Raw genomic sequence first — 140,644 nt, 5'->3', positions numbered from 1 at the left:
ATTGAACTGATTGTTAAGAGCTGGATTGAACAATGGCCTGAAGAAAGTAGCATAGTGAAGGGGATTCAATATTATGTTGATTCCCTCCAAGACAGCTGAGGACCTGGGGACAAATGTTGGGGCCACAGTTTGAGCTATAAAACCCAGAATGCTATGTCTGAGAAGATCAAGTTCTCAGACACATATTTAACTGGGTTTACTGTCTCTGGGGATTATGGGTGGTACACATGAACGTTTTTATGACGATATTGAGTGCTATTAATAATGTAGCCACCGTCTGTGAAGCCCACACCATGTCACAGGTCTGTCATGGGGATTTTGCTGCCTCATCTTCACCATCACCATGTAAAAGAAGTGTTCTGCCCCAGGTTAAGGATGAGGAAAACGGAGATACAGAGATGCTGAATAACTTGCCCATACTGTCCTAAGAACTCACAGGTTAAGATGGGATTCAAATTCAGGACTATAATTCCAGGTCCTGTTCTTTCCACTACATCATATTACTTTTCTTAGAAGTACATGCATTAAATTTTTAATTTTAATGTTTACTTTAAATTGTATTTATTTGTTGAATTATTAATAAGTTTGTGTGGTATAAAGTTCAAAAAGCACAAAATTTTAAGAGCAAGTGAAAATCAAATGAAAACAAAACGAGCAAGTGAAAAGCAATCTTCTTCCCACCCTAGCCATCCAGTCCCCCTCCTGAAGGCATCCCTCTCTTGCCAGAATCTTCTATATCTTTCCAGAGTATATTATCCACATGCATGATGACCACATGTTAGCAACAATTTATTGAGCCTCCAACATAATAGGAAATTTTATTTGTATGGCGAATGCAGAAAATCACAAGAGGTAAATTAATTTAAATATCATAATCAAAATTACCTTGCTTGCTCCAATAGAATTTTCAGTTCAGTCAAGAGTTAAGTATAGAAGATTTTCAAAATAAAATATGTGTTAATTCATCATTCAATCATTTGAATAATTTTGAGTGACTACTAATGGAAGGCTTTAAAACGATTTCTTAAATTTTCTCCAGAGCTTGCATGGATTCCCAAAACCCTCTTGAGAAGCTTCCAAATTATCCAGAGGTTTTCCCCCTTCTTTTTATTTTATTAAAAAAAGTGTTGTTCTTATTCCCAGATCCTTTTCTTGGTTATTAGAGCGATCCTTAGTCAATCAAGTTAATGTTGGCTGGAGACACCCTCATCAAAAGAGTCTGAGCCAAAAATGCCAGTCTGGATTTTATTTCTGGATATATTATGGGCAAGCTAGCTGGTCATTTCTCCAACCAAATGCCTTGAAGTTTTGAAAATGCTCTAAAACTCTTTTCCCACATGTTGTTTTGTCAGTATGAGTTCAGTTTTCACATGCAAAGTGAATCAGATTCACTGCACTCAGTTTTACAGTACATTTTTGCAAGAGATCCCATTTTTAGCCAAGTCACAGCTGAGCTTTACTTTCAGCTAATTAGTACTTGTTCTCAAATTGGGCAGTTCTAACCCAAGCTAGGAGATGAGATGCAATTTACTTCCTCTCTACTCTCCTAAAATTAACTAAGCTATAAAATGTGAGTGTTCCCTTGTTTTCCCCTTTGTCTGTCCCAGGATTTGGTTCCATCATAAGGAATTCAACAGAACTCAGAATGTTTCAACAAATCTTGCCATTCTGATTTGAACAGTAATGGAGTACTTCCTTTCAAAATCTCAGCTCTTTGGTTGCCAAGCAACCATTAATTTACTGTACCTAGCTAATATTTAAAACTATACTTGGTAATTAAACAGAACAGTATGCATTTCATATTCCTGAATATACACAACTTTGGCCAGATCACAGTGAATATGGCTGGTTTGGGAGCATCAAAAACAAATCACAAGGAATGCTTCTTGAGATTAAAAGGACAGGGAATCTGCCTGTTCCTATGTACGAGCCCTGTAAGTGGTCTTAGAAACTACAGTGATCTGTGAGGGTCACACAATTAAACTGTCCACGAAATTGGAGGAAGCCCAGGTACTAGAAGATCCTTGTCCCTAAAGAAGAATTCTATGACTTAGGGATAAGATATAGGGATCCCTTGAAAGGCCCCAACTACGCTTCAATTAACTTGGTTAAGCTGATCCTTTTAATCCATGATTTTTTGTATAAGGACATTTCCAAGTGTGTGTAACTAACTTATTAAATGAGCTTAATGGGATAGAAATAAGTGGCTTTGTTTTCCTTTGAACCTTTGCTTTCTACGTGCTCCATCAGATATCCCTTCCCTCCCTCTGTGTGACATTTAGGGTATATCCCACAATTTTCCAGTCACTTTTCTTACAAAAACAGCCTCATATTGTTCACGAAGACCTGTTATCAGGTCCTAAACCATGCATGCTAGTCTATATTAGAACTTCAATGTTTCATCTCACTTAAAGGTTTTCTTTTCCCCTGGTCATGTCCAAACTGCATCTTGGAGACCTGAAGATAGAAAGCAGGAATGGTTTGCTCTTTCTTTCATCCTTGTTGATCTATTCCAATTCTTCATCTCTGCCCTGAGTCTTCTTGGGTACTGACAAAGAAGAAGACGTTAGGGGAAAGGGACTGAAGTCCTTATACTTGCCTGGAGCCATTCATCCTTTCCTTTCCAGCTGATGCTCTTTGTGGGACAGGGGTTCTCATTGGACACATTTGTGCATTTTTTAGATATCCTGAAAGAACATGCGCGTTTCAAATTGCTTAGTGACTCCTCCTCCAACTTAGAGCCTCTCAGTGCCAGGGTCTCCTCCCATACAAGGAGGTAGCCCTCTTGGATCAGGAACCTTCAGATGGCTCTTACCTTCTCTGTTATCTACTTGGCTCCTTTTGCCTTATCAGTAATAGGAGGGCAGTCTTGCTATAATCCTCACCTGTGATGAGGCAAAGCTCTCCCAGCCTTCTCAAACTCTGAGGATGGGTATTTATTTCTTCCTAGAACTTTGTCACCATGCTGCTTCTTTAGTGGCACCAGAGTGGGTCTGTAGGGTTTTGCATCCAACCAAGCAGTGGGATAAGTAGCAGACTACTCCTGCACTTCTAAACTCTTTGGCAATTTCATTTTGGAGACTGCCTTTACCTGCCTACAGTGTGTGGGGGCAGTTGGAGCAGGGACTACAGAACTCTACTCCTTTGAACTTCTTCCCACTAGTAACTGTTGTCTTTTGTTTTTATAGCCTGGCTGGGTGATGGAATGAAGGTCACTCCATTTTTAGTAAGTCTTGCAGAGTTGTGCCTGGTACTTCTCCTTTAGAATTTGTGGTACTTGATACCTATTTTCTGAACTTTGGCCTTTGAAATTCTATGATGATGAAAAGGGACATTTCAATATGTCAGTATATAGGCAATCAGAAAATGACCAACATTTCCTCAATAGAAGCAGAGCCATAGGAGGGTGTGATGCTGCCCATCTTGGAGTCCACCAAGTTTACTTAGATGACTTTGGTTTACTTAGGTTGAAAGCTAGATGGGAAGTTCAGAGTTGGAACAAGGTGAGGGATCCCACAGGGAGAATGAAGGCATTGAGAGTAAAGCTTGATAAGATAGCAGGACATGTGGCTGGCAGGCAGACAAATACTAGAAAGTCTGGAAAGGAATCTGCAGGAAAGAAGATAGGAAATCAAGTATTCTTCTGTTTCTGCTCTTATCCTTCAAACCCACTCAAGGTTATTCCACTCTGTGTTAGACTCGGTTCTTCAAGAAGTAGACACCAAGCAGGATCAGAAGTCCAAGAAATTTCTTAGGGAAAATGCCCATGAAGAAGAAGGGAGGAATCCTGGAGTTGGGAAGTCAGGGAGATCCATCAGATTGTCATTCAGGTATAAGCATTGTGAAGGAGAGAGGACAGGTTATAAGGTTGGGTGACAGAGCCTGACACTGTAGCACAGTCATAATACAGTTCAACAAGGCTATCAAGTTGTTCTTGAGCCTAAGTCACCCATCTGAACTGTCCTGATTGTCGTTCCAGGAACAGACCTGCTTTGGTGCCCCCGCCACCCACAATCATCAGCGGGGGGTAGCCATGGGAGGCATGGCAGACAGGGAAGCATTTCAAAGCACAGCATCTGGAGCTGCCTGTCAGTTACAGTCCTGCCATTAGAGATACTAGAGGTACCTTTGCATGGTCGCTTCACACCCTAGACAATGAATGAATGAGCAAATAAATAAATGAATGAATATCCTTTTCTTCTTTCTTAGCCATTGAGTTACCATTCAATCTTACCTTTCTCGCCAAATTTCCTGAAATAGAACTATACACCCACTGTTACTATTTCCACATTGTCCATTCATTTCTTCACCCACAGCAAGGTGGGTTCTCCTCCCCATTGCCCAGTGAAACTGCTCCAACCAAGATGACCATGGACTTCCCAATTACCCTATTTGAAGGACTGAGTGAGTTTGGAGTTCAGAAATAGTTAACGAGGGATAATACTTGTGGATACAGGGATGTGGAAACACCCACAAATCTGAGGGAGGAAAAGAGGAGCTAAAAATTTGGAAGTTTTATAAAAGAGATGGAAGAAATGAAAGATGCAGGGAAATTAAAGAAAAGTATAGGATTTTAAACTAGCTTTTGGGATATTGAAAAATCTCTTCAGACAGAGAGTCTAGGAAAACCCTTAGGAAAAATAATCAAAACTGCCATCTTCTGACTGATTTCATACTTGCCAGAAGAGGTCAGCAAAGGCATTAGTATCAGTCTGCCTCCCTAGAGGAAAGGTGGTTGGTTAGGAAGGGATTTTTGCTTTGGGCTGGGCCAGATTTATACAGGGCTTCTTCCATCCAGATTTTCCTTTTTCTCAGACCTTCTTCCTAGAGGTTAGCCTTCTCTGTGTTCCTGGTGAAGGGATGGATTGGGTTATGTGTTTCATGAAATGACAGATCTTCAGTTTAAATGTATATACTTCCCCTCTAAGTCTGAATAAATGAATTAAAACTTCTGGCATGTTAGCCAATGCAATTAGACAAGAGAAAAAATACAGGGGTAAAATATTAGAAAAGAGGAGAAGACAAAATTAACCTTAATTTCAACTAAATTGATTGTATATCTGGAAGACTCAAGAAAATATTCAACTAAAATACAGTAAGGCAACTTGGTAATGTGGCTGGGTATAAAATATATACTCAGAAATCAGAATCTTCACACATACAAAAACATCCGATTAAAAAAAGTAATGGAGGAAAAGGACCCCATTTACAGAAGCTACAACAGAGAAATATAAGATATTACTAGGAATAAACCCAAGAAGTTCATGATTTACATAAAGAAAACTTCAAAATACTCCTGAGAAACACAAAAGAAAAGTGAACAAACGCAAAGGTGGACTCAAAGGTACAAGGATATCAATTCTCTCCTGTTTATCCATAAAAATTATATACAATTCCAATGAAAGATACCAACCTTTCTTTTGCTAGAAAGCTGATTAAAATTTGTATATGGAAAATAAGCAAGAAAAGATAGCCAAAGACATTCTGAAACAGAAGAGTAAGGAGAAACTATCTCTGTAAAACAAATTATATAGCTATAGTTAAAATGCTCAAGTATTATCATTTGGGAAAGGTGGATTATTCAACACGTAGGGAGACAACGAGGTGACCATCTAGGGAAAAAATTAAGTTGAGTCCATTCCTGCATGTTTCACACCAGGATAAATTTTAAGTGGGCCAAAAGTTTAATTGTAAAAATTAAACCATAAATTTAAAAAGAAAATAAAAGAATGTATATAGGAATAGACAAGACCTTTTTAAATATGACATAAACACAAAGTCAAAAAAGAAAAGATTGACAAGTTTGATTTTATTAAGAATTAAAAAAAACCCGTGTGGTTGATATCACCTGAAACAAAGTAAATAGACAATGCCGAACTGACAAACATATCTGGGACACATATCATGAAAGATTGATTTGCCTAGTGTATATAGAACTTCTACAAATCAATAAAAAAGTATAATAACCCAATAGAAAAGATGGGTAAAAGATAAGAACATATGAGAATATCATCATCTTCACTCATAAGGAGATCAATGCAAATTAAAACAACATTAGGATACCATTTCCACTTATTAAATTGACAAATATCAAGAAGCTTTATAACACACTGTGAGAAAACAGGTAGCATAAAATGAAATAACCTGCATAAAGGGCAGTGTCATAATATCTATCAAAGATACAAGTGCTTATATCCTTTGTCTTAGCAATTCCTCTTCTAGGAATTATCATTTAGATATTTTGGCACAGGGATATGATGTATGTGTTTAGTTATTAAAATGCATCATTGGTTGTAAAAGCAACAGATTGAAAACAACTTAAATATTGATCAGTGGGGAAACAGTAAAATAAACAATGGGACATCCATATGGTAGAATAATCTGGAGCCACTCAAAAAGGAAAAGCAAAAAGAGTGATCCCTTATGTATGGATTTATAATGATCTGCAAGATATTTTACCCGGTGTAGGACATGTGTTTAATACACTGCCATTTGCCCAAAAAAAGAAAAATGTATTTGTGTGAATTTGCATACACATGGTTAAAATACCTCTATAAACTTACACTAGAACATTGATAACATTGGTTGTCTTCGGGGAGGGGTAGTCAGGTGGCTGAGGAACAGATGGGAAGAAAAATGTTTTAAAGTATTTGAAAAATTTTGAACCATGTGTGTATATTATGTTTTCATGCTTTAATATTTGAGTATGGTTATATCTTCCTTTGATAGTCTGGCATTTAAAAAACAAGTCTGTGTTTGGGATACTTTATAATCCTAACTCTCTAGGTATGCTAATTAATATATACAGTAAGATCTTGTTCATCCAAAATTCAACTATAGAATCTTTTCATCTATCCAGAATCTGACTAGGATCAGGAAATAGCAAAATAAGCCATCAAGCAGGCAAAAGAGATGTCCCAAAGTCCATGTACAAAATAAAGCCTAGGCATTTTTCTCACCGGAAATCCATCAGACTTCCTTTAATCTAATTATTTAATTTATTTATTGGAGGCAATTATATTAAGCTTGATAAAGTGGTTAACTCATAGAAAGTATACGGGGCAGGACAAGGCCGACTGAAAGCACTGAGCAGTGTTGGTTCACAACCTGAGAAGCATGTTGGAGAAAAGAAGCACATGAAGACCATCCAAGACCTGAAGACAGCAAGATCTGAGTTCATTAGTGCAGGCACAAACCTTCTCAAAGATTATTCCCTATGGCCACGACATCGTAACAGTGCTCTTGAGGAACCAAAATCACATTCAGGTATGCTCAGTAGGATATGTTGAGACTAATTTTTATCCCTGATGTTTAAATGAAATAGAAAAACTTTTCATGATAAAGAGTCGTAGGCTTTCTGGAAAATAAAATTATATATTTCAGATAGGTGGTGTTTTAGAGTATATTTTTAAAAACACTTAACTGGAGACATCATCAAAAATGGCAGAATAACTGGTCAATGATTCCTTTGTCTAATGAGCACAGTAAAATTCCTGCACAAAGCCTCAACAAATGAAAACATCAGTATCTAACACTGACAGTAGATATGGAAAACATGAGGCAAGAAAAATATTCTAGCACAAGAAAAGAATCTCATAAGAGCCCAGAAGAAATTTCTAATTTCTTTGTAATAGAATGACTTCAAAAATCATTATTCAAATTTAAAGGATGGAAAATATTTATTAGCAAAGAAATGAGAGGAATCGTAGCAGTTATTAATCTAGGACGGGTTGGAATGAAAGAGACAGTAACTTAATGATTAACCAATAGAGTAATTAAGAATGTTGCTGGCATACTCTTTGACCCAGCTATCCATTTCTAGGAATCGTTCTCTAGATATACCCACACCAGGATACAGAGATATATATGCAAGAACATGTATACCCCTGTGGGAGACGTATATATCAAATAAGAAAGCTAGAAGCAACTAGAAATAACAAAGCCAGAAGCAACTTAAAGCAACTTAAATGCCCACTAAAAAGGGAATGATTAAGCCAAGTATGTATATCCACAAGATGGAATATTATGTACTCATTAAATAGGAGGGAATACTATATATACTGATGTAAAAAGTTGAGTACTTTGAAATAAATAAAAAAGCAAATCGCAAAACATCATTATATATTTTGCTTCAAGGAATTTCTGTGTGTTGTGGGGGCACACATGCATGTGTGTATGTGTTAGGATATGGATGGAGAAAGGGTTAGAAAGACAAACATGAGCTGTTGTATCAGTTGACCATGAATTTGGGGGAATGGGCTTAGGCCAGAAATTCACAATTTACTTGACCCTACCTATTTTATTTGATGTGTTAAGAATTATTTTTTTGGCACAAAAACAGACACATAGACCAATGGAATAGAATAGAAACCCCAGAACTAGACCCACAAACGTATGGCCAACTCATCTTTGACAAAGCAGGAAAGAACATCCAATAGAAAAAAGACAGCCTCTTTAACAAATGGTGCTGGGAGAACTGGACAGCAACATGCAGAAGGTTGAAACTAGACCACTTTCTCACACCATTCACAAAAATAAACTCAAAATGGATAAAGGACCTAAATGTGAGACAGGAAACCATCAAAACCTTAGAGGAGAAAGCAGGGAAAGACCTCTCTGACCTCAGCCGTAGCAATCTCTTACTCGACACATCCCCAAAGGCAAGGGAATTAAAAGCAAAAGTGAATTACTGGGACCTTATGAAGATAAAAAGCTTCTGCACAGCAAAGGAAACAACCAACAAAACGAAAAGGCAACCAACGGAATGGGAAAAGATATTCGCAAATGACATATCGGACAAAGGGCTAGTATCCAAAATCTATAAAGAGCTCACCAAACTCCACACCCGAAAAACAAATAACCCAGTGAAGAAATGGGCAGAAAACATGAATAGACACTTCTCTAAAGAAGACATCCGGATGGCCAACAGGCACATGAAAAGATGTTCAGCGTCGCTCCTTATCAGGGAAATACAAATCAAAACCACACTCAGGTATCACCTCACGCCAGTCAGAGTGGCCAAAATGAACAAATCAGGAGACTATAGATGCTGGAGAGGATGTGGAGAAACGGGAACCCTCTTGCACTGTTGGTGGGAATGCAAATTGGTGCAGCCGCTCTGGAAAGCAGTGTGGAGGTTCCTCAGAAAATTAAAAATAGACCTACCCTATGACCCAGCAATAGCACTGCTAGGAATTTACCCAAGGGATACAGGAGTACTGATGCATAGGGGCACTTGTACCCCAATGTTCATAGCAGCACTCTCAACAATAGCCAAATTATGGAAAGAGCCTAAATGTCCATCAACTGATGAATGGATAAAGAAATTGTGGTTTATATACACAATGGAATATTACGTGGCAATGAGAAAAAATGAAATATGGCCTTTTGTAGCAACGTGGATGGAACTGGAGAGTGTGATGCTAAGTGAAATAAGCCATACAGAGAAAGACAGATACCATATGGTTTCACTCTTATGTGGATCCTGAGAAACTTAACAGGAACCCACGGGGGAGGGGAAGGAAAAAAAAAAAAAGAGGTTAGAATGGGAGACAGCCAAAGCATAAGAGACTGTTAAAAACTGAGAACAAACTGAGGGTTGATGGGGGGTGGGAGGGAGGAGAGGGTGGGTGATGGGTATTGAGGAGGGCACCTTTTGGGATGAGCACTGAGTGTTGTATGGAAACCAATTTGTCAATAAATTTCATAAAAAAATAAAAAAAAATAAAATAAAATTTAAAAAAAAGAATTATTTTTTAATGTTTAAAAAGAAGACTATTGTTAACCCTGAAAAACCCAGTTGATAGGATACACTAGGAAATGAAACCCTGTATAGTCAAACTAGAATTGGACTAAAATAAAGTAACAAAAATGACTGAACTTGAGAATGGTGTACAATAATCTGCCTTGGGTTTAATTCCTTTATAGGAATTCCTACAGAGAATATAGGTGGTTTCAAATCAGCAAAAGTTACTGTAATGAATAGGCATTGTTTTGTTTGCCTAAAATTCCTCCCTCCCTTCTCTGCAGCAGCACCCTCTCCTCTTGGGAAATGCTTCTTTCCCTTTTGCAAACATTTGGCTTAAAGAATATTAAGCTCAGAACTTGTCTTCTATTATATTTACTATCATTTATACTTCTATAATTTAGTAATATCTTAGTTCTTATTCTACTTTTAAACTATAAGTTGGTTTTCCTTTTAAATATAGAATGAGACCTTTTTTTCAACTCTTTCAACTCTATGCTCTTGACCACAAATAATAGGCTTAAATGCGATTACCTACCCCACCCACCTGAGCTAATCACTTAAAGACCACCACCTCACCCCAGTTGTAACTGATGATATAGGTATCTCCCTGACCCAGGCAAGACCAATCACAGCCCTTTCTTGGCATTTTTCACACTGGACTTTGAGGAGAAGGAGAGTCATTCCTTCTTCAGTGGTGAGAATTAAGGAACATGCATCCCCAGAGTTGTCACCACCCATGTGGAGGAAGCTAGTTTGCTGGAGATCATGGAGTCAATATTAGAAGCTGTCATGAGAGATGGAGAGGAAATTACCACAGTTGTACTCCTGCCCTGCTTCCCTTCTTGGGGCTACATGGAGAAACAAGTCTCCTTTTCTGACCAAGTTCAGGTTGGGCTTCTGTCCTGTACAATCCAAAACACACGGGCTAATAACAGAAAAAAGGGATGAGCAAGCTAACACATTTATTTGCTTCCACCTTCATTTCAGTGGCAGTGCAATGATGATACATGAACCTAAAAAGGAACCAATAATATTGAAAAGATTACAGATTAGGATGGCTACAACTTTTAGAAGCTAAATAATAAAATCCTGGAAGAGGGAAGTATTTATAAGTTCTTAAAGAATATCTATTCTCCCAAAACCATTTTTTTCTGGTTGAGTGACCAATCATTTTTGGGGAAAAAAAGTAGAATGATATTTTACAAGTTCAAAGTCCATAGAGAGATTTTTTTTTGACCCCACATCTCATCTCTATCATTTAAAAGTCATTTTTGGCAGCTTACTGTGTGGGAAGATGATGCTGAAAAGATTTAATTGAAAATTCATGATCCTCATGATCAATATAATGCTGGATTCAAAACCATATATGAAATCAAGGAAGAGAATGAACAAAACACATACTCAGACATGAACAATTTGTGCAAAACTTAATGTCAGAGAAAGGAGTCCAAAGTTTCTATTCTCGATGTTCAATGTAAATAGAGATAAGAATGTTAGTTAACCTTGTAGAATTGAGTTCAATAAAGCTATCTTCAACCCATTTTAGAAAAATAGTATGGGGCGCCTGGGTGGCTTGGTCGGTTAAGCGTCCGACTTCAGCTCAGGTCATGATCTCACCGTCCATGAGTTTGAGCCCCACGTTGGGCTCTGTGCTGACCGCTCAGAGCCTGGAGCCTGTTTCAGATTCTGTGTCTCCCTCTCTCTCGGCCCCTCCCCTGTTCATGCTCTGTCTCTCTCTGTCTCAAAAATAAATAAACGTTAAAAAAAAATAGAAAAAAAAAAAGAAAAATAGTACATGTAAGTGCAGTCTGCATATAAAAAGGCATAGTTGTCAAAGAAAAACAGAATAACAAGTACAGGAGGGAGAAAATTCACTAGAGTCGATTTCAGAGATTCTCAAAAAGACAAAATTCACCTCCCCCAAAAAAAAGGTCTCATTCTATATTTAAAAGCAAAAACCAACTTATAGTTTAAACATGAGCTAAGATACTACTAAATTATAGAGGAAGTATAAATGATAGTAAATATAATAGAAGACAATGTGTAAGTTATTAATTATAATAGACACTACATAAGATAATGATAGGGCACAATGAGAAAGACCATTTTATTTATTATTTTTTAATGTAATTTATTGTCAAATTAGCTAACATACAGTGTGTAAAATGTGCTCTTGGTTTTTGGGGTAGATTCCCATGGTTCATTGCTTACATACAACACCCAGGCTCAACCCAACAAGTGCCCTCCTCAATGCCCATCACCCATTTTCCCCTCTCTCCCACCCCCCCATCAATCCTCAGTTTGTTCTTTGTATTTAAGAGTCTCTTATGGTTTGTCTCCCTCTCTCTCTGTTTGTAACTAATTTTTTTTCTCCCTTCCCTTCCTTCTCCCATGGTCTTCTGTAAAGTTTCTCAAGATCCACATATGACTGAAAACATAATGATATCTGTCTTTCTCTGGCTGACATATTTCACTTAGCATAATACCTTCCAGTTCTATCCATGTTGCTGCAAATCGCATGATTTCATTCTTTCTCATTGCCAAGTAGTATTCCATTGCATATGTAAACCACATCTTCTTTATCCATTCATCAGTTGATGGGACATTTAGGCTCTTTCCATAACTTGGCTATTGTTGAAAGCACTGCTATAAACATTGGGGTACATGTGCCCCTATGAATCAGCACTCCTGTATCCCTTGGATAAATTCCTAGCAGTGCTATTGCTCGGTCATAGGGTGGTTCTATTTTTAATTTTTTGAGGAACCTCCACACTGTTTTCCAGAGAAGCCGCACCAGTTTGCAATCCCACCAACAGTGCATAAGGGTTCCCTTTTCTTCACATCCTCGCCAGCATCTGTTGTTTCCTGAGTGTTAATTTAAGCCACTCTGACCTGTGTGAGGTGATATCTCACTGTGGTTTTGATTTGTATTTCCCTGGTGATGAGTGACATTGAGCATCTTTTCGTGTGGAAAAAGACCTATTTAACAATTTTACATTCAATCAAACAATGTGGCACTTGTATATATTAATGAAAAGTTATTTGTAATGAAGGAGAATATGGCAGCCAGCAGAACTCTACCCAGTACATTGAGAGAAGCTCCAGCTACTGGGCTGTGGGATCCATCATTGTGGGAGGCTCTGGCACCCATGGGTAGCTCCCATGAGCACACTCATTCCTGGAGATAAGGAATTCCTCTCACTGAAACTTCAGCTTAGGGACTCCTCGATGATTTTCCAAGCATCCTGAGACCATGCAGCAGTCTAAAATGCTTCTGCCCACCTTCTCTCCCCCTTTCTTCCGCAGAGGATCAGACTTGCATTGTACCTGATGACTCTCCCAGCCTTCTCGGTTCCTTTCCCATATTATCTCTCTAGCATTTTCTTTTATTTTCCTTTCCTTTCCTTTCCTTTCCTTTCCTTTCCTTTCCTTTCCTTTCCTTTCCTTTTTTGTCTTTCTTTCTCTTCTTCTTCTTCTTCTTGGTGTTTATTTGTTTTGAGAGAAAGGTGGGGGGGGAAGAGGGAGAGAGAGAGGCACGACAGGCTCTATTTAGTGTGGAGCCTTATGCAGGGCTTGATCTCACAAACCATGAGATCATGACCTGAGATGAGATCAAGAGTTAGACGCTTAACCGACTGAGCCACCCAGGTGCCCCATATTACATCTTTTTTTATCCATTCATCTATCAATGGACACTTGAGCTGTTTCCATAATTTGGCTATTGTAAATAATGCTGCAGTGAACATAAGGATGCGTATGTCTTTTCAAATTAATGTTCTTGTATTCTTTGGGTAAATACTCAGTAGTGCAATTACTGAATCATATGGTAGTTCCTGTTTCTTCATATCCTCACCAACACTTGTTTCTTGTGTTTTTGATTTTATCCATTTTGATAGGTGTGAGGTGATATCTCATTGTAATTTTGATTTACATTTCCCTGTTGATGAGTGATGTTGAGCATCTTGTTCATGTGTCCATTGGCCATCTGTAGGTCTTCTTTGGAGAAATGTCTCTTCATATATTCTGCCTATTTTGTGTGTGTGTGTGTGTGTGTGTTGGGTTGTAGAAGTTCCTTAAAAATAACTCCTTATTGGGACGCCTGGGTGGCTCAGTCGGTTAAGTGTCCGACTTCAGCTCAGGTCATGATCTCACGGTTCATGAATTTGAGCCCTGAGTTGGGGTCTGTGCTGACAGCTCAGAGCCTGGAGCCTGTTTTTGGATTCTGTCTCCCCCTTTCTGCCCCCACCCTACTCACACTCTCTCTCTCTCTCTGTCACAAAAAATAAACATTAAAAAAATTTTTTTTTTAAATAACCCCTTATCAGACACGTCATTTGCAAATATCTTTTCCCATTCAGTAGCTTGTCTTTTAGGTTTGTTTGATAGTTTCCTTTGCTGTTGCAGAGGAATTTATTTTTATGTAATCCTAATAGTTTATTTTTACTTTTGTTTCCCTTGCCTCAGGAGACATATCTAGAAAAATGTTGTGGTCAGAGAGTCAAGATGGCAGAGAAGTAGGGGAACCAGAATTTCCCTCATCCCTCAAACACAGCAGTTTTGAGATCAAAGCACTTGGATTTCCAGGTGTCCAGGCTACAGAGTGACAGAAACATCTCCATGGGTGTACGGAGACAGCTTGGTGGGACTGAGGTGTGTGTTTGTGAATTAGGAGAGATAAAATGGGTGATGTAGGCACAGAGGGGAGAGGATCCCTTCAGTGGGGAGACAAATGGAAGAAAAAGAGGCTGTGGAAGTGTGGGATTGTATTTAGACAAGAGAAAAATCTCTCCAGACCATGGTCTGGGGAATGAAAAATACAGACAGAACCAGTTTCTGCCTTGCAAACAACCTTAGGAGTGAAGATGAGAGTTTTCAGGGTTGCATGACTTTCTCTGGACTGGAGCAGGCAGTGTGTGTGTGCCTTGGGAGAGGGGAGCCAGCTCCAAGACTTGGTAGTGATCTTGGGGGCACACTGGGAGTTCCCTCCCTTCAGTTCCCTCCTTTCAGTACTGTGGGAAGAGGGTATATTGCCTGTACAAGGACAAAAGGCCCTGCAGGTGCCAGCCAGAGGCCCTTTGGGCCAAGTGGCACTATTCCAGAACCAGGTCTGTGGGGAGTAGGATCCTTTAAGACACTGGGTTTTGAATCCCAGCCCAGCGCCTGGGAGGTGTGGGAGACTATGAGCAGGAAAAGCCAGCCTGCCATGCCTGCTCTATGAGGTCTGCCTGAACAGCATGGCTTGAGACACCTGGTCCAAGGAGAAGATATTGGGATGTCACCATTTTTATCCCTATCAAGCACACAGTGGGACTTCAGGGAACAGGACAGCAGCCCCCAGTGGAGGCAAGACCTGCTTATACCAAACCCTGCCCATTTGCTTATCCCCACCCTAGTAACTGTTTATCTACCAGAGTGAGATTGACACTGACCGAATCAGATGGCCTCTCCTCCAGACCAGCACAGTCACTGGTCCCAGGCACCAACAGACAACTGCCCTGTGGTTTTGCATTTTCTGATTTGAGTTTTGGTTAATTCATATATGAATTATATATGGCTTTATATTATAAAGCCATACTTATATCAGACTTTCTTTCTTTCTTTCTCTGGTTGTTTGTTTAATCAGGCATTTTTACTCTATTCTTTTTACACCTTTTCTGTATCTCCCTTTGCTTTATTTTCCTCCCACTCTCTCTAGATTAAGCCTTAAAGTTTCTTTGATTCTCTGCCTAGTCTTTTTTTTCCTGCCCCAGTCATTTCTCTGTTTGTATGAGATAAGGCTTCTTCCACCTCCCCCTTTTTCACTTTTTCCAGTGTTACTTCAATGAACACATCACAGCACACCTGGTCGAAGGTCCAAACCACCACTATGAGTAGGGAGATAAAGCAACCAGAGACACAACAACAGAGTGCATGCAACACACTCCAAAAACATTTCCTGAGGTGCCAGGCCCTGGGCAATGTATGATCCCTTGTTAATATAGTAATAGTTGCAGGTACAGGACCCATAACAAGCTATTAAAGTACGTAAAATACAGAAAGCTAGCCAAAATGACAAAATGGAAGAATTCTCCTCAAAAGAAATTTCAGGAAGAAATGACAGCCAGAGAATTGCTCAAAAGAGACATAAACAATATATATGAACATGAATTTAGAATAATAGTCATAAGACTAGTAGCTGGGCTTGAAAAAAGCATAGAAGACAGCAGAGAATATATTGCTGCAGAGATCAAGGACCTAAGAAATACTTACAATGAATTAAGAAATGCTGTAAATGAGGTGCACTTGGGTGGCTCAGTCACTTAAGCATCCGACTTTGGCTCAGGTCATGATCTCATGGTCCATGAGTTTGAGCCCCACATCAGGCTCTGTGCTGATAGCTCAGAGCCTGGAGCCTGTTTTGGATTCTTCCCCACCCCCCCCACCCCCACTCATGCTCTGTCTCCCTCTCTCTCAAAAATAAATAAACATTTAAAAAATTAAAAAAAATAAGTGTTGTAAATGAGGGGTGCCTGGGTGGCTTCGTGGTTAAGCGTTTGACTTCAGCTCAGGTCATGATCTGATGTTTGGTAAGTTCAAGGCCTGCATCAGTCTTTGTGCTGACAGCTCAGAGCTTGGAGCCAGCTTTGGGTTCTGTGTCTCCCTCTCTCTCTGCCCCTCCCATTCTCCTGCTGTCTTTCTCTCTCTCTCTCAAAAATAAATAATCATTTAAAAAATCTTTAAAAAAAGATATGTTGTAATGAGATGCAGAATAAACTAGGTGCAGTGGCAGCAAGGATGGAAGAAGCAGAGGGGAGAACAGGTGAAATCGAAGATAAATGTATGGAAAATGATGAAGCTGAGAAAAAGAGAGATAGGAAATTACTAGATCATGAGGGGAGAATTAGAGACCTAAGTGATTCAATGAAACATAATAATATCCATATCATAAAAGTTCCAGAAGAAGAAGAGAGGGAGAAAGGGACAGAAGGTTTATTTGAACAAATTATAGCTGAGAACTTCCCTAATCTGGGGAAGGAAGAAGGCATCCAACTCCAGAAGGCACAGAGAACTTCCTTCAAAATCAACAAAAACAGATCAACACCACAAAATATCATAGTGAAACTGGCAAAATACAAAAGGGAGAATTCTGAAAGCAGCTGGGACAATTGGGCCTTAACCTACAAGGGTAGACACATAAGGGTAGTAGCAGACCTGTCCACTGAAACTTGGCAGGCCAGCAGGGAGTGGCAGGACATATTCAATGTGCTGAATAGGAAAAATATGCAGCCAAGAATCCTTTATCCAGCAAAGCTGGATAGGAGAGATAAAGGCTTTCCCAGACAAACAAAAGCTAAAGGAGTTCATGACCACTAAACCAGCCCTACAGGAGATCCTAAGGGGATTCCGTGAGTGAAAAGCAGCAAAGACTACAAAGGACCAGAGACATCACCACAAGCATGAAACCTACAGGTAACACAATGACACTAAATCCATATCGTTCAATAATCACTCTGAATGTAAATGGACTAAATGCCCCAATCAAAAGACATGGGGTATCAGAATAGATAGAAAACAAGATCCATCTATATGCTGCCTACAAGAGACTCATTTTAGACCTGAGGACACCTTCAGATTGAAAGTGAGGGAATGGAGAACCATCTATCATGCTACTGGATGTCAAAATAAAGCTGGAGTAGCCATACTTATATCAGACAAATTAAATTTTAAACCAAAGACTGTAAGAAGACATGAAAAAGGGCATTATATCATAATTAAGGGTTCTATCCATCAAGAACAGCTAACAATTGTAAATGCTTATGCCCCCAACATGAGAGCACCCAAATATATGAATCAATTAATCACAAACTTATTGATAATAATACTGTAATTATAGATGACTTAATACTCCACTTATATCATTGCACAGATCATCTAGACAGAAAATCAATAAGGAAGCAATGGCCTTGAATGATAAACTGGACCAGATGGACTTAACAGATATATTCAGAACTTTTCATCCAAAAGCTGCAGAACACACATTTTTGAGTGCACATGGAATATTCTCTAAAATAGATCACATACTGGGTCACAAAACAGCTTTCAACAAATATAAAAGGATTGAGATCATACCATGCATATGTCCAGATCACAATGCTATCAAACTTTAAATCAGCCACAAGAAAAAAACTGGAAAGCCTCTAAATACATGGAAGTTAAAGAACATCCTACTAAAGAATGAATGGGTAGGGGCGCCTGGGTGGCTCAGTCGGTTAAGCATCCGACTTCAGCTCAGGTCATGATCTCACAGTCCGTGAGTTTGAGCCCCGTGTCAGGCTCTGTGCTGACAGAGCCTGGAGCCTGCTTTGGATTCTGTGTCTCCCTCTCTCTCTGCCCCTCCCCTGCTCATGCTCTGTCTCTCTCTGTCTCAAAAATAAAAAAAACATTAAAAAAAAAAAGAATGAATGGGCCAACCAGGTAATTAAATAAGAAATTAAAAAATATATGGAAACAAATGAAAATGAAAATATGAGAGTCCAAACCCTTTGGGATACAGCAAAGGCGTCCTAAGAGGAAAATAGATTGCAACCCAGGCTTATCTCAAGAAGCAAGAAAGATCCCAAATACAGAACCTAACCTCATGCCTAGAGGAACTAGAAAGAGAGCAGCAAAGAAAGCCCAAAGTCAGCAGAAGAAGAGAAATAATAAAGATGAGAGTGAAAATAAACAATATAGAATCCAAAAACAGTAGTTCAGATCAATGAATCTAAGAGCTGGTTTTTGAAGGAATAAACAAAATTGATAACCCCCTAGCCATATTTCTCAAAAAGAAGAGAGAGAGGACCCAAACAGATAAAATCATGAATGAAAGAGGAGAGATAACAACCAACAACACAGAAATAGAAACAATTATTAGAGAATACTATGAAAAATTATATGCCAACAAACTGGACAATCTAGAAGAAATGGACAAATTCCTAGACACCCACACACTATAAAAACTCAAATGAGAAGAAATAGAAAGTTTGAACAGACCCATAACCAGCTAAGAAATTGAATCAGTTATCCAAAATCTCCCAACAAATAGGAGTCTTTGGCCAGATGGATTCCCAGGGGAATTCTACCAGACATTTAAAGCAGAGTTAATACCTACTTTTCTCAAGCTGTTCCAAAAAATAGAAATGGAAGGAGAGCTTCCAGACTCATTCTGTGAAGCCAGAATTACCATGATTCCCAAACCAAAGACTCCACTAAAAAGGAGAATTACAGGCCAATATCCCTGATGAACATGAATGCAAAAATTCTCAACAATATACTGGCAAACAGAATTAAACAACATATTAAAAGGATTATTCACCATGATCAAGTGGGATTCATTCCTGGGCCGCAGGGCTGGTTCAATATCCACAAATCAATCAGTGTGATACATCATATTAATTGAAGAAAGGATAATAATCATATGATCCTGTCAATAGATGCAGAAAATGCGTTTGACAAAATACAGCATTGTTTCTTAATAAAAACCCTCAAGAAAGTTGGGGAAGAAGGAATATACCATAAAAGCCATATATGAAAGATCCACAGCTAATATCATCCTCAATGGGGAAAAGCTGAGAGTTTTCCCACTGAGATCAGGAACACTACAGGGATGTCCACTCTCACCACTATTGTTTAACAGAATGTTGGAAGTCCTAGCTTCAGCAGACAACAAAATGTAATAAAAAACATCCAAATTGTCAAAGAAGAAGTCAAACTTTCACTTTTCACAGATGACATGATACTCTACATGGAAAACCTAAATACTCCGCCAAAAAACTGCTATAACTGATACATGAATTCAGCAAAGTCACTGGATACAAAATCAATGTACAGGAATCAGTTGCATTTCTATACACCAATAATGAAGCAACAGAAAGAGATATCAAGGAATCAATCCCATTTACAATTGCACCAAGAACCATAAAATACCTAGGAATAAACCTAACCAAAGAGGTAAAAGGTATGTATGCTGAAAACTATAGAAAAGTATGAAAGTAATTAAAGAAGACACAAAGAAATGGAAAAACATTCCATGCTCCTGGATAGGAAGAACAAATATCATTAAAATGTCGATACTACCCAAAGCAATATACACATTCAATGCAATCCCAATCAAAATAGCACCAGCATTCTTCTCAGAGCTAGAACAAAGAATCCTAAAATTTGTATGGAATCACAAGAGACCCTGAATAGCCAAAGTAATGTCGAAAAAGAAAAGCAAAGCTGGAGGCATCACAATCCTGGACTTTAGCCTGTACTACAAAGCTGTAATCATCAAGACAGTATGGTATTGGCACAAAAACAGACACATAGACCAATGGAGTAGAACAGAGAACTCATAAATGGACACACAAATGTATGGCCAACTAATCTTCAACAAAGCAGGAAAGAGTATCCAAATGGAAAAAAGACAGTCTCTTTAGCAAATGGTGCTGGGAGAAGTGGACAGCGACATGCAGAAGAATGAAACTGGACCACTTTCTTACACCATACACAAAAATAAATTCAAAATGGAAGAAAGACCTAAATGTGAGACAGGAAACCATAAATTTTAGAGGAGGAAACAGGCAACAACCTCTTTGACTTCGGCTGCAGCAACTTATTTGACATGTCTCTGGAGGCAAGGGGAATAAAAGGAAAAATGAACTGTTGGGTCCTCATCAAGATAAAAAGCTTCTGTACAGCAAAGGAAACAATCAACAAAACTAAAAGTCAACTAAAAGACTAAAAGTCTGATGAAGAGCTAGTATCCAAAATCTATAAAGAATTTACCAAACTCAACACCTGGAAAACAAATAATCTAGTGAAGAAATGGGCAGAAGACATGAATATACACTTCTCCAAAAAAGACATCCAGTTGGCTAACAGACACACGAAAAATGCTCAACATTACTCATTATCAGGGAAATACAAATCAAAACCACATTGAAATACAACTTCACACTGGTCAGAGTGGTTAAAATTAACAGCTCAGGCAACAACAGAGGTTAGCAAGGATGTGGAGAAAGGGGTCCCCTCTTACACTGTTGGTGGGAATGAAAGCTGGTGCAGCCACTCGAAAACAGTGTGGAGTTTTCTCAAAAAATTAAAAATAGAACTACCCTATGACCGAGCAATAACACTACTAGGAATTTACCCAAAGGATACAGGAGTGCTGATTCATAGGGTCACGTGTACCCCAATGTTTATAGCAGTGCTGTTAGTGATAGCCAAATTATGGAAAGAGACCAAATGTCCATCAACTGATGAATGGATAAAGAAGACGTGGCAGATAGATAGATAAATAGATACAGGTATAGATATAGATATAGATAGATAGATTATAGATATATAGATAGATAGATATAGATATAGATATAGATATAGATATAGATATAGATAGATATAGGTATGTACACTCACACACACAATGGAATACTACTCAGCAATGAAAAATAATGCACTCTTGCCTTTTGGAACAATATGGGTGGAACTGGAGGGTATTATGCTAAGTGAAATTAGACAGTCTGAAAAAGACAGATATCATGTTTTCACTCATATGTGGAATTTGAGAAACTTAACAGAAGACCATAAGGGAAGGGAAGGAAAAATAAGTTATCAACAAGAGGGAGGCAAACTATAAAAGACTCCTAAATACAGAGAACAAACTGAGGGTTGATAGGGTTGGGGTTTGGGAGGGGGACGAGGAAAATAGGAGATAGGCATTGAGGGGGGCACTTGTTGGGATGAGCACTGGATGTTGTTTGTAAGTGATGAGTCATGGGAATCTACTCCCAAAGCCAAGACTACACTGTATACACTGTATGTTAGCTAATGTGGCAATAAATTAATTTTTAAAAAAGAATTAAAAGAAAATGTTGTTATGGCCCATATTACAGAAATTATTGCCTGTTTTCTAGGATTATTATGGTTTCCCATCTCACATTTAAGTCTTACCTTTTGAGGTTTTTTTTTTCCTGTGTGTGGTATAAGAGAGTGGCCCAGTGTCATTCTTTTGCATGTAGCTGTCCAGTTTTCCCAACACCATTTGTTGAAGAGACTGTCTTTTTCCCATTGCATATTCTTGCTTCCTTTGTTGAAGATTAATTAACCATATAGTCATGAGTTTATTTCTGGGCTTTCTAAGAATTTCCACTGATCTATGCATCTATTTTTTTTATTATTGTTTGGGTTACTACAGCTTTGTAATATAACTTGATATCTGGAACTGTGATACCTCTAGTTTTTTTTTTTAATGTTTATTTATTTTTGAGACAGAGAGAGACAGAGCATGAACGGGGGAGGGTCAGAGAGAGGGAGACACAGAATCGGAAGCAGGCTCCAGGCTCCGAGCTGTCAGCACAGAGCCCGACGCGGGGCTCGAACTCACGGACCGCGAGATCATGACCTGAGCCGAAGTCGGCCGCCCATCCGACTGAGCCACCCAGGCGCCCCTAGCTTTGTTTTTCTTTATGAATATTTCTTTGGCTATTGGGGGTCTTTGTGGTTCCATACAAATTTTAGAATTGTTTGTTCTCGTTCTGTGAAAACTGCTGTTGGTATTTTGATAGAGATTGCATTAATATGTAGATTGCTTTGGGTAGTATGGACATTTTAACAATATTTGTTCTCTCAATCCATGAGCATGGAGTATCCTTCCATTTATTTTTGTTGTCTTCAATTTCTTTCATCAATGCTTTATAATTTTCAGAGTATAGGTCTTTCACCTCCTTGGTTAAGTTTATTGGTAGGTGTTTTATTCTTTTTGGTGCAATTGAAAATGGGATTGTTTTCTTAATTTCTCTTTCTACTGCTTCATTTTTAGTGTATAGAGACACAACAATTTTCTGTACATTGATTTTGTATCCTGAAACTTTACTGAATTCATTTATCAGTTCTAGTAGTTTTTTGGTGGAATCTTCAGGGTTTTCTACATATAGTATCATATTATCTGCAAATAGTGAAAGTTAGACTTCTTCCTTGCCAATTTGGATGCCTTTTATCCCATTTTCTTCTCTGATTGCTGTGGCTAGAACTTGTAGAACTATGTTGAATAAAACTAATTAAGAATTGACATCCTTGTCTTGTTCCTGATCACAGGAGAAAAGTTCTTAGTTTTTCACCATAGAGTATGATTTTATCTGTGGATTTTTCATATATGGCCTTTATTATGTTGAGGTGTCTTCCCTCCATACCTACTTTGTTGAGGGTTTTTATCATGAATAGTTATGTTGTATTTTGTCAAATGCTTTTTCTGCATCTATTGAAACGATCATATAGTTTTTATTCTTTCTGTTATTGATGTGATGTATCACATTGACTGATTTGTGAAAATTGAACCACTCTTGCATCCTGGGAATAAATTGCACTTGATTGTGGTGGATGATTTTTTTAATGTATTGTTGGATTAAGTTTGCTGATTTTTTTTTTTTGAGGATTTTTGCATCTATGTTCGCTAGAGATATTGGCCTGTATCTCTCTCTCTCTCTCTCTCTCTCTCTCTCTCTCTCTCCTATCTCTCTCCCTCCCTCCCTCTCCCTCTCTCATCTTTATCTGGTTTGAGTATCAGGGTAATGCTGGCCTCATAGAATGAATTTGGAAGTTTTACATCCTCTTCTACTTTTCAGAATAGTTTGAAAGGAACAGGTATTAACTTTTCTTTAAGTGATAGAATTCACCTGTGAAGCCATATGGTCCTGGACTTTTGTTTCTTGGGAGTTTTTGATTTCTCATTCAATTTCATTGCTGTTAATTTGTTCAAATTTTCTATTTCTTCCTGATTCAGTTTTGGGAAATTATAAGACCCTAGGTATTTATCCATTTCCTCTCAGTTGTCCAGTTTGTTGGCATATAATTTTTCATAATATTCTCTTACAATCCCTTGTATTTTTATGGTGTTGATTGTCATTTCTCCTCTTTCATTTCTCATTTTGTTTATTTGAATCCTCTCTCCCCCTCTCTCTCTTTCTCTCTCTCTCTCTTTTGGTAAATCTGGATAAAAATTTATCAATTTTGTTGGTCTTTTTAAAGAACCAGCTCTTGATTTCATTGATATGTTCTATTGTGTTTTTTTTTTCTTGCTTTGCTTTGTTATTTTGTTTTGTTTTGCTTTTGTTTTTTAAGTTTCTATTTCATTTATTTCTGCTCCAGTCTTTATTATTTCCTTCCTTTTACTGTTTTTGGGTTTTGTATGTCCTTTTTCTAACTCCTTTAGGTGTAAGGCTAAGTTGTTTATTTGAGATTTTTCTTTCTTTTGAGGTAGACTTGTATTGCTAGTAACTTCCCTCTTAGAACAGCGTTTACAGCATCCCAAAGATTTTTGAACTATTGTGTTTTCATTTTTGTTTGTCTCCGTGTATTTTTTGATTTCCTCTTTGTTTTCTTGGTTGACCCTTTCATTGTTTGGTAGCATTTTATTAACTTCCATGTGTTTGTGGTCTTTCCAGATTTTTTTTCCTTTTGTGTTTGATTTCTAGTTTCATAGCATTGGGTTGGAAAAGATGCATGGTGTGACTTGGTATTTTTAAATTTGTTGAGACTTGTTTTGTGGTCTAATAAGTGATCTGTTTGGGAGAATGTTTCATATGCACTTGAGAAGAATGTGTATTCTGCTGTTTTAGGATGGAATGTTCTGAATATATCTGTTAGATCCATCTGGTCCAATATCATTCAAAGCCATTCTTTTCTTGTCAATTTTCTGTTTGGATGATCAATCCACTGATGTAAGTGGGGTGTTAAGGTTCCTTACTATTATTGTATTACTATTGATCACATCCTGTATGTTTGTTAATAGCTGCTTTATGTATTTGGGTGCTCCCATATTAGAAGCATAAATATTTACAATTTATATCTTCTTATTGGGTTGTTCTGTTTATGATTATATAGTGTCCTTCTTTGTCTCTCTTCACAGTCTTTGTTTCAATGTCTATTTTGTCTGATATAAGTATTGCTACCCTGACTTTATTTTCACTTCCATTTGTATGATAAATGCTTCTCCACCCCTTCACTTTCAGGTTTTTTTTTTTTTTTTTTTTTTTTGCATGTGTCTTTATGTCTGAAGTGAGTCTCTGGCATGCAGTTCTTATTATTTATCCATTCTCTCACCCTATAACTTTTTTATTGGAGCATATAGTCCATTTACATTCAAAGTAATTATTAATAGGTACGTACTTATTGCCATTTGGTTACTTGTTTTATGATCATTTTTGTAGTTCATCTCTGTTCCTTTCTATCTTTGCTCTCTTCTCTCAAGATTAGTTGGCTTTCTTTAGTGATATACTTTAATACCTTTCTCCTTATTTTTTGTGTATTTATTACTGGCTTTTGATTTGTGGTTACCATTAGGTAACCATTAGGTTTGTATATAGCATCTTCTACATAAAGCAGTCTGTATTAAGTTCATGGTTGCTTAAGTTTGAACCCATTCTTTACTTCTCTCCTCTCCAGTGTTTTAGGTATATAATGTCATACTTTATATCCATTTATTTTCTAAGCCCCTTGACTGAGTTTTACAAATACATTTATTTTTACAGCTTCTGTGCTTCCTGCTTTTCTTACTTTAGATTTTGGTCTTTCCTTTCCATTCAAAGAGTCCCCTTTAACATTTCATGGGGCACTTGGGTGGCTCAGTCAGTTGAGTGTCTGACTTCAGCTCAGGTCATGATCTCACTGTCTGTGAGTTCAAGCCCCATGTCGGGCTCTGTGCTGACAGTTCGGAGCCTGGAGTCTGCTTCTGATTCTGTGTCTCCCTGTCTCTCTGCCCCTAACCACTTGCATTCTGTCTCTGTCTCTCTCAAAAATAAATAAACATTAAAAAACATTTAAAAACCCATTTCTTGTAGGGCTGGTTTAGTTGTCATGAATTCCTTTAACTTTTGTTTGTCTGGGAAACTTTACCTCTGCTTCTATCCTGAATGATAGTCTTACTGGATAGAGTACTCTTGGCTGTAGTTTTTTTCCTTTTAGCACTTTGAATATATCATGCCGCTCCCTTTGGGCCTGCAAAGTTTCTGCTGAAAAAATCAGCTGATAGCCTCATGGGGCTTCCCTTGTGTATAACTGTTTTACTTCAGTCCAGTCATCTGCAAGTGGCTCTCTTTTCCTCTTGTGGGCAGTGTTTGGTCCTTGTGGTGTTCGTTGGTCAGTCTAGGGCTGTCTTGGGCTTTATTCGACAATTTTAACAAATTATTGGGAACTTTAATGAGAGAATTTTAAGAACATTCCTGTGTATAGCTGTCACCAAAAAAAAAAAAAAAATCATAAATAGGCCATAAAAGTATTTTAAAAATACCAACCACCAACCTAATAGAAAGAATTCTGCCCAGCACAGCCTCTAATCATAACACATTTAAATTTTTTTTTTAACGTTTATTTATTTTTGAGACAGAGAGAGACAGAGCATGAATGGGGGAGGGGCAGAGAGAGGGAGACACAGAATCTGAAACAGGCTCCAGGTTCTGGGCCATCATCAGCCCAGAGCCCGACGCGGGGCTCGAACTCACGGACAGTGAGATCGTGACCTGAGCTGAAGTCGGACGCTTAACCGACTGAGCCACCCAGGCGCCCCATAATCATAACACATTTAAAGAAGAAATAAATAATGAAAATATTAACAAATTGCTTAATTTCTTGTGATATTAAAAAACACTTTTTAAAAGTAAAAATTAGCTTAGGAAAAATTAATAATTCAATAAAAAATCTATTTTAAAGTAATAACAAACACAAGTCTGTATAGCAAAATGTGTTGAAATGTGGCCAAAACAGTGTTTAGAAGAAAATGTACTCATTTAAAAGTCTTTAATAAGAAGAAATTTAAAAAGGATATTAATGAAAAAACTATTATACTGTAAATTTCTAAAATAGAGCAAAGTATTAATCTAAAGCAAAATAGGAAAATAATATAAAAGCATAAATCAATAACATGGAAAATAACTGGTATAAATCAAACATAAAATTAAGAGCTGGTTATTTGAAGAGAAGAAAACTGATAAATCTCTGTTAAATATAATTTAAAAGACACAGAATACTTCCAGTGCATAAAGAGATCTGAATGGATACCCACGCATCTATATATCTCTTGGATATCTGCAACATCTATTAGTGAAATAACATCAACACACACACACACACACACACACACACACACACACACAATCCTAACATTCCCCAAATTAATCTTTTTTTCTGGCTTCTTCTCTTTCTGACCATCAAATGTTAGAATGGCCTATGTTCCAATCTCTTAGACTCATCCGTACATGATCTCTTCTGGTCCCTTGGCTTTGAAGATATCTACTTAAATTCAAATGTCCAATTTATTATATCTATTCTCGACCTTTCTGTTGATCTCTAGATGTTTATATTTAATTACCTACACAGCATTTCTCCTTCGGTGTCTAAAAAGTATCCTTTGATTTAAATACCTAAACAGAACTCTCTATGCACATCCACTCATCCTCTCTCAATTTTCTTTCCCTTAGGAAATGGCTAAAATCTAGGCATTATGCTTGCTTGCTATATCTCTCTCATCTCATCTCATCTTATCTCATATGAAACCCATCAACTAGTGTCTTACTGGCACTGTCTTTGAATAAATCTAGAATTCAGCTGCTTCTTACCACCTCCATTGCTATTGCTTTAATTCATATGTTCATCTCTTACCTGGATTTTGCAATGATTCCGACAGCCTCCTAACCAGCCTTTCTGCTTTTCAAAAACACCTTCCCAGGAGGCTGGCTGATCCTTTAAAAACTGCCCCATGAATTCCCATCACACATAAAGGAAAGTTCAAAGTCTTCCCTCAGTTCACTTGGTTGACTCCATCACTCCTTTGGCACAAATGACAGATCACATTATCAAAAATGGTGCTACATTACCACTATTCTTCATCTCTCTCTACCCCTGTTTCTGCTTTATTTTTTCTCACTACCTAAAATTGTAGTATTTATTTGTATATAATTGTTTTGTTTGCTTATCTCTCCCCCTGAATGCCGGAATACTTCATATAGATTTGCTCTGCTCCACCTCTATTACTTCCTTTTTTTTTTTTTTAAGATCTATTCAGAATCAGCAATTCCCAAAAATATCTAAGCAAGAAGGTGTATGGGAGGCTTGGAGAAGGTAGTACATTCTCTGAGGCTGTGGAAGCTCCCATGTGTCACGGTCAGAGGCAACTACAATGAACACAGTAGTTTCAATGCATGCTAGGAATTAGAGTTTTCACACAAAATGGAGAGGCTATGACCTCAGTAGAGACTAGCTGTATTGATTCATGCCTGCTAGAAATGTAGACAAGGCCTGAAAGTACTACCTGGCATCAATAAATAGGAGAATGGGGATTCTGGGGTGGAACCAGAATGGATTCTTTATTTTTTAAGTGAGTCTCAAGATATAAACAAACCACGCTAGCTTTCATCCACCTCTCAGAAGAATCTTAAATCAAAGAAAGGATTAAAGAGTTATATTATTGCTTCTCACTACTCCAAGTACAGTGAGTATGGAAGTGCTGTGAGAAAAGTTGGGGGCGGGAGGGTCTCTTGACAGTCTGTGAGCCCTCAAGGAAATGTGTTGCCCCCAGGTTCAGTCAGTGGAGGAACAGCACTTGCACGTGGGTTTCAGTAAGCTCAGGAGTAGTAGCTCAGACAGGTGTGTGTGTCTTGTAGTTGCAGACATTCACAGTCAGCCAGCGTCTGCAACACCTCTTTTTTGGAGAACCACAAAGTGTGGTTCTGACCCTTCTCAAGAGTGATTAGGCATTTCAGGCTCAAATGACCCACCAGTCTTTTAAATATAGATAGTACAATTCCCATAACATCCTTACGTTTCATACACAGCATTGGCATCAAAACTCGAACTGCTATACTAAAATCAAGTGGCATCCTCCAGCTCTATATTTATGGACCACAGGCTTTAGAAAATGTACAAGACAATCTGGAAGGCATAGTAAGAAAATTTCAATTCGAAATAGGGTTTGCTTGGGAAACTCCAGGCCCCGAAAGAGAATTGTCCTGGAGGCCCCTTACCAAGACAACCACACAAAGAGATCTAGAGCTGGGATAGAGGCAAAATACACATTTTCCTAAATCTGGCAATCTCATCTTGTTCAATTAAGAAGAGAAAAAAGCCGAGGACTAGACTTAGAAGAATCTGATTTTAGGAACCAAATGAGGGGATGAGGATATGGTTTCTCCCTCTCTATTGTTAACTCCAACTCTTGAATATAAGCTCTACTTCGCACAGGTTTCCAGCAACTCTGGGGCTAGAGCTTCTTCCTTTATGCTAGTCTGACCTGAATTGGGGTGGTGGTGGGAGATTCTCTTCTCCTAACAGGTAGGAGCCTTGGATGTTTTTAAATAGGACTGACATAGGTCATGTGCCCACGCTTGAACCAATCACTGTGGCCGGTAGGATGCCAGGCACTGATTGATTATAACTGAGCTATTTGCATTGGTGAGGCAGTGGGTGTGTGTGTGAAATGACTCTGATTGCTTTAGGTCAAATGGGACCCATCCCCAAGTATGGTGGTGGAGTCAACCCACCTAAACTGCATTTCCAGTGGCATATGAATGGAATGACTGTTGGAGAGATCATTGGAGTTATTACCAGGTCCTGGATTTCAAATGATTTTTGTTTTCTTTTTTGTGTTGGTTTTTTCTTTGGGGGGGGGAGGTTGGGGGGGTTGATTTTCAAATTTGCTATAAGGAACATGTATTTTGTAATAAAAAAAGAGAATGCAATACAAAATAAAATAAGATTAGAAACAGAAAGAATATATAACAATGGAGAAAATGTTAAAACTAATTTTAAAATGTTAGGCACAGTAAAATCAAAAAGACAAGTGAAATGTATGAATTTTTCAAAAAAATTTTTTAATGTTTATTTATTTTGAGAAAGAGAGATAGAGAGCAAGCAGGGGAGGGGCAGAGAGAGAGGGAGACAGAGTCTTGAGCAGGCTCCGCGCTATCAGCGCAGAGCCCTATGTGGGGTTCGAACTCAGGAACCGTGAGATCATGACCTGAGCCAAAACCAAGAGTCGGACGCTTAACCAACTGAGCCATCCAGGTGCCCCAAATGTATGACTTTTTAATAAAATACAATATATCATCATTGGACTAAAAAATAGAAACTCACAAGAACTGAAGGGGAAAATGGGTAAGTTATCAAAGAGGCATACTTCCTCTATCTACCGTATTCATCAGAATTTGAAATGTTTCTTTAAATTTTCAAAAAGTAAATCATCTCTTGATTGCAAAACATGTTATTATACTTATGGTGGACATTTGTCATGTTTGTGACTGACAAGTGTCTTTTGGAAACCTTTCTAGAACTGGGGAACTTCCCATTTTATAAATCCCACTTCTCCAAGATAGAAGCCAGGCCGTGCTCTCTCAGACTCTCTTGTAGTCAGGCAGAGGCAATGATCTAGGTTTTACCAACCAGAGACACCTGAACTGGACATCATTTGCAAAGTGAAAAATAGGAGAAAGAGTACATGATGTGGGTCATCCTGGGGCAAATGTGGTGCCAGAGATTCTGCTGTCTGTTCACTCATGGGAACCACAGGGCCTGGGCAGCAGCGGCCTGCAGGAGAGGTATATGGACAGAGCATGGTGTGATTCTGGGTTTTGGTTTTTTTGTTTTGTTTTGTTTTGTTTTTTGCTGCATAGCCTTCGATTCTGTCTCTCTGCCCAACCTATTGGAATTTGTGAAATTCCAAATATCATTGAATAGATTCTCTTACTGACTAAATTATCCAGAATAGATTCTGTTACTTGCAATAAAGAATCAGATTGAGGAGCGCCTGGGTGGCTCAGTTGGTTGAGCGTCCGACTTCGGCTCAGTCATGATCTCACAGTTTGTGGGTTCGAGCCTCGCATCATCTTGCTCAGAGCCTGGAACCTGCTTCAGATTCTGCGTCTCCTTCTCTCTCTGCCCCTCACCCACTCATGCTTTGTCTCACTCTGTTTCTCAAAAATAAATAAATGTAAAAAAATTTTTTAAATGTTTAACAATAAAAAAAGAATCAGACTGATACATTGTCCAATTAATTCTATGGGACAATTATAGAACCTATCTTGCAACTTAACTATCATTAAAAAAATTTTTTTTTGAGATACTTGAAGATTCACAGGCAGTTGTAAGGAATGACATGAGAGACCCATGTACCCTTTACCCAGTTTCCCCCAATGGTAAAATCTTGCAAAACTGTAGTACAATTTCACAACCAGACATTGATAGAATATTGATATGACATTGATAGAATCAAGAATATTTCCTTCACCACCAAGGATACTTCGTGTTCCCTTTTTATAGCCATGCCTAGTTCTATCCCATCTCTACCTTTTCCTGACCACTGGCAACCACTAATTTGTTCTCCATTACTATAATTTTGGCATGTAAACTTTGTTATATAAATAGAATCGGTAAGTATGTAATTTTGAGGGATTGACTTTTTTTTCACTCAGGGTTTGATTCATCCAGGTATTGTTACTTTGTTCCTTTTTATTGCTGAGTAGTATTCCAGGGTATGGGTTACCATGGTTTGTTTAACTGTCTACCCACTGAAAGACATCTGAGTTGTTTCAAGTTTACTATGAATAAATCTGCTACAGACATTTGTGTACAGGTTTTATGTGAACATGACTTTTCTTTGGGACTCACGCTCGGAGTATAGTTAATGTGTAAAATAGTAGCAGCTTATTTAGTTTTTAAGAAACTTTCAACTTGTTTTCCAGAATGGCTGTACCATTTTACATCCCCATGAACACTGGATGAGTGATCCGGTTTCTCTGTGTATGCCCTAGCACTTGGTTGCCAATATTTATTTTACCCATTCTGATGCATACTAGTGATATCTCATTAAAATTTTAATTTGCGTTTCTCTAATGGCTAATGATGTTGAACATCTTTCAAGGTGCTTATTTGCTGTCTTTATATCCATTTTGGAGAAATACCTCTTAATGTCTGCTGCCCACATTCTAAGTGGATTGTTTGTCTTTTAAATGTGGAGTTTTGAGAGGTTTTTAAAAATGTATGTTCCAGGGGCGCCTGGGTGGCGCAGTCGGTTAAGCGTCCGACTTCAGCCAGGTCACGATCTCGCGGTCCGTGAGTTCGAGCCCCGCGTCAGGCTCTGGGCTGATGGCTCAGAGCCTGGAGCCTGTTTCCAATTCTGTGTCTCCCTCTCTCTCTGCCCCTCCCCCGTTCATGCTCTGTCTCTCTCTGTCCCAAAAATAAATAAATGTTGAAAAAAAATTTAAAAAAAATGTATGTTCCAGATACTAGTCTTTTGTTGGATATGTAGTTTGCAAGTATTGTTTCCCAGTCTTAGTCTGTCTTTTAATCCTCTTAACATGATTTTTCGAACAGCAAACATTTACAAAAATTCTTTTAATGTTTATTTTTGAGAGAGAGAGACAGAGACAGAGAGCAAATGGGGGAGGGGCAGAGAGCGAAGGAGACCCAGAATCTGAAGCATGCTCCAGGCTCTGAGCTGTCAGCACAGAGCCCAAAGTGGGGCTCGAATTCACAAACCCTGAGATCATGACCTGAGCCGAAGTCGGATGCCCAACTGACTGAGCCACCCAGATGCCCTGCACAGCAAAAACTATTAATTTTGATGAAGTCCAACTTGTTATTTCTTCCTTTTACAGACTGTGATTTTGGTCCAAAGACCTGTGAAGCAGGAACACCAGTGTCCAAGGGCAGGATATCCCAGATATCCCAGATCAAGCAAAAGCAGAAAATTTGTCCTTCCTCTACCTTTTTGTTCTATTTGGGCATGTGGCACATTTGATGGTGTTTACCCACCATGGTAAGGATGACCATTCTTGGTAAGGATGCTCTTGGGATATAATTGACATACAGCATTGTGTAAGTTTAAGGTGATGATTTACTACACATATAAAGAGAAGAGAAGGTGGCATGAAAGAATACTAAAAAATTAAGGACAAGGATCTTCCTTTTGAGACATTGTTGACATGTACACATTTCAAACTTCAGTCTTCGGGGCATTACTTTCAAGTTTTTGCCATGTTCACCACCAATCCATATTTTTTATTAATTTGCTGATTTTTAAAAAAGTTTTTATTTATTTTTCTTTCGAGAGAGAGAGCACACATGCATGCATACACTTATAGATGAGGGAGGAACAGAGAGAAGGAGAAAGGGAGAGAGAGAGAATCCCAAGCAGGCTCTGCACTGTCAGCACAGAGCCCGATGTGGGACTCAAAGTCCCGAACTGAGAGATCATGACCTGAGCCAAAGTTGGAGGCTTAACCGACTGAGCCACCTAGGTGCCCCCATTAATTTGCTAATTTAATTAAACAGGCCTTATGTATTCTAGTCTTGTATCTATAAAAGAAAAAGTATATATGGAAATTGAAATATTAAAAGCATTCCATCTAGACTTGTCACTTAAAGTGTTTCAAAAACATAAGTTTTTCTTCCCAGAGGTAATCTGCAACTTTCAATATGGCTTCCTTTGAAAAAGCAATTAGAATGCCCCCAACCCTGACCCAGTGATCTGGTTTTTCCTCCTCTGGTCAGTCTCCTCAGCATTGTCTATGACATCGAAGCTTACTCTGGGTCATCCAGGATGGGATTTATTGCTTCTTAGGAAGAAGCTTCTTCGTTGTTATCACTGAAATCAAGTGATCTGAGAGGTAAACTGTCACTGACATACATCCCTGAGAGTGTAGATAAACGTCCCATCCTTAATTTTGATGCTTTAAGCACTGTCCATGTTGGCTGGTTATGGACAACAATAAAGACATGATCTTCAAAACGTGAAATGGATGTTTGAGAGTCTGGGGAGTAACAGCCCCCAAGGCAGTCATAACAAGATCATAGTAAAGGGTAGTTGAAAGGGTTTAGACAAAAGATTCTGCCAAGGAAGAGACTTCGAAAAATAGAAACTTAATGACTGAGGGTCTCAGTAGTCTGAGAAACTTAATGACTGAGGGTCTCAGAAGGCTTTCCTTCAGTTCTCAGCTCTGATGATTGCTGACTTTATAACTTGGGGCAAGTGTACTGCATTTCGTGCATCTGTCTTCTCATCTGTAGAATGGGGAGAACAGTTCTCATCGCCCTCATAGAATTGAAGACTGAATGGAAAATATGTACATAAGCAAAGCATTTTTATTGGAGTCCCGGCACATAGGAAGTGCTCAGTAAAAATTAAGATACTATTGCTACTGTTATTACTAGTTAATATTATTCTGGTATCAAACAAAAGATCCTGGAATTCAAGTAGACCGGATGGAACAGTGAAAGAGACCAGGAGGCAGTGTCTGGCTGCCGTGCGAGCCTGTGGTTGCTAGCTGGGGCTCTCTCGGTGCTTACGGCTAATGATGATGGCTGCACTGGTGTGTGGGGCTCTGGGCCGGCGGTGGTGGCGGTGGTAATGACTCACTGCACAGTGGGACGAGGGAGATAAAGGGGTTGTGCTTCTGAGGCAGCTCCCAGAACAGAGGCGGCAGGGCGGGCAGGGCGGACAGCACCCATGTTGCCGCAAGTCCATGACTGACTCAGCTTCTCCAGGACAGAGAGACACTAAGTCCAGGCCTCGGTGGATGTTCGCAGTCACTGATGTAACACAGCACACCTGTGCCTTAACCAGCTCTTATCTAACCTGAATTGCCCCCATTACCATTTTCCTAGAGAAACATCATCCCAGAGGGCTCCACTGGTACAAAAGGAGTGGGGAGGGAGCTAGAAGTTCAAGGCTGAGTATCTGGGGGAAGGGGAGGTAACAGACAAGGCACAGTTGATTTGTATGCAAACAGACCGAAAACCTCTAAAATCCCGAATCATCATTTTGGTGTCAAGGTGATTCCTACAGCCACCCTTAACCAAGGTCCCACTTTCTGCCACCGCCATCACCGTGCTCCTTGTCATCCAGAAATAAACTATGCAGCTCATCTGTGACTGTTACTTACACTCGCTGTCTCCTCCCTGACTCTATCAGTGTCCATGACTTTATTTCCTCCCATAAGATTTTTCCTTCCAAGTATTTACATCCCTTCTGCCATCACCCTGGACCAAGCCTTCCCTCTGTGTCTCTTGTCTTTCATCTAAGCAATCCAGATCCAGTACCACACCAGCTTTTCACAGCTACTAGGTTCATCATGTGAAACTCCTCCTCAGAAGACTTCAGTTCCTCCTTTTGAAAAGCCCTGACTTTTCTTCATGCTTTCATGATACCCCATAGTATGGCCTCCATAGGCATGTGACCTTTGTTCTTCTTCACCAACCATGGACCCGTCCTTGCCTCCATCCCGACAAAGCCACCATAGCAGTGTCAGGAAATACTGCCGAGGGGTCTTGAGTGTGACTGTCTTATTTTACCTGGGACAGGAAGACAAGGGACAGACATGAAATGCCTTCTCTCAGAAACGTGCTCACTGGGACCCCAGGTGAGACCTCAGTGTGGTGTGGGAAAGAGAATTTCTGGCTTGGAACGCAAGTCATTCCTACAAATATTTATAAAGCATCTCAAGTGGACATGAAAGAAAAAGGGACACTGTCCCGGCCACTAAAGATTTGCCATCACTAGGGAGGTGAAGAAGAACCTCCTGTGGAAGAGAGTGCTGAATGAAAGGCATGGTAATGCCTCCTTCTTTTGTAGAAGGTATCAGACCCCAGGGCAGGGGCAAGGCAAACATTAGACTCATTTTCTAGATGATGAAACTTTCTTACCTGCCTGAGAGTTTAAATGGCTTATTTATTATCACAGGGCTAATAATTAGCTCATCTGGGTCTCCTGGTTTGTTGGATTTTCTTTGCACTGCTCTGCTCTGCCTGCAAACAGCAGGGTTATGACACCCTGAGAGCCATCGAGCATTCCCAGGAGCAGGGGGAATGGACTCCGAGCTGTGAGAGTTCCTGGGGGAAGGTGGCATTTACCTGAGAATCGAAGGGTCTGGAAGATTTAAATCAGAGAAGAAAGAAGGGAAGAAAGAATATTCCAGAAATAAAGAAACTCCATGAGCAAAGGCACAAAGCAGGACAAGAAGAGCCACCCAAGGGCAAAATTACTTGAGAAGTGAAGACTCCCTCCCTTTGCCTCCCCTGAGAGTCTGAGATAAAGGAGGAGGAGAGGTCTGGGTGTCTCTGGACTGATAAACAGACTCCACCCAGAGGCCAATAGCATGGGTATATGGGGACAGGAGGGTCAAGTGGCAGAAGTTCCCCTTCTCCAGTACAGAGGAACTGGGGGGGGGGGGTGGTAGGAGGGAGGCCATTTCCTGAACCCCACTTCTCAGATTCAGCACCTAGAGCAGAACCAGGAAGGATTCTGGGAGCCAGAGAGGACTGACCAACGGCAAGTCCCCTAGAGAAAACTGTTCCCCTCTGGGGTCAGGTGCCTAGGGTGGGGGTGGATGGCCACTGTGCGTGAGTGCCCTGCCCCATGGGAGAGGAGGAAATGTGAGGCTTGGAGAGCAGAAACGGGAAAGGAAAGGGAGGTGTCAGGAGAGGGAGAAAAGTCGGGGTGCATCCAGGGGAGGGGCCGTTCTGAAGCCGGTCTAGGAACACTGCCCTGGGATGATAGCGGGCGCGTGAAGGGAAGCGTCAAAACCACCTGATAGACCTGATATAACTCTCTTTAATGCACCCCCTTCCTGACCCAGCTTCTCTCCCTTCTCTCCTCCTCAGTTCAAGAGGGTGGAGACCAGAGTGGGGAAGAACCCGGCCGGGGGGAATGAGCCGGGCATGGGGAAGGGGGCCTTTCTTAAGGCAGGAGGTAAGTGCAGTCCCTGACCTTTGCGGGGCAGACGTGTGACCTCCCTTCCAGCTCTAACATCCCACAGACTCTCACCCCTCACAGTCTGCCTGGTCCTTAGCATGTTTGTGCATCTCCCAGGGGTCCAAAACGGGTTGGGTTTAGGGAGAATGAGGAGAATCATCTCTCTACGAGGGGGCCCTGGCACTAACTTTCTCTTTCTTTCCCCTCTCTCCCTCTCTCCCCCACCCCTCTCTGCCAACCCCCTCTCTCTTGTGGCTTTCCACTTCCTAGTTCCCTGCACAGCGATCTCCAGTATCTCAAGTAGAGTGGCCACAGGAACGCCACATAACGGCGGGGTTCATGGTCCGGCGGGTGCTAGCGGCTGGCCTGCTTTTCAGTCTGCTCCTTGGTTCTTCTGTGCTTTTGGTCTACATCTTCCGGAGCTGTGGCCCTAGTGAGCACGATCCTGGAATCTCCCAACCGAGCCAGCCCTCCTCATCAGGGCCTCTGTGGCTTTGTGCCCACTGACTCGTTCACCTCCCCTCCTGCCTCACCCTCTCGCCCTCTCCCTCCCAATCTGGCCCCGCTGGGCTCAGTCAGGCCCTGTCCTTCTCCTGTGGGGCCCTTCCCTTTTCCCCACCAGGCTGTCCTTTGCCCAGCATCTCGGGGGACCCCTGGCCCTTTCTCTCTCCCTCTCCCAGCTCTGAGCTCCCCCCGCCCCCACCACCTGGCAGGGCCCTGCAGGACGCCCGAGTGTCATGATCTTCAGGCTCGTTACCTGGCCTCTGGGAACACCAGTGTGGCCCCCTGCACCGACTTCTTCAGCTTTGCCTGTGGAGACGCCCAAGGCACCAAGAGCTCTTTTCAGGCTCTTGCAGAGGAGAACAAGAGGAGACTTCGGAAAATACTGGGTGAGGCTCGCTGGGTGGAAGCGTCTCTGCAAGTGGGTGGCTCTGAGCCTAGAACTATCTTGCTGTCCCAAACCTGTGTGGTTTGTGGCACAGCTGCTGGTTTGCTGCTCCGTCTCAGTACCTCCTCCCTTCTCCTCTCTGTCCCTGTCTTCATCTTTCCTTTGCCACTTGCCCATGACTACTGTTCTGTCTTCAAGCCCCCCACATTTCACAGATCTGCCCCTTCTCTGTTGCTGCACCTAAATCTTCCATTTCTCTCCCGCGCCTGGGACCTCCCATGCCAATGGCGCTCAGCACCTGCCGCACTAAAGTCCAGGTGTGTCGGTTGCCCCCAGCCCCGCCTGCCTGTTATCGCTGGGGTCACTGTTAGCCTCTCCCTGCAGTCACTTCCCCACCCCCTCCCTCAGACGCTGGTGTGCAAGCTCTAGGGGAAGAAGTGGGGTGCTGGGGCTGGCTGGGAGGATGTGGCCACGCGGTGAGAAGGGGAGGCATCTGGCTGTGTGCCAGGGAATGGATCCAGCCACAGAGGGCTTGCCGGAAGAGGAGAGGGCCAACCTAAAGCCCCGGGGGTGCAGAAGTCGCCTGTAGGCAGTGACTGTGGAGAAGACCGAAGAATTGAGTTCATCTCTGAGGGAGCATCGAGGCCATCTGGGAGGTTGGAAGCGAGCCCCAGGAAGTTGGAGGATGGTGTGAGGGTGTGAGGAAAGGGAACAAGAACAGGTATGATAGGCACACATTTCCAGTGTAAGGGAGCCCAGGACATGTGATGGGATTCACTGGAATTTGGGAGGAGTGAATGTGTCCCTCTGCCCTCTTTTTGATGGACAAAAGAACTGCAGGCAGGCATTCTCTGGAGGGGCCATGCTTCCAGTTAAGGCCAAGATATGAAAAGAAAATGTATGTTTAGGATAAAAACTGTTGCTCACTACAGAGTGAAAGGTATGGTGACTGAGTGGGTGGGAGGTGCCACAGGGTAGGTGATTGCAATGCACAGGCATGAGGGTTACTGCCGTGTGTGTGTGTGTGTGTGTGTGTGTGTGTGTGTGTTTCCTGGGTCACCAGCCAGGGTCTGGACCTTGTTTCTTCTTGCTAAACCTGTCTGGATGAGTTTTCCTGTCTCCGGTCCCCCAAAGTTCTCTGGTTTGCCAAATGTTTCTAATTTCTTTACTCATCTCCATCCTGCCTTCCATTTGGACCCATAGGTGTTGCTAGGTGCTCCCATCTCTTCCTTTTCTCCTGTGTCTTTTCCTCCCCGTTTCTCTTTCATGTCTCCTTTGTTTCCCTCTGTCTTCCTCCCTGCCCTCACTCTCCCATCGAGCTGACCCAGCCCTCCCACCTTCTGACCTGTCCTCAACCCCGTATTTCCCCCCTTCTTTCCATTTCCCTGGGAGTCTTCCCCTTCTGTCCCACCTTCCTTGCTTGGCTTTTCTCCTCTAATTCTCCTATGCTTACTTTCTAGAAAAGCCAGGTTCCTGGCACCTGGGCACTGGGGAGGACAAAGCTTTCCAGTTCTACAGCTCCTGTGTGGACACAGGTGCCATCGAAGCCGAAGGGGCTGCCCCCCTCAGACAAGTCATTGAGGAGGTGAGACCCAGGGCAGTAAGGTTTCTAGATACATAACACATGGGACCCATGCATCCTCAGGGCTGCCCTCCCCCCCGTTTTTTTTTAGAAAGGGAGGGGGATGTCTCTTTCCTAGGCATCTCCAAGTTCCAGGAGGGAGATAGAAATGGCAGTACCCTCTGGAAGCATGAGGACCCTGGGTGAGGGCAGAGAAAGAAGGATAGAGATGGAGCCAGCCCTGGACGGCTCCAAGCACCCAGAGTAGCAGTCAGGAAGTAGCAGCTGGCTCAGGAAGGGGAGGGGTGGGCGGGACAGGTCTCCCAGGCCATCCCCCACTGCTGAGCCCTGTCTCTCTGCTTCCCAGCTTGGAGGCTGGCGAATCTCCGGTAATTGGACTTCCTTAGACTTTAACCGAACCCTGAGCCTTCTGATGAGTCAGTATGGTTATTTCCCATTCTTCAGAGCCTACCTGCAACCTCATCCTACCCTTCCACACACGCCAGTCATTCAGGTGAGGGGCGCACCAGCACACAGCAGGACCGGGCCTGCCTCGACTTCTAGCCTAGCATCTCCTAGAGGAAGGTTGTGGGCTGGACAGATAGGACAAATGGGCAACATAGATAAGATATTTATCTTGAGGGAAAATTATCAATGTGACAGTCAGGGATACTAGGTGAGATCAGAGAAGGGAGCAGGAGAGCCAGTCCTGTGAAGATTGAACTAGTTCCTATCTTCCTGACTGCTTATCTGGATCACCCCCCCAACAGCCTTTTAATTAGCCCCCTCATCTCCAGTATTGTCCTCCTCTTATCTACTCTTGAGTTTTGCTGGAGGGACCTTTCTAAACCAAGAGCTAATTATGCTATTGTCTCTGTCTAAATGCCTCCAGTGGCTTCTCCAGGTCCAGGTCGTCAGGATCTAGCTCTTAACCCCCCAGTCTCCAGTTTTATCTCCTGCCACATCCCTTGTCCCCCTTAAACCTCAAGCCATGCTCTGTCACTTCTAGCTTCAAGAATATTCCTCAGTGCTTTTCATCTACGTTTCTCTTTGCTTGCAACACTACTCCCCAACGCTATTCCCACACTCAGCCTGGAAAACTCTTACATGTTTTTCAAATTTGGGGTTTGATTATTATTTCTTCCAGGAATTCTTCACTGACACCCTAGCTATGTGTTAGGTAGACCCCTCTATCCTCCCAGCTTCCCAAGCTCTCATCACTGAAGACCGTGTTAAAGACTGTGAGCCCCTTAAGAACAGGACCATACCTTACTCACCTCTGTTCCTCAGGACCTAGCACAGGGCCAGGCATCTAGAGGCCCATGGAAGATGTTTGTTGAGCAAGTTAATAAATAAAAATGTTTAAGGCATCGGTATTGTTGTAGATAATGCAATGCCATCTATTTGGCCCCTGCCCTCAAAAATTCCACAAAATTATATGGGGATGAATATATAAGAAAAGCTGTTAATCAGTATGAGACACTCTAAAATTCAGCTCTAAAGGGTATGTTCAGGAGCTTCTGATGTGGTCTTTAGGGAGTACCTAAGATCTGAAATAGTTAAGGAATGGCTCAGAGAGGGGAGAACGTGAGCTGAGCCTTGAAACATGGTGAATCACGCAGGTGAAGGTGAAGTTAAGGGCATGAAAAGGACTTCGGGAAAGTCCTGAGCTAAGGCTGGAATGGTATGACTCTTCTGTGGGGTCAATGAGAAGGCTGGTTTATTGAACAGAGGATTTGGGGTAGGGGTGAGGTGCAGTGGGAGATAAGAGAAGAGTAAGGCTGAAGACATGAGGTTGGGCCTGATTATTCCTGGCCTAAGAAGTCAGATGGAGGTGATTGCTTCTGACTTCGGGGGAAAAAATATGGCTATGCATTGAGTGTAAGCAGAGGGAGCGATTTTGTAGGTCAACCTGGAGTGGTTGAGGAATCTAGGTGAGCAATTTGGAGCAGTTTAAGATGATTGTGGTAGAACTTGAAAGGAAAGGCCAGGAATGAAGATTTAGGCAGCTTCATCTCAGTGGTAATGGTCCGTGGTGCTTCTAAAGGACTTGGCAACTGGTTGAATGTAAATGCAGAAAATGGAAAAGTTGGAAAATTAGTTTTCCACAGTTTTGATGTGGTGTGAGTAGGAAGAGGGCAGTTACCATCAACTGGAGACTGGATGGACTCTGAGGATGGACTTCAGAGGGAGTACCCCACCAAGGGGCCTGGGGGCAGGGAGGGGGTATGAGACCAGCATGGCTGTGCCACAGAGGACAGGGGAGGAGTGATTCAGCAGGGAAGGATCATCATGGATTCCAGAGATTTCTGATCTCAGAAAATAAACGATAATACCATTGAGAACCTTCTAGAAGAAAGTTTTGAAAACAGTTTTGGAAATGGACAGATTGTACAGAGTTTAAGAGGAAGGCAAGAAAGTTGGAGCAAGAAAGGGTCATGGATGACTTTATTTCTTCAAAGTGTGGACATAAAATGTGACAAAGGAGCCAAGCGAAAGATTTTTCAAGATGGGGAAAGTATACAGTCCGAGGAGCGGGCGGGATATTGAAGTTGGAGTAGAAAAAGGCATAGTTTGGGAGCAAAGATCAGAACAGAATCAAGGACATGCCAGGACTAAGGTGGGGCAGGCAGATGAGGTAAGTGAGCCACACACCTATGTACAAAATCAAAGAGGCTACCAAAAACAGTAACCAAAATAAATATTTTTAAAAATAAAAAAAAAAGGTTAGAGAGGGAGGGAGCCAAAACATAAGAGACTCCTAAAAACTGAGAACAAACTGAGGGTTTATGGGGGGTGGGAGGGAGGGGTGGGTGGGTGATGGGTATTGAGGAGGGCACCTGTTGGGATGAGCACTGGGTGTTGTATGGAAACCAATTTGACAATAAATTTCATAATAAAAAAAATTTTTTTAAGCCAATGCAAAAACCTGTGATGATCAAAAAATATCAAATTTTTGTTAATTGTGGATTTTTTGGGAAAGAGGTCCTTTCCCCCTAAAATGGACCAAAATTTTATTGCAGACTTAAAAAAAATCTATAATTTTTCTTCAAAATGGATAAAAGATACAGTCTAGATTTTCAGAAAAAAAAATCTGTGATGAACAAAGTTTTGCTATTATAGTCAGCATGGATTTTAGCTTTGATTTTTATTTGAAAAATATCGGTTAAGACATTGATCTTCATTACTGTTTTCAGTACCTCTTAAATTTTGCACCTGAGATGGCTCCCCCCTCCCTTAACCCTGGACTTGGACCCATCACAGGGGCTGGCCCCCTTCAGGACACGGATTAGTGGGCTTCTCCCTTGACAAGCACCCCAAAACTGGTTGAAGCACCCGCCCTGTCCTCACATTTTCCATGTCTGTATAATATAAAGAGTATCCTTTCCCCCCTTGCCCCCGACCCCAATCCCTCCCTCTCTTGCTGTCTTCTCTCACACCTTCTCTGTGTCCTGAAGCTGTCTCCTGTAGCACCTTCCCCATCCTCCCACACCTGTCCTCTCCTCCCTCCACGCTCCCTACTTCTCTCCAGTATCTCTTGTGTCCAGATAGACCAGCCAGAGTTTGATCTTCCCCTCAAGCAAGAGCAGGAACAGAAGATCTATGCTCAGGTAAGATGCCTCCATGGACAAAGGTCAGGCCCTGACCTCTGATGCTCGGAGAAAGGCTGGGGCCTCTGGTGGCTGTGACTGATGTTGCCCCTCCCCCAGATTGTGCGGGAATACCTGGCTTATCTGAGTCGGCTGGGAGCCTTGCTAGGAGGAGACCCAGACAAGGTGCAACAACATGCCTTCCTGTCCATCTCCATTACCTCACAGCTGTTTCAGTTTCTGAGGCCCCTGGAGCAGCAGCAGGCACAGAAGAAGCTCTTTCAGCTGGTCACTATTGACCAGCTGCAGGTGCCTTGAACCGGGGACTGGAGGAGGATGGGCAGGAGGGTTTCTCTCCTAAACTTTCTGGATCTCCTGAAATCCTTTCTCCTCATTCCTTAATTCCTTTCCATCCCTAACTCTCCCAGGCCCATCCCTTTCCCCAACCATCCCCTTCCCCACCCCCTCTCAAACCCTGAGGGAGAGGACCCCCCTCTCCTGCCTCCTCTCCTCCTTTTCTGTCCCCCTCAGCCTTGTGTCCCTCCTCTAAGGAAATGGCCCCTGCCATCGACTGGTTGTCCTGCTTGCAAGCGACATTCACGCCAATGTCCCTGAGACCCTCCCAGCTCCTCGTAGTCCATGACCTGGAGTATTTGAAAAACATGTCTCAGCTGGTGGAAGAGCAGCTGTTGAAATACAGGTTTGCCTCAGGTGGGACTGGGGGAATATGAGGGCGATGAAGAGTCCGAGGACCTGGAGGCCTCAGGGACAAAGGAGATTGTGGAAACTGCATGCTGGTAAGGTCTTCCCAGGAAGATGGAAGGGATCCACGGGTATGTGAGGGCAGAGAAGTGTTGGGGTGAATGGCCCAAGAGAAAATGGAGGCAACAGGAAGCATGGGAGGCTTGAGGGGCACAGGGAAGGGAAAACACACATGAAGTGAGGCATTCATGTGCCCAGCACCTGGGTTTGCTGGGAGTAGAACCCAGTCTTTGAAGAGCCTCTAAGCTATAGGAGATGCTGGAAGGCCAGTCACTAGGGACAGCTCAGGCATGCATGTCTTGTCAGCAGCTAGGAGGTAGGGGTAGGAGGTGGAGGCCCATGGGGCCAGTGGATGGAGGAGGTGAAGGCTGGGGGTTCTCTTGGGGGAGGGCTGGGGGAGAGGCCATTTCTCAGCTGTGAGAGGATCCAGAGGCCCTTGCATGTGAGACTCTGTTGGGCTGTCTGCCATTCCCAGTAACTACATGGCCACTGCCTGAAGACAGGGGCTTCCTTCCAGGGACTTGGGCTCAGGGCCCTTCTTCATAGTACCTCAGTGGCAGCAGCATCTAGAGATTCTTTTTAAGGAAGTGAAGGACCATTCTTGTGGGTGTGAGCAGGTTTATGTAAAGCTATAAATCAGACCTGGTGAGAGTTGACAGCAGGGCAGAGGAAGGTCTCAGGTCCCAGCTTTGCTGTGCTTAGAAGATACATCTTAAGGTGAGCTGAGATTTCTTGGTTGGGGAAGTAGATGAATCTGTTTTGTTACATTTTTAAGTCTAGTCTTCATCTAGCCCAGACGCTTCACTCCCTGCAATTTGAGAAGTCACTTCTGCATCTAGTTCCTTCTATGACCATTTTCCAACTCACACCAAGAAAAGCTCTTCTTGACTTGTTCAAAGGTCAAGCCACTATTTTCTATAGATACAGAAGAGAAGGGGCTTCCTTCAGGAATATCCAGGTGACTACACAAGGGCAGGCTGTTCTTGAGGCACCTCGAGAGCCCTGAGTGTATGTGTGACTTTCCCTCCACAGAGACTTTCTGCAGAGCCACATGATCTTGGGGCTGGTGGGGACCCTCTCTCCAGCCCTGGACAGTAAGTTCCAGGAGGCACGCAGATCACTGATCCAGAAACTGCGGGAGCTGACCCAACGACCACCCATGGTGAGGAGAGAAGGGAGGAATTTTCCCAGATTGGGGGCTAATGGAGCATCTGTCATTTTGAGGGATAATTGTTGGTGTATCTCTCCCATGGAGAGGGCATGGGGGCAGATGCCATTCAATGTCTGGATTTTCCATAGAAGCAGACAGGCTGTGCATACAGTGGTTATGTTGAGAACTGAGATGCCAGGTACCAGAACTTTTGGCACACATCTGGCTACTTTTACAGCCTTTTGCTGAATATTAAGTTTAAATATAAAACTTTAAAATTATCAGCAATTGCTTTTCCTTTCAATGACCTTTAAACTATTTGCCTAGTTAGTTATCCAGAACTCTGTGATTTAAGGACGTGGACTTAAAGCTTGGGATTTGTTGGGATGCAAGACATGACCAGCAAGTGGCCTCTCCTCTGTTTAGGTGCTTCCAGTGTTTGATGTTCAAGGGTGCTTCCCAAAGAGTTCATCTCTGGCATCCAGTGGGATCTGTGGGGTCATAGCATGGGCTTCACAGTGCAGAGCCTGATATATCTGAGGTGGTAGTTCTGTGCCAAACACACTAACCAAAGTCTCCTGTGTTGCATAAGATGTGGAGACACTCCTTTACCAAGAACTTTGAAATCCTAGGTCGGACACATCCAGATGCAAGTGAAGGTATCTAGAACGTTAGATATGCTCCAACCTGAGTACAGGCCTCAGTGTAGTCTTGAAAAGCACATTTTTTTTCCCTTCATAATTTGTGGACCATTTCTGTGTCTTGGAGAAACTCACTGCTTTGACAACTTGAAATACCCGTGGAATTCAAAGAGGGTAAATGGGTGCACAGGGACTGGCATGTAGTTATTGAGTATCGGGAGTGAGACATTTTTCTTTTTTTTAATAGGTTCCTTTTCAAATTAAATTAAATCAAATTTTTTAATGATTTAGAAAATTTATTTATTTATTTATTTATTTTGAGAGAGATAAAGAGAGAGCATGAGGAGGGGAAGGGCAGAGAGGGAGGGAGGGAGGAAGGGAGAGAGAAACCCAAGCAAGCTCTGCACTGCCAGCATAGAGCCTGACACAGGGCTTGAACTCATGAACTGTGAGATCATGACCTGAGCCAAAACCAAAAATGGGAAAATTAACTGACCCAGGCACCCCAAAGTTCTTTTTTTAATGTTTATTTATTGGGGGGGAGGGGCAAAGAGAGAGGGAGAGCAAGAATTCCAAGCAGGCTCCTTGCTGTCAGTGAAGAGCCTGACATGGGGCTTGAACTCACTGGGGCTCGAACTCACGACCCATGAGATCATGACCAGAGACAAAATCCAGAGTCAGATGCTTAACCGACTAAGCCATCCAGACGCTCCAGGAGTGAGACATTTTTCTAAACCCTTTAGATAGATATGAACTGAATTAATCCTCAGAAGAATCCTGTGAGGCAGGAACATCATTTTATTCCTGTTTTATGACAGGGAAATTGAGGCACAAAAGCTAAGGAACTTGCTCAAGGTATTACACCTAGTAAGTTGGTAGATCTAGGATTTGAATTCTGGCAGTCTGGCTCCAGGGTCTGCGTGCTTAATCCTTTGGCTAAGAAACAAACAAACAAACAAACAAAACAACAGTAAAACACTCCTTTTTGGGACTTTTCTCAGGTTGGTAAGTGCCCAAGAAGCTTCTGCTCAGCCTTTCTCTTGACACGGATGAGGCTGACAGGGCTCCAGCTCCTCTTAGTTAACATTGCTACAAAATCCCTGTCAACCAATAGCTTCCTGTCAATCCTAGAACCATGGTCTGATGGCACTTCTTGAAGGACGTAAATGGGCCAATATTGAAATCACATTTAAAGGACAGGAAAGTCTTATAAATTGCTGAAGCCGCCATCTTTTGTATACTTCTGTACGTCTGTTATATCTATTATGTCCATCCTCATTATACCCATTAGGATTTATAGTTGTCCTTGGGCTTGAAAATTGAGTCAAGTTCTACCAACAAATAGAATAACAGTTGATATGAGGGTTACTGTGTATCAGGCACTGCATGGAACACTTAACGTGGATGATTTTATTTAATTCTCCAGAAACACTCCGAGGTCCTCAGAAAGGGCAAGTGACTTTCCCCAGACCACACAGCTCATAAGTGAAGGAACAGGTTTCAAAACAGATCAGTCCTGCTCATGAGGACATGTTGTTAATCACATACTATGTAGGATTGAGGAATGAGTGGGTAGGAAAACAGAAAATGAGTTTGAGAATTCTTTCTACAAAGGTCAAGATAGTAAATACTTTTGGTTTTGTGGCCCATTACAGTCTGTGTTGCAACCACCCAGCCCTGTCCTTGTAGCACAACAGCAGCTGCACGTGGAGTGAATGAATGGGTGTAGCTGCGTTCCCCAAAGACTCTGGCTCACACAACAAATGCTCAGAGTTCCCAAGAGGGACACATGAGGGAGGGTTTGAATGGCAGTGGTGGATCTCCATGCCGGAGGTGGGACAGAGGCAGTTGCCTAGAGAGTTTAAAGGGTTTTCTGGTGGGGTGCCTGGGTGGCTCAGTCAGTTGAGTGTCTGACTTTGGCCCAGGTCTTGATCTTGTGGTTCGTGGGTTTGAGCCCTGAGTTGGGTTCTGAGCTATCAGCTCAGACCACCACATGAACAAAAGACAGAGGTCCCTGCCCTCAGACACTTATGCACTGATGAAGGAAGAAAGACAATAAACTAAGTGAATAAAATATATTAGGGCGTGATTAGTGTTATGGAGAAACACTCCAGAGACATGGCGTGCTAGGTGGAGAGTGCGTACGAGTGGGTCAGGCAAGCTCATGCGGACTTGGGGTCATTAATCACTAATGTTTCTTTATGGTTCAGCCAGTTATGAAGCCACACAAATTACACTATCTTCCAACACGGAGTTCTCCATCTAATTCACAAGGACTCAATTTGCGGTTTTACTAAAAGCCTCCATGAAACCAGTGCTAACACAGTGAGGGAGTACATTAAGATTTACAGAATGATTTTGATGTGTTGCTTCACCTGATCTCCTGAGCGGTGCTGCCAGGAAGGTAGAACAGGTAGTACTCTCATGGTGACAGTTCGAGTAGCTGAAGTGCAGGGGTTTAAGTTAATAACCCACATTTGGTAAATGCTGAATTCTCTGTTCAGAGGTAGTATTTGGTAGCTCCTTGAGGATGAATCTGGCCAATACATGTGTTTTCTTGGCCTTAAAGCTTTTTACAAACTTTTAGTTAATCACCAGAAGTCAAAAATTAGGAGATGGTGTGTTGATAGTCACATTTCCAGCATTTGTGTGTGTGTGTGTGTGTGTGTGTGTGTGTGTGTGTGTGTGGTACATGGGAAGCTTGAGCAGCACCAGACTAGGCTTCTCCAGGGGTCACGAGTGACTGGGGCTGAGTGGTGCAGCTCTCTTCAGCCCGGCTGTGCTGTACCTGTTGCCCTGGCCCCACCATGCCCCATGGGCCTGATGCTGGCTGCTTCTCAGTTACATCACCACATGGCCCCTACCTGAGTTCATGACTCCAGCTCTCTTAGGTTATCCTGGTTTGATGAAGCTTTGAACCAGAAAAATTGTTATTATTTTGGCATTATTTGTCCTCAGTGATCCCCAGAAATCCCTTAGTAGTTACATACTATTTTCCAAGTATTCAAAAATGATCAGTCCAATGACTCATTCTAGAATTTCCTTTAGAAATTAGCATTAAGGATTCCTGGCTGGCCTGTAATCTCCAAAATCTCTTTCCCTCTATGGCAACTTAAGAAAATTTTTGTTTCCTCCAGACTCCTGGAATTTTTTCTGATTTCTGTTATTTCTTAAAGTGTTATTACTTATGGTTCTAAGCTTATATCTGCAACTTTTCTTTTGTTCCCTAAAATTAATCTACTGGGTGTCAATATCTTGGATCTGAAGTATTTCTTTCATTTTTTTTATATTATGGCAATGATTATTCCCTATATTTCTCTTTGTCTCATATATTTGTAATACATATGGGATGCTGTGTCATTCCATGTCTTGAGAGACAGCGTGGATACTCATAACCCCCAGTAGATGAATATTTAACCTGTCAACCTCCATCCCTGAGACCGACATTTATTTAAAGATTCTGGAAGTCATTTTCCTGCTCATGGGAGATGTGACCCAGCACAACAGTGATGAAAAGAATCTCAGAGTTTCACAGGAGTTAGCAATGGGTAGTCTGAGGTGGCATCTGTGTTCTCCAGGAACCAGGTCAGAGTCTGCTGTGGCCCAAGCTATGAGCACAGGCATGGAAGAGGCAAAATCTTTTGGAGAAATGGGTGGGCATTAGCAGAAGGGATCAGGAAACAGCTCAAGAACCAGGAGGTGTGAAAAGGGCAGGCAGATCACACTACCAAGCTGAAGGTTGATGCGTTTGCTGCTGCTCCAGCGGTAGAGCCTACCTCCCACACCAACAGCCTGATGAAAGGCAGTCTCCAATCCAAGCCCTTTGTCAGGAGGGCTGTGAGAGATGGACAGACACTGAAGGTGGCCCGCAGATCCTGCCCTTGACCCAGTCATGGCCATCAGATCTATGTTTCCTTTCACTTCATCTTTGCTTTTCACAGTTGTGTTTTAGAGCTGCCACTAATACACAATAGAAGCATCTGACTCCTTATCCTCACAAGAGGAGAAGTCCTTAACAGACCTCACAGTGAGGGGACAAGAACAAAAAATGTGGGCAACCAGGTCTGGAGCAGCCTCCAAAATGGTAAATGTCCTAACAGGCAGAGGCCCAGGAGCTCCTTCTTCCGTGACAACAATACTGGTCTTCCATTTCTGTTTCCTCTCTTGTGGGAAGCCCCACAAACTCTCTCTCTAATTTTGGCACCAGAAAGCATGGTAGCAGCCTAACCATCTTCCCTGTGAGGAGATCTGTGAAGAGTCAATAAGTTACAGGAATGGAGTCTTGTGACTTCATCCCACTTAACCCAAACTGGCATGTTAGCTGTGTTTTCAAAGTCCCAGCTCAGCTCTCCCCCAGGCTGGTGCTCTCACCCTAAGCCCCTTGGGCATGTTTCTCTGTTTGTCTTGTGTCATCTCTGGGCCCCCTTTATGGTCAGCTCCTCAAAGCTATCCAAGCCCACCACAAACATCCCCCCCCCACCCTCCACCGAGCATCTCTCTCTTATGTTGCTTATTTTTTCTGTCCCTGTGCTAAAAACACCCTAGTTGCCCAAGACTCTACTGAGTTTTTGTCTAACCATCTTTCTGCCTTTGAAGTTGATAATGTCCCTCATCTCATACTATTTTCCCTGATTTCATCCAAAGTTTCTTAGCTCTCTGAATTCATGTTTAGTCTTTTTGTCCCCTTCTCCCACCAAACAGTATGGGGTCTAAAACCCATTTTCACTCTGACCGTTTTCTTCTTTATAAGACAAGATCCTATCATATGATCCACGGTAACCATTTGGAGAGGCAGGGAGAGGGGCAGAAAAGAAGAGAAGAATTACCTTCTCCAGTTTCCATTTTAGATAAAGAAACATGGAAGGGTGGCTGCCTTGGCTGGGCTACCAGTGTGGTGCATGTGGCGGGTGGGGATGGAGTTGCCAACAGACCTTCTATGGTAAGAGGTTTGGTATGTAGTCCTCTCCTATCCAGGAGCCTTTCTGTTCTCCAGAAGAATACCTCAGAGAGGACTTGCTTTCAATGCAATAGTCAATAAATAAGGATGATTTGCCCAATCCAGGCTCACGAGACTGATTCTGGAAGACATAAACCCCTTTTTACCAAGCAGCAATAGCCCATGTGTATCACCAAAAGGGAAAATGAAGTAAAGTGGGACAAACCCAGAAAGACCAGGAAAGAGAGTATCCTCTGGGGGTCAAGATCTAGACAAGATTGACCTGGAGAGATGGATGAGAAAGAACCCTTGACAGGAGCCATTCATTCGAGTTTTGTCTCTGCAGCCCACCAGCCCTCGATGGATGAAGTGCGTAGAGGAGACAGGAGCCTTCTTTGAGCCTACCCTGGCAGCCTTGTTTATTCATGAGGCCTTCAGTCCGAAAACCCAAAGTGCTGTATGTGAGGGCTCTTCCCCAGCCCATGTCTCTCTACCCCTTCCCACCCAACCATTCTCTCCTAATTCTATTCACTGTGCCCTTCTTGATGGTCTGCATGGGTGGGGGTGGCGGAGGGTGGGGGTGTCAGCCAGTCACAGAGAGAAAGAGTGAACTATGCGAGGGATGCCAAAGGAGGCTAGGCCATGCTGTGTCCCTAGGGTTTGCCTAGTTTTTCTATGAGACACAAGTGTATACAACATGCACGAATTTGGGTAAGTTTCCCAACTTCCCTGCTCTTATGCTTCTTCAACCATAAAATGAGAAAATTGAACTCCGTGGCCTCTATGGCTACTCCCTGTTTATCTATGATTTTTTAACAACACAGGAAATGGTATGAGAATGGAATGATATCATCTTAAGAAGTGCAAGTAAATGAGTACTGAGTAGTCTTTGCGTGCCTACTATGTGGCTAACACTCTTGTTAGCACTTGGCATGAACTACTTTAATTGCTAGTATTATCCTAACGTTAGAGAAGAGAGAACTGAAGCGCAGAGAGGTTAGATAACTTGTCCACAGTCACACAACTACCAAAAAGTAGAGTCAGGATTTGAATTCAGGCTTCAAATATTGTCATCCATTTTCCTCTATCAAGAAAGGATAAAAACAAGATGGTAGACGGCTGGGAAAGCAGTAACTACACAGTCAGTTGTGAAGCTGGGAAAACTTCAGCTTGTTGGAAAGCTGAAGAGCCCAGAAAGATGGAGAGAGGAAATGCATGCCTTAATAAAAAGAGTGTGAGGACAAGGGCTCTCAAGAACAGAGAAGGGAATGATGGTCCTCTTCCTTTGTTTTCTGAGTGGATTGTTGGCCAAGGGTAAGGACAGCATCTCCCTCCCCTGGCAGGCTGAGATCTTCCCACGGAAAGGAACTGTCTCCCCTATCAACCCTCAGGACTGACCAGCTCCCACCTTCCCTTTATGTTCTTGGTACCTCCTTTCTGTCTCCACAGATCTCTGTGCCCTGGGTTTCCAGTCACCTAGTAAATATTACTTTCTGCTTTCTCTTTGGAGTTCTTCCCCCTTCTCTGGTAGCTCCCAGGGGCCAAGGCCCTTCCTAGAGGCCCAGGGGGCAGAAACCCAGACCAAGGCTGACCCTGATCCTGTGTCTCTATCCGGGCCCCTACACAGGCCATGGAACTATTCACTGCAATCAAGGACACCCTCATCGCTCGCCTCAGGAGGGTTCCCTGGATGGATGAGAAGACCCGGAAAGAGGCCCAGGATAGGGTAAGTCCAGGAGTGAGAGACAGAAGTAAGGGTGGAATTGAGTTTTGGGCCCAGAGATCACAGTGACAGAAAGACAATGCAAAGGCACAAGAACACATGGCAATGTAAACACCAGTATGCCATACACACATCCTGGTGACAATATAAAAGGTGGGACCGGGGCAGTGAACACAAGAAATTCCCTCTGATAGACTTGGGGTAGCTGGGTTTCTTCTACCTTTTGTGTCTCTCCCCAGGTCACCCAACTGCAGGTGAAGATGGGGGGCCCTGAATGGGCCCTGAAGCCATCACTGGCCAGGGAGGAATACAACGATGTGGGTCCCTGCCCTTGCCAGCTCCTCATTAGTCCTCAGCTTCTCCTCACCTTCTGACTCGCCCAAATGGCAGGCAATCTGTTTGCCCTGGGCTATCCTAACTGACCCCTTCCTTGCCCTGGTATTGGCTGGGTTTTATGGGTGAATATCCACACTGTGGGTCTTGCCAGCAGAAGAAAGGAACCTTTTCAGGTCACAATAAGTGTGTGTGCACACGTGCATGCATACATTCTTGGGACTTGCCCGAGTGTGTTTATCTGTGCGCTGATTCATGTGAAGCCTGTCTGCGTCGATGTGGTGTCATTGTGCTGCTTTCTACTGTACTGTGGATGTCTGTATGTCGGGGCTTACCGTCTGTGTTCAGATGTACCCATCGGCGTATATCAGTGTGCATCCGTATTTGTCTCTGTGTATCCGAGTCACCTCCTGCCTCCTCCCAGATACAGCTTGGACCCAGCTACCTGCAGTCCTTCCTGAGCTGTGTCCGATCTCTCCGAGCTAGAATTGTCCAGAACTTCTTGCAGTCTTTCCCCCAGCACAGGTATAGGAGCAAGGGAGACATAGACACTGCATCCCAGAAATGCCTATTCAAGATTAGCAGGAAAGAAAGCTGGGGGCCTGAGGGAACAGGAATGGTGACAGTAGTTGGGAGGGTGGGGCCTCCCATATGTCTGGTGGGCAGGGCCATACGTGACGGAGCTGGTGTTCATACGTGCTCTTCCCATAGGTGGCAGGTGTCCACCTGGGGGGTCAGTGCTTACTATTCAATATCTGACCATGTGGTGGTCTTCCCAGCCGGACTCCTCCAACCTCCATTCTTCCACCCTGGCTACCCCAGGTAGGGGCCGTTCTATGAGGGTGGGCAGGGGATTTCCCAAGGGCGATGGACAGACATTATGATGTATAGGATTCATGGTTGGTGAACTGGGGTCAAAAACTTTGAAGGACTCTTGGAGTAAGATAAACCTTTGTCTTCCCAGAGCCGTGAACTTTGGCGCTGCTGGCAGCATTATGGCCCGTGAGCTGCTGCGCATCTTCTCCCAGCTGTGTGGGTAACAGTGGGCCATTGGGAGGTGGGACCATTGGGAATCCAGGTGAAGGCCCTAAACGAGGCCAAAGGAAGAGAAAGGGAGGGCTCCAGGTGGCACAGTTAAGAATCTTTAGCAATGCTTTGGGGGGCTAGCCCAGTCTGTGGTACCCCCTGGTCCTCATCCTTATTCCATATCTCACCATTTCTTTCCCTTGCCCCATTTTCAACAGTACTCCCTGAGGGCTGCCCAGCCTGTGACACCCATGCCCTACAGGGGGCGCTTCTGTGCCTGAAACGCCACTACCAATCCATTCCGTTACCCAGCGGACTCTCCTTCAATGGCTCTTGGACACTACTGGAGAATGCCGCCGACATCAGGGGGCTGGCCATTGCACTGCAGGTAACTCCAATCCCAAGGGCCAGGATCTATCTTCACAGGTTTTTCCTTCTGCCATCCCTTGTGCAAACATAGTTGTAAAGCCTCCTGCCCTTCACACCCTCACTGAGCAGATGGCAGTTTGGGAATCCCCCTCTGACCCCACAGATCCCTCTTTTCTAGGTTATCTATAGATCTCACAAGTACATTTTTTTCCTGGCTCAGACCAGTGTGTCTGTGGAACTTGGGCAAAAGGTCCGTGAACTGGTTTTCAGCATTGTGGGTGGGGCATCAGACTTCTAAGTGGCCATGGGTCTAGAGTCTAAGGGTTACTTGCCATCCCACCCCCATATCCAGGCGTACAGCAGGAGGCTGTTAGGGTACTACGGAGAGACCATCCTGCCCAACCTGGACCTCAGCCCTCTACAGCTCTTCTTCCGAAGCTATGCCCAGGTAGGCAGCGGCCACCTCCCTCCACAGCTCGCTCCATGTCAGATAAGTACCTTATTGGCAATGCTTGAAGAGGGGTGCCTCCCTGAAACACCTTCCCCCAAACAGCCCCAACCCTCTGCCACAGATGTCCCCGCTGTCATCTTTTCATACGTGCTCCTTGGGACCATCTTTTCATATTTCTATAAATTCTTCTACCAAACTCATCACCCTCTTCAAAAACAGAAAAAAATTCTACTGCCAAATCCCTCTCTGAGATGAGCCCAACTTTTTCTTCTTTCATTTCTCCTAAAAAACGAACCTTCAACAGACTGTCTATAGACCATATTCCTTGTTGGAGACCTCACCCCCCCCAGGTCCCCACATGAGTACCACATGCTCCCTCAACAGACACTGTCCCCAGTTCCTCAGTATACTTAAAGACCCCTCAGGGCGCTTGGGTGGTTCAGTCAGTTGAGTATCTGACTCTTGATTTTAGCTCTGGTCATGATCCCAGGGTCATGAGATTGAGATCCAGCGCAGAGCCTGCTTAAGATTCTCTCTCTCTCTCTCTCTCTCTCTTTCCCCCTCATCCTCTCTAAAAAATAAAAATAAAAAAGACTCCCTCACGGAGTTTTTATAATAAACCCCACCTCCCCACCTTTCAGTCACTTACGAATGATCTGATTACACAGCCCATGCCCTCCCTCACACACATCCTGCCAGATAAATGACCTACAGGGGCATCTAGGTGCCTCAGTTGGTTAAGCATCAGACTTCAGCTTAGGTCATGATCTTGCAGTTTGTGAGTTCGAGCCCCACATCGGGTTCTGCACTAGACGGTGTGGAGCCTGCTTGGGATTCTCTCTCTCCATCTCTCTCTCTGCCCCTGTCACGTTCTTTCTCTCTCTCTCTCTCAAAATAAATAAACAAACTTATAAAACAATAAATTACATGCAAATGTGTGGCCCTATCTCTGCTCTCATCTCTGTCTGCTGTCCCTAGTCACTACATTGGCACCAGGTCTGCCTCGTCCTCCTGACCCTGATGGACCCTACTATTCTGCTCTTCTGCTTACCCTGTGTGGACCTCTCTTTCTCCACAGGTGATGTGTAGGGAGCCCAGCACCTGGGAACCCCAGGATCCTCACAGCCCTCCCATGCTTCGAGTACATGGGCCCCTCAGCAACACGCAAGCCTTTGCCAGACACTTCCACTGTCCGCGTGGTGCCCTCATGAACCCCTCCAAACGCTGCCAGCTCTGGTAACCTGGCTACCACAGAGACTCCAACTTAGATGTAACAACACCTCCCTGCCCCATCCATGGAATCAGACGCTATCTCCTTTCCCTTTCCCTTCCAAAAATAAAAGCTGGCACTTGGCTTCTGACTCTCCATTAATGACTCTTTCCTAATATGTTCTATGCCTAGAAGTCAGAGAAGATAAGAGGAGAAAATGCCAAGAGAATTCTGTAGACACAAGAAAAGTGAAGAAACCAAAGGGTCTAAAGGTCAGTGGGCCAAAGGTTGGGCGATTAAACAGACCAGTTAGAGACAAAAGGGCTTTGGTTAAGTCTCAGAAAGCTGTCCCCAAATGTTTTCAGGACTTTACTGCTATTACTTTTATTGTTGCTGCCTCTTTCCCCTAATGTGCTGTCCAGAGCAGAGCCGGGAAAGGTGTGGGAAAGAAAAGGCCATGGGTCTGGTGTCTCCGGCCCTGGGAGAAGGTGCTCAGAGCATGGTGAGGCAGTCAGGCTGGGGCAATGGACAGTTGAAAGGCCAGCACCAGGATCTCTCAGATGCTGCATCCTGAGGTGACGAGCCACTGGCGAGAGGCAGGAAACTGTGTGTATGCCTCCCCTTGGGAGTAGTGACCTGGAGCCCGGTGGGGAAGAGGGGGTCAGTAAGCTATCATGAAATGGAAGTAGATAGCAAGGTCCTCATCCAGGAGCCAGGCTACCACCTCAGCCTCAATGTCCCTCATAAAAAAACCATGATGCTGGCCAGATTGAAGCAGAAGGCTAGGTTAAATAGGTGGTCACGAAGGGCTGCTGTGTCTGATGTCCCGTCATCCTCTTGCTGGGCCATGTCCACAACCTGCCACATCTCCCCCACGGAGGAGGCCACAAAGTGCTCTTCAAAGTTCTCTTGATCCTGGTCTGCAACCGTGGAGAGGGGGAGGCACTGAAAGGGCCGATCCTAACCTGCCCCCGCCCCGATCCTGGCCTATACCAGAAAGGTGATGAAGTTAGAGAGTCTGAGAAGAAGTTAGGGCCTGGGGCTTTTGGCCCAATTGTGCATCCCCTTATCCTTGGCCAGGGAGGTGGTGCTCCATCTGGAGGTCTCCTCTGGTCTGTATTCAATCACAGCCCCAACTCAGGTGCGCACATACCCCATTTCTACCTCAAACGGCCTCCTCCAAAGCATTACAACACTTGGGGTTGGAGGGACCACCCCAGGGAAGGGATAGAAACTACAACCTCTTCCAAGATAAATGCACCCCTGCCCATACACACGAAAGCCACCTGTGTGGTGCTCTAGCCAGCCCGTGGTATGTCTCTGAATACGTCCCCTGCTAAGACCTGCTCTAAACCCTTTACCTGACTCTCTCACGCTACAATAATAAGGGACTGGGCTTCTCTCCCCACAACCCGACCTATCTCAGGTTTCACTCCAGCCTGATAGGAACTGGGGGGCTGACTCCAAAGAGGTCTGATCCCTAGCTCCAGACACTGTTGTCCTACCTGTGGAGGGTGTTTTCTCGTTCTGACTCCTCTCGTTGGGATCCAGGCTGCCTTTCTGAAGCTTCGCTCCCTTGACCCGCAGCAGCAGCAAGATGGCGGCCAGGAATGCTGCCCTGCAGAGCTGGGAGCCCAGGGAAGTCATGGGCCTGCCCATCCACCACCTTTGGTCTTCCCTACTCCCCTATGCCCAGTCGGCTCCCCCCACCTCCCTCCCCTGTCCCTGTCCCAGCCCTTACCACTTCCCTGCACCATTTTCTTCCCTTCCCTTCCATAGGACCTCTGACTTCATGAGCTTTGTGACATCATAGCCATGGGCCTGCCCCTCATTCAGGTCACTAGAGAGTTCCCTTGCCAGGCAAGAGAGTGGTGAGTAGCCAGCAGAGGCTTCTAGGATGATCCTACTGCATCATCCTGTGGAGGGCAACAAAATGACTTCAGAGTTTGTGAAGTACTTTCACATCCATTACATCATGAGATCGATATAGCAACTGGGACTCAAAGTAGTAGTGTCATCATACCCATCATATAGATGAGGAAACTGAGGTTCACAAAAGAAATGACTCTTCTGCTTAACATCACACAGACAATAAAGGGCGGAGCAGGACTCTAGACCACCTCTTTTTGTTTTAGTGTTTATTTATTTATTTTGAGAGAGAGGGAGGGAGAGAGAATCCCGAGTAGACTCCATGCTGTCAGTGCAGAGTGTAACACAGGGCTCAAACCTCAAGAACATAACCTGAGCCAAAATTAAGAGTCAGGCACTTAACCGACTGAACCACCCAGGTGCCCCTTGACCACCTCTTTTGATTCCAAACATCACAGCTTCCTCTCTTCCATGCAGCCATTCTCTAAGGTAAGTGGCTTGTATAGAATGTGGCCCAGAGCAGATGTGGAAATATCGGATCCTCAAGTCCTGGGCTGTACCTGAAACTCAGGTCCACCAAAACAGAGGAAGGTAGAGAGGCATAGGTGTTGGGGGAGAAAAGAGTACACGGTGTGTGTGCATGTACATGCACACACACACACACACACACACATGCATGTGTACATAGAGAGAGAGAGACAGAGAATGGGGTACCCTGTGCCCAAGCAGAAATCATTCCCTCATTCTTCACCCTCCCCTAGACTTTCCTCTCCCTAAGCCTTTGGCCTCTTGAACTGGTAGACAAACCCCTCTTCTCTCATTTTACAGCCCCTCATACGCTCAGACACAAAGAAAAAGTTGTTAGAGGCTCATCCTCCAAACTCCTTGCTTGATGGAAGCAGAGTCTTTTTTTTTAAGTTTTATTTATTTATTTTGAGAGAGAGAGAGAGCATGCATATGAGCTGGGGAGGGGCAGAGAGAGACACAGAAAGAGAATGGGCAGAGAGAGAGAGAGAGAGAGAGAGAGAGAATCCCAAGCAGGCCTTGCGCTGTCAGCACAGAGCCCAACGCGGGCTCTTGAACTCACGAGCTGTGAGATCATGACCTGAATGGAATCAAGAGTTGGACACTCAACTGACTGAGCCACCTAGGTGCCCTGTAGTTAGAGTCTTTAAAGAAGCAGCAGCATGGCAGTGAGGCCAGGATCCCAAATAACAGATTTCCAGAAACTTGCCTCAAAGCCCCAATGCGTGCCAGGCCCGTGAAGCTGGTGAGCACAGACCTGCTGGCAGTAATGGGCGGTGGCTAATTATCTGCTTCCCAGAGCAGAGATGGCTGGGGATGGGGCAGGTGGGATTGGGGAGGTAGGATGGAGTCCTGCCCTGGTAAACCAGAAAGCAATGCAGGCCAGGAGCTACAGGGCAGGTGCTGGGGCAGGTGGGAGGAGATTGTGGGCACACTTGAGCTATCACAACCCTCTCACACCACTCGTGGAGCCCATGCATCCCACGCCTGAGTGAACCACCAAGTGCATGTGCAGGAACGTGTACCCTTTCTGGAAGATGGAATTGTAGACGTGGAGTACAGCTGGACCTCTGCTAGCAGAGTGCTCACCAGGAGGCCCCCCTGGGACAGCTGCAACCTCTTGTATACTTCCCGCCCACCCAGGCCAGGTGACTGGGGAGTGGTACATGAGGTCACTGGACGTTGGGGGAAGAAAGATTCAAGTAAGCAGGTGACCCTGTCCACCCCTACCGTGCACTCATTGACCTTTATGTCCAGGAAACAATGCTTGGGTGGAAAAAAGTCACTAATCTGGTTACTTTGGGGGAGGAGCTTCTTGGTTCCAGGCAAAAAGAGAAGCCAACCCAGGCTCAGTGCGTGTGGATGGGGAGGGCCGCTGGGGGTGGGACAGGCAGGCGTGAAAAGAACTGGGTTGTACTGACCACCGTTCCTTGCGTTTCCTCACCACCTGCTGCTGGTTCCCTGTGTTGGGAGAGACAATTCGAGCAGGAATTTAATTTGTTTTAGTACAAAAGCAATTTAAGAAGTCTGGAAAACAAAAAGGGTCAGTAATTCCACTATTCAGTGCTAATCACTTTAATGTTTTAAAGTGTATTCAAATCCTTTCCTTACATGGCTGTGGGTATGTGGGGTGGGAGTGTATTTCCTAAAAAGATAAAATCCAGGCATGATACATTTCCCTCTCCCTACATCACATCCAAATAAGAGTTGTGACTGCTTTGACACCAAGAGGCTCTGGGACCTGAAAGTGTAGTGAGGGGCTCCTGGTCCCCTAGGGGCCATCAGGGACTCTCCTGACACCGAGGGAAGCTGCTACCTGGGGGGAGAGGGGTCCTAGGTGTTCTTGTCCACAGAAGTCTGAGGGAGCATGAGAAGGGACGAGGGAGAAATAAGGTGGTGGAGGGGGGTATGACAAAGGAGAAGGAGTGAGGGGAGAAAGCCAGCGGAGAGCAGGCAACTCCTTAAAGATCAGGGGTACGGCTGACCCTGGAACAACACGAGGTTAGGGGCACTAACCCCCCAAGCAGTCAAAAGTCCAAGTATATACTTTTGATTCCCCCAAACCTAACTACTAATGGTCTACTGTTGACTACAAGCCTTACCGATAGCAAACTATCGACTGGCACATATTTTGTATGCTATATGTATTATATATTGTATTTTTATAACAAAGTACGCTAGAGGAAATACACTGTTAAGAAAATCATATGGAAGAGAAAATATGTTTACAGTACTGTGCTGTATTTATCAAAAACTATCCTCATAGAGGTGCACATGTGAATGGGGCACCTGGGTGGCTCAGTTGATTGGGTGTCCGACTTCAGCTCAGGTCACGATCTCACGGTTCATGAGTTCGAGCATTGGGCTCTGTGCTGACGGCTTAGAGCCTAGAGCCTGCTTCAAATTCTGTGTCTCCCTCTCTTCCCGCTCCTCCCCCGCTCATGCTCTGTCTCTCTCTCCTTCAAAGATAAATAAAAACATTAAAAAAAAAAATTTAGAATTGGACCTGTGCAGCCAGCCTGGGCCAGTGAGAGGGTGAAGACCCAGATGGGGGCACCTGTTCCTGAGCCCCCCTCTCTCCCCAACCCCAGCCCCAAGGACGGGGCCCTTGGTGGCGAGCCCCCCTGTACCTGCTCTGTGCGGCTCTGACTGGGCCGGCCCCTCCCCGCCCCCACTGCCTCCAGGATTAGCTTTATGGGTTGAGTATTTCTTAGGCGGGCCTCCTTCCACTGCCAGTCCCTGCTTATCAGAGCATCTACAACCCCCACCTCAACCTTATCACTCAGTCCATCTCCTTAGACTGGAAGTCCCAAGGCTTCAGAGGCCATTACCATCCCACACAGCCCCAACCCCCAGCAAAGCAGAAAGTTGCCCTACAAGGTGACCCCCCTCCCCTTTCCCAGCTGGCATCTCCCTACCACCTGGGTGAGAGCATGGTTCCTCCTGGTCTCTGGCATCCCCTCTCCCTTTCCTTATTTGTTTTCCTTTCAATTCCCCTTCTATAAAGGTCACTTTGTCCATCCTTCAATCTTGTAGTAAAAGAAGAGGGGAGTCCCCTGCTCCTGAAGACCCCCCAAGGTCCTGTGTCCCCCCAAGTCTCTCACATCTGTACAGGCCGAAGATTCAGAAGAAAAAGCAAGTTATGGCGGGGGCGCCTGGGTGTCGCAGTCGGTTAAGCGTCCGACTTCAGCCAGGTCACGATCTCGCGGTCCGTGAGTTCGAGCCCCGCGTCGGGCTCCGGGCTGATGGCTCGGAGCCTGGAGCCTGTTTCCGATCCTGTGTCTCCCTCTCTCTCTCTGCCCCTCCCCCGTTCATGCTCTGTCTCTCTCTGTCCCAAAAATAAATAAAAAACGTTGAAAAAAATTAAAAAAAAAAAAAAAAAAAGCAAGTTATGGCGGATGATTTGGAGCTAATTTTCCAACTTTAAAGCCAGTCTAGTTTTGTTACTAGCCGTGGGCCATCACCCTCCCTCTCTGTGCTCTGTCCTTCTCTTTAGAAAATTAGGAGAGCCCTCAGCCTATTCCCAGGTACCGCATCTGTCTCCCGGGTGACTCGAATTTAGTAACAAGCATTTCCAATCAGAAGAGAAATAGAAACCACCCTATTAGAAAATAACACAAAAGGTCATGTGTCCTCAGTCCTGCCTCATCATTCCTGAAGAGAGTCCCCAGATTTCTCTGTCCACCACCTCGGCTCAGCTCCTGCTGTTCCAGTTCTGGGGTCTCCCCTGACTGGGGCTCCACAAAGCTGGGAAGGAAGAGAAGTTTCACTGAGGACGTGGCCTGGAAGCCTCCGGGAGGCTGGCTGCAAGGTTGAGAACAGAGACAACCACAAAGACCGCAATGCAGACAAGCAGCGCTCAGGGCTTGGAGCCCATCTGCGGAAGGAGAACCAATAGTCACTGAACTCTTACGCTCAGGCTTTACAGACACATGAGACAGTACAATTATTGGCCCCGTTCTACAGATTGGAAGACTGAGGCCTGGGAAGCTCACTTAACTGATCTGTAAGGGGCCAAGAGCCAGAGTTCAAACCAGAACCTGCCTGATTGTCAAGCTGGAGGGCTTTTACTTTTCTACTTTCCTGTATCCCAGTAAGTGCTCACCTTGCATGTGGGGCCCACATTCTGGGCTTCATCCTTGCTCCCCCTCTACATCCCACAGCCTCCTAGCCTTCCCCTGTCTCCCCTGCAGCCCCAGCCCACTGCTGGGAAGGAAGTTCCCTCCTCCACCTCCCCTCCCAGCAGCTCTAGAGCAGGTTCTGTGCCCGGGGGCTCTCTAGAGAGAGCTCCTCCCGTCCAGGTAAAGCCACATTCTCCTGGCAGGGCCCCCAGTCACCTCACTGCATACACACACACTCCACCCACAAACTGCACGCTGTATACACAAGTCACACTGGAGGTATACTCACTCTCAGTCCCAACCCCAAACAGACCCCGCCTCCTCCTCTGTGGACTCCTAGACCGGCTCCTTTTACCACATTCCCTAACCTGCCAGTGCCTGAAAGAAGACGATATGGGGTCGCCTCCACCTAAGGCAGAGGGGCCCAGGGTCCAACTCCAGAAACTTCTGGCCTCCTGGCTGCTCAGAGAGCAGGACTGGGATCAGCATCTGGACGAGGCCCACATGCTGCAACAGAAGAGGTAGGCTGCCCCAGTCGTACCAGGTCCCACCTCCCCCTGATCCCCCAACCCTCTGACCCACTCCGCTGCTGTATCTCTGCTTGCAGCGGCCCAGCATTCAGTGTCAGGTGGTCGGGTGCACCCAGCCCACTCCTTCCGAACCCCAGCTGTCTCTGTCAGTGGGCAGGAGGAGACTCGGTGTAGATTCGAAGCCAGGGACAAAGTGACACTACAGCTCCAACCTGCCTGGCTGGTGGAAGAGGGGGCTGGGGGACAGAAAGGGACAGGAACAGAAGAAGGATAGAAGAAAGCAGATTGGGGGAGGGGGAGGACAGGCAGGTAGGTGAAGGCTGGTGGGGAGCAAATTACCGGGGAAGGCACGAGATCCTGCAGGTTTTGGAAGACTTGTTGCCTGGAGAAAGAGCGAAGCATTCCCATTAGCGTGAAGGAAAATTGCTTGTGTGAAAAAGAGGAGGAGAGCTGTGTTCTGTAGAACTTCTGGAGCTGACCAGCTGATGAGGGAAACTCAGCTTATCTACCTTTTATTGAGTGTCTACTTTGTGCAGCGGAATGCTGGGTCGGGAGGATCATGGGTAGACTGAATGAGGCCTGTGCCTGCCCGGGGGATGCCTGCAGGTCAGGTGGGGCTGATGTGTTTCACGGAAAAGCAGCGGCCAGGGCGGGGACCTATATCCTGCAGGTGTGCCTCTGCCTCAGAGCATCTGGGGAACCTGTCACCCATCTGAGAGCTGCCTGGGGATGGGGTGAGCAGACAGTAGCAGACCTGCGGTCCAGCCAGGGCTGGCCTCGTGGGCAGGTGGCCTCTACAGTGGCACAGGATCCCGTGTTGCAGAAAACCCCTGCACTTGGTTTAATGAGCTGCTGTGGTCAACTTGAAATTCTTAATTTTCCAACAGGGAGTCCTACGTTTTTCTTTCGCGCTGGGCCTCACAAACGGTACAGCTGGCTGTGGCTGCAGTCGGAGCCCTCATTTGGGAAAGGCTCTCTGCTTGCTCACCAACCCCCACCCCAGGCCCTGTGAGGGAACCTTTGGCCTCCCCACCTCCCTCGAAACTTCAGGGTGAGGCCAGGGCAGTCTTGGAGAGAGAGCTGGGTTCTGGACCTGCCCTCCGCAGAGGGCGGTGCGCTAGAGGCCTGGGTGCTGAGGCTGTGTGCGGTGCATCCAGCACAGGGGGTGAAACCAGGTTAGCCCTGGTTACCCTGAGCTGAGACTATTCACCCTGAGGGTCTAGGTGAGGTGGGGAGGGCGCTGGCCCTTACTCTGCTGGTCCCTCCTGAGAGTACTTTTCTAATGGGCAGACCTGAGCTCCACCTCAAGATAAAAAACTTATTTAAATAAAAATGTTCTTCCCCCTGGCTCACAGGGCAACTGGAAGAGAGGATGGGGGACCTGGGGACACCAGGGGAAGCACTGTCAGTCTGTTTGCCTCTCATTTCTCCCCTCGTGACCCTCCCCTGCCTTGTATTCACCCTGGGATCTGATTTGTGCCTGCAGCTTTAGCTTTTTGGTTCATCCAGGCAGGGAAGAAACAAAGATGAACTGACAAGAAGTGCCTTAGGACGGATACCTCCACAGGGCTTCTGCTCCTAGCTGTTAGGTTCCCAGAGGAGCCCAAGGCTATGATCCTCCTCAGTTATGAATGGGGTAAAACACGGAAGGAATCCGTCCTCCGCCCCCCCCCCCCCCCTCCACACACACAGCGTGGATCTGACTCTGAGCAGCCCTGAGGGGTATTTGGAATTTTGGCAGCTTGTAAATCGCCTAAGTCCCAACAGCTGGTCCCTCTCTGCCTCTCTGCCCCTCTGGTCTCTCTAACTCCCTTAGCCTAAGGAGAGCTAGCTCAGCAGGCCTGGGAGCAGGGGTGAAAACATTTACTCAGCTTAGGTGGATTCAGCTAGGCCCGATGGCCTCCTGTCAGGGTCATCAGGGCCACCAGCTCTGCAGCATGGGCCCCTTCTGCCCCCATAAGTCTTCTGCCCACTGGAGCCTTGAGGCCTCCCCCACCCCCCCGCCAACTACCCCCCACCAGACTTGGGCAGAGCTGGCAATGACACAACCATGGGGGAAACTCTCACCCCAGTCTAACCCTCAGCTAGAGTCCAGTTAACGACTCTTTGCAATGTGTCATTGCACACTTTGTGTGACTCGTATCTGTTCCACATAGAGAAGGTCTCTGATCCTCTCTCTGCCTTTGGCCTCTCAGTGATTCTGTCTCTACTGGACTCACGTTCATCTTCTCCCAGGATCCGAGAGTCTCCACTGCTTCAGGCAGCCAAGGAAAACGACCTGTGTGCCCTCAAGAAACTTCTGCTGGACCGAAGCTGTGATTTCCGACAGAGAGGTGGGTTGGGTGTGATGGAGCCAGGCCACCTGCCCTGCCTCGCCCCAGGACGCTGAGGATTTCTGCGAAGAAGCAGGGAGAGAGCCTTGAGCCAGAGCCCCTTCCTCAAGATGCTCTTGGAGGTGTTTGACACTCCTATCTTACTCCCCTCCAGGAGCCTTGGGGGAGACCGCGCTGCATATAGCGGCCCTCTATGACAATCTCGAGGCCGCCGTGGTGCTGATAGAGGCTGCCCCGGAGCTGGTCAAGGAGCCCACCTTGTGTGAGCCATTTGTAGGTGAGGAGCCCACACAGTAGTTCAAGGTGGAGACAGGTGTGGGAGAGTCTGATGTCACCTCTTAAAACGGGTCTCCGAAGGGTGGCCTGGGAAGAGGTGCTAGAGGGTTCAGGAAGGTTGCCCTTGAGTTGGAAGGCATGCATACGCCCCAGTCTTGGCCTTTAGCATCCGTGACTTTCTTTCTTTCTTTTTTTTTTTTTTGAGATTCTTCTCTTCATAGAGGGCTCCAAACGCAGCTGCCCTTTATTGATTGATTGATTGATAATTTAAATCCAAGTTAGTTAACATATAGTGTAATAATGACTTCAGGAATGGAATTTAGTGATTCATCACTTACACATAACACCCAATGCTCATTTCAACAATTGCCCTCCTTCATGCCCATCATCCATTTAGCCCATCCCCCCACCCAACTCCCCACCAGCAACCCTCAGTGTGTTCTCTGTATTTAAGACTTTCTTATGGTTTGTCTCCATCTCTGTTTTTTATGTTATTTTTGCTTCCCATCCCTTATGTTTTGTATCTTAAATTCCACATATGAGTGAAGTCACATATTTGTTTTTCTCTTATTTCTCTTAGCATAATACCCTCTAAGTTCCAACCACGTTGTTACAAATGGCAAGATTTCTTTCTTTTTGATCACTGAATAATATTCCATTGTAAAAATATATACCACATCTTCTTTTAAAAAAATTTTTTTAACGTTTATTTTATTTTTAAGACAGAGAGAGACAGAGCATGAACGGGGGAGGGTCAGAGAGAGGGAGACACAGAATCTGAAACAGGCTCCAGGCTCCGAGCTGTCAGCACAGAGCCCGACGCGGGGCTCGAACTCATGGACCGTGAGATCATGACCTGAGCCGAAGTCGGCCGCTTAACCGACTAGGCCACCCAGGCGCCCCGGTACCACATCTTCTTTATCCATTCATCAGTCGATGGACATTTGGGTCCTTTCCATACTTTGGTTATTGTTGATAGTGCTGCTATAAACATTGGGGTACATGTGCCTCTTTGAATCAGTGCTCCTGTATCCTTTGGATAAATACCTAGTAGTGCAATTGCTGGGTCATAAGGTAGTTCTATTTTTAATTTTTTGAAGAACCTTCACACTGTTTTCCAGAGTGGCTGCACCAGTCTGCAATCCCACCAGCAGTGCAAAATGATTCCTATTTGGGGCACGTGGGTGGTTCAGTTGATTAAGTGTCCAACTTCAGCTCAGGTCATGATCTCGCGGCTGGTGAGTCTGAGTCCCACATCGGGGTCTGTGCTTACAGCTCAGAGCCAAGAGCCTGCTTCAAATTCTGTGTCTCCCTCTGTCTCTGCCCCTCCACCTCTAGTGCTCTGTCTCTCAGAAATGAATAAACATTTTAAAAAAAAGGTTTCTCTTTCTCCCCATCCTTGCCAACATCTATTGTTGCCTAACTAAATTGTTAATGTTAGCCATTCTGACTGGTGTGAGGTGGTATCTCATTGTGGTTTTGATTTGTATTTCCCTGATGATGAGTGATGTTGAGCATTTTTTCATGTGTCGGTTGGCCATCTGGATGTCTTCTTTGAAAAAGTGTCTATTCATGTCTTTTGCCCCTTTCTTCACTGGATTATTTGTTTTTTGGGTATTGATTTTGATAAGTTCTTTATAGATTTTGGATACTAACCCTTTATCTGAGATGTCATTTGCAAATATCTTCTCCCATTCTGTTGGTTACCTTTTAGTTTTGCTGATTGTTTCCTTCACTGTGCAGAAGGTTTTTATCTTGGTGAGGTCCCAATAGTTCATGTTTGCTTTTGTTTCCCTTGATTCCCAAGACATGTCGAGTAAGAAGTTGCTGCAGCTGAGGTCAAAGAGGTTGTTGCCTGTTTTCGCCACTAGGATTTTGATGGCTTCCTGTCTTATCTTTAGGTCTTTCATCTGTTTTGAGTTTATTTTTGTGTATGGTGTAAGAAAGTGGTCAAGGTTCATTCTTCTGCATGTTGCTGTCCAGTTTTCCCAGCACCATTTGCTGAAGACACTGTCTTTTTACCATTGGATATTCTTTCCTGCTTTGTCAAAGATTAGTTGGCCATACATTTGTGGGTTCATTTCCGGGTTCTCTATTCTGTTCCATTGATCTATGTGTCTGTTCATGTACCAGTACCATACTGTCTTAATGATTATAACTTTGTAATACAGCTTGAAGTCTGGGATTGCAAGCATATGTGACTTTATTTAGCCATTCACTGTTTCCTTTCCTTTCAACTCCTCTCATGTTCCCTGTAGGACAAAACTCTGTTTCTTTCTCTTATAGCAACATTACAGTGATTCCATGTACACCCTACCCACAACAGTCAAGAGGTGGGGACAGTGAGGTGGACAGCCTGTGAGACAAATTGCCCTGAGTCTCAGGCCACTGTGCTAAGCCAAGGGCAGAAATCTATGCCAGGACCTGTCAGGGACCTCCTGCCTGCCAGTGAGATGTTGTGTCCTTGGAAGAATTGGGGACAGCCCCATCACTGAGACGTCTCTCTCTCTCTGGGCCAGGTCAGACCGCCCTGCACATAGCCATCGTGAACCAGAACGTGAACTTGGTGAGAGCCCTGCTTGCCCACGGGGCCAGCGTGTCTGCGAGAGCCACAGGCACGGCGTTCCGCCACAGCCCCCGCAACCTCATCTACTTTGGTGAGAGCGGGGCCGGGGCTGGGAGGAAAGGACATGGGGAGGTGGGCAAGAGCAAAGGGAGGGCGGGCGAGGAGGGCCGGAAGCAGCTGGGCCTTCCAGGGTTTCAAGCCAGAGCCAAGCCTCCCTGCGCCGCGTGCTCCATCCCTGCCTCTGCTTCTGCTGACGAGCGTCCCTGACCCAGAGCTGCCACGCGAGGGCAAGGAGGCAGTCACTTGGGGACGCTGCCCATCCCCCAGCCCATCGGGCCCTCACGGCAGTGAGCCTTCTGTGTCCACAGGGGAGCACCCCTTGTCCTTTGCTGCCTGCGTGGGCAGTGAGGAGATGGTGAGGCTGCTCATTGAGCATGGAGCTGACATCCGGGCCCAGGACTCCCTGGGTAAGAGCTGGGGGCCGGGAGGGCAGGGGCCACCCCAGGTCGGGCAGGGCATCAGCGGGGACTTCAGCGCAACGGCCACGTGACGCCCGCGTCCTCCCCCAGGAAACACCGTGTTGCACATCCTCGTCCTGCAGCCCAACAAGACCTTTGCCTGCCAGATGTACAACCTGCTGCTGTCCTATGATGGGCGCAGGGACCACCTGCAGTCCCTGGACCTCGTGCCCAATCACCAGGGTCTCACCCCCTTCAAGCTGGCCGGAGTGGAGGGCAACACCGTGGTGAGGGACACTCCCCTGGCCCCATGGCGGCCTTTCAAAGACCCTTGGTGCCCAACTGCCCGGAGGGTGGGGCCCCTTCCTCCATACTCCGTCGCTAAATGCTCAGCCTCAGGGATCCCTGGGCGGGAGGCTTTGAGAATGTCGCTTTAGGACATCTGCTCTGGGAGCCCGGTGTTCTGTTGCCTTTGCCCGTCCTCCTCTTTCAGATCCTTATAGGGTGTGTGGGAAAGAAAGACAACCAGAAAAAAAGGAGGCTCACGCAACTAACTGTCCATCAGTCGCAAGGAGCGGGCCGTAGCCGTCGTCAGCGGTGGAGACCCCCCGGCCCCGCTTCTCACACTGACCCTCCGACTCACCACCGTGTCTTCTCAGATGTTCCAGCACCTGATGCAGAAGCGGAAGCACATCCAGTGGACCTACGGGCCGCTGACCTCCACTCTCTACGACCTCACCGAGATCGACTCCTGGGGGGAGGACATGTCCTTTCTAGAGCTGGTGATTTCCTCCAAGAAGCGAGAGGTATGGGTGCCACAGATGACCAGGGGCTGTCACATGTCTGAGCAAAGCCTGTCCGTTTGCTTACATCCTGGGCTCCAGACACTTCCCTGATTTATAATAAATGGAGATGAGAACCAAACCATGGAGCCTTTGGGAGAAAAGTCCAGTCTAACTGCGTTCTCCCTCTGCCCAGCTCCAGCCCTTTCTGCTTACCTTTCTCATACTAACCTTTTAGCTGAGGGACTCTCCAAATGGAAGCTGCTTCGTAGCATTCATTCATTCATTCATTCATTCATTCATTCATTCATTTAGCACACTGAGGACCTTCTGAGTCCCAGCTGCTGTGTAAGGAACTGGGAGTACAGAAATAAATCAATCATAGTTCCTGTCTGCTTCCTCACACCCCACTCCCTGTCCTCAGTAAGTGCAATGGAGTACAATGTATGCCACCATAGGAGTCTGCACCATGCACAGTGGCAGCAACACTGAGGTCAAGTGACTTGTCCTGGATGGGCCAGGAAAGATGTCACAGAGGAAGGGTTTGAGCTGGGTCTTCTAGGGGAGCTGGAATTCACCAGGAAGAGGAGGGGAAAGAGAGCTCCCCAGAGAGCGGGAAACACATGCGCCATTCTGATAGTACTGAATTGAGTGAACTGTAGGAAGGGAAAATTTGTCGAAGACTCTAGGAGCAAGGAGCAAATGCTTCGGGTCCTCGGAAACTTCCAAAATAGTGGCAAGATAGAATTTCTGTTGTTTATCTGCAACCTGACAATTTCCTAAGAACCTTTCTGCCATAAAATGCAGGCAATCGTTAGTAAGAGAGAACTTGAAAGGTCACTTTGTGTGATCTTACTCAGAGAATATTCCTGGAAACAGATAAACTTCTATCAGGATTTCTTAGGAATTAGAACGCCAATCCCTCTGTGTGAATTGTGCCTACATAAATCCTTGATGTCCGGTTTCAGTGAGCTCTCGGTGTTCTCCTCCAGGTTTTATTCTTGTCTTAGTCAGCTACTTTTCCTTTCCTTCAAAATTCCTAGCCCCTTTTACATCTCTCATAGCCTTCCCCCCTTAGTTCCCTCGAAGCCCAGACTCCTACATTATGGCAAAAATTGAGGCTCTCTGCAAAAATCGGGCTCCTCCTACTTCCTGCCTTGAGCTGCCAAATATATCAGAAACTGCCCACCATCTCTCCTTCCCTCTGGGATCAGCAGAAAAGGTATTCTGTTGGCTAATGGTTCATTCCTACAGCTATGGTTTGACTTTTGCCTTTTCTTACTTTCTCAGATGCCTCATCCCCTCCACCCCCCACTCTCATTTGTGCTTAACCCCTTGCTGTGTACTTCTGTCAGACTCCAGCCCGCTGCGGAGGCTTAGATGGTTGCCTCATCCAACTTTCCGTGCCTCTACTGCTCCCCTCCAGTGCCTAAGACTTGCAGAGAAAATAGGACCACTTCCTTGCTTGAACCCCCTGTGCTCCCTATTGCATTCGGAAAGATAATTCAAACTCCCCACTGTGCTCCCAATACCTGATGGTCTGCCTCTTATTTACGTCACCCCTTACAACTCCTGCCCGCCACTCCCCACGGGTCTTCTCACGTCCCCAGATGCACCTTGTTTGCAGATGACCACCTCTCTCGCCTGGCTGCCTTGGCGACTGCTGCTGCTCATGGACTGATCTCTAACTCCCCCTTCTTTCTACTAACTACTGCTCATCCCTCAAAGCCTCATTGGGGTTCTGGCGTCTCGTGCTTACTTCTTTAACAGAATGAATGGTGATGATGCTGTTGTTGCGCTGCCCTCTGGGACCTGGCGGGAAATCCAGCACTCCTCACCGTGCCAGTCACCTCCTGCCCCCCAACCTATGCACTGCTTCCATGGTAGGCTCGCCAGATCCTGGACCAGACTCCAGTGAAAGAGCTGGTGAGCCTCAAGTGGAAGAGATACGGACAGCGGTACTTTCACATTCTGGGTGCCTTGTACATGCTCTATATGATCTGTTTCACCGCCTGCTGCATCTACCGCCCCCTCAAGTTCCGCTTGGGCAACCGCACAGATCCCCGGGACAACACAGTCCTCCAGCAGAAACTGCTGCAGGTGACTCTTCCTGGAAGGGGATAAGGGAGTGGGAGCGTGGGGTACTGGTGCTGGGCGCCTGAAGGATACCTACCCAGGAAAGGCACTACTCACTGGGCTCCAGCGGCTACAGGCTCCTGGTCACGCAGACAGAAATTCGGCATGAGATAGCCGACCAAAAAGGGAGCTTAATGAGTAAAAAACACACTTACCCAGGGACCTGTGGTTTTTCTCACTAACCCTGAAAGAATACTTGCTGTTACGAACACCATACATTTGTGAACTTCCTTATAATTCGCAAGCCCTATTGTTCAAAAGGGAGGAAAATCATACTCCAAGTACATTTCTGAGTCCATTTCTGGTCTGTTAGGGCAACACAGACGTCCCTCCTGGCCTTCCCTCTCTTCTGTGTACTGTCAACATGAGGGCATTGGCAATCCTGTGTCAGCTGTCAGACCACCTGTCAGGTCCCCTGCACAAGGTCCCTGGATTAAGTAGCAGGTTGAAGTAAATAATTTCTGAGGCTCCTTTTATGCCTGTGGGCTTGCCATTCTGTAGTGTTGTTCAGAGACCCAGGGTGGTAAGGATGGCTGGGCAGAGGTGTAGAGTAGCCATAAGAGTCTGCTGTTGATGGGAGCAAACTCTCCCTCTTGGGTGACGGCATTAGTAGGCTCTAATGGGAGCCCCTGAGCATCTACAGTCAACGAGTGTGGCTACTTTGGGTTGGTTTACAGTTCGTGGCTAACCACAGTTTTTGTCCCGGGGACCTGAAATAGCCAAAGGTGGGTGCAGGTATGTGGGCAGAAGGCAAAAGACAGGGGAAGAAGGATTTTGCCAGGTGAGTAAGAGCTAGGTGACTGGAGATTTATGTTCCATGGAGGATGGGCCAGCCACAGGTATGGCGCAGCCTCGGCTAGGAAGAGGGGTAGTTCGGGTCAGAAAGAGAACATAAGTTGCTTGCTTCGTCTAGGAACAAAAACCCTGAGTCAAGTTAGGCCAGAGAGAGTGGGATACACAGAGAAACAACAGGGCAGAGCCTCATTAAACCGCAGAGTTGGTCACAACACTCCACCTCACTTGCTCCTGTAACTGCCTCTCAGTATACATTCAGCGTGCTCGTGTATCCAGAGCCTGTCTCTGACAAAGGAGGGTTTGCTGCCCAGAGAGGATGATCCTGAGCGTGGAGTGGCTGCCCTGTTACGGTGGGCACCAGTGTGCCGGGGGGAGGTTGTATTCCATGCATCTCAAATTGGGCACAAAGGCTGGCCCTGGTGTGGAACCCACACAGGGGGAAGTAAGGACATTGAGAAGATGGCCAAGTGAGATGGGTGAGAAACTAGAAATGGGGAAAATGCACACCCATGAATGAGCTGAGGGTGACTGGGCTTTTCCAACATTCTAGGCCCTATTTCCCAGATGTGTTGTTCTCCCAGTCCCCCTTTGTCTCAAGCTTACCTAGGGATTTTCTGGATTTAGATTGTAGATAACGTTCTGGCCTGAGAATTGGGTGATAACTGAGCAATTGAGTACTCTAAGTCTCCTCCCTATGTGCCCCTTTCTCTTTAGGACAGGACTAACATGTTTTTTGACCCAGATAGTCAATATTAGGAAGATCCCTTCCCCTTGTCTCAGGACTAGGTGAAGCATAGTTTTAATTAAGACAACCTCCCCATCCTTCTCTTTTCTTTCCTCTTTCCTTCCGTTCTTCCCTGGTACCACTTTTACCCTTTTGTCTTTCACTTAGATAATAGCTACTTTAACCCAAATAGAATACTATTGACTTTCAAATATTCTTTTCTTGGTCAGGGGAGAGAGGCTAAGGGTTACAAATGGTCTTATAAGAGGATCGGGTAGCAAAGACCACCAATGGAATGTCCCTGTTGTTTGGTGTTACCCCTTGAGCCTTGTCCTGAATTTATGGAATATCTGGGTCCTCTTATTCAGTAAATAAATCAATCTGGATAATATCAGGGGCTTCTCAGCTGATCACCATGATCTGAAAGATCCTGATTTCATGATGTACTGGGCTTATTAAATAATAGGAAATTCTCTTTTTTTCCTACTTTATATTACTTGAGAGTCTTAGAGCAATGAAAATGCACCAAGTGTGCCTTGGTTTGATTTTTTAAAGTTTATTTATTTGTTTTGAGAGAGAAAGAGCATGGGAGCATGAGTAGGGGAGGGGCAGGGAGAGAAAGGGAGAGAGAGAATCCCAAGCAAGATTAAAAAAAAAAGTTTATTTATTTATTTTGAAAGGGAGAGAGAGAGAGAGAGAGAGAATGTGAGCTGGGGGAGGGGCAGAGAGAGAGGAGACAGAAAATCCCAAGCAGGCTCCACACTGTCAGCGCAGAGCCTGATGTGGGGCTCAAACTCACAAATCATGAGATCATGACCTGAGCCAAGGTTGTGCTTAACTGACTGAGCTACCCAGACACCCCTTAACTTGATTCATGCAGTTGTTGACATGTTAGTTGGCCCATGGGGATTTATCTTAGACAAATGAATACTTTAATATCCAATTATACTAATAAATTGGATGCACAGGGCTCTCAGTCACAGAAGAATTTTCTCTGTGGATCTCATGGGATCCAGAGAAGTCACTGTGCTCCATGAGAGCCGCCCAGCCTTACCTTCTCAGGACAGTTGAAATGAATGGAAAAACTCATCTTATTTATATGCAACAAAACAAACTACACAAAAGCAGACATCCACGAGGATGGAGTTAGTGTGTCTCTGTCCAGTTTTGGGGCTATCTTAAGAGGTTACTTCACTCTAAGATGCCTCATTGTTCAGCCATTAAAGCTGTGCTTTTCCAGAGTTTCCTAAGCACGCTATTAATTAACTGGATTGATCTCCTACCTCCATTCAACGTCTAGTTGGTTTAGGCAGAATGACATGCATTGCAGTCCTAGTTCTCTTGGGTTTCCAGGGGAGCAGAAAGTTCAAAGTGTGGGAGTCAGGTGGCTTGGGTTTTAGTCCTGACTTTGAAACCAAATAGTTATTTGACCCTGCACAGATCCTACCTCTTACTAGATCAGTGACTTTTCACCAAGAAGGGAAGCTGGTGAAAACACTGGTTCCTAAGCTACACCACACCTAATAAATCAGAATGTCCATTGATGGTATTTTTAAGAACTCTCTGAGTGATCATAATATTCAGCCAGGGCTGAGAACTACTGGCTTCCATTTCGGGTATCTATTCGTCTCTAACTTTCCAGTCTTAAGTCAATCACTCTGGTCCTTTAGATTCCTGATGTGCTGTTTAGCAAAAGGACATTGCTCTCTCATCAAATTTCCTTTTTGTCTCCTGAAGATTTCCTCCATCTCTCCTCTGCCTACCGAACCTAGACATTGTTATAGGTGTTAGAAATTCAACATGGTCTGAGCAAAATACACACTATCTCTCTGCCCTTTTGCAGTCTACAGACTGGTGTACATTAATTAAAGGAATAGATATTTCATTACAATCCATCATTGTTACAATTCACAATATTTTTTCCTCTGGTAAGGAAAAGGACAGGATGCTAAGAGAGCTTACAGCAGGCGCCTGGGCATGCTGAAAAGCCAGAGAAGGTTTCCCTGAGGAAGACACCTAAGCTGAGAGAGCTGGATACCAGTTAGAGGTGAAAAGTTAGTTCTAGGCAGAAAGAATGGACACACAAAAGCCCTGAGGCAGGAAGAACTTTGCCAACATCTGAGGACTGAAAGAAGAGCTAGAACACAGGAGCCGCGGTGAGGGCCTCCGGATGAGATTGTCCATGTGGATCCTTCTCAAATCGTGAAGTGCCTTGTAGGCCACATTGAAGATTTTACTCTCTATCTCAAAGGTAATGGGAAGCTGAGAAGGATTTAAAAAATTTTGTTGGTGTTTATTTATTTTTGATAGAGAGAACACAAGGCAGGGGAAGGAGAAGAGAGAGGAAGACACAGAACCCGAAGCAGGCTCCAGGCTCTGAGCTGTCAGCACAGAGCCTGATGTAGGGCTCAAACTCACAAACTGTGAGATCATGACCGAGCTGCAGTTACCCAACCAACTGAGCCACCTAGGTGCCCCTCAGAAGGACTTTAACTAGGGGAGGGACTTGACAGGACTTCTCGTTTAGAAAAATGTCTGCGTAGGATGGAGAACATATTTGAAGGGGCCCGGTGGATGTGGGGAGACTAGTAAAGAGGCTGTTCTAGTTTGGCAAGTGAGAGATAATGGTGGGTTGGCCTGGGGATGTGCTGGGGGTTGGTATCACTACTGTACAATGGATTTGGTGCAGGGAAGAAAGGAGAAGACTGTGGCAGGAACGACTCATAGGTTTCCATTCATTTAAAAGCATGAAATCTTGCCATTTGCAATGATGTGGATGGAGCTTGAGAGTATCATGCCAAGAGAAATAAGCCAGTCAGAGAAAGACAAATACCTTGTGATGTCACCCAAAGGTGGAATTTAAGAAACAAAACAAAAGAAAAAAAGAGATAAACCAAAAAGAAAAGAAAAAAACCCACTCTAAACTACAGAAGACAAACAGATAGTTAGCAGATGGGATGGGTAAAATGGAGGAATAATAGTTCATCTATCTTGATGAGCCCTGGGTGATGTATAGAATTGTTGAATCACCATATTGTACTCCTGCAACTGATTTAACACTATATATTAACTAAACTAGAATTAAAATGTTTTAAAAGAAGAATAGAAAGTAACCCTGCTGTAAGAAAGAATAACTAAGAAGACAGCAAACAAATTGAATAATTCAGAAATAATTTATTAAATATTTGCTTTGTGCAAAAAAAAAAGAAATTGTCCTCTACCTGTCATGGTCAGTGGGATTGGTCTTTTCACATCGTTACTCCTCACAAGCTCTGAAAAACCCAAAGCACCACAGCCATTTGAAAAACCCAACTGACCTCCAGCTCTACACAACTTTGTTCAGCGTTCCTAACCAACTTACTGTGAGACAAGCACAGCAAATTAAAGAAGAAAAGAGGTGAGGAGAAGTAGGGAGCCTGGTAGGTGAAAATAGCATCTAACTGAGCATCAAACTTAGTGCTTGCTTTGTGCACTTTACATGCATTTATCAGTGCTTGGGGGAGCTGGTTAAAATGCAGATTCTAGGAGGTTCCTGGGCTGCTTAGTCAGTTGAGTGTCCAACTCTTGATATGGCTCAGATCATTATTCCAGGGTCGTGGGATGGAGCCCCGTGTCGGGCTCCATGCTGAGCATGGAGCCTGCTTAAGATGCTCTCTCATGTCTCCCTCTGCCCCTCTCCCCTACTTGCACTCTCTCTCTCGCCCTCTGCCCCTCTCTTCTGCTTGTGTGAGTGCTCCCTTTCTCTCTAAAATAGAAAATAAAGGGGCACCTGGGTGGCTCAGTCAGTTATGCACCTGACTCTTGATTTCACCTCATGTCGTGATCTCACAGATTGTGAGTTTGAGCTCTTTCTTGGGATCTGTGCTGACAGCACGGAGCCTGCTTGTGATTCTCTGTCTCCTCTCTCTTCCCCTCCCTGCTCTGTCTCTGTCTCTCTGTCTCTCTCTCTCTCTCTCTCTCAAAAGTAAATAAATAAATGTTAAAATAAGTAAAATAAAAAATAGATTTATTTTTTATAAATAAATTTTATTTCCGAAGATTCTGACAATAAAGCTCCAGTGAGACCTGAGATTCCTAACTAGCTTTGGGGGAATGCTGATGTTGTAATTCTATGAACCACATTTTGGATGACAAAGCATTAGATCATTTAATCCATATAGATATCCTAATAATTAAAGAAAATCATCACCACTTTAAAGACAGTGAATCTGAAGCCAGAGAGCTTAAGTACTTTGGCAAAGACACTCAGCTAGTAAGAGCATCACTGGAATTGGGATTTTGGTCAGCTTTATCTCAGAACTTTACCTTTAAATACCAACTGAGGTCATTTCTCTGTCCAGAGTGATGTGCCGAACACCAGTGTTCTTTCTTAGTGGACCCACTGCGTGAGAAACTCGTGTCCCCAGGCTTTGAGGGCCACCCACACTCACCTGTGTCCAGCTACAATTGATCTGTCCCTGCAAGACAAGGGACATGGAGTGTGAGGGGCAGCCTGGTTAGAAATCCCTGAAACTCCTCATTATAGCCAGCAGGACTCTTTCTGGGCACTTCATTCCTTTGCAAGCTGGGGTCTTGGGGAGGTAGAGAAGGTCTAGGACTGGAATTTGACCACTGTTTCTGCTGTCTTCCCACCTCCTCTGGGCGGCCCATGCTCCCTGCCTGTCTCTGAGTGGTTCAGGTGACTTTGACTCTGCTATGCCCACCCGCTCTGGGCATTTCCTTCAAGGCAATGAGCTCAGTCAGCTGGTAAATGAGAGCAAGGCCATTAGGCTCACAATGAAGTATGAATGATCAGCCTCCTCAGGGGATTTGGCTGTTGACAACTCTGAAAATTCCAAGCCATATGATGATGTAAAGAATTCCAGTCATTATTGAAAGACATTTATTTTTAGAGTGGGGTGGAGTATTTTCTCAGTGCATTATTAGCCAGGCTTGCTTAGGTGACCTTGAGCTACGAATATGGAAATCCTGAAAAGGCCTAATTCATTGTGACCTTTTCCCCATATGCCTCCAGAGAGGTTTCCCAGTCCCACTTCCCGATTCTGTCTTTATCTCCCCTTTACAACTTTCTGATCATGGTCAGCTTGCACCTGCCTTCTTATCCCCTCTTTTCCTTCCTTCTTTCTTTCCAATCAATGGAACATCCACTACATGGTGCATTGTGGGTAAAAAGGAGTAGTACGTCCCTGCTCTCGGGGGACTCTGAGATTACCGGCAAGGCATTTGTGGTCTTTATGGAAAGATTGCAGTGTGCTGGGTGAGGTATGTAAGCAGAGTGGTGCCATGTGCCTATGGGAGAGCCCCTGAGCGGGGTGTGGAAGGGCAGGAAAGGAGGCCCAGGAGGAATGCTGTGACCTGAGTCTTAAGGCTTAAGCAGATGTGAGCCAGTAAACTCATGGAGGAAGACATTCTAATAAAAGGGCACAGTCCATGCAAAGGCCTGACTTAACAACCGAGAACCCCAATAGTTCAATGTGCCCGGAGCATCACATAGAATATGGGGACACAGAGGAGAAGCCAGACCAGCAAGGCTTCTGTACGTCATGTTTGCTAGTCTGGGTCTTATTGTTCTTTATTCTCATCTAATCAAAAGAATTAGAAGAACACATGCACATGACTTGAAAATCACATGGTAGGTATAATGAAGAGCAGCAGTGTGGGGGCCTCTCCTGACCCAATGTCTTATTTCCTGGAGGTAACCCAGGTTTTACCTCTTCAAGTTTTCATTCCTGTTGCTGTCTCCACACTACTGAATAATATGCTTCCATCTTTATTCATTAATTAAATCTATACATTATTGGAATATAATGGGATTATTGTTGGAATATTTGGAATTTCTGCTATGGTAAAGATCTAGAGAGTGCCCTCCAATCTTATCTCCCCTTCATTTCTATTCTGAAGACTTCAGGAAACTAGGAATGGTAGTGAGCAGCTCAGCCATGTGATGCTATTTGCATTTTAGAAGGACCAGTCCAGAAGCATGGTGGATGGTGGGTTGAACGAGGGGAAATGGTTTCATGGTAAACCAGATGACAGATGCTGTAGGTTTGCATTAAGGGCGTAGTGCTGTGACTTGAGAATGGACAGGGGAAGCCTTTGAGAGAGAATTGAGAGACTGAATGTATAGGACCTTGAGAATGAGTGCCTCTTCTACTTTATTTTGTCAAACATGACCTTGATTCCAAAATCCTTTCAGAAAGACCACACATCCCAAAAGCTGTGGATCAGCCTTTCAACAGAGACAGAAAATCTCTAATACAATCTCCAGAGAATAAAATTCTCAAAATTCAAGGGAAAACTCATTTACCAGTTTAAGTTTAGGGTTCAATTCACAAAGGTAGTTAATTAAGAGGAAATTCTTATTATCAGTTCAATAGACACCAGTAAGTCATTTATAAAATTCAATGTTCCTGTCTGTTTTTTAAATGTTTATTTATTTATTTTGAGAGAGAGGGAGAGGCAGAGAGAGAGAGAGAGAGAGAGGGAGAGAGAAAGAGAGAAACCCAAGCAGGCGCTGCACTGTCAGCGCAGAGCCTGACCTCACAAACCATGAGATCATGACCTGAGCTGAAATCAAGAGTTGGATGCTTAACCAACTGAGCCACCCAGGTGCCCCACTCCTGTCCATTTTTAAACCACTAAAATCTTTCTGAAAGATTTTACAAACAAAAGAGTATCTATTCTGAACCGAGAGCCTACGTTAAACACATGGTGTGAAACACTAGAATTCCCTTAAAATCAAAAGAAAAACAAAGTGTTTTAAAAGCCCACTAGTTCCTTTATTTTTTCATCTTTATTGATGTATAATTGACAAAGAAAATTGCAAGTTTCCTAAAGTATACATTGCGGTTATTTGGAATACGTACACACCATGAAAGGATCCCCACCATCTAGTTCATTAACACACTCATCACCTCACATATTTATCTTCTTTCTTTGCTTTTGATGAGAACAATTAAGTTCCATTCTCTTAGCAAATTTCAATTATATAATGCAGTGTAATTAATTACAGTCCTGTTTTACATTAGATTCTTGGAGCCTATTCATGTTATAGCTGAGAGTTTGTGCCTTTTTACCAACTTCTCCCTATTTCTTTCACCCCACCGTCCCTTTTCTACACTCTGTTTCTGGGTTTTTGGCTTTTTTTCCTCTTTCTTTCTTTTCTTTTCTTTCTTTTTTAAGATTCCACATATAAGTGGTACCATGCAGTGTCTCTCTTCTCTGTTGGGCTTATTTTACTTAACATAATGCCCTCAAGGCCCATCCATGTTGTTGCAAATGGCAGCATTTCCTTCTTTTTTGTGGTTGAATAATATTTTATTATATATATATATATATATATATATATATATATCCCCCATATCTTCTTTATCCACTCATCTATTGACGGACAGTTCTTTTACATAGATGAGCCAAGGAAAAAAAGGTCGGTGGCAGTTCTTCAGACATACTAAACCAAGATACAAAGTTTTAAAAAGAATTCAAAGTTTTTGTACAAACACATATACGGTTATTTTATTTCTACATTTAATATTATTTTGTTTCTGTATTTAATATACTTACCAGTTATTCTACTACTCACTACCTGATTCTCCAAAAGGAGATGGAATGTTTTACAAGAGAGATGCTATAGGAACATTAAGATAAAGAAAAAGAAGGAGGCCCGTGAAGTGAATTTCAGGACAGAAGAGGGGGTATTCAGTTAGAGCTGAGGATTTAAACAAAACACAAAACAAAACAAAATAAAACCAAGCTCTGAGCTTCCTTGGAAGCAAGGCAAAAGGGAAATTTCCCATTAGATGATAAAATAAAATTGACCAGTTTGTCAAGAGAACATCAATTCTCTAAACAACAATAACAGCAACAACAGCAGTAACATCAACAATAAAGTAACTGAAGTCTAGCCAAGTTTGTTAGATCACATTGCTCACCAGCCACATAGACATCAGCTATTTTTTTTGATCTCTCCTGGTCCCATATGATTTACCTGAAACATTTTCACCCTCTGTTGGTAAGTCTGGTTCTACTCTTCCATAAAGGTTATATCCTTGTCTTCTACTGAGCTGTCAGTTTCTGAATATCTGTGGGGCTCCTGGTGGGTACCTTCTTTATATCATAGATCACCTCCTACTACATAGCATCTCTTCCTATTTCAAAACTATGCCTCTCACTGGACCAGTGAATACACACTCCAAGTAGCCTGCTGAAGGATGCTCAGAGGTTCCAGTTTATCAGCAGAGCAGAGATGATTAGCATTCCTTATGCCTAATGAGGGATCACATCCTTCCTAGCTTAGATCATCAACTTTCCCACTGGCCTCAGGGACTCTCAACTCCGTTCTTGGGTGCACTACTCAGAGAGGTGACCTTAGAGAAGAGATTTCCTAAAATTTTGAAGTGTACCTGAATGTGTTGAAATTATTTGTACATTTCATGTGGGGATGACATATATATGAACACAGTTTTCTGGTAAGAGGGTCCACAGTCTTAATGATATTCTCCATAACCCTCCAAAAGTTGAGGATCAGTATTGCAGCATTCTTTCACTACACGTGTGTAATGTTGTAAGCCTTTTACTGTGAAACAACATGCCCAGAAGAAGGATGGTCTTCTTTTATCTTGACCTTAGGGCTGTCTTGACCTTCTACACCTACTGCTCAGGATAAGATGGGGACCCTTCCTCAAAACTAAAATCCATTCAGTGTCTCTAACCCTCTTTTCTGACCTTTTCTATATTACCACATCATAATATAATCATAAATATATCTATAGTGATTTATGGCTCATAAAGTACATCCAGATACATCCTCTAATTTAATATTCACAATAACACTAGGAATAAGCATTAGAGTCTCCATTTTTACAGATGAGAAACCTCAAACTCAGCAAGGTTTAGTGCCTTATTCAAGGTTCTGCTAAAACTGGCAGATTCTGGGCCTATTCTGGAATCTGAATTCTGTGAGGTGTTTATAGAGTAGTCTACCTTCCAAAGACCACATGAGATTGGAAAAGTTGGACTTTCAGCATAGCCAAAACCATCCCAAGCCAATAATGCCTCTTCCTGTTGGTTTAGTCTTCTTAACTTGATGCTGTGAAATGTGATTTCAGCCCCTTGGTACACACATCATAAATTACCACTCATATATTATAGTGATTTGCTAGGGGGTGGCTCAAGTTATTTAGAATGTTTATTAAGCCTTGAATACATAGTTAATGGCCTGGTCATAGAATTAAGCACAATTGACAAATACAATGGCAGGGGAGAAGGGTAATGGTGGTGGTAAGGGGAACTTTGCTTCATCTGGGATGGACTTTAGTTGCTTTAGACCACCTGCCCCAAAAGACTTGATTCTCAATCCATCAAAAAATACTTCTTACTCCAAATTTACTCCCACAGGAGGCCTATGTGACTCAGCAGGATAAGATCCGTCTGGTGGGGGAACTGGTGACCATCATGGGGGCTGTGATCATCCTGCTCCTGGAGGTGAAGTACAACCAGGGTCCAAGCTGAGGCCATCCACCTGGGGCCCCAGACTGAACTGCAGTCCACATTGTCTTTTTGTTTTACTGGCCTTTTCCCAGATCCCGGACATCTTCAGGGTTGGTGCTTCTCGCTATTTTGGACAGACTATCCTCGGGGGACCGTTCCATGTCATCATGTGAGTGTCTCTTCCTTTCAGTTCCATGTCTTCCCTTGCCAGAATTGTTCCAGGTCCCCATTCACTCTTTGGGACCTAGACTTCAGCTGACTCTCACTTCTAGGGATTTTTTGCCCAGTGGGCTTATATGTGTGTTTTGGGTGTAAGGACTAAGCCTGACTGGGTACCACCCAACTCATCACCATGCTAGAGAAGACCTGGAATATTTCCTCTCTCACTCCTTGTTCCCTGCCCCCTCCCCCAAGCATCACCTATGCCTGCATGGTGCTGGTGACCATGGTGATGCGGCTCTCCAACATGAACGGGGAGATGGTGCCCATGTCCATTGCCCTGGTGCTGGGTTGGTGCAGTGTTATGTACTTCGCTCGAGGATTCCAGATGCTTGGTCCCTTCACCATCATGATACAGAAGGTCAGTGCCTTCCCCAAAGATTCCTCTGGCTTCAGCAATAAGTCCTTTCCAGACAAAGGGAGGAGATGGAGCTAGGTGGCCTCCAGTTTAGCAGGAAAGCTGCAGAGAAGCAGGTAGAGAAGGGTCATTCCAACCTCCCTCCCCTTCCCTTTCCTGTAGATGATTTTTGGAGACTTAATGCGCTTCTGCTGGCTGATGGCTGTGGTTATTCTGGGATTTGCCTCAGGTAAGAGCACTGTCCCCCCACACTACTAGGTCATGGGATCCAGTTCTCCAGAAAGTTCACTCACTCTTGCTCTCTGTTCTCATTTATACTCTCTTTTGCTTATTTCCCCCCTAGTGGATATTGAGTCAAAAAGCACACTCATATCCATAGGATCAGGGTCACTTAAGATGACCTAGAAGGTAGATGATATGCTCTGAATTTACGGGCTAGTAACATTCATGTTGACTAACAGCCCAGGAAGATTTTTAAAGAAGAGATAGATAAAGGGCATTGGAGAGTCAGCGCCATTAAACAGGAAAGACTGGCCAGTTGTGGATCTCAGAAAACTATGTGGGCAAACAGAGTCAGTGCAATATTTAACTCTTCTGTCTCTACACTTCAAAAGAAGAAACACAGAGAATTCAATAACACATAGCATCCTTTTTTTTTTCTATGTGCATTTAAAGTTGGGGCAAAAAGAAAGAAATCAAAGAGGAAGTACAGAAAATGATTTTGGAGAGTTTGAGGATGAGAGAGGAAAACAGAAGAAAAAGAGCTGTAAAGAGAGATTGGGGAAAGAGGGAGCAGGGACTTAGTTGAAGCCCAAGGCACACGTGGAATGTCAGGGTAGAGAGAGGAACACAGTGAGAAAATAACAGCCAGGATAGAGGGTGAAGGCAGTGAGAAAGTAGGAGAAAGTTCTTATGGAAAGGCACTAAGAGGAAGGAAGAACAGTGAGATATGGCAACTCAAATCTAGTCTCCTGTGTCTGCAACCAAACATCCATAAGACAAGGGGATGCCCTAGGCGCTATTTGAAGACCTCTCAACTCTAAAAGACAATGGCCTTTTAGAACAAAAGGCACTATTCTTGTCCTAGGAATTCCCACTTAACAGGAATTCCCACCAAACAGACCAAAAAAAAAAAAAAATACCCCAAGATCTGAGCTATGAAAGGGTAAAACTGGTAGTCTTGCCTGTTTGGAGTATTCCTTACATATTCTTTCTCCCCACCCTCTACCCCATCTGCACACATCATGAATTACTGCTCACAACATGTGTGGATATAGTTACTCAGTAAGCATATGTTATATATAGTATATGTATGTTATACAGTACATAGTATCATGACCTGCCAATTGAAGTCATAATGACAGAGTAGTTTTCTGTAGATGTCCTATACCCAGGATCTCCTAAATTGTCTCTTCTTTGTTGTTGTGCTTACCTTTTCCATCAGTAAACAAAAAAGTGATGTTTTGTCATAGATACTATTTCCATTCTTGAGATCATTTAGTTTATATTTCAGTTCCCCACACAGAGAGAAGTCTTTTAAAGGTTCTAATGCTGTACTAATGTTCCAGGATGCCTAGTATCATCCAGTAGGCTACACACTGAACAGACCTTTTCCATGACGATCCAAGCTCACCCAGGAACCTCAGAATGATGGATGGTCATCTAGGGGCCACTGAGATTTTTTTTAAAGGTGCTTTTCTTTTGGCCATTTCATATGGTCAGTTCTTTAAAATTGTTGGAGATTCCACGCATTCTTGTAACAAATTACCTTTTATTTATTTTTAATTAACTAATTAATTAATTAATTAATTTTTAAATTTACATCCAAGTTAGTTAGCATATAGTGCAACAATGATTTCAGGAGTAGATTCCTTAATGCCCATTACTCATTTAGCTTATCCCCCCCCCCCCCACAACCCCTCCAGCAACCCTCTGTTTGTTCTCTATATTTGAGTCTCTTATGTACAAATTATCTTTTAAATATTCGATTTTTTAAGATGTGAAAAGCAGTTAGGTGACTTATTTTGTGTATATCTATCATGTATATAATACACATACACACATTTTATGTACACATTTTGCTAAATGGCTGGGTGTTACCATTGTCCAGAGTAATGAACTTGGTCATAAGACATCTTAAGGCTAGCCAGGTCCACACATAAAGTGTGACTTACATGTACATAGTCATATATGTACATTTATGGGCGTGTATGTGTGTCTGCAAGTGTGTAAATGTATGGAGATATAACCGGGCCCATGCTTATTGTGATAATTCCCTATTTTCCCATCTCCATGCCCCCTTCCTGGGCGGAGCAGCGTTCTATGTCATTTTCCAGACAGAGGACCCATCCAACCTGGGGCAATTCTATGACTATCCCATGGCACTGTTCAGCACCTTTGAGCTTTTCCTCACCGTCATTGATGGGCCTGCCAACTACGAAGTGAACTTGCCCTTCATGTTTGGCATTGTCTACTTTGCCTTCACCATCATTGCCACGCTGCTCATGCTCAACCTGTTCATCGCCATGATGGGTGATACACACTGGCGGGTGGCCCATGAGCGGGATGAGCTCTGGAGGGCCCAGGTGAGTTTACTAGTGTTAGTCTTACTAAGGGGAAGAGAATGGAGAGAAAAATCAAAGTGGAAAATGTTATGATATACAACTCTTAAGAGAGTCACAGAACAATCCAGTGTTGTCACCTCAACAAAGGTACATTTGGACAGAGGAGGAGATAAAAGGAGGGGTAGTTTAACACCCAAGAGCTGAGGTGTTGATCACAGGGGAAAAGTAGATACAACCGTCAACCTCGAGCCCAGTGAGAACTAGAGACTGTCTTATATATTCTAGTGTTTTTTTTTTATTTTTGTAATTTTACTTATTTTTTTTAAGATTCTTAATTTCAAGTAATCTCTATACCCAGTATGGGTGCTTTACTGACTAAGCAAGCCAGACATCAGCTATATATTCTAGTTTTAAATTTTAATTTTTAATCTTATCTTCTATTTGCTTCTCCCTGTTTCTCTATGATTTTTTTCTATATATCAGTGAAGATAATATAATTTTAGAGTTGGAAGTATCTTTAGTGGTCCTGTAGTTGAGTTCTTACTCAGTGATTAGTTATTAATTGGTCAAAGGGTCATTTAATATCTTCTTTAATGCTGATTAGGACCTTCTTATTATATGGATTTGGGTAGTGGTTGGGAAGAAGAGAGCTTTTTCATATTTCAAAACTTTTTGTTATTAGAAATGTCCATGTTGCATGGAGCTGAAATCTATCTTTCTACAATTCCATTCTTTGGCCCCAGTCTTGTCTTTTAATATACACAGAACACACTCTTCTGTATGAACACCATCCAAAAATTTGAATACAGCTATAATTTATCCACTCAGACTTTCCATTCACTTAATAATTATGTAGAGCCTGTTATGTGTTGGGAAATGCCTGTGAGCTGGGGACACCAGCATGAATGCAACAGATGCCATCTGTGTATCATGGAGCCCACAGTCTGGTTGGGAAGACTGCCATTAAATAAAGGACTTCATGGAAGTCTGTAAAACTATAGTAGTAAAACTATCACACAGAAGTAGAAGATGCTAAGAACAGGACACAACAGAGGAGTCTGATTGCAAAGTTAGGGAATGCTTTCCTGATGGAGTGACATTTAAGATGAACTCCTAAACATGGGTAAGAATTATACAGTTAAGGAGAATGACAGAAAAGGATAGAGGTTAGGATTTATATCAGACAGGACTCTTGCCTATAGGGACAGAGAACCAAATGCAAACATACTTAAAAAAAAAAAAAAGAAAGAAAGAAAGAAAAGAAAAAGAAAAGAAAAAGAAAAAGAAATAAATGGCATTGGAAGCAAGATGTGTTGGTCCTCGTAACTGGAAAGTTTAAAGAACTAAACTATCTTTAAGCATATCTGGCCAAAGTGTGTATTTCCATTTCAGTAACTACATCAGTTTCTCTGTTCTGCTCTCCTATCCAGTCTGCTCTCCTAAGTCAGTCTCTCCCATCATGTTGGTGAAATGTCTTCTAGAAGCTCCAAATTCCCAAAGGAATGAGCAGGTGTACTGTATTGCACAATTCCAAGGGCCCCATCTGTTGTATTCGCTGTGCCTTCTGATACTGTGTGAGGTATAACCCCTCAAAGAGCATCTTTCCCCCCAAGAAGCCAGTCTAAGTTCCATCTCACTGCAACAGGTTTGAGCTATAGGTACATCCTTGAATTTGAGGTTAAGACCAAGGAGTGGTGATGGTGGTAGTGGAATTTAGGGGAGAATCAGCTAATCAGCTGGGGTGCAGTCCAGTCTACCCTAACTGATGGACAGAGTGGTGAAGTGACAATGGTCCAAGCAAAAGGAGTCTATTACCAGAACAAGGTGGGGGCCTACTGATGGCACAACAGGACACATAAATGTCCTTTTCAAGATAAAGGAGAGATTCTATATAGGGAAAGGGAACACATGATTAAAAGTCCTGAGGTTAGGGGCACCTGGGTGGCTCAGTCGGTTAAGTGCTGCACTCTTGATTTCGGCTCAGGTCATAATCTCACAGTTTGTGGGTTCAAGCCCTGCATTGGGCTCTGCACTGACAGTGCAAAGCCTGCTTGGGATTCTCTCTCCTCTCTCTCTGTCCCTTCCCTGCTCATGTGCTCTCTTTCTCTCTGTCTCAAAAAAGATAAACTTTCAAAAAAAAAAAGTCCTGATGTTGGAGGGAACTTGGTCCAACTAAGAAATCAAGTAGAAAAATAAAACATGGGGAATTGGACTACTTTAAGAATTGCTAGTTTCTTCAACTAACCAAGCTTTCTGCACTTGTTCATGCCTAAGAGATCATGGTCCTTTCAAAAGTAGAGTGTTCCTGATAGGATTGGAGGAATACAATATAAAGAGGGGTCATGCCTTCCCTTGCTTTGGACACTGTAGTAGAAATAGCACCTCAAATTGAGCCAGGTCTTGGGGCACCTGGGTGGCTCAGTCACATAAGTGTCCAACTCTTGACTTCAGCTCAGGTCATGATCTCATGGTTTGTGGGTTCAAGCCCCACATTGGGTTCTGCACCGAGAGTAAAGAACCTGTTTGGGATTCTCTCCACCCCCTCCCTGCCCCTCCCCCACTCTTTAAAGAAAGGAAGAAAGAAAGAAAGAAAGAAAGAAAGAAAGAAAGAAAGAAACTAACTTAAAAAAAATTGAGGGGGCGCCTGGGTGGCGCAGTCGGTTAAGCGTCCGACTTCAGCCAGGTCACGATCTCGCGGTCCGTGAGTTCGAGCCCCGCGTCAGGCTCTGGGCTGATGGCTCAGAGCCTGGAGCCTGTTTCCGATTCTGTGTCTCCCTCTCTCTCTGCCCCTTGCCCGTTCATGCTCTGTCTCTCTCTGTCCCAAAAAATAAATAAAACGTTGAAAAAAAATATATAAAAAAAAAAAATTGAGCCAGGTCTTTAAAGAAATATACATCTGGCCCTTATGAAGGTCATGATCTATTAGAACCCATGCATCTTTGTTATTCAACTTAATTAGTAAAGCCCCTTTACCACTTCCTGTACTTACCCATATACTTTGTTCTTAAACATAAATGTAGTACCTTACATTTGGTTCTCTTAAATTTCACATTATTGGTATTTGACTAGCATTCCAGTCTGGTGAGATCATTTTTATACTGCTTTGTCACCTCACATTATTACATATCCCTCCCAGTTTTGTGTCACAGTCATATTTGATAAGCTTGTCTTCTATGTTTCATTTAAGTAATTAATGAGGGCTGGGCAAAGGACAGAACATGTGACATGCCACTAGAATTTTCCTTGCCAAGTTTGCAGTCATTAACCCACTCTTTTTCTTTGGAGGATATGGGTATTTAATGTGCTGCAAATTCCCTGAACACTAGCAGCGTCATTTCATACCACAATCATAGAGATTCTATTTAATCATTTTATTTAAATCAAGATAACTAGTCTGGCTTTCCTATGAAAAAGCAAATGAGATTAGTTTGGACTGACTCATTTTCTATTTTCTATGAATGTCAATAGTAATGTAGGGGTCACAGTTTTATTCAAAACACTCATAAAATATTCTCTCTCCTTTTATGATGAGTGAGTAAAGCAGGTAGCATGATGCCTGGCACAAGCTAGGGCATGGCCCAATGGCTGTCATCTCCCCAATTTCTGGTGTCCCCATCTGACAGATTCCTCTTTGTTCCCTATGTTGGTCGCTTCTAGTGTTCCCTGAGACCTCATCACTCTTCCTGAGTTTCCTCTACCTCTCACTCCTCCCAGGTGGTGGCCACCACAGTGATGCTGGAGCGGAAGCTGCCTCGCTTCCTGTGGCCTCGCTCTGGGATCTGCGGGTGCCAGTATGGGCTGGGGGACCGCTGGTTCCTGCGGTGAGTGACTGTGCATATGTATAAACTGCTAACAAGCATGAAGCCATGGGAGTAGGGTGCCCAGTTTCACATTTATCACACATATTTCCATTCCTGAGAATTCCAACTGGACCCAAAGGAGACATCATCACTCTATAAAGTGAGACTGCATTAGCCTGTTTAGGGGAGGAGGGTGGAGCCAACAGGGAGAGCGACAAGATGGCTGATAACTGATGCCAGGCTGTGAGTACATCAGGGTAGTAATGTGTGTGAGGTTATATACGTGTCCATGCTCAGATGTGGGCATGGGCTACCCAACTTGTTCTAGTCTTGTTCCTATCTGACCCCCATTTCTAGTAAATTCTTGCCTTGAACCTAACCTTCTCCATACTCTACCTTCGGCTCCTGACTTGGCTTTTCTTCTCTCTTGGTTTTCTCTTTCATATTCACAACCACACACACACACACACACACACACACATACCCCACTACCCTCCAAATCCTGATTGCTTACCTCTTTGGTCTCTATCCCACTTTACCCTCCATTCCACTGCTCTTCCCTTCATTTCATCCTAGGACTCTGGTCCCTTCCTTGCCCTGTCCTCTTGGTCCTGTTTCCTACAAGTGCTCTTCCCCCCTCTCCTTCTCCTCATGGCCCTTGTTCCTTCACCTCACCTGAGTTCCTTCCCCTTTGCCCTCCTCAGAGTTGAGAACCACCATGATCAAAATCCTTTGCGAGTGCTTCGCTACGTGGAAGCTTTCAAGGGCTCAGACAAGGAGGATGGACAAGAGCAGCTTTCTGAGAAACAGCCCTCTGTTTCTGTGATCGAAAGTGGGACACCAGCCAGAGTCTCTCTGGCCCCTCCAACGCCTTCCCTATCCCGGACCACATCTCACAGCAGTAGCAGCCACCGGGGCTGGGAGATCCTGCGTCGCAACACATTAGGACACGTGAATCTTGGGCTGGACCTTGGTGAGGGAGATGGAGAGGAAAATATCTATCATTTATGATGAGGACCCCTGTTTCTATTGGCCTGAAAAACAGGTGGGCCTAAATGGAGGGAAGTATCTGATTGTTTTGCCTGTTAATCATGAGAGGGGATAGGCAGAATAATTCTTAAAGGTCATGTCTCATCCTTCACATCAGCATTTCTGGAGATGGGCAATGGACGTCTGTTGTCCCACATATCTTCCGGTTTCCTGAAAGTCCCACATCTTGAGAAAAGAAGGTGTCTCTTAGAGCAAAGTTGGATTTAGCCATCAAAGACATGAACTAGGGATGCTAGACTAACATCTGGATCATCTTTCTTTCTGCCTCATGCAGGCACTAGAAAGTAGTGAGCTGTGAAGCCTGCTTGGTTCCACAGGGCTTAATGTGGGAAGATCCAGGCATGGCACTGAGGTTATGGCCCTTCCCTTTTCCCCTGTAGGACTCTCTCTCACCCCACAACCAACCCCCAACTAGAAAACTGCAATAAGAAAGGTTCTTTATCCTTGCTTTATTTTTCAGAAATTTTATTGTGGGAAGATACACATCACATAAATTTACTGTCTTAACCATATGTAGGTATACAATTCAGTGGCATTAGGTACATTTACACTGTTGCATAATGATAACTACTATTCATCCACAGGATGCTCTCATCATCTCAAACCAAAACTCTGGTACTCATTAAACATTAACTCCCCACTGTCCCCTCCACACAGTCCCTCATAACCAATATTCCACTCCACGTCTATGAATTTGACTACTCTAGGTACCTCATACAGGTGGAATCATTCAATATTAATTCTATTGTGTCTGGCTTATTTCACTTAGCATAATAGTTTCAAGATTCATCTGTGTTGTAGCAGGCATCAGAATTTTATTCCTTTTAAGGGTCAAATAATATTTCATTGTATGGATATATCACATTTTATTTATCCATTCATCCACTGATGGGTATTAGGATTGTTTCCACCTTTTGGCTATTATGAGTAATACTGCTATGAACATTGGCATATAATTCTCTTCAAGTTCTTGCTTTCGATTTCTTCGGGTGTATCCTTAGCTGTGGAATGGCTTGGAATTATGGCAATTATTATTTAATTTTTTGAGGAACTGCCACACTTTGTTGTCTTTCTTTCTTTCTTTCTTTCTTTCTTTCTTTCTTTCTTTCTCCTTCTCCTTCTTTTTGATAATAGCCATCCTAATGGATATGAAGTGATATCTCATTGTGGTTTTGATTTGTATTTCCCCAATGACTAATGACAATGAACATCTTTTCATATGCTTATTGGCCATTTGTATTTAGAGAAATATCTATCAAATCCTTCATCTATATTTTGGATTCTGTTTGTTTTTTGTTGTTTTTGAATTGTCTTATCCTTGCTTTTTGAGACTCAGAGTCTAAAAGGTTTGTATCTCATTTGTGTCTACATGTATGTTTAAATAAGTGGTAAATTATGCCTTTTGTGCTTGAACAGCTCAATCATTTCTTTATGGGACTCTTCCCGGTCTGTCCCTCAGGTGGCTCATTAGCAGCTAATCACCCTTGTGCCTGGGGGTAGCAGATTTGTGGCTGTGTCTCCTGCAGCAGCCATCTTTTGCTCCCACCTCCCTCTTCCCCTGTGCTGAGTTTTGGGATGGACAGCAACAAAGCAGGATGGGCCATCCCTCTCCAGGGAGGAAAGTGGGAGCTAGGTGTCCAGGGCACCCACCCAGTACCAGGCTCTTGACAACCTCCCTCTTGTCTCCAGTCTTTTACGTCTCACCTCAACCCTAATATCACCCTCACCCAAAAGCCATAATAACTTTTAAGAGGACTGTGGTCTGGAATAGCAAAGAGGTAAGTCGGATTTGTGAAACCACAGGCATGTTCATCCAGATACTCATACAAAGCATAGATGAGTGTGGAACGGGGAGGAATCACACAAAGGTAGAGGCACAGGGTCCTACACAGTTGACCACCAGTGGCATGATTTCTAAAAGTGCTTAGTCATCAGGACTCCTCTTATTTTCCTTACAATGGAAGCACTTCCTCTCTTGTGTAAAGCTAAACTACCATCTGAGTCCCAGATTCCGTTTCCTTTCTATCTCTTCAGACAGCCATATCCATCACTGTTCTCTCTATACCTCTCATTTTTATATCTCTTCTCCTCCCTCTCCACTAGTTCCGGGGATCAGCAAATAACGATGCTCTATTCTTTCCCATCTCCAAAGAAATGGAAAACACCCTCCCTCAACCCTTCCTCCTTTCAGCTACTGCCCTATCTTTTCTACTCCCTATTCAGGGCCAAACTTCTTAGAGAAGACTTTATTGTCTATTGATCTCTTGCTGAGTCCTCAACCCATTGTGATTTGACCTTGCCTCTCCACGCTACTGACATCTATGAGGGAGGTTATCTACCTTTGGCTAAGCCCACTGAACAGTCTCAGTCTTGCTTGAACTGTCGGTAGCCTTCAGACTACAGTCGACCACTCGCTATCTCTCAGCATGTCAGTGCCATACACTCTTGTCACGCTGGCTGCTTCTCTTCTACAAATCTCTTAAATATTTTCGGTCCACAAGCCTCTGTTTTCCTCACCACCTGGGCAGTCTCACCTGCTTCTGTAGATTGTATTAACATGCACATGTTCATGACTCCCCATTCCCTATCTTCGGTTCACATCTGTCTCCTGAGCTCCAGGCATGAACAGCTTGGATGCCTATCAGACAGCTGAACCTGGATATTTTACAGACACCTCAAACTCAACATGTCCCAAACTGAAAACTGAACAGCTTTTTTTCCTCACCAAACCTGCTCCTCCACCAGAGTTCCTGACCAAATAATAGGCAAAGTTGCCTAAGCCAGAACCTGGGCGTCGTCTTCAACACGTTTCTGTTGACTCTTAAATCCAGTAAATCTCAAATCTTGTGGATTCTGTTCCCTAAAACATGTGCTTCGAAAAGAATTAATTTTGGTTAGATAATGTAACACATAGCACAAAATTCAAAGAGCACGCAAGAAATACAGAGACAAAAAGCTTTCCTACTTCTGTGCTGGCCCCTTTGTTGTTCTTTCCAGGGACATTCACTAATAAAAGTGCATTTATCTTTCCAAGAATACTCTGTACATCCAAGCGTATGTATGTACATATTCCTCTTAAAAAGACATATAATGGCACAGTTTATTAGAAAAAAGTTTTTTCTTTTTTCACTTAATACAATTTGAAGATTATTCCATACCAACATAAAACCTTCCAGTTGTCCCTGCCTCTCGGGACCCTACTGCACAGAAGGAGGTTCCTAACTGCTCTGTTTGTATGTAGTCTCGGTCTTCTTCAATCCATCACCCACACTATGGCCAGAATGATCTTTGTAAGTTGCAAGTCCTACCCCTAAGTATGGTCCTTCTGGAAGCCTTCCATAAGCCAACCCTGGGCAACCCTCCAGCCTCCTCACACCTCTCTTCTCTCAGGCTCTATTTCACCAAGCTGGATTTCTATCAGTTCCTGGATAAGGCTGAGTTCTTCTTCTTCTTGGCCTTCACAGTCTCTAGAGCTTTCTACCTCCTTGCACTCTCCCTTCCATCTTTGTAACTTCTATTCATTTGCTGGTCTCAGCCTAACGGTCATAAATTGTTTGTGTGTGTAATTGTGGGGATGCTGATCCATGGGCAAGGTTAAAGTCCATCTACTCCATGTTTCCAGACTACCTATGTTTTCTTTTTAATTACACACCCTGCACATTATTGTACTTATTTGTTCAATGTCTGTCTTCTTTAGTAGACTGTAAGTGCCACGAAGACAAAGATGGTGTCTATTTTATTCATCATTGTGTTCCCAGTGTCTGGTGTAATTCCTAGTACAATGTAGTATGCAATAAATATTCATTAACTAGATCTATGAATGATTGACCTGTTTTTATTCTAAGCTCTCTCACTGGCCACACTGGAGTCTTTTTTCACCTGTCAAAGGTGGCACAAAAATACTTGCCTTTCAGTGGGGTTGTAATAATTAAAGATAAGCACATATTATGGGTAGAAATGCTTTGGAAAGGAAAAAGAAAACAATGCAAATGTAAGTGATCACTGGGAAATTTTTTCAGGTTAAATATACTTTGCGTGTATGTGTGTGTGCGTGAGAGAGAGAGAGAGGGAGAGAGGGAGAGAGGGAGAGAGACAGCGTGAGAGACAGAGAAGAGAGAGGAAGGAGGAGAAGGCTGGAGGAGGAGGAGGAGGAGGAAGAAGAGATGCGGAATATCATAAGGAAGAGAGAAAGGAGGGAAGAACCCCAGCAGCAAAGCTCTGGAACAGATCTTCCTGAACCTCTCGTGTGTGGTACCCTGTAAAGGAGCATTCGAGGTAACAGACAAGATCCCACACCTGCTCTCCGGAGCCCAGATGAGCAAGGAAAAGAAACACACACAGACATCGCCATACCAGCAGATGCAGCACGAGAACTGTGTGCTGAAGGGTTAAAATAGTTGGCGGATGTTTTGTGCCGCCAGGCAGATGCCAGCTTTATTTACGGGGATCCAGAGACAGGGATGGGGAACGGGCCGAAAGGAACGCTGATGTTCCTGCCTCAGGAGTTCTTCGGGTACCCCCGAACCGTGACCGTTCTCCTTCCCGTCTCCTCCCCACTGGCTACTTTAAAAGACAGAAAGCAGAAAACTCTTGCTCCTGTGTGTGCCTCACAGACCAGAGGCAGGGAGGCATGGGAGGTTTTGTGCTCCCAGGGATCACTGGACTTCAAAACTATGTTCCTGCCCAGCCGTTGGCAAAGTGTTTTTCTGACAAGTTTCTGGGTTCTGGTAAAGAATGGTGGTGTAGCCCCTGAGGGTTCGCCTGCCTGCAGCCTTGGGAAGGAAGGGCAGAGGTCGGTGTCCCTCCCTCGCACCGCGCTGGGGAAATGCAAGATAAGGTCTGGGACAGAGACCCAGGAGAGGGGGCAGCAGAACGGAGAGATGAGGGTAGTTAGCGCTGGCTCTGTAGGTGTCTGGGCAGAGACGCGCAGAGAGACGGAGCTGGACGAAGGGCACACTATGGGCCCTGGCACATCCGAGACCTCTCAGTGGACGGGGTGTCAACGGTCATTGTCAGAGGCTAATGAAGGAAAAATGAGAAACGTGCAAGGAAAGGAATACTTTGACCAGTACACTGAGTGCTGTCACACCGACAGGAGAGGCTGGGTAACGTGGCCCCTCTCTGCTGGGGGCAGGGGGTGCAGCCAGACAGGAGCCACCTGGGGCAGGACTGGACACACCCGCCTTTGTCTGTGCCACCTCTTTGTTAACCCTGGCACTGGGGAGGCGGCAGTTACGGCCATGAGGCCCCAGGGAACGAGGCTTGTGCAAGGCCAGGCTGCAGCTGGAGGGAGTGACTGTGGGTCCCCGCTGGGGTCAGTGCCCTGCTAGGCTCCTTGGAGGGGGGATCTGTGCGTCTGTGGGCGTGCACATGCGTGGGGATGGCTCTCAAAGCACCACTCTCTACCAGGAGTTATTCGTCCCTTCCAGCCCTTCTGCTGGACATGCTCCCCTAACTGCTTCACGACCAGGCTGTGGAGCCCTTTAGGGATGACATGGGCAGGTGAAACGTGATTTCAGTTCCCGCTCCCCGCCCCCCGCCCCGCTGCTGGAGTATTAGCTGATGACTTATGCCATGTCCACCTGCCATGTCCCTGACAGTAATATCAGCACACACAGGAGAGCGTGTGGCTCACTAAGATCTTACTGCTGTCACGGGTTGTCACGGCAGTATCCCTGCCTTCCCCTAGTTCGCTTCTCCTAGGCTCTCGCTCCCTCTGCTGTTCCTCCACCCTAACTGAGCACCTCCTTCCAATTAAGAAATAACAAGGTCAGGGAAAGAGGCAGATAAATCAGTGACTGTGGCTCCATGAGGTGACCCGTGACCGGGTCCTTAGAGGTTCTCTCCACCCTGGGTTAGAGGGCATCACCCCCAGATGGGTGGCTGGGCCTCTCCTCCCAGGGACTCCCAGACTCCAGCACCTGCTCTTTCCGCATCAACCAGGTGCAGGGAGGACAGTGGCAAATTGTTCTTCCCTTGCGGGCAGGACGAGGAAGTGTCTGCCTCCTCACCTTCTCCCTCCCTCCAAGTGTGAGCTTGGTGGGCAAGAAGACAGCCTCCCAGGGTCCCAGTGGCCTCTGTCCCAGCACCCTCTAGACCTTAGGTCAGGGGTCACCGGCTCCCCCTGAGTCCTAGGCCAGCCGGGAGGGGGCACTCAGGGTCGGAGGGAAGGGCTTCCCAATACACACCACACCCTCCCCTTCACCCCAGCTGCTGACTCCCCACCTTTTGCAGGCTAATGAATCTTCCAAGGGCAGAAGTCATTTTCTCTTTGTGTGTGTGTTGGGGGGGGACTGGGGTTTAACAAACATCCTCCCTCCTCCCGGGACACACACATACACACACAGGGTTCCCTGCCACCTCTCCTTGTTCCCTGGTCACCTCCCTGGCCCCTTTCTGCACACGGACCCACCTCTGCCTTGGGGACCTAAGATAGGAAGTGTACCCACTAAATAGCTTGCAATTTCCTTGGCACAGATCATTCTCCATAAGACACAATTCAGCATATATTCTACCCCAGGTACTCCAATGGGGAGAAAGAAGACACGTTGTGCTTTAACCTCATCCTGTGGGCTCTTCCCACAGGGGAGACGGGGAGGTAAGGGGCCGCATGGATGCAGCACCATGCTTTCACAAGGGCATGAAGACCGGAGATGGAGTGGAGGTGGGACCGGCCCTGGGAGAGTGGGGACGGGCGCAGAGAGAGGACAAGAGAATGTGATTTTGAGTTGAGCTTCAAGGGATGCGCGGGAACCTATGAGCCGGATAATTAACGGGAAGCGTCTTCCCCAGCTGGGGCAGGACTGATGCGGTGACAAGGCCTAGTATAAGGGAGATGCCACAGACCCTGTTTCCTCCCTACTCAGTTCAACGGTGAGCAAAGGAGTTCCATGGAACCGTCTCTTTGGGAGGGCCGGGGCGTGTGGGGTGAGGCCCATGGGATGAACAGCACAGAAACCCACCCTGTGCAGATGGCAACAGCCTGAGGTTGGATCTGCTCCGGTGCCCCAGGTGGGGGGGGGGGGATTTGCCCACGAGAGGATAGGCTGGCGACTGAAAGGGCTCCCTGACACAAAAACAGCAGAAGAGAGGGACGAAGGATCAGGAATGGAGGCTATCACCATGCATTCGCCGTGGCCGGGAGCCCCACCGGGCTCACCCCGTGCTCACAGGGAGCCTGCATGCCAGCTCTTGTCAGCTTGTTACAGACAGGCAGCTGGGGCCCAGAGAGGGTGAGCTCCTCACCTAAGATCACATGAGTATGACTGTGCTCACTTTGTGGACGGGAGACCGAAGCTCAGAGGGGTGGACTAATTTACCCAAGACCGACTGGTAATTAGCAGTCTGACTTCGAGTCCAGACGTATCTGATCTCAAGTCCCATGCTCCTTCTGCTAGGAGATCCAGAGCCCCTGAAACGAGAGAGTCGACCGTTTTCTACTGGAAAGTTATTTCCTGGAAGTTTTGATATCAAATGCTCCCACCCAAGCCAAGACGATAAAGCAAATGACTTGCATTCATGCGACACCATAGGGCACATAAAGTCCTTTGCGCCCATTATCTTCTCTAACCCAAATAACAACCCGTGTAGAGTAAATAGGGCAGAATTACTATCCTCATTTTACAGATAAGGAAGCCGATTCTCAGAGAGATTGTATGATTGAGGTCACAGATCTCACCAATGCAGAACAGGACAATAACTTGGATTTCTGGGCTTTTGGAGAGAGCTGTCCTCACGGTAGCTCCCTGGCTCACCTGTATGGAGAGATGGGCAAATCCAGACCCGGGGGGGGGGGGGGGGCAGGGCACCACCCTCTACACCCGGTCTGCAGCAAGGGCTGACTCAGAGGGTAGAACTCAGAGTTACCCGGGTGTGATGCTAGCTCATGGCACTTGCATACCTATGACAGTAAACGTTTTAGTACCTCCATTAGCCCCCTTGACAATGTGCGCACAACCTTGAAGAACACGCTAGCACCTTCGTCATAGACTCGACAGGCAGCCCTGTGCTCTGCCGTCTCCTGCACTCTGGTCTGTGTGTAAGGATTTGGGGCCCAGCCCTGTCTGGGTGATAGTTCCTGGACTTTCCTGTAGCTTGGGGACACATCAGAGTCTGCTCTTGGGAGTTGGGAACCTCAGCCAGGCCTGAGAAGAGGGAGGGGTGAGGGAGGGGAGCCAGTGATCTGAGAAGGGCCCCCAGGGCACAGTGTGAGGCTGGATCCCTTGCTGATTCCCCTGGGCCAGTGAGCAGCTCCCTATCAGGAGATTCCACCAAGTGCCCCCATACACGTGCCAGTTACCAGTGCACTCGCGTGTAAATAACTACCACACTCCCACGTGCACAGGGTCCTACACACAGAGGGCACCATGTGGGGGGAAGCCTGTGCCTTGTGGGCCCCGGTGGGGGCTGGGGGGGTACACAACAGCTAAGATCATTTTATTTGCCAGTCTCTCTTATTGTAGTGGCTGGCTGACCAGTGACCTCAGGCTCTTGGTGCCCTGGCAGGTCCAGTATTGCCCAACAGCCTTCTGGAGAATGTTCTGTTTGGCTTCAGTCCCTCCCTTGTACCTGCTGGCCCCTGGCCCCCACGTCCCCACCTTGCTCCCAGCCTCCCACCGCACCCTGTTCAGGTATCTGCCCCAGAATCTGCCTTGCCATGTGGGGAGGCCTCCCCCCGCGCCTGTCCCCGTCGCCGTCCATCCAAGCCCAGCTTTGGGAAGAGAAGCCCCAGTTCCTGCCCAGGTGTGCCTCCCAGTGTCCTGTCCCCAAACCTCAGCACATTTCTGCTCCTTCCCAGCTGCCCCTTGAGTCCTCTCTCCTGGGCTCTCAGACCGGCCCTCTGCCCTCGGGAGGCAGGAAGCAGCCAGCTTGCTCCCCTCCCGGTGTGCGCGTGCCTGTATGCATTCAACAATCGTCCCGACTTTTAGAACAAGTCTGGCATTTTGCTTGGTTTTTATGACGGAGGCGCTGGGGCGTCTGCGTGAGCGCTGGAGCTAAATAAATAGAATTTGAAAGAGCTCTTATCATGGCCTGTTGCTCTTTCACTGAGTGTGTTGGGGTGGGGACAGAAGAATAAGAGGTGCAGGTGGGGACAAATCGGGGGAAGATTGCTGATAAAGGGCTACCCCTGAGGGCTGCTGCTGGAGAAACCTGCTATGGCTTCCAGGTTGAACCCAGGCTTTGGGTTTGGGCTTTTCGTAACAGTGATCCGATTTGGGATAATGGCTAGACCCTTTCTCCTGAGCCCTAAACCGATGCTGTTTACTCTGGGCCTAGTGGCCCCACAGCTCTCCCACCCCCAGCACGCCCCGAGCCCAGTGTGGGGAACATCACCCAGAATGCAACAAAGTGGTGGAGAGAGCCAGCCCCGCCCCACCTTGGCAGAGGACCTCAGCCTCCTCTCTGGCTGTCAGCGCTCAGGAAGTTGTCGTGGTGAGGGAGCTTGGCCCTCTCCCCACCTAGAACTTTGGGGATCCCAGGATCGTGCCATTTGTAAGGCTAGAGGGTTATCGGAAGCCATGTGGCCCCACGTTCTGCCTGCTGACCTCTTCTCTCTTCTCTGCCTGGTGGAGCTTCTGCCCTAGTGATTCAGAGACAAAGACGGACACGTTCCTCCTGAGAGATAGGAGGTTGCTCTGAGCGCCACGCTTTCTGCACCTGGAAGCTGACGGGGAGCTGTCTGGGGGAGCAGAGTGTTGAAGGCAACAGGAAAACCTGAGAACTTAAGAGTCCTTTTTGCACATCGGGAAACGCAAAGGTAAGTGACTTGGCCAAGGTCTCACAGTGATTTCTGGTCCAAGTGGGGTTGGAACGCAGCCATCCTGGTTACCTGTCTTGCTCTCTTTCACCTTTTCCAGAAACCAGCCTCATGGCACATTCTTCACGTTTGGAAAGGTCTTTGAGGGCTGTATACCCTTCAGCTTCTTTCATGGTTGTCTTTAGTACCTGCTAGAGAGGAGTCCGGGGCCAGGTAAGGTGGGGTGACAGAGGGCGGGGCAGGTGGCTGAGCGGAGGGGTCCGGCTTTGGGAGGGAGAGGCCTCGGGATCTGGGGAAGAAGGAGCAGGAGGCTGGGGCAGTGTGGCCAGCGGGAGGGCTGTGGACTTTGACACCCTCCTTCACAGAGCCCTATCTCCGGAGCATCTGGCCCAGGCCATGGGCCACAGGACTCCAGCCTGTAGAGGCCTCAAGAAAAAGTTAGAGGCAGGTCAGAGCTTGGTGGGGCTCTTTTTAAAGCTTCACCTTCCAGATGGGGGGTTAGGAAACCAGATGCTCTGATGGGTGGGGGTGGGGCTGTCAACCAGGGAGACCTCTCGGGGCTGGCTCAGAAAATCTTCCATTCGAGGCAGGGTGGAAGGGGAGGGGAGAATGGCTGGCCATGGAGGCACATGCTCGGGGGTCGAGGAGGCTGCTTCCCCACAGCCCACAGCCCATATGCCCACCTTTGCCCTTTGGGCACTTTCTGCAAAGGGGTTAGCATCCAGGAGAACCAATGCCTTTGAATTTGAAAACCTGCAGACTTGTAGGAGATGGTCAGAACATATATGCACACACCATGACTGCTCTAGAATCTTGCTATGACATATTGGTTCATGTGACATAAATATTCCGTGCAGAACTGCATGTGCAATACCGTGCAAATGCCTGTCTGAGGGGGTGGGGCTGGTGGTGCCATCCCGTTGGTCCTGGCCTCTGCCCTCTCCCCGGGGCCCCCTTTCTACCGCCAGCTCTGTCGTCCTCGACCGTGTTCCTCTGGGCTCCAACCAGATGTCTTGGAGCAGCAGACAGAGGCTGGGGGTCCTGTGCAGGGTCCCCCGTGGTGTGAGTGTTTAGGCCAGCCGAGGCTGGAGGGTGTAGGAAACGAGGGCAAAGGGTTGGGGCCCCACTTAGCAATGGGGGTGGGGGAAGGGGGCCGGGGACGAAGGCCACACTTTGGGCGAAAGTATGACCTCCTGGCCTATGAAAGCTGAAGGGACTGCGCACCCACAGAACCACACGTGACTCCACTTCGCGCAGAATCACAGGACGTTTGAGTTGAAAAGGACCTTGGAGGGTTTCAAGCCCAAATCGCTGCCCAGGCAGCCCCCCATCCAGCACCAGAACCCAGTGCCCCCAGCAGGGCAGGCGGCTCGACAGCCCGTCCTCCACACCCGCCAAGTCCCTGGGTGGTGCTCTGTGGTGCATGCCTCTGTGTGTGCGTGTGTGTGTGCGTGTGTGTGTGTGTGTGCGCGCGTGTGCACCTGCTGACCTGCCGTCGCTCTGTGCAGGCTTTATGAGCTGGCACACAGGGCTTGTGAACCCAGTGACTGGAACAAACTCCAAGCTGAGTGAGCAGCGGCTTTGACCCCGCTGCCCTGTGCTGGCTCTATCCCCAGCCTCTCGCCTGTTTGTCCCTTGTGGCCAGCCCTGCACACGGCAGCAGAGCCCGGGAGACACCCTCCCAAAGGGCGCCGGGAGCAGGGATGGGGTGACGCAGTCAGCTGGGCCAGGAAACAAAGAGCAGAGATCAAGAGACAGAAGGAAAAGAAACCCAAGGTTCCACAGAGAGACCACTCAGAGTCATGGTCACACACACACACACACACACCCCACACCATACACCACACACACATGCACACACACACGGACACCTTACATACACATGCACACAAATGCCACACATGTTAGCACACAGACTAAGACCAAGGGAGCAGATACAACTGCAAAGAGAGGCAACAGGAGAGGAAAAACAGAGGGAAACACAGGAAGGCAGAACAAACAAAAAGAGGGACAAAACCGGAAAAAATTAAATGTATATTTTTGGCCCTAAATTAGTGGTTCTTGATGGAGAGTGATCTTGCCTCCCCCAAGGAAATTCCAGCAATGTCCGGAGACTTTGGCTGTCACAGCTGAGGGAAGGGGATGCTACGGTCACCCAATAAGTGGCAGCTAAACATCCTGCAACGTGTGGGACAGACCCACACTAAAGAATTATTTGTTCCAACACATCAGTATTTGCAGGTTGAGAAAGCATGCCTGAAATGCACACATCGGCGGCAGGCGGTGGCTACGGTCCCAGTCAGGGCTCTGCTCCAGTCCTGCACGTACTGAAGCACACGTCATCTCCCTGGCCACCTCCAGCCCTGCCAGTGTGGCCCTCAGAGGGGGCTGGTCATCCCCTGCTTCACCACTGTCCCTCTGTTGAATCCTGAGGACCTAACTCGGCTTCGAGTTCAAGCTCGGCCTGAGGCAGGAGAACTGGCTGGAAACCCTTAGCATGTTGTCACAAGCCAAGTGGAGCCTCCTTCCTGTCTGTCCTCGTCTCTCCCACCCCATCCCCCCACCATGGGCCTTGGCCTCTTCAGTACCCACCCCCCCTCCCCCACGCCACCACCTCCAACGCCCTGGCGAGGTTGCAGACCAACTGCCGTGAGGCCGAGGGCAGACTGGAAGTCCATATGCTCATCCTCACACGGGACCATTGAAAGGGACAATGACTTGCTGGGGTCATAAAAGTCTTCCTAAATTTGGAGTCTAGGCAAAAGGATTTGAGAAGATGTGATGGCAAATCTCACCAAATGAGGCCAGCGGCTGTGACCACTCTCCCGTGAGCTCTAGTCTCCCTCTCACCCCCTCAGCCCCTGCATCTATAGCCTCCGGTATTCAGACACTTGAGTCAGGGATTCTGGGTTGTGGAACCAACCGCGTCCTCATGGAGGAGTTCCAGCGCGACCTCACTGCCTCCTCAGAGCCGCAATCCCTGGGAGGAACAGGCAGCGTGGCTTCAAGATGTGAGTGGGCCCGCGTGGGCAGCGGCACTCAACCCTCGGCCCACCGTCCCCACTGTCCAAGCCCACGGTGCTGCGTCCAAGAACCGAGAGAACACTGTTGGCAGAAGCTTGCACTCGGCCATCTGCCCCCTCGTCTCCCTGCCCTGCGTGCCCTTGTGAGTCTGTTCTCCCTGAGTCGTGGTGACCCAATGCGAAAAGGCAGTAGCAGGTGGAGAAAGCGGCGGAAGGCAAAGAAAGTCGGGAATGACGGTGTCCTCCTGCAGCCTCCACAGGACAAACACCCCTCTGCCTTATTCCGTTTCCCACCAGCGGCTGGACTGGGGTCTTTGCCTGGAGCCCAGCAGTAAAGAGAAGGTGGGTGGGTCCGCCGGCAGACACACTGGCTTAATGGGCACAAAGGTCCTGGTTGAAGGTTTGGGTCCTAGCGCCTCCCCCCGACCCAACCCGAACCCACTGACCCCTGGGTGGGTGGGGAAGGCGGCTAATCAGACTGTGCTGTTTGCTCAGGGCTCTATGGCCTGGCCTTGCGCCCGACAGTAGGGACAGGAGTGCAGCTTTCCCTTCAGATTTGAGGGTGGCCCTCCTACCCCCTGCCCACAGAGACACCCCACCCCTGCGCCTACGCTTCCCCCCCACCCCCACACATACAAACCCATGCTCACACGCGCACACAGGTGCATACCTCACACACACACACACACACACACACACGCACTCCTCACTGAATCAGAGACACGTAGGAAAAAACAGACTCTGAAGCTAGGGAGTGACCCACACATACCAGTGGCTCTAAGTGCCCAGACACCCATGCCCCAGGCCATCAGGTCCCTGCTTTGCCCCTGGACTTTGCATAAGCTGGGAATCTGGTCTCTTTCCAGCAGACGGTTGAACTAAATGCCCGCGGTGGCTCCCGGCTTGCTCCTGGGCAGTGCGACAGGGATGGGCTGCGCTCTCTGTCATCTATCCTCCCTGCTGCAAGCCACCTCACTGCCCTGGGCCTCCATCCGCCCATGGGGGTGTGGGAGTGGGTCTCAATCTGGCCACTGCCACCAATTGGCTATGGGATCTTGGGTGATTTACTTTGCCACCTTGAGGTTTATCTTTGTTTTTGTTTTTTAATCTGTAAGATGTGGACAAGAATACCTGCCCCACAGGTTTGATGTGAGTTTCTGTGGGCCCAGAAGGCAGTCACGGTGGATAGAGGCTGCCTCTACCAGAGGTGGCCAGAGAACAGGCTTGCAATACTGGGGACATGTTTACGCTAACAAACAAACAAACAAACAAAACAACAACAACAACAAAAACTTCATTGTTTACCTGAAATTCCAATTTAATGGGGCATCCTGTATTTATTTGGTAACCCAATACATATGTTGGGGATGGGTTCTAGGACTCCAGAGTAGGAGTCTATGCAGTCCAGGGGGGGGCCAAATCCTGCCCACGGCTGCCCACTTTTTTGCCCTGGCCTGGGAGCTCAGGATGGATTATCCATCTCTGAGGGGCTATCGGAACAAAACAAAACATGGGTGTCAGAGGCTACATGTTTGTATGTGGTTTTGCCACCCTTAAAGTGCTTACATGTACTATCTGGCCCTTTCCGGGAAAAGTTTGCCGGCCCACACTTGGTTTTCATGTTTACATACCTATTTGGGGCCAGGCTAGAGATAAAAGTGGAAGAGTGAGAAAAAGCTGAGTCTCCAGGAGGGAAAGACACAGAAAAGACCCTGGAGGTGGGCGCTACTCATTCCTTGTGGGGCCCGTCAGTCCCCCAGGCCGGCGACTCCTCCCCTCCTCCCTCAGGCCTAGTCTCTCAGGCTAGTCTGACCTGTCCAGGCCTTTCTATAAAAGGTCACCAGGTGTCCCAAAGTCCAAGGGAGGCCTCTCCATTCTTTGAAGGCCTCCCCTTCCTGGACTGGCCTGGGGGCAGGGAGAGAGACCCAGGCGGGTAGGGAGGGAGTTTACGCAAGGCCAAGGCCGCAGATGGAAGGCAGGTCGGCTGGCCTGTCTCTTTAAATCTCAGGTAATTTGGGAGGAGGGTGGGAGTGTCTGCAGGCTCGCTCCCAGGAGGAGCTCCCGGGGAGAAACCCAGCCGAGGGAGTCCCAGCTCTGCCAGGTGTAAGAACCTCAGAGCCCTCTGGAGTCGGGCTCTGGCGCCTCGGGGAGACTCCTCAGGGAGGTAGGGACCAGGGAGGTAGGAGACGGGACCTCTACAGGGCGAGGGCAGGCCGGCCCTTGGGGGTGCTGATGTGGCCCCAAGGCTGAGTCCTCTGGGGGTCTGGTCTCGGCCTCGGCCCCCCAAGGAGCCGGCCCTACACTCCATGGGGTTGCCGCTACCCAAGGACAAGGGGTTCATTCTCTGCCTGTGGAGAAAATTCTGTAGTTGGTTCCAGAGACAGGAGTCATGGGCCCAGAGCCGAGATGAGCAGAACCTGCAGCAACAGAAGAGGTAAGCCTCAGTCTGCTCCCTCGCCCCTCCCAGCCCTCCCTGCCCCCCCCCCCCCCCCCGCCTTCCTCTCCCTCTCCCCCTTCCCCTCTCAGTCTTTGTTTGGCACCTCTATTTGTACAAACTGTGCTTCCAGGCCTGGCTCCTGGGGAGCATTTTGTCTCAAAGGTCTTAGCCAGTGGGGCTAGCTCCCCTGGAGGCCAGGTGGAAGGGGAGGGAGCTGGCATGGGCACAGGTACCACCGGCTTTAAGATCCGATCTAATTATGCAAGCCCTTCGCACTTCCCTAAAGGCCCGGGCCACCTTGCTGGGCCCTGGGAAGATGTGGCATCATGGAACCGCCAGCACAGAGGTGCTGGTAGGTCGGGACAATGCCGGATGGCCGTATTCCCTGGCCCCAGAGCAGTCTGTCCTGCAGAAACATGTAACGCAGGCACATACACATGCGGGGAGTGGATGAATGAATGATTGAATGAATGAGGCAGACAAGGAACTGCAGGCATCAGTGACCACAGAAGACAAGAGGTGACTACGGCTGCCGTTCCTACGCATTATCGCCACCAGCAGGCATTGACCAAGGCTGAATGCCAGACACGGGGATGATTTTGAACCAGAGCTGGGACCCAGCCCTGGACTTCCTTACCCTCTACGGGGGAGAGGGGTGTGGATGCTTGGCCACATACCAGATGTGCGTAGGACCCATGCTCACCTGAGAGGCTCTAAAGTTTGAGCCCCTGAAAACTTCCCTAAACTCTGATGTCCCCACGCCCTAGGAGGGAGAGGAGAGGAGACATCCCTGCGTGAGATGTCCTCTCCAAAGTGTCCGTGGGTCTCCCTACTCAGGTGCTGATGCCCTAGAAGGGAGTCCTTCCGGTGGGGTGGAGCACCCCACCAGAAGGAGCACCTTCTCAGGGTCCCTGAGAAGGCAATTAGCACATGTCTCTTCACAGAGGAAAGCCCAAAGGTTTTGTATCTGAGGGTCTTTCTCCATCTCCAAGAGCAGAGGCCTGCCTGAGCCTGCCAGGGAGCGCCTGTGGTTTTTCTTCCTTTGCCCCAGGATTCTGGGCTGGGGGTGTGTTCCTTTTTGAGCTTTGGCTTCCCCTCTCTCACACCAGCCGCCCACTTCTCTCCCCCCGGGCCTGGGAGAGTAGGGGCTGAGCGCATGTTTGACTGATGACATCTTGAGGCACAGAATGGCATTGTTGTTGGAGAATAGGCCGTCACTGGTTCCACTCTTCCCTACCCACTCAGGACCCCGGGGCTGGGGGAGCCAGACACAGAGCACAGAAAGGCCTAGGGCTTGGAAGGGGTGGCAGAGTCGTTCTGTGTGCCAACAGGGCAAAGCAGAGACAGGGACCACAGTCTGGCTGCTTCCACTCATCTTTTTGGCCTTTATTTCTTCTGAAGACCATCGGTGGGGCTCCTCTTGCAGCCTTGGGCCAGGAGGGCCTGATGTCACTTTGAGGGATCCCCTCCTTTCCTGATCTCCCTGCCTGGTTCCATAGCTTCTCAGCCCTCTCCTTCCCACCCAGAGCCTGGAATATTGATTCCCCTCTGGGTGGGCACTTCTAGGAAGGACACTGAAATCACCCGAAAGGGAAGTGTCCTAGGCTTTGCAGTCAACCGGCCGTAGGGGAGACTTGCCCATAACTGGGCAACTAGGAGATGACCATGTAAGTGGGGACAATATGACAGGTGAGGAGGTGGGCTGATGGCAGAAAGCAGCAGACGATGTAATGAGCACCTATCTTGTCTTCTATAACCCCAAACCTGTGGGGGGCAGTGCCGGTATCCCCTTGGGAGTGAGGCTGGCCCAAAGCGAGCAAGTGGTGAAGTCAGCTTGGTGCCAACAGCTCAGAGGGGCCTCTGGGTGGGGTTGGCGGATTCCAGGGAGTGGAGCGTAGTTCAGTGAGAGGGAAAGGGTCCGTGGTCTCCCCAGGATGACCAGGAACCCAGCATTCCTCTCTCTCTAGCAGATGTGTCTTGGGTCTTGGTCCCACTGCCCCCTCTGCTTAAATCCACAATGCTGGACCCAAGCTGAACCATTACCTTTTTCCCGTTTCTTCTTCGTCATCTCTCCTTGGACCTTGACTTGTCTTGTTTCCTGAGATTCAACATACTAAACACTTATGGAGCATAAAGCACTCTGCCAGACTTGTAGAAAATGAACATGACCTCCCTGCCCTCTAGGAGCTCACGTTCTCATGGTCAAAATGCCTCAGGATGCATCTACTTGGGTGACAAGTGAGCTTGGTGAGTGTCCTAAGAAGGGCATAAGCACGTGTCATGGGAGCAGAGAGGACGACACTGTGGTATCTGATTCTGCCTGGTGTCGGTATGCTGGGCAGCTCCCAGAGGCTCTCACATGACCCCGTTGTTGGCACTTTCTCCCTCCCACTAGATGGTGGCAAGGCAGTGAACACGGAAGGTTCTCCTCTGCTTAGATAGCTGTATAAACACGTGTAGCCATGGGTCTGTGAAAAGTAAACTGGGCCTCTCCAGTGTGTTGGGACTCCCTGCCTCAGGAAGCACAGCAGACATGCATGTTGCAGGCATTTGTGCTAAAGCTGTAGGACTTGGAAGGGCGGACCGATTCCAAGTCTGCAAATAACCACTTTTCTCCCAGCTTTGGCTTCCTCATCCACTCGCCAAGAACCTGAGCGGGAGGGAGACAGCCCACAAGTGGCTAGCGTATGCACGCATGCTTCCTCCCCACACACGACTGCCTTCATCTGTGGTCACTGCTCTGGGCTGACCCCCTCCCCCTGAGAGAAATCAGGAAGAACCATAAAACTAGAAGAACCACATAATTTAGCGGTGAGAGCCTGGGGCTAGGTTCTTGGCCAAGTGTTCTGCTTTTAACTCTGTGTGATCTAGCAACAATCTGGTTGTGCTGCCTCAGTTTCCTTTTCTGACAAATGAAAGACTCATTCAGCCCATGCCACAGGGTTGTAAGGAGCAAACGTGATCATATCCTTACGACCTCTATACCCTTTTGGAAGCTGAAAAGCACATTTAACAAATGGGATTACTGTGATGAAAAAAACCAAAAATACAACAGTCAAAGGCAACACCCAACATTGGCAGGAGTTCGAGGGGCTGGGCACCTCCTTTCTTTCAGGGCTGTATCCTCCTGGGAACCTGTACGCTGAGCTCCACGTCGCGTGTGCCCTTCCTTTCCCAAATGGCGTGCTCGTCTGACAGGGTGCTTGGAGAGAGACCAGTGGGACCCATGTCTGTGGACATGGCTCCTGTGCCTCTAAGCCCTCTCCAAAGCCTGATCCACAGAGAAGAGGGATGGGGAAATGGCCAGTGGGGTCCCAGTCCCAGCTCTGCCTCTGACTTGTTTGGACAAGTCACCTCGGGACTCCAGGCTTCTTTCTCCATCTGTGACATGGACAGATAGGTTAGATTTCTAGCAACTTTCTAGCTCTAAAATTTTGGTTTGAATTCTCCTCCAAAGGCGCTCTGGATCTTGTCTCGTTTCCAGCAACCAAATGCAGAACTTTGCTCATGTGCACGTAGGCATGGACACATTCTCAAGAAGGAAGAGGTTGGGTGTGGGACTTCAGCTCAGGTCGCGATCTCACATTTAATGGGTTCAAGCCCCGTGTCCCCACATGGGGCTCTGTGCTGACAGCTCAGAGCCTGCTTCGGATTCTGTGTCTCCCTCTTTCTCTGCCCCTCCCCCACTTTCACTCTGTCTCTCTCTCAAAAATAAGTAAAACAAAAACAAAAACAAAGAAGGAGGAGGAGGGGAGGACAGAGTGCAGGAAACAGGGAGAAAGGGAGTGAGAGATACTTTCTGCTGGCCCAGAGGGAATCTTAAGGAGGAGATCAGTGATTTGTTTACTATGTAAAAAATGGGCTAGGTTTTGTAATATGGTTTTCACCAGTCTAATATTGAGCAAAACCATTCAATTTTATAATTATTGTTCAGCAAAATAAAGCATGCTAAATTCTGAAAACAGCTTTCATACAGCTTTCATACTGCTATAATTTCAGATTTTGTCTGTAATTTCTTTTTGCTACTTAATCAGCAAGTGCTCCAAAGACTTTACCTTTTTGTTTCTCTCTTAAATATTTAACAATCTGTAAGAAAGCACGTATAGGGAGTTTCTCATTCTTTTTAATGTGAAGAGTCCTCCTTTTTAAAAAAAAAATCGTTTATGAACAATTCAAGCTATAGGTCAGGAATTCCCTACCTTGCAGATGGACATTTTGGACAGAATAATTCTTCATTGTAGGAGACCGGCCTGCATAAGATCCTCCTGAACAGCATCCCTGCCTTCTACCCGCTAGATGCCAGTGGCACCTCTCCACCCTACCCCAGTTGTGACAACCAAAAATGTCTCCAGTGTTGCCAGATTCCTTGGGGGGGGGGGCGTTCACCCCTGGTTGAGAGCTACAGCTCTCAACCACCATTTGTAAACAAGAGATTCTGGTAGCGATGTTAACTAATCTACTAAATAAAGTAAAATTTCCCCCTGGAAGGGACCAAGTATAATGTAACCATTCAAACCAGAAGGTATGTTATCAGTATCTCCTCTTCCTGCCTTGGGGAGGTGCCTGGTAGAGACCTAGTAAAGACGTGTAGATTTTGCTCCAGATCTAAACGTCTGTGCTGGGTTGCTCTGGTAGAAACCACTCGTGTCTCAGGCACAAAAACTGTTGGATGGGTCTGCTCTTGTGCCTTTTTTCTGGGTCCCAAGGGTAGTCAGGTTTTGGGGTTCCGACTGACTGCCATGATCCTGACTGAGGGCTTTCTCTGCTGTCCCCTTGTGGCCCTATGGTGCCACTGCAAGTAATTGCCTTATCTGATCCCCTCCGAACCATTCATACACTGCCCCCTTTTTCGCTGAATTCTGGAGTTTGACACCCAAAAGAAACCAGGTCTCTACAAACTTTGCCAGATAAGATACGGGACATGGAGTCAAATTCGAATTTCATATAAATGATTAACAAGTTGTTAGTATGTCCCAAATGTCACCTGGGACATAGTTATATTAAAAAAAAAGTATTGGTTGGAAATCTAAAATTAAAATCTAAAGGAGCATCCTGCATTTTTATTTGGTAAATCTGGCAAGCCCCAATGGACAGTAACTCCTTGTTGTTTCCCGGCCCGCTAGGGCAGTCGTCAAGGCAAGAGAAAGAGCACATAGGAATGAAGGCTTGTCGGGGACATTTGTGGCCTTCAGAGACACGCAGGGACCCAAAGGGGTGTCTGTGGGCCTTCCACCAACTAGCCTCCCCACTCATATTTTAGGAAGTAGGGAGCAGAACCCTGCACTTGGGCAAGAAGGTCCCTTGGGTCCATTTGTAACTTTGCCATTAACTTTAGTCAAAATAGGCCATAGAGCCAGAAGCTAATTGAAAGAGAGCAGGGAAAGGAAACAGACAGGAGAAAGCGGCTGACCTCCGCCCCTAAGTGTCCCTTGTGTAGAGGAAAGACAGTACTAATCACAACACACAGTGAAAGATGCAAAAATAAAGGGCCAGACTATATAGTGTGGAAAACTTCCTGGGAGGGTGTGTATGTGTGTTGGGGAATAGGGCTGGCTCTAGAATATTTATAGAGGAGGGGTTTGGGCAAATCGTTGGAAAGGCAGTGGTGGTGGTGAAGGGGGTGTGGAAAATTTGCTTTGCAGCTGTGTTTGTATATTAAGCATACTGTTTTTTACTTAGATTACATGTTCGCCTAAGGTTGGCTTAAAGGGTGGCCAATGGAGATAATAAGCAGGGGCAGTAAGGCCACACTACCTTCTGCTACTGCTACAAATTCATTCATTCTGCAGATGGTGGTGGAGTGTCTACCGTATGCAGAGCACATCCCTAGGCATTGGGGTTACAGAACAGAAATGAACAGGGTGAGGCAGACGCTCTGGATTCCAGGTGGAAGTTACATATGGCACAAGCCTCGGGAGAATGGAGTGTTTGGGGGCGGGGGGTGGCAGTGGTGGGGCCAGAATACCTGGGATAAGGAGTGAATGGGAGGAGGAAAGAGGGGAAAATAAGGTCACCGAGGCTAGAAAGGATCTCTGTATTCCTTCTCCGTGGGCATTTAAGGACCCATCAGACTTTTCTTTTCTTTTTACATTTATTTATTTTTGAGAGACGGGGCACAAGTAGGGGAGGGGCAGAGAGAGAAGGAGACACAGAATCCGAAGCAGACTCCAGGCTCTGAGCTGTCGGCACAGAGCCCGACGCAGGGCTCGAACTCACAGACCGTGAGATCATGACCCGAGCCGAAGTCGGACGCTCAACCGACTGAGCCACCCAGGCACCCCTCCCATCAGACTTTTCTAAACGGTGATGGCAATGCCATTTAGAGGGTGTACCTTGGCAGCATGGAGAAGGGCGGATTGGGGGTAAATAGGGCACGGGAAACTAGCTAGAATATCTTGCTAACGAGGGGCAGAATAGAGAATGAAGACATGAACGATGAGGGTCGGTAGGCACGAGGAGGTAGGGATTGAATGTTGAATTGACAAAGCCTGATGGCCATCCAGGTGGCATGGAAGCGGGGGCGGGGAAGCTGGGGCCAACACTCTGGGGGATATGAGTCTTGTGCTCCTTCCTCCTCTCCCGATCACCCTCCCGTCCCGGCTCTTGGAGTTGATTTCCTGCCAGCACCAGTGTGTGATCTTCCATTCACATAGTTGGCCATCTATGGGTAAGTGGCGTTATTTCATTTAGATCCCATAGAAAGACCAAATGGCTCCGGGCCAAGAGAGAAATTGAACAAAAGGGGCCCCATGGGTCTTAGTTGGGCTAAATTTTTATAGTAATACAGGTTTTTAGTTCATTGTAGGAATAAAACTCAAAAGGGTTTGGTGAATCAGAGGAGATGATTTGTGTGTGTGTGTGTGTGTGTGTGTGTGCCTAAAACAAGTGGGAAGCAGACAGGAAGTAGAAAGAAACTATACTCTGCTTAGGGGTCAGAACAAAAAGGATCCACTGTTGCTCTCTGGTTGAGCTCTGAGGATGCTGTTGTTGGAAAGGAAGTGCCAGGATCAACGGGCTTTGCTGAGAAGGTCTGGAAAGGCGAGCATCATGCCGCTGGGGAAATCTAGCCTCTACATGTTGACTTTCTTCACAAATATAAGGGAGGAATTCCTTGTACCCTTAGTCCATGAAAACAAGGCTTATCTCGGGGGTAATCACGGGGCACTTAGTGAAGCTAAACAGGGTTGCCCCAGAGGTCAGTAGGTCAGGAGGTGAATGAGTACTTTAACTCCTCCCCTCCATACCCGATATGCACAGATAACACACACACACATATTCTGGTCCCAGCACTCAGGGGATGGGAAACCAGTCACTGATGCTTCTCCCACACAAGCTGAAAGGGGGAACAGTTGGTTTGGGGTAGGTAACCGGTCAAGAAAAAATCCGGCAACCCTCGGGACGCTGCTGACCTCAATTCCCTGGATCAAGTTCAGGGTCATGAGGTGCACGTGTCTGTATATGAAGGAGCCAAGCCATCAGCCCTCACTGCACCACTGGGCATGCTCACCATCGCCACCTTTCTGATCCCATTCCCTTCTAGAATCTGGGAGTCTCCTCTACTTCTAGCTGCCAAGGAGAACAACGTCCAGGCTCTCAACAAGCTACTCAAGTATGAGGCCTGTGAGGTGCACCAGAGAGGTAAGGGGCAGAGCCCTCAGCACCCGTCAGAGCTACACATGTGGCTCCCAGTGTAGCCCAGGACCTTCTGTGGTGGGCCTCTAAATGCCTATGGTCACCATGCCCCTGCCCCATGGAAGCCATATGACTCTTCTTTCTGTCAACACCAGGAGCCATGGGGGAGACAGCACTGCACATAGCGGCCCTCTATGACAACCTGGAGGCTGCCGTGGTGCTGATGGAGGCTGCCCCGGAGCTGGTCTTTGAGCCCATGACATCGGAGCTGTACGAGGGTGAGGGTGCTGGGTGTTTTAAGCCAGTCTCTGCAGTGGATTAACTTGGGGCGACCAAAGAGGGCTTCGTTCCTCCCCCCATCTCCCTTTGTTCTTGTCATCCTCCCTGCGCACCGTTAGAACACCAACCCCCCAAAATGCAAGGGGAGAAGAGGCAGCAGCTGGTTTCCCTGGGTACCCTGCCGGACTGGGGGCTCCGTCACACCCCCCTGCCACCTCAGGCTGCGGGAGTGAGGAGGACTGGGTGTAGATATGGGAGGGACCCTTGCAGGATCCTGGGGACAGACCCCATGACTAAGGCTCTCTCTGGGCCAGGTCAGACCGCCCTGCACATAGCCATCGTGAACCAGAATGTGAACTTGGTGAGAGCCCTGCTTGCCCACGGGGCCAGTGTGTCTGCGAGAGCCACAGGCATGGCGTTCCGCCGCAGCCCCCGCAACCTCATCTACTTTGGTGAGAGCGGGGCCCGGGGCTGGGAAGAAGGGACATGGGGAGGTGGGCAAGAGCAAAGGGAGGGCGGGCCGAGGAGGGCTCCGGCCCCCCAAAAAGCCGGAAGCGGCCGGGCCTTCCAGGGTTTCAGGCCAGAGCCAAGCCTCCCCCGATGCATGCTCCATCCCTGCCTCTGCTTCTGCTGACGAGCGTCCCTGACCCAGAGCTGCCACGCGAGGGCAAGGAGGCAGTCACTTGGGGACGCTGCCCATCCCCCAGCTCATCGGGCCCTCACGGCAGTGAGCCTTCTGTGTCCACAGGGGAGCACCCCTTGTCCTTTGCTGCCTGCGTGGGCAGTGAGGAGATGGTGAGGCTGCTCATTGAGCATGGAGCTGACATCCGGGCCCAGGACTCCCTGGGTAAGAGCTGGGGGCCGGGAGGGCAGGGGCCACCCCAGGTCGGGCAGGGCATCAGCGGGGACTTCAGCGCAACGGCCACGTGACGCCCGCGTCCTCCCCCAGGAAACACCGTGTTGCACATCCTCGTCCTGCAGCCCAACAAGACCTTTGCCTGCCAGATGTACAACCTGCTGCTGTCCTATGATGGGCGCAGGGACCACCTGCAGTCCCTGGACCTCGTGCCCAATCACCAGGGTCTCACCCCCTTCAAGCTGGCCGGAGTGGAGGGCAACACCGTGGTGAGGGACACTCCCCTGGCCCCATGGCGGCCTTTCAAAGACCCTTGGTGCCCAACTGCCCGGAGGGTGGGGCCCCTTCCTCCATACTCCGTCGCTAAATGCTCAGCCTCAGGGATCCCTGGGCGGGAGGCTTTGAGAATGTCGCTTTAGGACATCTGCTCTGGGAGCCCGGCATTCTGTTGCCTTTGCCCGTCCTCCTCTTTCAGATCCTTATAGGGTGTGTGGGAAAGAAAGACAACCAGAAAAAAAGGAGGCTCACGCAACTAACTGTCCATCAGTCGCAAGGAGCGGGCCGTAGCCGTCGTCAGCGGTGGAGACCCCCCGGCCCCGCTTCTCACACTGACCCTCCGACTCACCACCGTGTCTTCTCAGATGTTCCAGCACCTGATGCAGAAGCGGAAGCACATCCAGTGGACCTACGGGCCGCTGACCTCCACTCTATACGACCTCACCGAGATCGACTCTTCAGGGGATGAGCAGTCTCTCCTGGAACTTATTGTTACCACCAAGAAGCGGGAGGTACGGGTCGTAGGGTCAGAAAGCAGCTGGCGAGGGAAGTCAGGGTCTCCGAGGTGCCCGCTCTATTTTCTTTCTGCCGCAGGCTCGCCAGATCCTGGACCAGACCCCGGTGAAAGAGCTGGTGAGCCTCAAGTGGAAGAAATACGGGCGGCCGTACTTCTGCGTGCTGGGCACCATATACCTGCTGTACATCATCTGTTTCACCGTGTGCTGCGTCTACCGCCCCCTCAAGCCCAGGACCAATAACCACACTGGTCCCCGGGACAACACGCTCCTACAGCAGAAGCTACTTCAGGTGATGCCCTAGGGGCGGCTGAGCTCAGGGCAGGATTCAGCTCCCTGTCCTTCCTCAGCCCCGCATCGCTTACCTGCTCTCCAGCCCCTGTTTCTCCCCTCACCCAGCTCTCAATTACGTAGGCACAAACTCAAAGTACAGGCACACAGAAACACACATATGCTCAAAGAGCAGTTTGAGAGAGCCCAGCCTACCAGGTTAAAAACAATCCTACAGGGCTGGTGACTTTATACAGGAGACACGGACTCGTGCCCAGGGACAGACAGGCAGGATACATGGGGTCCCTGAGTGTTCTGACCCTGTTTCCCCTTCAGGAGGCCTATGTGAGCCCCCAGGATGACCTCCGCCTGGTGGGGGAGCTGGTGACCGTCATCGGAGCTGTGCTCATTCTGCTTGCAGAGGTGAGGATGGTCAGGATCTAGGGTGAGGCTGTTGGCCCCAGGGATCCAGCCCGAGCCCCAGTCTACAAGTGCCTTTGTGTCTTCCTGGCCTCTCTCCAGATTCCAGACATCTTCAGGGTGGGGGTCACTCGCTTCTTTGGACAGACCATCCTCGGGGGGCCATTCCACGTCCTCATGTGAGTCTCCTTGCTCTCCACCAATGCCCCCACTCACTCCCTGGATTCCCGACCCCTGGACAATCACTGGAGAAAATTAATTCCAGAGATCCTTCTCCAATGATTGTGTGCCCTTGTGTACTGAACTTGGGGAGGCCAAATGTGAGTGTGTGGGTGCAGTCCCCAGGACAATCCTGGTCTCTTCTCATTCCCCCTCTGCTCCCCACCCCCAGCATCACCTACGCCTGCATGGTGCTGGTGACCATGGTGATGCGGCTCACGAACGCCAATGGGGAGGTGGTGCCCATGTCCTTCGCCCTGGTGCTGGGCTGGTGCAATGTCATGTACTTCGCCCGAGGATTCCAGATGTTGGGCCCCTTCACCATCATGATCCAGAAGGTCCGTGCCCCCACCCCCCCACCCCACCCCCCACCCCAAGCTTTCTAGAGAAAGGTCCTGGAGTGGGGGCTGCAGCAAACATTTTTCTGAAAGACCAGATAATAGATGGAAGATTTTGCAGCCACATGTGGGTCTCTATTGCATTTTCGTTCCTTTTCCTCCTCCTCCTCCTTCTTTTTGTTTTCTCAATCCTTGAAAAATGTGAAAAGCATTCTTAGTTCAAGGCCCATACCCAAACAGTCCAAGGAGATTTGCCATGCAGCCACAGCTTGCTAACCCCTGGAGGGAAGAACTGTAGGACTTCTCGGGGCGAGTCCAGTGAGAGGCCACAAGGGGCAGTTGCTCAGGGGACCCATGTGGAGGTATTTTCCTTCCTCTCCTCCCTTTAGATGATTTTTGGCGACCTGATGCGGTTCTGCTGGCTGATGGCTGTGGTCATCCTGGGCTTTGCCTCAGGTAAATCATCTCGCCGGGAAGGGGCCGTGGGAAGGGGAGGTTGGAGGAGGCTGGAGAGCCCAGAATGCCTGTGGATAAATGTGGGGGAAGCTGGGAGGGAAGACAGGGATAGGAGGCTGTCAGGTCTGAGGATGGAACATGCCTTGAGGTGAGACAAAACTGGGAGTGCTTCCAGACGTGCCTCTTGGGATCAGGATAAGCCATACTGAAAATAAGGGAATATAAGAACCCAAAGCATGGAAAGCGGAAGGCTGGATGGGGACACTGGATGGAGAAGAGGGAAACAGGGCTGGAATGGCCAGCAAAGAGCTGGCCGTGGTCCAGTCTGGTATGTGGTTGCCATGGTAACTCTCACCCCCTTGGGTGGAGCAGCCTTCTATATCATCTTCCAGACAGAGGACCCTGACGAGCTGGGCCATTTCTACGACTACCCCATGGCGCTGTTCAGCACCTTCGAGCTGTTCCTCACCGTCATTGACGGGCCTGCCAACTATGACGTGGATTTGCCCTTCATGTACAGCATCACCTACGCTGCCTTCGCCATCATCGCCACGCTGCTCATGCTCAACCTCCTTATCGCCATGATGGGTGACACTCACTGGAGGGTGGCCCACGAGCGGGATGAGCTCTGGAGGGCGCAGGTGAGCCCCCTGGTGGCCGGGAGGGCTAGTGCAGGCCATTTCCCCCCCCCCCCCCCCCCCCCCGCCAGCTAAGGACAGAGCTGAACTCAGACAGAAGCAGGATATTTTGACCCCACGTAGGTTTAGACGGTTTTACTGTGCAGGATACAAAATAACGCAGAGTATTCGCAATACAACGGACTAATACCTGAACAGCTGAAAAGAATTCATCATTTTCCCAAAAAGTATAACCTCAGGCTTTTCTAGAAGAATCAACAAGAAATACAACTAATGGTGGCTGAAAGTGCATTTAGGAAATCAGTCTGTAAAACCTGACGCAGAAAACTTGGACAGGTTAAAAAAAAATGCTACAAAAACTTCCCTGAGGAGCGGAAGTTATCTTCGGTCAGATCATCACGATGGAGACAGAAGACCATTAAATGAGTCAAAGCACCGTTTAAAAATATACTTAGAAAATAATTTCTCTCCACAAAAATAAAAATGCAAACCCCCCAAATTGAATGGCACTTTGCTGTGCTGTGTAGAAAACAGAGTTACAAGGCCCTAGGTTGGCTAAATGGGGTTTGCTCAGGAAAATAGGTTTCCATGCACATGTCCTGATATTCGATTTCTCAGTAGGGTGGTAGCATTTATAAGTGGCCTTTCTGTCTGTAGGGTCAAAATATCCTGTGGCCCTGAGGATCCCTTTCTGTCTGCTTCCTTGGGGTGGGGTCCCTCAACCTCCTGCAGGATCTGCGTGGATGTCGGGTCCCGGGGTAAAGAGCTGTGGGCTCATGTCCCATGGACTCTGTCCCACAGAAGAGGGTCAGCCAAGCTGACACCCCGCACCCCCCAGCTTGGGGGTGTTGTCCCCTCTTGGAGGCCATGAGCTCCTGCGTTTCCTAGCTACTGCTACACTGTCCTTCCTCCGCCCGACGCCCTCTCCTCTTCCCGCCCTCCTCAGTCGATTTCTCGGTCAACACCCCACCTCTGATGGCCCCTTCGGCCCCCACACGCAGGTGGTGGCCACCACGGTGATGCTGGAGCGGAAGCTGCCTCGCTGCCTGTGGCCTCGCTCGGGGATCTGCGGGCGCGAGTATGGGCTGGGGGACCGCTGGTTCCTGCGGTGAGTTCCTGCCGGGCTGGACGGCCTCCTGCTCCCGGGGCCCTGCACCCGTTGACCCGCGTTGCCCGGAGGTCCCCTAAGGGATCCCTGCTGTTAAGGGAGGGGTCCCGCTAGATGGTCGGGCCCCCCGAAAGCTGCTGCTGAGATGCCGGCAGCCCCCGTGTGCGCACTAGCTGCAGTGGTGGGAAAAGGCCGGTCACGGTGGGATGGGGTGAGCGGAGGACACGACGCGGGCGCGGGTCCGGGCCAGCCCCTCCGTCCTCGGCTGCCTCTCACGGCCTTGCGCTCCACAGGGTGGAAGACAGACAGGATCTCAACCGGCAGCGGATGCGGCGCTACGCGCATGCCTTCCACATCCCGGCCTCCGAGGACTCGGACAAAGCCTCGGAGAAACTGCGGCTGGACCACCCCTCGGGCCCCCACCTGTGTCCGTCCACCCCCTCGGTGTCCCGAAGTACCTCCCGCAGCAGCGCCAACTGGGAGAGGCTTCGGCAAGGCACCCTGAGGAGGGAACTGAGGGGGTTGGTCAACAGGGGTCTGGAAGACGGGGAAGGCTGGGAGTATCAGATCTGAGCCCACTCTGCCGTCTGGCCCCGGCAGCTGCTCTCATTTTCCCGGGGTGGGGGGGGGGCATCAACACGCAAAACCCAAACACCTCTCCCCGGTGGGGGAGGAAGGCAGAAGGCACCCTCCCGCCCCCTTGAGGAATGCAGCTGGGGAATCGCTGCCCCAGGTCCCCACTACTCGTTGGGCTCAGGGGGCGAATAGAAAGCAAGGGGGGAGGTGGCCCTCGCCTCACCCCGAGCACAGGGCTGGTGCCAGTGAGGACGAGGCTGCGGGCTCTTCGGCCTTACTGAAGTACTCTGCACTGTCAGAGCAAAGCACTTTAAGGACAGGCTTGCCGCCTCTGCCCCAGGGTCATGGTGGGAAGGGGACAGTCCTTCCCAGGGTGCTCCAGACAGCTGGGTGGGGGGAGGCACGTGGAGAGCAGGAGTGAGGGGGACAGGAACCGCTTTGGGGGTGGGGTAAAGCTGCTTGAGTCTTGCCACCTTCTACCTTCCAATAAAGCCGTTCCCTGCTCTGCTTCCTTGCGCATTCGGCTCTGCCGTGTCCCCTTCCGGCAATGGCCCTGCGCTCCTTCTCCGAGGCCTTCCCAGCCCTTCCTCGCAGACTCAGCTCTCACCACACTTCCAACTTGCAAAGTTTCTTCTTTCCCTTTAATGCGGGGGAGGGTGGAGGAGGGCAGAGGAGAACTGGGGAGCGAAGCGTCCAGGGGGTTGGGTGTAGTGAGGCAGGCGCCTCTCGAGGAGGCCAGGACGGAGACTGGCTCTGGTCTCGCATATCGCTCCTGGGACCTACGGCCGGGGCCGTCCAGGGCATCACCCACGCACAGCTGGAGCCCAGGCCTCAGACCTCCACTGAGCCCGGCTGCGTCAGGTGCTGCTGAAGGAGTTGGATGTTGTGCAGCAGTTTCTTCTGGTGGCCAGCCAGGGTGATGCCCAGGGCAGGCAGGTCTCTGGTGGGGAAGGAGTGGATCAAGTCTGGGCCCGCTTCTCTAAGATCCCAGGCATGACCCCTGGCCTGGGCCCAGAGGAATCCCCACCCCACCTCTCTCCCTGCTTACTCCAGGCCAAGCTGGACCACATCACTGAAGGTGCAGAGGCCAAACTTGGAGAAGTTGTCTTGGTAGCACTCCAGTCCAATGGCCAAAAGCCAGGCCTGGGGTGAGTCCAGAGAAGGAAAGTCCAGGGCCACAGGGTTCAGAAGGGCCTGGGAAGGTCTAAGTGAGGGGAGGTGGGTGTCAAAGTCTCCCCTTCATCTTAGCCCCCTCGCCTCAGTTTGTTTTCAGTTTGTATCTACCCTCCCTGGTTGTCCCAGGCTCCAGCCCCAATCTGCAGACCTGTCCCCAGGGCCACCGTCAGCCTGTAGAGTGTCTGGCTTTCGGATCATCTTGTCAAACGCAGCCACCAGCTGGTCAAAATGGGGCCGCTGGGTACGGTCCTTCTGCCAAGTGTCTAGCATGAGCAGATGTAGTCCCGGAGGACAGCCTGGAGGTGGGGGAAGCCGGAACTCCTGTTCTATTGCATTTAGCACCTGGGGGTTGGAGGAAGACCGTGGTGAGGAGAAGCTACTGCTAGTGGAAAGGAGTATCTTGTTGGTTAGGTCAGTGGGTGGGCTGGGATCAGGCGGAGCATGAAGCTGGAGCGGGGAAGGGACTTAATGATATGGAAGCCAAGAGAACTTCCGGTGTGAGTGGATTAGAGACTAGAGGCTAAGAACCTATGAGTCTGTGAGGCTGGTGGATTGGAAGGATGGGGGCGGGGGATCAGCAGTGTCTAGGTCAAGAGCTCACCTCCTGGTCACTCATATCCCAGTAGGGTCGCTCTCCATAACTCATCACTTCCCACATCACTATCCCAAAGCTCCAGACGTCACTGGACGTTGTATGTTTTCCGTGAGCGATGACCTCTGGGGCTGCCCACCGCAGCATACAACTTGGGCCCTGAGGGGTGGGGTTAGAAATAACAGCAGCAATAATGATCTCAGTGGCCGCATTTATTGAGCGACTGCTATGTGCTCACATGTCTGCCCGGCGTTCTCTCCTGGATGGAGCCCTGGTGAGCCCCATCCCTTCAGACACTGTGATATGCCACGGGTGGTTCAACCCTGGGTCCCAGCTGGGTCTCCAGCGCCCTCTGGAAAAGGCTGAGCCCCCCAGGCAGTGCTCTCACCTGAGGACTGTGGCCAAGACGAGCCACTTTGCACACCAGGTGGCTATTCACCAGCACGCTGTGGGCAGAGAGGGCACGGTGCACGAAGGCGAAGCTGGACAGGTACTGCATGGCTGCGGCCACTCCTCGCTGCATGGCCACCAGCTGCAGGCTGCTGAACTGGCCCTCCCGCTGCTGAGGGGCAGGGGGGCAGAGCTCAGCCTCCAGCAGCGGGGTGGGAAGCCTTGACCTGCTGCACAGCCCAGCAGGTTATCAGCATGAGAGGGAGCGGGGATTAAGGAATCAGAAAATGGCCTGGGAACGAAGGATGAAGACCAGCGGGGGTGGGGGAGCAAAGATATAGGGCTCTGTCTCCTGTCTCCGGGACAGCTGAAAATTGTAAACCTCCCCGGACCCCAGGCTTCCCCAGCCGCGCCTCCCGGCCCCCAGGCTGGACTGACCCTGAGGAAGCTGTCCAGGGGACCCAGCTCCATGAGTTCCGTCAGCACCATGAGGGGCCGGCTCTTGGTGACCACGCCCTCCAGCCGCAGGATGTTGGGGTGCTGGAACTGGCCCAGGACTGCAGCCTGGCCCAGAAAGGTCATCTGGAGGCTCTCGGTGCCTCCAGCCCACAGGGCCTGGATGGCCACAGCCTGTTCCCGCCGTCCCCGGGGCTGCAGGCGGCCCCTGCGTACTTCACCAAAGGAGCCTGGGACGACAGGGGCAGGTCGGGGAGTATGAAGGAAGGACTGCAGGCTCACGGTGTCCTGCCCCAGTTTGAAGGGATCCCGTCCCTTCCATCCCCTTCCTCTGCCACTGCACACCTGCCCCAATGACCTCCTCGATCTTGATATACGCGGGATCCACCTCCCTGGTAAACTCCCGGATGGCCTGGCAGGGGTCCTCGTACGTGGAGGGGTCGATGTAATACTTCACCCCAAGTCCTGTGGGCAAATGGGGCATGTCATGAGGGCGCGGTGCAAGGCCAGGCTGCCCGCACACGGGGGGGGGGGGGCGGCGTCCCCTCTTACCTACAAAGGCAGGGTCAAGGGCTTCCCCTCAGCCTCGGGGGAAGCTAGCCTTGCGTGCTGTGCTCAGCCCCCAGCTCTTGGTCTGGGAGCCCCCCCTCCCCGCCCCCCCCCCCGGCCCGGCCCCTCCCCACCCCATACCTGGACTGCTGTACTGCTGCAGTTGCTCTGTGTAGCCCGTCCCACGCCGCTTCCTGAGGACAAACCAGAGTCCTGGAATGACTCCCTCCCGTTCTGTCCCCCTTTCAGCCCCCAAGCCGGCCACCCGCTGGCCAGGGGTCTGTGATCCCTCCTTCCCACCTGGGCACGGACCCTAAGGGAAGGGGCCGGGTGGCAGGAGGTGGGCACCAGTGGGGGTTTCTGCGGTGGGCTGCGGGGCTGCAGGACGTGGGGCTGTGCTGTGGGGTGAGCGGTGCTCGGACACGGCCAGAAGGGGCTCACCTCCGGAACACGACAGCCAGCACGGTGATGGCTGCCAGCAGGAGGAAGGCCAAGGCCCCCAGGATGGACCCAATTACCAAGGAGAGTCTCTCTGGCAGCTGGGTGGACAGCTCACCTGAGGAAGCAGCCACCCAGGATCACTCGTGGGTAAGGCCACGCACACCTACATACCCCCCGCCCCCCACCGTGCACCTGCTCAGACCCACCCACAGACCCAAAGGCCAGCCGCTCAGCCATGAGACTATCCTCAGCCTCCTGGCCCACACGATCTCTAGTCTGGAGGGTGCTGGGTGAGGGGTCAAGGCCTGGAGGGCCCCCCGGGCCTCTCCTCACCATTCCCTGGTGCTGCCCCCTCCCCATCCAGGCTTCCTCTCACCTTGAGGCAGCGTCTGGAAATAGACCTTGCCCCCGTAGGGGCCGTGGCCTGCGGCAGTCCGCGCCCGCACCTGGAAGCCATAGATGTGGCCAGGGCTCAGCTGGGTCACGGTGGCCGTGTTGGTCTCGCTGGTCAGGGTGAAGGAGTGGGATTCATCTTCTGCCTGGGGGTGACAGCCATTCACTCCCTGCTGCCCAGTCTGGCCCCTCAGCCCTGCTCCCACCCCCAGGCTTTCTGGCACCTCTCCCCCACTCCTGGCCCCACTGTGGGCACCCCCTCTCCTCCCCACCTGGTCATAGTAGCGGAGCTGATAGTCCAGGATATTCCCGTTAGTCTGGTCTGGCTGTGGCCAGGACACCGTGATGCTGTTGGATGCCCGGCTCACCTGGTGCAATGCAGGGACTGCAGAGGGAACTGGGGTGTGGGGGGTTAGTAGGAGGGTCTCCAGGGGCCCCCCAGGCAGCAGGAGTGGGGGAGGGGGCTGTAAGGAGGCCAGGCCAGGCGTCAGGCAGAGTAAAAGGCTCACCTGCGTGGCTGGTGCTGACATTGATGGCGGCAGCCTGGGGAGGGTCGGGGCTGAGCTCTGACACCCCGTTCACAGCCTGCACCTCCAGGATGTAGGGCACATGTGCCCGGAGCCCCCCAACTAATACTCGGCTCTCAGTCAGGCCCCTCTGGCGGGGGTCGAAGTGCACCTCATCCCTGCAGCGGCGACAGGTGCCCGGGGTGCCCGTGCCAGGCTCCTGGTGGCCTCCGCATTCCTTGCACACGACATTGAAGAGCAGGTCCCCGCGTCCCCCCAGCTCCTGAGGCAGGCGCCAGTGCAGCATGAGCACTGAGCCTTGCACCTCGAACCAAAGCTCCCGGGGAGCCGAAGGCGGGCCTAGGGAGGCCGGCGAGGGTGGGGGCAGTGAGGAGGGCCAGGGAAAGCAGTCGTTGGGGTAGAGGTGGGGGAGGAGGGGTGGGCATGATGGAGGAAGTTAGGAAGCAGGGGACAGCAGGTGGCCCAGAGGGGAGGAGACCAAGAGCATGGGTTGGGGACCAGAAAGCGGAGGTGGGTGGGAGGAGGGGTAGGAGGTGGGCCAGTGCAGATGGAGTCAAGGTGAGAAGGAGGTGTGTAGCAGGGAGGGAGAAAATGAGGGAACAGGAGAAAAGTCACTGCAAATGCACACCAGCCCCATGTGTAGCCCTCGGGCACCCCTTCTCTGCCGCCCCCAGTCCCATTTCCACCCCCTGGGCTGGTGGGAGACTCACCAGTGCAGGGGGCCTCTGGGGGGTCGGAACCGGCCCTGTAGAAGCCCTCAAGGCAGGGGCAAACAGGCGCCGCAGGGTCGGGGGCGTGGCTGCGGGCTGGGCAGGGCAAGCAGGGGGCGTTCCCAGCCTTGGCCTTGTAGGAGCCCTTGGGGCAGGCTGAGGGGCAGAACCGGGTGAGGACTTCAGGCTCACTCCACTCACCGCCTCTGGAGCCCCACGTGCGTCACGTCACTCGGGCATCCTCCCAGCCTTCTACTCCCCAGGGAGGTCTCTCTTTTCCTCCTGAGACCTACCCCCCACCCCCTCTTCCCTCTCTCCCTCACTCAGGCAGATTACTTCCACCAGGTGACTGGGGTGGGAACTGTATTTCCTTGGGTGGAAAAAGTGAGGTGCGGTGGGAGACTATGGGCAGGACAAGCCCCTGATCTAGGTGTCTGGCTCGACCGTGTAACCTCCCTCTGCAGAGGTCTTCCGCAGCCTCTACCCTGCAACAGAAGCATCCCCCTTGGCTGGTATCCACTGCCTTCTCCTACCTGCATCCTGGTCACCTGGCCCTGTGAGGATCACTTCCGAATTACATGGCATATAGGGACAAAGGACCCACCCCAAGATAACCCAGGGGTGTGATATCCATCACTTCCCAGGCCTGCAGCCCCAGGAGGCTCAGCAATGTGGATGGAAGTCTCCAGAAGGTTCTAGAAATTTGAGATGAGCCTATGACACCACATTTGTGTGCTTTAGAAAATAAGTCTGGAGAAAACAAGAGTCCTTTCCTAAAATAGCTTATTCCTGAACTTTTGGAGGACAAAGTAAAGTTTGGGGTATTCAGCAGAGGCGCCCAAAGGTCGGGAGACAGGTGGGGAGATCTTGGGCAAGTGCACAGTGGCAGAATCTCACCTTGGCAGGCCTTGTCTCCACGGGCGGGCTGGTGCCCTGGCTGGCAGCGGCAGCCTCCAACAGCTACCATCCACTTGCCCTCCCCATTGCAGTGCAGCCTGGGGGGGCTCCCCCCGGCCTGTCCCCCACTTCCATCCTCCTCTGGCTCTGCGTGAGCCACACAGGTGCCCACGGCAGCCACCAGGGAGGCGCCTCCGGCCCCACTGGCCTGCGTCTCAGGGAAGGAGGCGAAGGCGCGGAGAACGGAGGGGCAGGTGTAGGAGAAGAGCTTGACCGCCACTAAGGCCAGGCACGCCCCCGTGTCCTGGAAGGCCACGTAGAAGCCGCGCTGGGTGAGGGGGCCGAAGCTCCTCTCTTTGACATTCAGCTGCAGCCCGGTCCGCTGCCCAGCGCCGCGCGGGCCCACGGCCCAGGCGGAGGAGGCGGGGAAGCTCTCGTCCGCTGCAATCGTGTCCACCTTGGTCCAGCGTTTGAGGTGCCAGGAGGAAATGCTGTCGGGGCCATCGGGCTCCTCCGCCTGGCGGTAGTAAAGCGTGAAGGTCTCCCGGCAGGTGCCTCCGGCCACGCCCAGGCTGGCACACGCCCGCACGGAGAAGTGGAGTCTGATGTGTGCCCTCTGCGCTCCTCGTCGCTCCACAAAGTGTGTCTGCAGCCAGTTGTCCTGCCCGGTGCCCGGAGGGGCCCCTGCCACATGGCATGCCTCGAAGGTCCGAGTCAGGCGTCGCTGGTCATCCAGAACGCTCACTTCATCCCACTGTAGGGAGGGCGGCCGGGGAGACACTGTTAGCTGCATGCAGAGCGGGGTAAGAACATGCAGAAGTCCTGTTCCTCTCGGGAGAATGAGTCTTACCCCATTAGTCTCTACCCAGGGCCTCCCTCCCAAGTTCCACACTCTAGGAGCAGGGTGGGGGAGGTGTGCTGGGGTCAGGAATGCCACTCACCCCGCCTGGTGGGTAGGTGAGCCAGCCAATCTCAGATGTCTCTCCAGTGGTGTCCAGAAGCACCTCTGCCCAGAGATAAGAAGGGCCACTCAACGGCCAAGCCTCCGGCCGGTGCTGCTAACCCTCACCACATTCCCATGAGGAAAACAAGAATTCCCCTCTCTGGTCCTTTGAATCCACCAGCAGGGGCACAGCTGTCTGTCAGGAGCCTTTCTCAGAAACCTTCCCCATCCTCTGCCCCTTCTTGACGTCTTCACTCTTTTCTGCCTTTTCTGAATCTTTCCCATTTCCCACCCATGGTGGCAGGTAGGGAATTCTCCAGTCTCCCCTCCCTCTTACCTTCCAGAGCCAGAACTGAGGACGCCAGCCCCAGGACCCAGAGACTGCACACCATGCCCGCCACTCCGCTCCCTGACCGGGCGGCCCCCTCAGCAGCCATGGGGCATCTTCAGGGCTCCCACCATTGCCCTGGCCACCACCCTGCTCCCAGGCGGGGCTGCTGCTTTGTAAGACTGGGGGTCTGCTGCTGAACTTGTTTCCTAGGGAGACACATGGGACCAGAAGAGGCAGGTGGCAGGGAACTCCACTGCTACACAGATGGCCCAGACCCCAAAACCTGACTCTGTGTCTTGTCCGATAGCTCTCAAACCACCCCAGCACCAACCGAGGGGTAAAGGCCTGTAGGAAGCCGACTTTCTCCTGACTCGCGCCAAGTCTGCCATCTTAGAGGGCCATGTGATGGGTCACTCCCTCCCTATTTCCCACAGGTGACCCATCTCTGAGCATTTCTTACGGCCCTCCCTTAGAGCACAGGGTAATTCTGGGTCAGTCTTACCCTTTTCTTCTGGAAGGAGCTATTTCAGTTCTTTCTCTTCATTTCCTCTCCTCTCCTCCTCCTACGGCCACCCTGCGTTGGAAGTCAGAAGATTCTTCTCATTAAAACAAGCAGAGTAGAAAGCTGCTCCTTCCCTAAGGACACACGATTCCCCCTCGCCAGCACCTCCTGACCCACATAAGACCTGGACCCTCTAGACATTGCAAAGAGGCAGTGAAGCAAGAGGGAACACAGGAAAGAGCTGTGGGGTATGATGGGAGGGAGGGTGGGGGAACAGACATGAGAAGAACAGAGGCATAAAGATGCCGTCTGAGGAGTGGAGAAGGGGTTGAGCTCTGGGAGACTGGCATGCCTACATTGTGAACAGAGGTCTCCTGTCCACAAAGGGTACACTTCTATGGCATGCGGAAAAATAAATGTATGCCACATATAGGAAAAAATGCTTCTAGCATGCTCACAATGAGAGGACAGAATGGGGAAACAACAGTGGCATGCCATCTTGTCCTAGGAGATGAAAAATGCCCTGGGTTGAAGGAAATGTGAGAAACAGGCTTTCTAGATTCACGGCGCTTGTAAGTTCAAACTGGTGTTTTCTCTTGGAAGGACACTTGGCAATGTCTAGCTAGCAGCTTCACTTCTGAGAGTTTGTCCTTCAGGTACTGTATCCTTTTTTTTTTTTTTTCAACTTTATTTATTTTTGAGAGAGAGAGAGAGACAGAGTACAAGCAAGGAAGGAACAGAGAGAGAGGGAGACACAGAATCCGAAGCAGGCTCCAGGCTCTGAGCTGTCAGCACAGAGCCTGACGTGGGGCTCAAACTTGCGAACCGTGAGATAGTGACCTGAGCCGAAGTGGGATGCTCAAGTGACTGAGCCAACCAGGCGCCCCGGTACTCTATCCTTGGATCTGGTTTCACAGAAGTTCAAACACGGATATTTATTGCAGAATTGTTTGGAAGGGAAAAACCTGTAAAGTAACTGTTCATCAAGAGAAAGATGGTTAATAAATTATGGCACAACCTTAAAAAAGAATAAGGACAACAGTTTATGCACTGATTACAAAAATAATTTCTAAGGGTAAGTAGTCCATGCAGAATGGTATAAAGTGTGTTCCCAATTGGGAACCTAAAAAGGCCATCCCTGTACAAGCACACCCCCATGGCTCACAAGCACATGATGAGGGGGCATGGCTGCCTCCAGGGTCACGATGAAGACCAGTGGGCTCAGACCTGCCTTTGCTCATTGGTCTAGATATTAGTGGGGACCCATTTCTCTCCTTGTGACTGAGTCTCAAAAGTCTGCAAGTTGCATGGACCAGAGCGGTACATTCCATTTATTTCTGTGAAGAAGAAAATAAGAGGCAGGTTGTTCAAAGCCGTCAAACTGAGAGAGAAAAAAGAAAGCCATTGGAAACTGGAACCTATTTCCTCCAGGACAGTCATGGCCAGGTGATCCACACCATCATTGAAAACTGCACATTTCATAATGAGGTCAAAATCAAACTACTGCACTATTTAACTTCGACAAATAAGAAAGTCATAATTTGATTCCTGCTAATCTAATTTCTCCTGGCAACGCTGGCTGTCTTGCAAGATGAAGCCTTCAGTGTCACCCCCATGTGGTTGTCATGAAAGGGCACAGCTTTTGCAGCTGTGTGGGCTGGTGCATAATGGGTATCTGCCCATCAGCCACTGAAATTTCCCTTTCATGCCACTAGAACCCTACTTGTGAGATAGAGTTTAACTTAGAGCATATAGCAAGTAAGAAGCATTTCCAAATCACCCGGTTGTACACCTTAAACTTACACGACGGTATACGTCAATGGTCTCTCAATAAACCTAGAAAAAAAAGGAAGCATTGCCATACGGCAAATGATTCCTGAGAAACAAAGGTTCTTTGCAAATACTGTCCTCAATGCTGCTAGAATCATTCACAGACTAAATGTTTCAAAGAACAGGGAGACCGTGAAGTAAAAAAGCAGGGCCCCACCATCAATGGCTGCTCAGTAAATATCCTGAAGGAACTCATGTTGTGGCTGCATCCCCCAAACTCTCTGTGGCTTAATTTGGAGACATGCTTGTCACACCAAGGCAGACCAGACTCTGTCCAGTGCTATAGGGTCTTTAGGAATGCTGTTATCAAGAACTGAAAATGCCAGCAAAATGTCTTTAAACAAGGAAAGCTATTATATCATTTGCCCAGCAGATATTCTCCAAAATAGCCTCTTTCAGGCAGAAGATGGATGGATTCTGGAATATGTAACAAAGAAAAAACTGTAAGCACTGTGTCTTCTTCAACTTATAACTAGACAAATAATCATGGAGAAGGAATAATAAACACTTTGGATGCATCTCAATGAATTTTTGGTGGGGTGGGGGTGGGGGAGACAACAAGAGGGAAGAGATATACTGCAGATCATATCAGCTGCGCAATATGGAACATTCTAGAAGATGAGGGATGGCAAAGTATTTGCTTTGATGACCCACAATACAAGCAACACAGTCGCTTGTGGCTACAATAGGGCGTGTATGCACAGCCTCAGCGTGCATCTTAATGACAACATGAAGCTGGCCTGTCTCCAGAGGATCCAGAAAAGAGCAAAAGCAAAAGCAATTAGAGAACACGTTAAAGCCACTCAGCTTCTGTCCTCAAGAGGCATCAGGAAGAAAAGAATTAAATGGAGACATTGCGTGTGGATTGCCACTTTCCAAATTTTGTGCAGATTTTTGCCAAGAACAAAGATATTCATTAAAAAATGGTTGAGGATCTTCAAGTACCCAGAAGTGTCCCTTGCTGTCCGAAGGGACCTCTTTTCGATGTGGATCCAGAAGACTGAAGGTTATAAATGAGTTCCTTCAGAAAACAAAAACTGGTTGAGTGAGACTAGGAGGTTAGGTCAATTCTCGCTTATCAAAAAAAAAAATATATATTCAAGTCTTTTCCTTTTTAATATATAAAAAGAACTTGGGTGTCTCTCTATGGCAAGAATAAAAATTAGGAAAGAGGAAACTTTAAGATATGGAAGAAACTGCTGTCACCTAATTCCTACCACCGCAGATTCTTTTGAAAGAAGTTTCAAAGGCAGAAATGTAAGTGACAAGAACACGCACTCCATCCACCTGCCTGGAATACTAAATAAGCAGGACTTAGAACTTGATTTTCAAAGGTGCCTTCAGTGGCTGAGGACTAGGACATCTTTCCGCATTTAGTCTAGGAGTGTGTCCTAGAAGCAGTCAAGGGCATCCCTGTTGCAACACAGGTGGGGGGGGAGGGGGCGGGGGGGAGGGGGGTGGTGTGAGGGTGGGCCTGCTTTGGATCCCTCTAACTTCTTGAGCTCGTGAAGGGAACCGGTCCATGCTGAGAAACCCTTTAAGCCATGAAAGAGCAGAAAACTTCTCCCAATCAGGGAAACATTCACATTTCAGATGTGTGTATGGTTTGAAAAACAGAACACCAGAAGCAGCAGAAATGTGGATGGAAAATGGAAGCTCAGAAAAGAAGACTGATTAGACAAAATTTCATATGACAAAAATTGCATTCTATGACTTCACATTTTTTTTCTCAGCTTCTTTTCTACATATATCACTTTACATCTTTTCGCTATAGTAGACACACTGCATCCACAAGCCTGCTACATTTCTTTGGTTTATAAAAATATGACAGTTCGTAGGCATCAGAATTGTGTTTTGTTTCCAGAAACTGGCAAAGATGAAAGATGTGTAGACTCTTAGCTTATAAATCACAGCTTCTGAGTTCTGTTATCTTTAAAAATGAGAGACTTAAAAATACATTACATGAGTACATCTGTAAGAATTTAAAAAATTAACTGTCCTCGAATTGAAATGTTAAATACGGTAATTTTATGAACAAACTGAGATGGCTTAATATAGTTTATGCACCTCGATCCACAAAATGAGTCTTAAAAACATTAAGTGATATAAACCTTATGAATAAGCTTGAAGTAAGGTACGGCAGAAAATACACTGAGCTGTTAAGACTGGTTCCTTCCTGTAGGAGGGAGAAATGAAGGATAGTAGGTGGGGGGTTATTAACTATGTCTTAGGTATATTCCAATGGGTTCCTTGTTACAACGAGCATATCTCATTTTTACAATTAAAACAAAATCTCATCATGACCATCGAAACAAAAAAAAAAGGAAAAGATTTTCAAAACCCAGACTAACCTAGCGTATGTTTACATGTTATCCTCCCCCCACCCCCTTTTTCTCTCTGGGTTTCAAAATAATCTAGAGATTTTCATCTATGAGAAGAAAGCAGAGAGAAAGAGGCAGTAGGAGTTGGGAATAAATGAGCAAAATAACTTTATCCCTGGATTTTCTTTAAGCTTCTCTCCGAAGAAGTTCAAATTGCCCCACTGACAGTACCATGCTTCTCTTACTCGGTCCTAGGCAAAGGACTGCAGCTTTCAAGGGGGGGGGGGGCCAAGGCGGCTGGACACTCAGAGCACAAGACAAGGGCATCGTCACTAAGTGAGCCCAGACGGGAACATTCGGAGAGGCAAAGCAGGCTGCGGGGCCCAGCAGGGCAAGGGAGGTCCCAAGGGCAAAGGGGCCAATGGTTAATGTGTGGTGTGACAGGTCCTCACACCTGTTAGCCACAGGGTCAGCGTGGGAGGGGTCAGAAGCACAGTCCCTGTCCTCGTCCTGTTCTGCAGCTGTTAAACGCCCAGGAAATTCCAGGATAATCCTTGCTCAGCTTAATGCTGCTGCCTCTACCCTTTAATCTCCACCTTGGACATGGTCTCAGTCGCCGTCTCTTGGAGCTCTGGCTGCCAGCCTTGAAAAGGATCCCCTCAGCCCTTACAGCGGCATCCAGAGCACACAGTGAGGACGTGGCTGTCCTCTGGCGCTTCTGGCCCCTGCCGCCCTGGTGGGAGAAGCCAATTTGTGGATTACCTAGCAGAGGAGAGTCCTGTGTCCCTTGAGGCCTCCAGCCTCCAAGAATGTCCCCCAGAGCACGCAGATGCAGACGAATGTGCCTCCCACTCCCAGGCTGTGGAGCTGGGGGAGGCTTTTAAGATGCAGGCAGTGTCTGGGAGTGGCAGACAGCCACTTAGACTGAGCCACTCTGGCTGTGCACGGACCACGGACACACTCATGGCTTTGGAAAAGGGCGGAAGGGAGGATGTTGGTGCTGTCAGTACGTGTCTGCGGGAGATGAGTACATGGAAGAGTGTAGAAGTCCCCAAGAGCCAGGACCAGTGCCCGTGGGAGCAAGTGCGAGAGCGTATGAGGCAATGTGTGTGAGGCGAGATGGGTGCAGGGCAGCACGCGTGCTGGGAGGAGTGCGTGTGCGTGTGTGTGCGTGTGTGTGTGAGCATGCACATCAGAGCAGATCCGGAGTGCTCCTCATACTGATGCCCACGAGCCCTTCTCCTCACCCTGGGTCTGTCCCCACTCTACCCCCAGTGGGCCTGTCAACTGCCCTCTACCCCAGGAGTCGCTGCTGACGAAACACCTGGGCTGGGAGAGTGCGAGCTGAACAGGAAAGAAGAGAAAGGGAAACCAAGGCTGCCTCAACTCCCCAACCCCGCCAACCTGCCTCCACCTAGTGGGAGGGAGTGCGGCGGGGACATGGGACCTGGGGCCTAGCTCAGGAGAAGGTGAGGAGCTGGAAAAGCGGCCGACAGAGAAGAGGAATGTTCCAGCCCTTCACATGCTCAGACCGCTGGTGCCTGTTGCTCCTAGGCACTCTGGTGACATAATCGTCACTGCCAGCCATCTTCTTGAACCCTGAATGAACCAACAGACTCCCAAGGAGTCCCCTCTCTAGGCCACTAGGTAGGTACACAGAAGCCCCCACCCTCGCCTTCCTGCAAGGAAAAAGGGCCACTGCTCTGAAAGAACCAAGCAGCCCCTCAAAACAGCACCCTCAAGAAACGACAAGTCCCAATCAGGCAATGCCCATTACCTGAACATCTCCCCGCACTGCCAACAGTTCCACAGCACCTTCCCACCCAGCCAGCATCTCCCCTTCTGGAACCTGAGTCAAGTTCTCCTGGCGGGTGGAGGGCCTGGCCCCGGTTTAACTTATTGGGAACAGGCCCAGCCGCTTCTCTCCACCGGCACCGCCAGGGACATTACAACATCAGCTATGCTGGGCCCAGGCCAGCTCCCCCAGGGATGGGAGGAGCGAGGGTGCCAGACAGCCAAGATTGGAGGGTGGGGGTGGGGGGCAGGTAGGGCCAAGCACCCAGATGCAAAGCGAGGGGGTGGAGCTGGGGCAGAAGCAAGCAGCAGACTTTGGTTGCAACTTGGGGGTTACGGGCCGGGGAGCACGAACGGAGCCTTCTCTCCGCTCCACGGCTTAGGGGTGGGAATGGGGGTGGGGGAGCCGGGGGCAGGCGTGGGATCAACGTCCTCGCCCCTCCCAGCTCCGTGGGGATTGGAGAGATGCCACGGGAGTCAGAAGGGTGGGCGATCCTCTTCGGAACGCTGGGGGCCAGGCTTGGCGAGGACCCCTACGTCAGGACCCCCAAGCCAGAGCCAGAGCAGCGCCTCGGGAGACACAGTGGGGGATCGCAGCAGCGAGGGTGACAGTGGTGTCAGTGATGGCTGGTCAGAGGTCGGGCAGCCAGCGTGGACAGTTTCGCACCCCTCACGAACCCACCTTCGCCTTGGGGAAGGACACTCAGCACTCCCCCAGGGGGCCCCCCAGGATCTGCAGAGGCCCGGTCTGGAGGGCCCCTCTACTTTTGCAAACCTGGACGCCTCTCTCCCCAGGCACACCGCCCCCCCCCACCCCACCCCCTCAACGCCGCCTGGCACCCCGGGGCTCACCTTCCGCCGGCCGCAGGCTCCGCAGGTCTGCGCCCCCCACCCTCCGAGGCCCCGCGGTGGAGCCGCGGCGCCCGCGTCTCCGCTCGGGTGCGGGGACCCCGCTGCCCGCGGCCCGGGTCCGCTCGCCGCCGCGCGTCTCCGGGGTTCCGGGGCGGCCGGGGGGCGGTGGCCGGCGGCGGGGGCTGCTCTGGAGGCGGGGCGCCCGGGGATCGCGCGGGGCCCGCGTCGCGCTGGCCGTCGCCGCGCTCGGTCGCGGGTCCCGCCGCCCGCTGCTCGGCTCTGGAGCGGCGGCAGGGGCGAGCGCAGCCCGGCCCGCCCCCTCCGCGTCCCTCCCAGCCCGGCCCGCCCCTCTCCGGCCCCTGCGGCCGCCCTCCTTCTCCCCTCTTCCGGGGAGCCGAGCCCGCCCTCCCGGCCTGGGCGGCGATGCGCGGGGGAGAGCGGGGTGGAGGCGCGGGGCTCGCCCTGGGCCCGCCTGTGCGCCGGGGCGGGGGCGCCTCCTCCTCCCGGCCGCGCGCGGCGGGGGAACCGGGGCGCCGGGGGAGGCGCGCGCGAGGGGCCCGGAGGGCGCGGGCGGCGGGCCGAGGTGTTTAGACCCCCGGGCCGGGCGCGGGCTCGGGTCCCCGGGAGCGAAGCGCACGGGCGGCCGGCCGACGCCCGGGGCACCGCGGGGCACGGCGGGGCAGGGCAGGGCAGCGCGGCAGCCGGCCCGAACGCCCGCGCGCTCTCCCCACCCCTGCTTTTCGGCTTCAACTCTAGGAACTAAACCCGCTGTTTTAGTTCCTACTCAGGTTTAAACTAAGGTGGGCGTGAGCTGCGAAGAAGAGAAAGAAGGAAAAGAAGGGGGTGGAGGGAAAGACAAACTGAGAAATCTCGGAGGGTACGGGGGTGGGGTGGGGATGGGTAGGCAGCAGTGGAGCGGTGGCGGGGGGGGGGCGCATCTGGGTTATGAAAGTGTCTGTGATCTAGCCTTAAACTCTTCCGCCTCTTCGTGACCCTGGATGTTGGTCAACGCTGGGGCTACTGACTCCACCCTCCCCAAAGGACTGGGAAGCCTGGGTCTGAAAGGGGAAGTCCAGATGTAGGTGCCTGGCTTTGCATTGCCCGGGCAAGTCGTGCACCCCTGGGTGGCTCCACCTCTGCCCGCTCCCCAGGGAGAACCTACCCACAGGGATCTGAGGCGTTGAGAGGTGCCTGGAAGGTTGGAGGAACCGAGGGGGCGCCGCGAGGAAAAATGTTTCCGCCCACCCCGAGCCTCTCCTCCGACCGGGGACAGGATTTGGGGGGTCTATTGTTCCGGTCCTACAGCGCTGAGCCGGGGCTTTCCCACGAAGTGCTGCTACCACCTGCTGGTTCTTTCAAGGAACACAGGCGACTGGTGGAAGTCCCTCTGGCCTTTCCCCCCTCCTCCCCGTATCACCGGGTGGCATCTCAGTTCTCCCACTTACTTACTTCGTTTATCCAAGACGAGGGAAAGCGCTAGCTAGCTGCAAACGGGCTGATCACAAAAGTGGTACTTAAGGAGCATTCAGAAACCGAGGAAAATTGCGAAAGAGATCTGTGAGCCAACAAGCACAATAAAGGAAACAATGCAACTCATTAGAAGGCACCTGGGAGAAACAAACCGGCTTTAATGAATTGGGTGAATGAGTGATGGAAACTGAAAGGCGACTGAACTAGTCCCCACTTGGCAAGGGGGTTGTTCCCTCTCGATATCTGCAGTCAATTAATAAGCCTAATGATGTTGAATGATTCTGCATTTGGGCAGCTTCGATAAGTCCGCTTGCACCGGTGAGCCTCACCAGATCTTGTTTCTTCCCCTTGCTCTGAAATTCAGTTGGTAGAGAGCTGCTTTCATTTCCTTTCCAAACCAGGCATCTCCGAGGCCTGGAAACACTTTTGTGAAGAAACCTGAATTTACATTGTATGTGATATTATATAACTCATTATCCTAGTTACAGTAACAACATGACTGCCAGAAAGCTCTGGGTGCAGTGGAAACTTTTGTTTTTTTCTTTAAAGCGCACGATTAAATTATGTTAAAAGCAGCAACAAAAAAAAAACAAAACAGAAGTTACTTTATAAAACCCAGAAATTCCAGTAGTAATTTGCAATGCATGGTATATGCTGACAGCATAGTAAAAATATCTGTTCTTTTCTATTGCCTGATGTATCCCATTGTTAACACTGCCCATTAGGTGCCTATGATCTGAAATTAAGTTTTTGTTGTGCGAGGCTTATGTAATGAGCATTTTTTCTCTTGTTGATAACATTTGCGAGGGGGCCAATCTTCAGAGAAAGCACCCTTGTACTCTGCAAGCAAAGAGGTGATTCCGATTGGCCCTGTATCATCATCTCCTGTGTGTTAAACCACGTTGTAAAGGTAGGTGGAGAGCACAGAACGCATTGTTAAGTTATGCTGCCACCTGCAGCTATTAAAAAGCAACGTAATGAATCTCTTTTTAAAGTTGAACATAAATCTTTGCCATAATTTGTTCGGTGCCTGGCACACATGGGGTGCTCCGAAGTGTTTTAGAATAAGTGAATCAAACATAATAGTATTTAAACTTGTTCTGCACTGGGGGCAGGACCTAATAACGTTTGTGGCTCACAGAATCCATTATCTTGGGACACGGCCCTCTATCATGTAAATCTGGAGCCAGATTACAAAACTCCAGGTGGCTTGGGATGGATCTTTCATTCTGCCTCTTTTCTTTTTCTGTTTTTGCCTCCTTCTCAGGCTTTCAGTACCCAAGGATGCTCAATTTCTTCCTTCTTCGTTATTTCCCTTTAGGATGATGGATGCAGCCTATGTTATTACAGAGAGCTTTATAAGTAACTTCTGGGATAAGCATTCTAGTAAAAATCAATAAAGGAATTTGCAGAGCCCCCAGATCTCTCATACCAAGACATTAGTTATTTAGTTACGGTTCCAGATACACAAACTTACAGGGGCCCAGTCACTTCCCTGACCTGTCTCGAGGTCCTGTGGCTTTTTTTTTTTAATTTTTTTAATGTTCATTTATTTTTGAGAGAGAGAGAGAGACAGAGTGCGAGCAGGGGAGGGACAGAGAGAGGAAGACACAGAATCTGAAGCAGACTCCAGGCTCTGAGCTGTCAGCACAGAGCCCGATGTGGGCTCGAACCCACGAACTGTTAGATCATGACCTGAGCCGAAGTGAGATGCTTAACTGACTGAGCCACCCAGGCAGGCGCCCCAAGGTCCTGTGGCTTCTAAATACAGTCTTATTTGCCAAAAGCTGATGTCTAGTCTCTAAATATTGTGCCCCATAAAAATGCCAAGTGCCCATTTACACAACTCATACTTTTTCTCCCCATTCAGAAATTTCTAGAGTGTTCTAGAGTTTTCCTACAGTACAGGTTTATTTGAAGGACAAACCCAGTTTGCAACTGACTTTTAGACCAATGGTGATTGATATCCTGGATGCTCACTGAAAGTGAGTGATCTTCAAAGTTTCCCCATGAGAGCCTTACACTATGACATTACTTTAACCAAGCAATAATCAAAAGACATTCAGAAGTATCAGTGCGCAGAGAGAAAAAGGAGAGCTCTTGTCTCACAACAGAATGTTTTCTCACTTAGAGACTGAGTTCAGCTGCATGACACGGCAGCAGTGTTGCACAGAACAAGTGCAAAGTCGCAGGGCGGTGGTTTAAACAAATGGAGTGATTCAGGAATACGGGGGCAGCTCCTGGTCAGCAAGACTTAGGCTCCTGCCTTCCATCTTTCAGGCAATGCCTCGTTCTCCGGGTTCTCAGCATGTCAGCACTGCTCCAGCTATAATGCTGTGAGCTCTGGTCAAGAAGAGGAGGGACCCAGAACCAAGAGCAGAGCTTTGGCTGCGTTAGCACCTTTAAAGAACCTTTCCGGAAGGCCCACCCGCTGACCTGTCCTTGTATGTTATTGGCCAGGGTTGTGTTGCATGACCACCCCTACCTGAAAGGGACAGGGAAGTGTCTGCTTCACCAAATAAAACTCAAGTTCTGTTTGTGAGAGAGGAGAAGAGAGAGAAGTTTAGGCGACCAGCAGCCTCTGCTACAAATGAGCAAAGATGATCACAGTTTCATACGATTTCCTGCAATCTGTGAAGACAGAAGCTTTCTGTAGGACATCCTTGCTGGTATTTTCCCTCCAGTCCATCATCCTCAATACGTATTTTAAGTGCTCCAAGGTGATTCCTAGGAAAGTTACTGTAGTGAATGGAAATGCTAAGAGCTTCCTATCACTAAAATAATTATGACCTCATCTCAAAAGAAAAATAACAAATCCTCCGCAGTTACTCATAGAAACAATCAGAGTTGCAAGCATTACGCATTTTAATAAGAATTCGGGCAGCCCCCACTGGCAGGACAGGGTTGATGCGGGCTCCTCTCGCCACACTGCGTCTTCCCTTTGTCAGCTTGGTCTTCGTTCTTCAGATCTAGACAGGATGTGAGGCACGACATGATGCCCCAGATGGAGCAAATGATGCCTACTCTGCTCTTCCAGTCAAATGCAGTCTTGTCCTCTCGCTCCAGTCCCAGATAGCGTTCTCTGAAAACACCCTCACGACCCCACACAGGAAAAGTGGCCTCTGTTCCTGCAAGATCTGCCTCCAGCTCTAGACGGACATCTAGAAACAGCATCTTCTGTTTCCCGGGCTGCTGGGTGTTTCCTGGGCTTAGCTGACAGCTCTCTATCTCTGCATTTATCCGGGATTCTGGAATCTCTCACATCAGACCTTGAAGCACCAACAAAGGGAACAAGTCACTACCAAGAATGAGTCAACAGCACCATCCACAAGACTTGAGCCCTTTCAAACATATGAGGCAAAGTTGAAAAGGAAGAACAGTGTCAGGTTTTAAAGAACAAGTCTTCCCCTTATATTCATACTGAGTTGAGAACAGATCCGAAAACTATTTTAAAAGGTTGGAATAAAAAGGGAGTGAGGAAAAAAAAAAAAAAAAAAGGAAAGCACAATAGCCAAAATAAAATCTTAGTCATGCAGAAAGAAAGAAATGACAAAACTCTGGGGAAAACAAACCGGCGAAATATAACCTATGAAGCTGGAAGGCTCAAGATATGAGACCTAAATTGATTATTTTTTAAATAACAGAGAAGGTAAAAGGTTTGGAAAATACAGTAGGAAACCCTAACCTTAAAGTGATAGTTCTGGGGGCACCTGGGTGACTCAGTCAATTAAGTGTCTGACTCTTGATTTTGGGTCAGGTCATGATCTCGCAGTTTGTGGGATTGAGCCGCACGTTGGGCTCCACGCTGACAGCATGGAGCCTGCTTGGGATTCTCTCTCCCTCTCTCTTCCCCTGCCTTGCTCATTCTCTCTCTTTCCTCCCCCCTCAAAAATAAATAAATAAACTTTAAAAATAACAGTAATTCTGGAATGGGAAAGATCAAATACACAAGACAGAAAGAAAGTACAAAATTAACACAATTTATTTTAACATCTGGCACATATTAAGTACTTAACAAATATTTATCAAATAGTTGAATTAAGGGGCGCCTGGTGGCTCAGTCCATTAAGCATCTGACTTCGACTCAGGTCACGTTCTCGTGGTTTGTGGGTTCGAGCCCCACATTGGGCTCCGTGCTGACAACTCAGACTCTGGAGCCTGATTCAGATTCTGTGTCTCCCTTTCTCTCTGCCGCTCTCCTGCTCACACTTTGTCTCTGTCTTTGTCTCTCTCTCTCTCAAAAATAAACATTAAAAAATTAAACATAGTTGAATTAAAAAAATCATGAGGGGCGCCTGGGTGGCGCAGTCGGTTGAGCATCCAACTTCAGCCAGGTCATGATCTCGCGGTCCGTGAGTTCGAGCCCCGCGTCAGGCTCTGGGCTGATGGCTCAGAGCCTGGAGCCTGTTTCCGATTCTGTGTCTCCCTCTCTCTCTGCCCCTTCCCCGTTCATGCTCTGTCTCTCTCTGTCCCAAAAATAAATAAACGTTGAAAAAAAAAATTAAAAAAAAATCATGAGACTGAAAATTCGGAGATTTTGCTATTTTCTAAGGACAGCTGATAAGCAAAATCAATGCCAATATACATTCTGGAGAAAGTTTTCCAGTTAATGCCTTGTAACTTACACACACACACACACACACACACACACACACACACACACAATTTGTATTTAACAATAGTTAAAATCAAGATCCTTTCATATTTTTTCTCTGGGGCATTGATTAATGGGAAGGTAGTAGAATCACATCTTCAGAGCTTTCAGAAGAAAAGTGTAAAACACTTGATGAGTTTCTCAAAAGCCGTTCTCAGCCCTTCTCCTTAGCTCCCCTCAGTGTTGAGGTGAGGGCCTAAATAACTGCCCTCCTGGTCTTTCTTTCAATTAGGGGTGGATGCCAGGCCTGACTCTGGTTCTCGAGAAGAAGACAGACTTCTGCTGGCAGCACTTGTGAGAACGCTTTTGGCTTTCTATGAAGAGACACAGATTTGGCTGATGTGGCTTTCTCCTCTGTCGCATCTTGAAATCTTCTGTTGGACGTTGTATTGGTCTCCTATCAATGTCATAAAAAAAAAAACTTAGTGGCTGAAAACCACACAAATGTATTATCTTACAGTTCTAAATTTGGGTCAGAAGTCCAAAATGGGTCTGAACTGGGTTAAGGAAAACAAACAAACAAAACAAAACAAACCCTCAAAGTATAGGAGGGCTGTGTTTCTTGTCTAGGCTCTAGGGAGACTCTTTCCTTGCCTTTTGTAGAGCAACTTCTGGGGCCACTGCATTCCTTAACTCATGGTCTTTATCCTCAAAGCCAGTAATATCGGCTGAATTCTTTTGCTGACTCTCTTCCGTCTCCCTCTCCCACTTATGATTATAGTGGGTCCACCCAGATAATCCAGGATCATCTCTGTATCTCAAAGTCAGGCGATTAGCAACCTTAATTCTATCTGCAAACCTAATTCCCCTTTGCTTTGTAAACTAACATAACATCCTAATTCCAAGGATTCCGATGTGGATTTTTAGGGGACCTCCCATTATTCTGCCTACCACAGACATGATGGCTGGAGCTTCAGCATCCCTATTAGCAACTGGGCCAAAGCCAGAAACTATGTACTCTTTTTTGTTGTTGTTACATGAGAAAAAAAAAAAAAACATCTGCAATTGTGGTTTTTGTTACCTGTAGCTTCATACCTCTCTACTGGGTAAGGACTCACACATTATATCCCCAGCCAAAGGTTTATTCTTTTTAAACATCAAGCTGGGGTCATTCTCAGATCTGCAAATTCTTGGAACACTTACTACTCAAGACTGTTTTCTAGTAAGGCACACAACAAATGTACTCTGAATAATCAAGAAATGAATAAGGAATTGCATTCTTCATTACGGAGGTTGTGATTGAGAAAAAGTGGTTGTAATCAGTGAAACTATCTAAAATTGTAGGATAAGTAAAATAC

General features: G+C 47.5%; 5 protein-coding genes across 15 annotated transcripts; 3 read left to right on the top strand and 2 right to left on the bottom strand.

The window, feature by feature from the left end:
• Positions 1-33,954: 33,954 nt before the first annotated feature.
• On the top strand, positions 33,955-55,279 carry KEL (Kell metallo-endopeptidase (Kell blood group)). 7 transcript variants are annotated; one of them, XM_043589770.1, is made up of 19 exons: positions 36,248-36,479; positions 36,753-36,915; positions 37,196-37,372; positions 38,832-38,956; positions 39,300-39,321; positions 39,398-39,446; positions 42,465-42,543; positions 42,643-42,831; positions 43,074-43,222; positions 44,317-44,446; positions 50,358-50,468; positions 51,639-51,737; positions 51,974-52,051; positions 52,492-52,592; positions 52,779-52,889; positions 53,032-53,099; positions 53,312-53,481; positions 53,815-53,910; positions 54,992-55,279. In XM_043589770.1, the coding sequence occupies exons 1-19, from the start codon at positions 36,345-36,347 to the stop codon at positions 55,151-55,153; spliced, it is 2,214 nt and encodes a 737-aa protein (XP_043445705.1). In that variant the 5' UTR covers positions 36,248-36,344; the 3' UTR covers positions 55,154-55,279. The 7 variants fall into 7 exon arrangements, with proteins under 7 accessions (XP_043445707.1, XP_043445700.1, XP_043445705.1 ...); XM_043589765.1 differs by having other exon boundaries at positions 36,246-36,479; positions 39,300-39,446; positions 42,391-42,543; XM_043589767.1 differs by having other exon boundaries at positions 36,250-36,479; positions 39,300-39,446; positions 42,481-42,543.
• A 169-nt stretch (positions 55,280-55,448) lies between these two features.
• LLCFC1 (LLLL and CFNLAS motif containing 1) lies at positions 55,449-57,251 on the bottom strand. The gene is made up of 3 exons (XM_043589773.1): positions 56,865-57,251; positions 56,629-56,749; positions 55,449-56,043 (listed from the first exon to the last, which is right to left on the bottom strand). The coding sequence occupies exons 1-3, from the start codon at positions 56,898-56,900 to the stop codon at positions 55,865-55,867; spliced, it is 336 nt and encodes a 111-aa protein (XP_043445708.1). The 5' UTR covers positions 56,901-57,251; the 3' UTR covers positions 55,449-55,864.
• A 3,651-nt stretch (positions 57,252-60,902) lies between these two features.
• TRPV5 (transient receptor potential cation channel subfamily V member 5) lies at positions 60,903-90,541 on the top strand. The gene is made up of 15 exons (XM_043589764.1): positions 60,903-62,159; positions 64,404-64,501; positions 64,656-64,778; positions 67,297-67,434; positions 67,712-67,810; positions 67,913-68,088; positions 68,461-68,607; positions 70,471-70,683; positions 81,635-81,721; positions 81,820-81,896; positions 82,142-82,307; positions 82,467-82,533; positions 84,621-84,889; positions 88,583-88,689; positions 89,373-90,541. The coding sequence occupies exons 1-15, from the start codon at positions 62,032-62,034 to the stop codon at positions 89,677-89,679; spliced, it is 2,202 nt and encodes a 733-aa protein (XP_043445699.1). The 5' UTR covers positions 60,903-62,031; the 3' UTR covers positions 89,680-90,541.
• A 13,836-nt stretch (positions 90,542-104,377) lies between these two features.
• TRPV6 (transient receptor potential cation channel subfamily V member 6) lies at positions 104,378-118,582 on the top strand. Its single transcript, XM_043589763.1, has 15 exons — positions 104,378-104,932; positions 112,476-112,573; positions 112,723-112,845; positions 113,161-113,298; positions 113,595-113,693; positions 113,796-113,971; positions 114,344-114,490; positions 114,573-114,785; positions 115,100-115,186; positions 115,286-115,362; positions 115,575-115,740; positions 116,130-116,196; positions 116,569-116,837; positions 117,836-117,942; positions 118,236-118,582. Exons 1-15 carry the CDS (start codon positions 104,805-104,807, stop codon positions 118,513-118,515), a joined length of 2,175 nt encoding a protein of 724 aa, XP_043445698.1. The 5' UTR covers positions 104,378-104,804; the 3' UTR covers positions 118,516-118,582.
• A 555-nt stretch (positions 118,583-119,137) lies between these two features.
• EPHB6 (EPH receptor B6) lies at positions 119,138-133,405 on the bottom strand. 5 transcript variants are annotated; one of them, XM_043589758.1, is made up of 19 exons: positions 133,223-133,399; positions 127,266-127,401; positions 126,426-126,497; positions 125,930-126,129; positions 125,591-125,655; positions 124,650-125,403; positions 123,753-123,908; positions 123,025-123,381; positions 122,788-122,912; positions 122,499-122,661; positions 122,123-122,237; positions 121,823-121,875; positions 121,478-121,597; positions 121,115-121,362; positions 120,675-120,848; positions 120,296-120,445; positions 119,843-120,036; positions 119,567-119,722; positions 119,138-119,458 (listed from the first exon to the last, which is right to left on the bottom strand). In XM_043589758.1, the coding sequence occupies exons 4-19, from the start codon at positions 126,027-126,029 to the stop codon at positions 119,350-119,352; spliced, it is 3,039 nt and encodes a 1,012-aa protein (XP_043445693.1). In that variant the 5' UTR covers positions 126,030-126,129; positions 126,426-126,497; positions 127,266-127,401; positions 133,223-133,399; the 3' UTR covers positions 119,138-119,349. The 5 variants fall into 5 exon arrangements, with proteins under 5 accessions (XP_043445693.1, XP_043445694.1, XP_043445696.1 ...); XM_043589759.1 differs by lacking the exon at positions 133,223-133,399 and adding an exon at positions 130,367-130,582; XM_043589761.1 differs by lacking the exon at positions 127,266-127,401 and having other exon boundaries at positions 122,788-122,900; positions 133,223-133,405.
• Positions 133,406-140,644: the final 7,239 nt, after the last annotated feature.

Source organism: Prionailurus bengalensis, chromosome A2 (genome assembly GCF_016509475.1).
Source record: "Prionailurus bengalensis isolate Pbe53 chromosome A2, Fcat_Pben_1.1_paternal_pri, whole genome shotgun sequence".
Lineage (NCBI taxonomy): Eukaryota > Metazoa > Chordata > Mammalia > Carnivora > Felidae > Prionailurus > Prionailurus bengalensis.
This window is presented reverse-complemented; position numbering and strand designations above follow the sequence as displayed.

What these genes read in the sequence shown, in the direction of transcription:
- KEL (XM_043589765.1), top strand. Translation starts at nt 36,345, where the DNA reads ATGCACCCCCTTCCTGACCCAGCTTCTCTCCCTTCTCTCCTCCTCAGT. An exon ending in GCGCATCTTCTCCCAGCTGT is followed by an intron (nt 53,100 to 53,311) that starts GTGGGTAACAGT and finishes CATTTTCAACAG; the next exon opens with TACTCCCTGAGGGCTGCCCA. An exon ending in GGCTGGCCATTGCACTGCAG is followed by an intron (nt 53,482 to 53,814) that starts GTAACTCCAATC and finishes CCCCATATCCAG; the next exon opens with GCGTACAGCAGGAGGCTGTT.
- LLCFC1 (XM_043589773.1), bottom strand. Translation starts at nt 56,900, where the DNA reads ATGGAAGGGAAGGGAAGAAAATGGTGCAGGGAAGTG. An exon ending in GAAAATGGTGCAGGGAAGTG is followed by an intron (nt 56,750 to 56,864) that starts GTAAGGGCTGGG and finishes CTGGGCTCCCAG; the next exon opens with CTCTGCAGGGCAGCATTCCT. An exon ending in CGAGAAAACACCCTCCACAG is followed by an intron (nt 56,044 to 56,628) that starts GTAGGACAACAG and finishes CCACGGTTGCAG; the next exon opens with ACCAGGATCAAGAGAACTTT.
- TRPV5 (XM_043589764.1), top strand. Translation starts at nt 62,032, where the DNA reads ATGGGGTCGCCTCCACCTAAGGCAGAGGGGCCCAGGGTCCAACTCCAG. An exon ending in CCGCAACCTCATCTACTTTG is followed by an intron (nt 67,435 to 67,711) that starts GTGAGAGCGGGG and finishes CTGTGTCCACAG; the next exon opens with GGGAGCACCCCTTGTCCTTT. An exon ending in CCGGGCCCAGGACTCCCTGG is followed by an intron (nt 67,811 to 67,912) that starts GTAAGAGCTGGG and finishes GTCCTCCCCCAG; the next exon opens with GAAACACCGTGTTGCACATC.
- TRPV6 (XM_043589763.1), top strand. Translation starts at nt 104,805, where the DNA reads ATGGGGTTGCCGCTACCCAAGGACAAGGGGTTCATTCTCTGCCTGTGG. An exon ending in TTACCACCAAGAAGCGGGAG is followed by an intron (nt 114,491 to 114,572) that starts GTACGGGTCGTA and finishes TTTCTGCCGCAG; the next exon opens with GCTCGCCAGATCCTGGACCA. An exon ending in ATGAGCTCTGGAGGGCGCAG is followed by an intron (nt 116,838 to 117,835) that starts GTGAGCCCCCTG and finishes CCCCACACGCAG; the next exon opens with GTGGTGGCCACCACGGTGAT.
- EPHB6 (XM_043589758.1), bottom strand. Translation starts at nt 126,029, where the DNA reads ATGGCTGCTGAGGGGGCCGCCCGGTCAGGGAGCGGAGTGGCGGGCATG. An exon ending in CCCTGGACAGCTTCCTCAGG is followed by an intron (nt 120,849 to 121,114) that starts GTCAGTCCAGCC and finishes CCTGCCCCTCAG; the next exon opens with CAGCGGGAGGGCCAGTTCAG. An exon ending in GTGGTCCAGCTTGGCCTGGA is followed by an intron (nt 119,459 to 119,566) that starts GTAAGCAGGGAG and finishes CTTCCCCACCAG; the next exon opens with AGACCTGCCTGCCCTGGGCA.